Source organism: Tripterygium wilfordii, chromosome 22 (genome assembly GCF_013401445.1).
Source record: "Tripterygium wilfordii isolate XIE 37 chromosome 22, ASM1340144v1, whole genome shotgun sequence".
NCBI lineage: Eukaryota > Viridiplantae > Streptophyta > Magnoliopsida > Celastrales > Celastraceae > Tripterygium > Tripterygium wilfordii.
In genome coordinates, this window is record NC_052253.1 from 6,531,373 (window position 1) to 6,661,620 (window position 130,248).

Consider the following 130,248-nt stretch of genomic DNA (forward strand, 5'->3'; position numbering starts at 1 on the left):
CAAGAACCAATAAGTTAATGGAGATCGAAAGAAGCAACTGTGAGGAATATTCTGACAAGACACGTGGCATAATTCTATTTATTATTTTCAATATTAAATCATGTTATTATTAGCAAGTTTAAGATATCAGGAGTTGTTTTCCAATTAAATTAAACGACTTACTGATTGGAGGTAACTCCTAAAATTGCTCTAATGGAGTAATACACAAAGTGAATCTCTTCCACTATATAAGGAGGTAAATTGTTACGTATTTTTTCTTAAGCTCTAATTGTGGTTATATCGGCTTGATTATCTTGGAAGCTAACTTGAGCGTCGGAGTGCCTATGGTCAAACAACGACCGTCAAGCCCGCTGACAATCTTTGTTTTCAAGATGCAGGTGACCATATCACGAAGGATCAGTAGTTGAACGTGGTGATCAAATTTTATTCACTACATTTTGACGACCACAATGGGAGACGATCTGTTTTCCACAAAGACTAAAAGAAATATGGCAACCGTACGATCTGAGTTAGGTGATGGGGGAAGAGGGTCCTAGTCACGAAACAGCCATGAGAAGCCTAGAGATGACGCTCACCCAAATCCCGGCGTTGACCCGATTCAAGTTGATCAGGTTGCAAAGGGAACGCTTCCAACTGAGGACCAAGTTGAGGCAGAAATCCATCGCACCACTGAATATTTGGAGTCCTTGAGACAAGGGCTCACTGAGGTCAGGCGTAAAGGTAAGCACCCCCACGAGAGTCCACCTCGCGAAGAAGACGAACGAGCCTTCTGGAGAAGAGCTGGCTCTCATTCTAGGTGAGGATACTCACCACCCCGACATTCATACACCAGGACGGAATACGAAAGGCGGAGCCCTGAAAGAGTGTCGAGGAGGAGGGAAAAGCACGGCGATGATCGACACTCTCATCATGCTGACAGCAGACCCCGTGAGATCAAGCATCGGGATGAAAAGCCGGTCAAGTACAGTGACGAGCCAAATGCAATGAAGGCCGACCTCATCTATGGTGCTCAGCAAAGAGCAATGAAGGCTCTTGATGAAATGACAACTTCCCCTTTTACAAGGGATATCAGAAAAAAAGAGGTCCCTAGAAGACTCGTCATGCCGACGTTTGAACAGTTCAATGGCCGAATTGATCCAGTTGCCCATTTGGATCAGTTTATGCGGAAAATGACCTTGTGGGAAGGAGATGAGCCAATTTTGTGTAAGGTTTCCCATCTTCTTTGGGAACGATGGCATCGCGGTGGTTTCACCAATTACCTCCGAACTCGATCTCGTCGTGGCGTGAGATGGCCAAACTATTCATTAATCGTTTTATTGCTGGAAGTCGAGAACCGAAGACCCTTAGTACCTTACTTACCATGAAGTCGAACAACGGAGAGGAGATCTCCGACTACTTGTCTAGGTACTTAGAGGTGTGTACGGAGGTAGAAGGATGTGATGAGCGGACGACTGCCACGTCCTTTAAGATTGGGTTACCAGATGGTTGTAAGCTCAAGGAGTCGTTGACCTTATATGAGTCGAACACCATAGCTACCCTACAGGATAGGGTCAGGAGATACGCAAAAGTAGAAGTTCCAAAGGCTAAACGGATGTCCACTCCAAAAAGGGGGGAAAAGGGTTCTTGAAATAGTTGATCTCTACAAGATGATAAAAAATCTTCGAGCCGAGCCGAACACAGTAGGTCGGGGAAGAGTTCGGCCAACGCTGTTGAATTCAACATGTCAATCCATAAGCTATTCTACGAGATCAGGGATCAACCATTTATAGTCCGTCCTCCAAAAATGTCAGGGGATCCAAATCGAAGGGATAAAAAGAGGTACTGTGCATTCCATAGGGATGTCAGGCACATGACGGGGAGTGTAACAATCTACGTGAACACCTAGAGGAGCTAGCCAAACAAGGTAAGCTAGCAAAGTATTTGAAGAACAAGGCAAAAGATAGCAATAAGACTTGGGATAATGTCGGGAGATCTGTTACAGGCTGGAGGCAAGATAATGATGAACCAAAAGGCACAATCAATGTGATTACATTGGAAAGGCAGGGACACGTAGTCTCTGTGAATAACACCGTTGCTCAAACGAAGATGGTCGAGGGCCAAGAAGCAAATAAAAAAAGAAGAACTACAGTAGACATTACCTTCTCAGACAGGGACTTAGCCGGGTTGGACCTAGCGCATAATGATGCTCTTAAGATCACTATAAGGGTCTGCGGTTATGATGTTAAGCGAGTTCTTATTGATCAAGGAATTGCTGTCAATATCATGTACTACCCGATGTTTGAGAAGTTGGGACTGAGCCAGGCCGATCTCGTTCCAGAAACGGCATGCTTGGTTGGATTTAATGGTAGCCAGGTTTATCCTTTGGGAAGAATTCGAACAAAGGTTCGTTTGGGACCGAAGACTCTCGACACGGAGTTCTTGGTGATACAGGGGAGAACGGCTAATAATGCCATTCTAGGAAGACATTGGCTTCACGCCATGGAAGCCGTGCCATCAACTTATCACCAAACTCTCCGGTTTCCTTATAATGGCGATATGTATGATGTCAAAGGAGATCGCCCAGAGTGGAATAGTGAGGTAGCTAGTCCCCAAGCAGTAAAGGAGACTCATCAGATAAGCACTCTTATGGAAGAGACATTAGTCCAGCCTGAGCCGGGAATGGATCCAGAAAAGAAGTCAACTGTGCAACTTGAAAAGGTCCAGATTGATGGGTCCAATATTGACAAGTATTTTCTCATTGGCAAGAATTTACCAGCAGCAGAAAGAGAGTCCCTTCTCGGATTGTTAATGAGAAATATCGGAGTCTTTGCTTGGACTCCTCAGGAAATGCCAGGAGTCGATCCGAAGGTGGCAAGCCACAGATTGAACATCCGGCCCGACTCGAAGCCGGTCATCCAAAAGGCTAGAAGATCGGCCTTGGCTCATGCCGAAGCTGTGGTAAAGGAAGTGGAGAAATTGACTGAAGCAGGAGCCATACGGGAAGTAGATTACCTAGAGTGGTTGTCGAATACAGTGGTGGTTAAGAAAAAGAGTGGAACATGGCGAGTTTGTGTAGACTTCACGGATCTTAACAAGTCGTGTCCAAAAGATCTGTTTCCATTACCCAAAATTGATCAGCTGGTGGACTCAACGTCAGGAAGTCAAAGGACGAGTTTTCTTGATGCCTATAGGGGTTACCACCAAATTCCTATGAATGAAAAGGATGAAGAGAAGACTGCGTTTATTACTACGAGAGGCACATACTGTTATAAAGTAATACCTTTCAGACTAAAAAACCCGGGGGCAACTTATCAACGTTTAGTCACGAAGATGTTTGGAGGAATGATGGGGGCACAGTCGAAGTTTACATCGATGACATGGTTGTCAAAACGGCTAGAGAGGACGACCATCTCTCAGATCTCCAGTCTGTATTCGATGTCTTGGAAGTATACAAACTTAAGCTTAATGCTTGAAAGTGTGCTTTTGGTGTTAGTTTCGGAAAGTTCCTTGGACACCTAGTAACGCGAAGGGGAATCGAAGCAGATCCAGACCAAATTACGGACATCAAAAACTTAAGGAGTCCGAGCTCAGTTAAAGAAGTACAGAAGTTAACCGGAATGGCAGCTGCCCTGAATAGATTCATTAGTAAATCTTCTGACAGATGCCTTCATTTTTTCAGAAGTCTGCGTGGTGCAAAGAAGTTTGAATAGGCTGCGGAGTGTGAAATGGCACTGGCCGAATTGAAGGATTACTTACAATACGTCCCGCTTCTGGCCACTCCTGTCCCGGGAGAGAAGCTAAGGTTGTATTTGGCGGTGTTAGAAATTGTTGTGAGCGCCGTTCTTTTGAGAGTAGAAGGAAAGATTGAGCAGCCAATTTATTATGTTAGCAAAACACTCCTAGACGCTAAGACGAGATATACACCATTGGAGAAGCTATTGTATTGTTTGGTGATAACTTCTAGGAAACTCAATCATTATTTCCATGATCACTCCATTGAAGTTGCTACTACCTATCCTTTCAGAAGCGTATTGAGTCGGGTTGACCTCTCTGGAAGAATTGCTAAATGGGCAGTAGAGCTCGGCCAACATGATATACACTTTGTCCCTAGAATGGCAATTAAGGGCCAAGTCGTAGTCGACTTTATAGCGAAATATTCCAGTCCTCCAGAACAGCCAGTTAAGGAGGTTTGGACGTTGGAGATTAATCCTGGAAGTACTTGGGAACTTATGGTTGATGGCTCATCAACCAGAAAGAAAAGCGGAGCTGGGGTAGTACTGACTTCCCCGGAAGGCCTCACCATTAAGCAGGCCATCAGGCTGGGGTTCGACACAACCAATAATGAGTTTGAGTATGAAGCGCTACTATGTGGCTTACGTAGTGCACTCAAGTTGGGAGCGAAGAGAGTAAAGATTTTTTCAGACTCGCAGTTGATAGTCGGTCAGCTCACTGGGGAATATGCAGCTAAGACTAAGGCGATGATTGCCTACCTGACCGAAGCAAAGAAACTGATTGAGAAGCTAGAAGACTTTGAAATTCAACGAGTCCCAAAAGGGCAAAATAGTCACACATACGCTTTGGCAACCTTAGCCTTAGCCGATCAGGAGAAAGCAAGAAGAACTATCATAATTGATATACAGAAGAAACCAAGTGTACCGGCCGAGCAGGTCGAGGTGTCTCAAGCTGAGCTCGGCCCGAGCTGGATGGATCCCCTTGTTTGTTTTTTGAAAGATGGTTCCCTTCCGGAAGACAAAAAAGAACCTAGAAAGGTCACCATGAAGTCATCACATTTTTGATTGTCTCCTGAAAATAAATTATACAGGAGGTCATTTACTGGCCCATATTTGCCCTGTGTCCATCCAGAGAAGAAAGATAAGTTATTGTACGAAATCCATAAGGGAAGTTACGGGTCCCATACTGGGGGCAGGTCGATGGCGCAGCGAGCAATCTCACAGGGGTATTGGTGGCCGCAGATGCATGAAGACTCAAAAGCATATGCCCGAAGCTGTGAGAAGTGTCAGAAGTTCTCAAACATACCTCGATAGCCAACAACAGAGCTTAGCCCCCTGACAAGTCCATGACCGTTCTCCCAATGGGGGCTCGACTTAGTAGGACCCCTACCCACGACGACTGGGGACAGAAGATGGCTTATAATGGCCATAGATTATTTTACCAAGTGGATAGAAGCCAAGCCACTTGCCAAAATCACAGATTTTGAGACAAAGAAGTTTGTGTGGGAGTCAATTATCACGAGGTTTGGTATTCCCTATGTTCTGGTGTCAGATAATGGTACTCAGTTTGATAGCAAAGCCTTCAGAGACTTTTGTAATGGTTACGGTATTCGAAACAAATATTCAACACGCAGGGAAATGGACAGGATAAGGCATCTAATAAGATAGTGCTTGATGGATTGAAAAAGCGTCTTGATTCTATCAAAGGGAGATGGGTGGAAGAACTCCCAAGTGTATTGTGGACACAAAGAACTACCCCTCGGAGGTCGACTGGGCAGACTCCTTTCTCCTTAGCTTATGGGACGGAAGCTGTCATTCCCTTAGAGATTGGCCTACCGACCATCAGGACATTGGCACTTGAGCGAGGTGAGAATGAGAATGCCTTGGCTGTCAACTTAGATCTCCTAGAAGAGAAAAGAGAGCAAGCAGCGTTGAAATTAGCTTCATACCAACATGAGTTGGCAAAGGTACATGATAGAAAGATGAAGGCAATGAATTTTCATCCGGGAGATCTTGTTCTCAGGAAAGTGTTGGGCAACACCAAGAATCCCCAGGATGGAAAATTAGGGGCAAATTGGGAAGACCCGTACAAGATAGTTTCCATTAGTGGACCTGGAGCATACAAGATCGAAGATTTGGCAGGCAAGACAGTCCCGAGGCCTTGGAATGCTGCCAACCTTAGGAAATTTTATGCTTAGAGTTTTTCAATTCTTGCTGTAATAAATAGAAGTGTCCATTCGGCATATCTATCCTCTTTCAATTAGACTATCGTCAATAAAAGTACAAGTTTAGATCCATAATTGTGTGATCAGTTAGAAATTTATTTTTTATTGATAAAAAACCCAAGGGGCTCCTCACCGAGGTTTGGACAGAACGACCAAGGCTAACAGTCCAAAAAAGTCCATGGGACATCCCAAGTAACTTGGGTTTGATATAAAAAACCCAAGGGGTTCCTCACCGAGGTTTGGACAGAACGGCCAAGGCCAACAGTCCAAAAAAGTCCATGGGACTTCCCAAGTAACTTGGGTTTGATATAAAAAATCCAAGGGGTTCCTCACCGAGGTTTGGACAGAACGGCCAAGGCCAACAGTCCAAAAACGTCCATGGGACTTCCCAAGTAACTTGGGTTTGATATAAAAAACCCAAGGGGTTCCTCACCGAGATTTGGACAGAACGGCCAAGGCCAACAGTCCAAAAAAGTCCATGGGACTTCCCAAGTAACTTGGGTTTGATATAAAAAACTCAAGGGGTTCCTCATCGAGGTTTGGACAGAATGGCCAAAGCCAACAGTCCAAAAAGGTCTATGAGACTTCCCAAGAAACTTGGGTTTAAAAAAAAAAATTTTGAGTTAGGCCAAGACTCGAGAAAGGCCAAATATTCAGCAAGACAAATTCTCAACAAAGGCCGAATACTCAGCTAGGCCAGTCTCGAGAAAAGCCGAATACTCAGCTAGGCCAGTCTCGAGAAAGGCCAAATATTCAGCCAGGCCAACTCTCAAGAAAAGCCGAAGACTCAGCTAAGCCAGTCTCGAGAAAGGCCAAATACTCAGCTGGGCCAATCTCGAGAAAGGCCAAATACTCAGCTAGGCCAGTCTCGAGAAAGGCCAAATATTCAGCCAGGCCAACTCTCAAGAAAAGCCGAAGACTCAGCTAGGCCAGTCTCGAGAAAGGCCAAATACTCAGCTGGGCCAATCTCGAGAAAGGCCAAATACTCAGCTAGGCCAGTCTCGAGAAAGGCCAAATATTCAGCCAGGCCAACTCTCGAGAAAGGCCAAACACTCAACTGGACCAGTGTCGAGAAAGGCCAAATATTCAGCTAGGCCAAGTCTCAAGAAAGCTAATCAGTTTGGTCGAGTCCGTAGCAGGGCCAAGTCCTCGAATTGGCCAAAAACTAATGGACAAAACAAAAAATTTCCCAACAAGTAAAAGGAATAAAAGGAAATTGGAAGTGCACAAGTCTTTATTAAGCAAGAAAAGTTAGTACAATATTGTTGCATAAAATTCATACTAATACCCAGAATACATGAAAAGATAAACTGAAAGAGCTAAGTTACGGGGTCAACACTATTATCATCAACCCGACCAGTTACAACTCAATAATCAATGTCCTGTGAATCAGGAGCAGAGCTTGGATCCATACTACCTTCTGTTAGCCTATCCTGGCCGACCCTCTCCGAGGCCAAGGAGTCATCGTCAACATCAACATGGATGGTTCCGGAAGGAACTCCAGCAGCAACCTGGGAAGCCTCAATTGTAGGAGTGGGAATGACATCAAGAGGGAAATAATCCAGTATGTTTTCCTTAGCTCCATCTGTGGCAGGGAACCTGATACTGTCCTGACGCCAAAACGGAGAGTCTCTCGAGATACCAATCTCCAATAAGGCCTCACATCGTCCCATGAGGTAAGCGGTGTTCCCTTGATCTTTCAAAAACTGTGTGTACTCAATAAAAGCATTGTTGAAGGCTTTGTCAGCAGCCGCCTTCTCACGAGACAGAACGGCGGACAAAGTCTCATCCAAGCTGGCCTGAAGTTTCTGCTTGTCTTCTTCCAAGCCGGCGATAACAGATTGGGATGCTTCCAACTTAAATGTCTTAGCAGAGGTCTCAGCTTTGGAAATGGTCAGATCAGCCATCAGAGCAGCCATGTCGGTTTTCACACTATCATAGCTTTTGAGAGTCCGTGCATGCCGTTCACACTCAACCTCGTACCTCCTATGGTACTCATGAAGAAACTGGGCACCCTGCAAGATAGAGGCTCTCATCACTACAACTGTAAAATAAAAAAAAAAACTAGAAGGAGTGAGAAGAACTTTAAGTTACTTGCATATAGTATTAGGATGAGTTCTCCTTGAGGTCAGCCCCGGAGAGAAGTTCCAACCGAATCTGGTCTGTCGGAAGGGTAGTAGTAGACAGAAGGGCGTGACAGACCCCGGGGTCCCTCATCGAACAATTCTTGGAAACCGGGTGGCCACCAATCGTCGGAGTTAGTATCAAATCATTTATCCAGGGCTGGTTTGGGGAAGTTGATTTTTTCCGAGTCTCTTTACCATAACGTGTGGAAAGGTCGTTCCCACGTCTGGATAAAGAAGTGGTATCTTCATCTCTAAGCCTCTTTCCCGAATGGGCTGGTGGAGGAGGAGGAAGTGCAGCTGGTGGAGGTGCCGCGGAGGACAATCCATCATCTCACCGAGCCTCAGGAGTCGGTCTAGTGAAAAGCAAAGCCAAAGCCCTGGGCATATCTTCTAATGATACCAGAGGAAAATCTGTCAAGAAGAAAAAAAAGTAAGAGTTAGCCTAAAGGCGAATATTAAAGAGTACGACGCTTTATCAAACAGCTAAAGAACATACTATTGTAATCCAAAGTAAAGTCATAATCAAGAAGACCGATATTGCCAGACTCAACATCCAGATTATCTGAGTCCAAGATAGAACTCCCCAGCCCAAGTGAACCAAATGACTGGTCTGGTTCGTTTGAGGAGTCCGAGACAATATGGATTAGCCCATCCTCGGGGTTAAACGTTCTAAAAAATTATATTATTGCAGCCTTAGAAGTCTCTGGAGGACTAGCGGAATCTGGCGACACGGTCGGTCTATACCCAAGTACGTATGGTGCAGAACGACCGAATGGGGTAATCTCGATAGGTCCGAGATGCCTGCAAAACTCATCAAAGGTCGAATAGTCCCCCTGAGCCCTAATATCTCGAAAGGTAGGGGTGGGAGCTGAAATAAAAACCCTAGGTTAGTTTATGAAAAATAATAATAAATAGATAGAGTCATTTAAAAAATATATATATACATATAGCTTGAAGTGAGAATTAAGTAACCTGGCAAACCACTGACTCAAAAAACCACATTCGGACCGCTATGCTATTTGATGGTCCTCTGATAAGGAAGAACTCATCCTCGCTATGCTTTGCAGCGGAAGGAAGACAGTGAATGAGGTGTTGATCTTTGTCCCTCGGAAAAAGATGAAATTTGTCTTGCCATCCGCTACAGCTTTTTATAATGTACGCTCTTTCAAGATCAGCCGGTCTCACACCAAATCCATAAACTCTATTAAGAATATCCACACCGTTGACGATTCTATAAAAATTGGAATTAAGTTGATGAGGAGCAAGACCATAGAGGGATAAAATTTTCCGAAAGAACTCCGAAAGTGGAAATCGAAGGCTGCCTTCGACTATGGCGGCTATGGGAAACTTAACACATCCAGGAGGAGGATCACCCTCTGAGGCAATTCCGAGTTCACAATCAATAGGAAAACCGTAACTACTTGCCCATCTACGGAGTTCCACTAAGTTTCCAACAAAACTAGCGTATTTACCCATAGGATGCGAAACCTAAAATCAACCAAAAAAGAGTAAGGGGCGAAAAACTTACTGTGAAAACTTTGATCCAAGAGGAAATCCAGCAATCAGAAGCTCAAATCAAATACCAGAAAAACTCCACAAAGATGGTAAAGTCAGAATTGAACCTTGCAATTTAAAGGGGTCTCGCGCAACAATCGGAGTGAACGGAAGTTCGGATGAAGTCCAACTTAAGGAGACAAGGCCGGATTGTCCGTGCACGATTGAACCCGTGAGGAGTTACGTTGACCGAACTGGAGCTGCGTGGAAGGGCAGCGGATCTGCACGGCCGAGCTGACCTATCTGGGAGCGCAGTCGATCTGGCCGATCTGGAAGTTAGGCTGATCTGGCCGGTTTGGGAGCGCTGCCGATCTGGTCGTTCTGAGAGTTAGGCCGATCTGGCCTGTCTGGGAGCTAGGCCGATCTGGCCTGTGCGTGCTCGGCCGGTCTGGCAATGAATGGAGCTCAGCTGGTCTGGCAGCGAAGGGAGCTCGGCCAACTGAGCAAGGTAAGGCAGCGAAGGAACCTCGGCTTGTCAGACCGGTCTATGTGCCCGGCCTGTCTGGACAGTCTGGAGGCCTGCCCAAGTTGGAGTGTCCAGCCGAGCTAGAGGATCCGGCGAAGTTGCGTGGTTGTGCTACCGGGCTGGAGTGTTTGGCCGGTTTGAATGCTAGGCCGGCCTGACTTCTTGGTGTCTGGCCAAGCTGAAGTTGTTGGCTGATCTTGGTGCCGAGTCTCTCTCAATCTCTCTATTTTCTCTCTTTTGACACAAGAGAATTGGTGAAAACAAGTTGTAAAAAAGTGGGACACACTAGTAAAAGAATTAATAGTCAAAAAGTAGAGGTATGGTTAATACCCAAGAAATAAATCAAACTCACAAGTATGGAAAGCATCTACCTCTAGTCAATTAAGAATCTTTCAGCAAAGCCCAGTTCAGATATCTCGGAACAGGCTTTTGGGGGGCAAATGTGAGGAATATTCCGACAAGACACATGGCATAATTCTATTTATTATTTTCAATATTAAATCATGTTATTATTAGCAAGTTTAAGATATCAGGAGTTGTTTTCCAATTAAATTAAACGACTTACTGATTGGAAGTAACTCCTCAAATTGCTCTAATGGAGTCATACACAAAGTGAATCTCTTCCACTATATAAGGAGGTAAATTTTTACGTATTTTTTCTTAAGCTCTAATTATGGTTATATCGGCTTGATTATCTTGGAAGCTAACTTGAGCGTCGGAGTTCCTACGGTCAAACAACTACCGTCGGGCCCACTGACAATCTTTGTTTTCAGGATTCAGGTGGCCATATCACGAAGGAGCATTCGTTGAACGTGGTGATCAAATTTTATTCACTACAGCAACATTGTTTTTTGCTTCACTTAAAAAAATCTTTCAAGTCTAAGTTGTGCTGTAATTGGTACCACTCACTCATTAAAATGGTTGGGGTTGTATATATGTGTGGATGTGTTTTTATAAAAAAATATATTAAAGGGTATAATAGTAAAATTGGGGTAGTGTATTTATAAAAACAATTAGATTTTAAATTCATATTGTGGTGTATTTAACATTGGAGTTGTATTTAATATAGTGAAGCCTTGCTCCAAGCCCATCAATAAGCCCAACATTGAAGAGAAGACTTGCTCCAAGCTTAATAACAAACCCAATGTCAATAAAGTCCAATCATGCTAATGTCCATTACAACGGTCATCTTTATTTATGTCTGATCAAATGATCAGACTTTACACGTGTAACAATTTCATTAGTTTAGTTCATAAACGTTAGAATCAGAACGTTGTCTGATTCAACTTTCTGTATATATCTGGACTCTCTGTACCTAAACTAAATGAAGTAATAAAAGTGCTAAGCACACACTTTTTTATGGTATCGGAGCAGGACAATCTGGAAAACATTTCATCTTCTTCTTCCTCTATGGCGTCTGGTTCAGTTCATTCCCATGGAGATGGTCCTCTATTACAGCTGCTAATGGCAAACAAGTATTTGCCATTAATGCAAATTCTCAGCTCGCTCAGAAGCTGAAACCTACCAACTTCACTATCTGGAGAGCACAACTTGTTACTGTTCTTCGAGGATACCGGTTTATGGGTTTTGTTGATGGAAGTACTACATGTCCGCCCACTACCAATGTTGAAGGTTTTGATTACTGAGATAGACAAGACAGTCTACTCCTCAATGCTATCATAGCTTCGCTCCATGAATCTGTCTCGCCTCTGTTGGGTGATGTCTCCACCAGCGCTGATGCTTGGAACAAACTCCATCAGCTTTATGCCAACAAATCCAGGTCCCGAAAAATTCAACTAAGACAGCAACTTCACAATCTGCAGCAAGGAAATAAATCCGTTGACGAGTACCTACAATATGCTCGACAAATTGCAGATGAGCTTGCTCTTGTCAAACACGCTGTTGAAGATGATGATTTAATTCTTTACATACTGGATGGTCTCAATCCGGAGTATCGAGGTATTGTTGAAGCAATTAGAGGACGTGAAAATCCAATTACTTTTGAGGATCTTCATGATCGACTTGTGAGTCAAGAAGCTTACCTGCAGAAAATGGAAAAGAATCAAGCAACAGCTGTAGCTACAGCCCATCACACTCAAAAGCAAACCTCCTTTCATCAAAAATCTCAAAATCAAGGATCCTGGAATCATGGATCCCATCAACAGAGACATCACCCTCCTAGACAATAAAATATTGGAGGTGGAAATCTAAGGCCTCAAAACTCTTCATATGGAGGAACCAACACTCATCACAACTCTAGCAACAATCGCCAACGCCCACGAATCTTCTGTCAGATTTGTGAAAAACCAGGCCATACAGCCAGGGTGTGTCGCAAGCTGAAATCGTTTGTATCTGAGTATGCTCCCAGTGCCAACTATGTGTCAAGCTCTGCTGGGACTTCTCCTTCCAATGTTCAACCTTGACTTGTAGATTCAGGAGCTAGTCATCACATGACAGCCGAGCTTGGAAATCTCTCAATTCATTCTGAATACGATGGAACTGACGAAGTTAAAATTGGGGATGGCTCAGGTTTGGCTATAACTCATCAGGGCACCTGCAATCTACACACACAAAACCATGATTTCTCACTTGCACACACTCTTTGTGTTCCCTCAATCAAGAAAAACTTAATCTCAGTTCATCAATTTACTAAGTCTAATGATGTATTTGTTGAATTTCATCCTAACTTTTTTGTGGTTAAGTCTCAGCTTTCAGGAGCTCCGTTGGCTCAGGGCAAATGCGTTGATGGAATTTATCAATTCAAATCTCTACCTCCATTCAAATCTCTACCTCCCTTCACTGCTCAACTGGCGCACAAAACCAATCTAGCTCTCTGGCACCAACGCTTAGGACATCCTAGTCATGATGTTCTTAGTTCTCTATTAAATTCTGTGAATTTACCTCATGCAAAAACAACCAGAGCCTTTGATTGTAACTCTTGCAACATTAATAAAAGTCACCGTCTTCCCTTTGGTATTTCTACTTTATCTACTTCAGCTCCTCTTGAGGTCATATTCTCTGATGTTTGGGGTCCTGCATCGACCCCTTCTGTTTTTGGACACAAATTTTACCTACTTTTCGTAGATCATTTTACACGATATTCATGGCTCTTTCCTCTATTTCAAAAATCTGATACAAGCTCTATCTTTCCTCAATTCAAGAACCTGGTTGAAAATCAATTTAATACAAGAATCAAGACCTTATACACCGATAATGGTGGTGAATTCATTAAATTGAAAAACACTCTTGCTAACTTAGGTATTTCATGGATGCAATCTCCACCTTATACCCCACAACATGTCGGATTAGTTGAGCGAAAGCATCGCCATATAGTTGAAACTGGGAAAACTCTCATGTCTCAAGCCAAACTACCCCCTTCCTTCTGGTCGTTAGCATTTGAAACCGCCACCTACCTTATCAATCGAATGCCTCTCACTCCCCTTCATCATCGTTCACCATTCTCCCTTTTGTTTAATCACCAACCCAATTATCTCAAACTACGCATATTTGGCTGCTTATGCTACCCTTGGCTCAAACCATACACTCATAGTAAACTAGAACCACGATCTACTCCATGCCTCTTTGTGGGCTACTCCTCATCTCAACACTCCTACAAATGTTATGATCCCATCACACAAAAATTATATTTCTCTCGCCATGTGGTGTTCAAAGAAAATTCCTTTCCTGGGATCTCCTCTTCCTCAATTAACCAAACTTCAACTTCCTCCCACACTGCCTCTGACCTAGTCTTAAATCACTCCTTCCCTAACCCCAATGTATCTTCCGTAGCCGTTCCCCCACCAGCACCTACCTTTCATAATGTTCTAAATACTTCTACTACACCTTCCGTAGACCATTCCACTAGTGTGTCCTCTGACTCTTCTTCAATGCCTTTAGACCAATCTACCTCCCTTCCTTCAAACATTCCTACGCAACCTTTTTCTCCTTCCCCACATTCTGCTCCCACATCTCCAGTTCGCACTCATGCTATGACCACTCGATCAATGAACAAAATTTATAAACCCAAAATCTTGAATCACTCCACTCTTCATCCAGCTGCAGCCTCACTTGAACCTAGCACTGTATATGAAGCTCTTCAAAACTCTCATTGGAAAACCGCTATGAAAAGTGAACTTCAAGCCTTACATGATCATGGCACTTGGATACTAATCCCTCCTGATAAATCTCATCACCCGATTGGCTCCAAGTGGGTGTTTCGTCTTAAACGGAATCCCGATGGCAACATTCAACGTTACAAAGCACGCCTTGTTGCTCAGGGTTTTCTCCAAAGACCTGGTTTGGATTATTCTCAAACTTTTAGTCCTGTGGTTAAACCCACAACCATCAGATTGATTCTCTCTATTACCGTCATGTATAACTGGCCCTTGAAACAACTAGACATTAACAATGCCTTTCTCAATGGCACTCTCAGTGAAACTGTCATTATGAAACAACCACCTGGTTTTGCAGATCCCAAATTTCCCAAACATCACTGCCTCTTGCGCAAATTCATTTACGGTCTCAAACAAGCACCTCGTGCTTGGTTCACTGCATTGCGGGATGCTCTTCTTCATCTTGGTTTCATTAATTCTCGGGCAGATTGCTCCTTATTTATTTATCATTCACAATCAGCTGTACTTTACTTACTTGTCTATGTCGATGACCTCATTCTCACAGGTTCTGACATGTCTCTTATTCACAGCATTACTTCAGCACTTGCACGCAAATTCTCCCTCAAGGAGCTTGGAGATATCTCCTATTTTCTGGGAATTGAAGTTGTTCGAACCACGACTGGGCTCTTTCTGTGCCAACAAAAATATATTCGTGACCTTCTTCAACGTGCAAACATGCTTGATTCTAAGCCCGTTGAGACTCCCCTCCCATCCAACTTCAAACTTTCGCAGTTTGATGGCACTGCTTTGTCTGACTGTTCCCTCTATCGTCAACTTATTGGAGGATTACAATATCTTTCACTAACTCGTCCTGATATTTGTTTTGCAGTTAATCGTCTTGCACAATATCTCACTCGACCTACCACGGCCCACTGGCTTATTCTCAAACGTCTGTTGCGATATCTAAAAGGAACCATCACTTATGGCATTATTCTCCCCACCAATCGCTCTCTTAGTTTGCGTGCCTTCTCAGATTCAGACTGGGCTGGCAATCCGGATGATCGTTCCTCTGTCTCATCCTATCTCGTCTTCTTTGGCAATAGTCCCATCTCCTGGCGATCGCGCAAACAACGCGCAATTTCTCGGTCCTCCACCGAAGCGGAATACCGTTCGTTAGCTTCCACCGCCTCCGAAGTCATCTGGATAACCAATCTACTAGCTGAATTCCGCATCCCTCTGAGATCACCACCTCTTCTTCACTGCGACAATCTCGGTGCTACTTATCTCAGCGTTAACTCAGTCATGCATTCACGGATGAAGCACATTGCAATTGACCTTCATTTTCTTCGTGATCTCGTCAACAAAGGTGCCCGCTCAGTTCAGCACATAGAAACCCATCACCAACTGGCGGACTTGCTCACAAAGTCCCTGCCTAGGTCACGTTTTCTCCATCTCTGTACCAAGATAGGCCTCTTGGATGGATCCCCTATCTTGCGGGGGTGTATAGCGAAGCCTTGCTCCAAGCCCATCAATAAGCCCAACATTGAAGAGAAGACTTGCTCCAAGCTTAATAACAAACCCAATGTCAATAAAGTCCAATCATGCTAATGTCCATTACAACGGTCATCTTTATTTATGTCTGATCAAATGATCAGACTTTACACGTGTAACAATTTCATTAGTTTAGTTCATAAACGTTAGAATCAGAACGTTGTCTGATTCAACTTTCTGTATATATCTGGACTCTCTGTACCTAAACTAAATGAAGTAATAAAAGTGCTAAGCACACACTTTTTTATTTAACAAATATTGTGGTGTATTTAACCGCACCCTTTAGATATGACTAATGATTTGACACATTTGGATGTCTCCGATTTCTTTGAAAATCCATATGGTAAGTCCTTATAGGCAGAAGTTATTTATTCAAGTGCGTTGTTTTAAGTTTATGCAAGTGTGTTGTAATTCATAGTGAAATAAATTTTTAATATGTTATGTTTAAAGTTTTTTAACATCATATATACTAAAACAAAATAATATTCTAGTATTTGATATTTCTATACTAAGTTTATAATACGTTAGCAGAACGAGTCTCTACCATTCTACTGGTATCAAACCTTGTTTGTTCAAACAAAAAAAATAAGTATTACTTTCAATTACGTTTATAATAATAATATTATTATATCAAATCTTGCAAAGTTGGATTTCATAGCCTTTGATATTTCGGGCAAGAATTACTTAATATGGGTTTCTGATATTGAGTTCCATCTTGAAGCTATGGGTCTTGACAATACAATAATTGAAGAAAATACCAAATCCCAATAGGATCGGGTAGAAGCAATGATTTTCCTTCGCCACTACCTCCACGAGGATTGCTATTCTGAGCATCAAATTTTAAAGAAGAAGCTTGTTGTTCTAACCATCTATTTCCAGATTGTGTTATGTCGGTAGTTATGTTTTGAATCATTTGGATAGGCTACCAAAATCTGAGGAGGTTAGGTATGAAAAGGCTAAAATTTGATTGGAAGTGAATGAGCTGCTGGAGCAGAAAGAATCTATGTGACGTCAAATATCCCATGCTTTTGGCTTCAGGAAAGGGGTCGCAACACAGTTTTCTTTCATAGACAAGCAACTTATCGGAAAAGGAAAACCTAATCTCAGGTATTGAGGATGGCAATGGTAGGTGGATGGTAGAGACGGAATTTATTGAACAAATTTGTTTGGAGTACTTTGAGTCTATTTTTAGTACAGCGCACCCGTAGTCAGTGGCGGACAGAAGCTTATGGGACTGGGGGCACGTGCCCCTAGTGAAAAAATACTAAATATACTATAAATTCATGGCAAGCTAAGCCTAATGCCACCAATCAAAAAATTTGAGGCCCCCAATCCATTAATTTTTACCCCCACTTTGAAGACTCTGAACGATTCGAAGTTTGAAGTTGCGTCAATTACAATGTATTTTCTTGTTACTTTAAACTATTATTAATATGTGTTTTTGTGTTTGCAATCAATAATCGTACATCAATTACATATAGAACCCAAAAAAAATGTCTGAGGGCGCTGCACCTGAACCCCCGCAACACTTTTGTGCCCCTAGTAATTTCAATTCTTGGATCCGCCACAGCCCGCAGTCCTTCGAGGATGCTCTTTCGCCTGTGGATTGCCGTGTGAATGAGAAATCGAATTGTGACTTATTGCTTGAGCCTGGGATTGAGGAAATTTCCGAGGCAATGTTTCATATGTTTCCTACAAAAGCCCCTAGCCTCGATGGAATGCTAGCTTCATTTTACCAACAATATTGGAGTGCAGTAAGGATGGATATGGTTTATTTTAAAGGTCCTAGCAAATCGTTTGAAAAAGCTTCTCCCTCGTATCATTTCAGAAAATCAAAGTGCTTTCGTGCCAGGCCGCTTAATTACGAATAAAATTCTAGTGGCTTTTGAAGCCATGCACCGTATCCATTCGAGGTAGCATGGTAATGTAAGGTCTATGGCTATCAAGTTAGATATGAGCAAAGCTTCCTTTTTGTGAGCTATCATGCTTGTCGGCTCTCCTAACCTAGGCATCAAGACAATCCATTATTTAAGGTTGCAAAGTCGCGCGAGGATGCCCCCCAATTTCTCACATATTGTTTACCGATGATAGTATTCTTTTTTGTAGGGCTAATACCCGTGAATGTGAAGCTGTGGCATATATTCTCTCTATTTATGAGCAAGCTTTAGGGTGGCAAGTAAACTTGAGAAAGTCCAATATCTCTTGCAGTCCTTATGATAAACATATGGGCCTCCCTTCATTGGTTAGGCATTCCAAGAGAGATATTTTTTGGGTGGTGAAGGAGAAGATTGAGTCTAAATTTATGGGTTGGAAGGAGCGTTGTCTATCCAAAGGCGGGAAGGAAATCTTAACTAAGGCCATTGCGCAAGCGATCCCTAAATATACTATGTCGTTTTTAAGCTTCCTTTTTCTTTGTGCAATGAAATCACTTAATATATAGCTCGATTTTGGTGGAGTGGTTCAACTAACAAGCGTGGAATCCATTGGTGGTCTTGGGATCGTCTCTGTGATCCAAAGCATATTGGTGGGCTGGGTTTCCGCGATCTAGAAGCTTTTAATTTGTCTCTCTTGGCTAAACAGGACTGGCAGCTGATGTCTAATCCGGACTCTTTATTTGCTAAAGTGTACAAAGCTCATTATTTTCCTTATTCAAATTTTCTAAAGGCTAGCCTTGGCTCTTCTCCATCTTATGCTTGGCGGAGTATGCTAATATCGAAATCGGTGATTGAAAGAGAAGTGAGATGGAGAATAAGCAATGGCGAAAAGGTTGGGCTGGATTCTTGGCTACCTCGACCCCACACATTTAAGCTCATCACACATCTATCTGAGGTACAAAGTTTTGCTATGGTTTCTTCCCTTATTGACCAATGCACTCGTACATGGATTGAACCCATTATTCGGTCTACTTTTCTCCCCATAAATAGTGAGCTCATTCCGACCCTTCCAATTAGCTAGAAAAATTCAATAGATCAACTTATTTGGCATTGGAAAGCTTGGGGAAATTTCTCAGTCCGTAGTGCATACCATGTTGCTTGGCAATTGCGATTGAATAGGGGCTCGGTGGGTAGCTCGTCTTCATCTCCTAATGCTTTTCCATGGAATAAGATGTGGAGTTTGGAAGTGCCAAGTAAGCTGAAACATGTTATTTGACGGGTTGTCAACAATATTATACCATGTAACTATCTACTATTGAAGAAGAAAATTGTTCATGATGGGAGCTGTATTCTTTGTGTCCGTAGGACGAAAAGTGTTTCTCATGCGCTCTTGGAGTGCACATGGGCTTCTGAGGTGTGGGATCCATCCAGATGTGAAGTGTATAAGGTCAAGACATACTATCTTAGAGTTGATGATTGGCTAGGTCAAATTTGCTTTCAGGTGATGGGGTAGCTGCATTTAGAGTAGTGTTCTTTCTTTGGGCTATTTGGTCAAATAGAAACTCTTTTATCTTCGAAGGAGTTCGTTGTCCAGCTAGTGTCACTGTCCCCTCTGTGGATTCATATATTGCTGAGTTTGGTCAAGCCTAGGCTTTGCGGATCACATCGTGTTCTTCTCAAATAATCCAAAGGCAGAGTAGATGGAGCCCTCGGGGACAAGGCTTATTCAAGATTACTGTGGATAAGGTTGTCTTCAGTAAAGTCCAATATATTGGTATGGGTGTTGTTATTCAAGACCACGTTGGCCACGTCAAAGCTGCTTTTTCTGAATTATTGAGAACGTCTTATGGATCTCAAATAGATGAAGCTTTGGCTATCTTGAAGGGTATTCGGTTGGCATTTATAGTTGGTTTTAGTCAAGTGATTGTGAAATCTGATTCAAAGACCATTATTGATGCTCTTAGTATAGATGATTATGCTTTAACTCCATTTGGGCATATAGTGGAGTTGATGACGTCAAGGCGCTCCTGCATTCCTTCCAAGTGGTGGTTTTTTGGTTTGCTCATAGGTATTGTAAGAGCATCTCCAAGGGAGACATCAAAACCCATAACTGCCAATTTGATGCCCCAAATCACAAAAACTTGACTCCAACGAAAGCATCAAATTGGTGATAAAAAAATGGGTGTCCACTTCTCTATATGTAAAATTGGTTATGGAGGAGAGAGAAATAGATAAGATGCAAATGGTAGAGGGAAAAGGACATAGAGCCGTTGGAGGAACAACAGCTATATCTCTCCTCTTTATATGCAATCAACTCTTCAAGATTTTGGAAGAGGATTTATAATCAGTTCATTACCAACGGAGGTTAAGCAGAACGTACCGAAACATCTATTAAAAATCGTTGGCGGGACATTAATGCAAAATGTGTAAAATTTATTGGGTGTGTTTAACAAATTGATGATCGACACCAATTGGGCCAAACAGAGCATGTAAGGGTAAATATTTAAAAACTTAATATTTTTCCATTGAACAATTTATTATTTTGTGCTAATATCTTGTTTAAATTCACTTGATAGAGTGAACCTAGGGAACTTTATGCTTCAACCAATGGAGGAAAACCATTTCAAGTTGATCATTGTCTTGATATACTTAAGCATGAGATGAAATGGCTTGATACTATATCAAAGAATAAACAATCATGTTCTTCTACCTATGATGGTACAGATGGTGATACAATTAATGTACAATATCATAGTGAACCTTCCACCAATCGTAGTAGACCTTTGGATAGAAAAGTATCGAAAGAACAAATGAAGTACTGTAGCAGGAATCAAATGGGTGTTTTGATGTCTCATTTTGATGTTTACACTTGGAGATGCTCTAATATGGTGGCTTATATTCTTGCAAGGAATTCCCCAATTTTCAGGAGCCTGTCCACTGGTTAGGGGAATGCTCCGTTTTTCTTGTTCAATCTATGTTGGCTAACAATGTCTTCCTTTCTTCTCAGTAATGAAAGTTAGTTGCTTCCATAAAAAAAAAATCATTGTAAAAAGATTTTTTTTTTTTTAAAAGGAAGCACTTTGACTTTCTTTTCAAAAGTACCCTCGCTCTTTCTCCAAAATCCCAGTGTCCGTCCGTCCGTTGTGATCAGCAATTCAGCATTAGTGAACAATGTGGTTGAATTAGAGCACAGATGCAGAGCAGCCAGTCGTAGGCCTTCTTTTTCACGTTCAAATTCCATGAAGTTTCCTCTCACCACGCGTTGACTTGGAAAAAAAAGAGAGAAAACTGACCACTTTTGTACTTTGACAATGTCTTCTTCGTTTTCTCTTCGTTCTCTATTGTTTACGAGAAGACTCAGCTCTCTCGTTTTCTTCTACTTTGCTTGTATAACTACTCTTCTGGTTGTGGACTTTCATTCTCCGTGTTCTCATTCTTGGAAGATTCCCTTCTCACTGCTCTTCCTGCCACTTCCAATAACTAGTTTCCGGTTTCAATCAGCTTCGTTTTCTCTTCTTCTTCTCCTTTCCTTTTCCTTTCCGTGTGTTGGGGGAAAAAGATTGGAGGAATTTTGTTGGGTTTTGGAGCTTCGTCCTTGCTATATTTTGAGAAAGGGACGGTTTTTAAGCTCATTTTGACGGCTTTTAGATTCACGGGTTGTTGTAACAATTGGTTCTGCTTCATGGTTTTTTGATATACGCTGTTTTGCTTCATGGGTTTGTGATACTAATGGTTCTGCTTCACTATTTGATCAGGTAATGGATGTGTATCTTGGTTTTCTGATAGCAAGGGTTTAGCTTCATGTGCTGTTGATAGAGTTGCTTTTGCTAATTGGTTATGGGAATAGCTATGATTCAAGGATTGTTATGATAGTTGTTTTGTATAGACTTTAAATTGAAGAGCCAGATGGCCCAGCTTTTGAGAAAATTTTTGCCTATTGGCAAATCAATTCCCAAAGAAGAAGAAGAAGATGATGACTATGGTAACATAGAGTATTCAATTGCTGTTGAGTACCTTGGCCCTCCAGTCACTTATGATATCCCCCAAGCTTTCCCAATCAATGTTGAGAGAATCCCAATTGCCGCACCTGTTGTCTCAGCTTCTTTGTTGGATGACTTATCATTGCCAGTTATCCAACCTATTGTAAAATCTAAACCAACAACCAAGAAACCGTCACAGGAGCCAAAGTTTTGCTCTGAGGCTACTGTTTCCCCCATCATAACAGAAGTTTTGACTAGAAATGGTGTACTCCATGAGCCATCAGTTGAAATAGATAGTTCAGATGCATTGGATACAGCAAATAGTGGAGATCATCTGCCGGAGTTATCTAATGAAAAAGGAAATCCTGTTGGATTGGGGTTTTGCAATTGTGATGATAATCTGCGAGAAGCGTGTGGAAGCTCCCACCTAGTAGAATCACAAAATGGTTGCACAGAAGATGATGGTGGATTTCAAGACTACATGAATCCCAACAATCGTGAACCCACAGAATCGGTTTTAAGTTCTCATTCTGCTTCATCTGAGATTTTTTCTTTAAAAGAGGAGGATTGTGATAATGAAACTGTTAACCCTCCTGGCCATTTCAAGAGACCTTCAACTGTGACTTTCCGGGATCCTGAGTTCAGTGATTTATCTCATGAAGAATCTCATAATTCTGTGACTGAAAACATTGATATGATATGTGAGGTAGAAAGGATTGGAAAGAAAGGAACATGCTATCGGTGCTTCAAAGGAAACCGGCTTACGGAAAAAGAGATTTGCATTGTATGCGGCGCAAAGTATTGCTTCAATTGTGTGCTGAGAGCAATGGGGTCTATGCCAGAAGGAAGAAAATGTATTACTTGCATTGGGAAAAGAATTAATGAGAAAAATCGAAGGATCCTAGGGAAATGGTCTTGGATGCTCAAGCGTCTTCTTACTGAGATGGAAGTCAAACAGAGAATGAAATCTGAGAGATTTTGTGAAGTAAATCAGCTACCAGCAGAGATTGTTAATGTGAATGATGAGCCACTTAGTCAGGGAGGGTTGGTTCTATTGCAGACCTGCCCTAACCCACCAAAACAGCTAAAACCAGGATCCTATTGGTATGACAAAGTATCTGGCTTTTGGGGAAAGGTGAACATCTGGCTTTATCTATGCATTCTTCCCTCCACCCTTCCCTCACTTCTTTGCGCGGTATAATGTTTTATTTTTTGGTTTCAATTGAACAGGTAGGAGAGAAACCTTGCCAGATTATTAGCTCCCAGCTGAATGTTGGTGGTCACATGAAGAATAACTGTAGCAATGGGGACACAAACATATACATAAACAATCGGGAGATAACTAAACCAGAGTTTTGGATGTTGAAGGTGTTGTAGGATGTGTTTTCATGTTTTTTTAAATATGTAAGATTTTGAGCATGCAGGATTTAGTGCTTTCTGTTAATTTGTTGCAGGCGGCAAGAGTGCAATTTGAAGGAACAAATTCCTTTTGGTTGAATGATGATGGGACCTACCAGGAGGAGGGGATGAATAATGTAAAGGGCCGAATATGGGGCAAGGTTTGTTTGCAGTAGTCATGCCCTGACATACTTTTAGTACTGGTTGTATCTTGTTGAACTTTATTAATATGATATTATTTCTTCTCAGACTATAGTAAACATAGTCTGTGCGGCCTTGTCTTTACCAATTCCTCCAAGCTCTGGAAATCCCGGCAGAAAAAATGTTGATGTTATCCAAAACTGCCTTGAGCAGAAAATCCATGGGAAGTTTCTTCTGGTTGGTTATAGAAAATCTGGCACAAGTACCATATTTAAACAGGTGAGACAAATTTAGGGAATTATGTTAGTGATCATGCTAGTCCTTACATTTTATTTTTTGTGTGTGGTTAATTCCATATCAGGATAACTTTGACATCATACTTGATTGATGTCTTCGCTCTTGTGACATCATTCATGTAATAAGTGAACTTGTAGCTGCTTGTTGTTTGGGGTACTCAGAATATGGATGCAAGTGAATGCTAATTAATGTATTAAAGAGCTTAAACGTGCAACATCTTATATGATATGAATGTTGCCATATCTCTTTGTTGTTTGTTACCTATGTTCAGACCTGCATATAAACATGCCGTCTGATGTCAGAGTCACATTGTGATTGGAAAAGAACTGCTGGGAACAAAATAATTGGGCTGCCAGTCTTCGGAATGCTCATACCTTCCCTAGATCATGTCAGAATTGCTGTTACCGTTATATGAGGTCGTGCTATATGCTATAGCTTCCATAAGGAACTTAGGGCTGCTACCTTGATGGGAACTCAAAAATATCTGGGACCAATATAAATCATGGGGCTTTTTAGTTGGCCTTTCATCTAGAATTTTACATCATTTTATCAAGGTGTCCTCCTCTTTGGTTAGACCTTTTTTTCCCCCTTTATCATGATAATAAAGTAGGTCAGCCTTTGATTAAAAATATGCACAAATGTAAGAATATTTTCACCGTAAGCTATGTTAAGACAAGTCTTGGTGTAGTATATTGCTCCATTGCAACTTTGGTATCATTGTCGTCGTCATAATTGAATCCTTAATACTAAACAAGTTGGAGGAGAGACCTTATATTGTCCTTCTTAGATTCTTTACTGATAGGAGCCTTGCGCACTTGGCTGACCCTCTTCTTTGTCAATGAATGCAACCACACTGTTAAACATGTCAATAGAAAATTAACTTCATGATCCGTTTCCTTAACAGCTTTGTCATTATTAACAACCAATGCATAAATGATGAGGTCTTAAAAGAGATGTCTCCCCCCCCGAGCTTGTAGTAGACTATAGGCGCATTGATTTTCAGTGATGCTAAAATTGCTGCTACAATTGATTATGTGGCTATTTCAGGCCAGACTTCTGCACAAGGCTCCTTTTACTGAGGATGAGCGTCAAAATTTTAAATTTATGATTCAAAGGAATTTGTACAGCTATATTGGCATATTGCTAGAGGGGCGAGAACGATTTGAGGAAGAAAGTTTGATTGGAAGGAGAAAAAGACAATCCGTTAATCAATGCGGTCCTTCAGGTAAAATGCATTATCGTATAATTGATATTTCTTGTCATTCGACCCAAAAATTTGGCTGTTTCTTGTGACTTGTTAATATTATGCTAGGACATGTGATGATTCATAAAGTTTAATTCTCTGGCGTTTATGACTTTAAAGTACAATAACTCTTACAATATCCATGAATTTCTTACAATCTGTTAGCGGCACAATTTTTACAAATTATCATAATCAGCATTTTACAGACTAACATGTGGCCCTGTGGTTGCAACCTAGAGGTCACAGATTCAATTCGTGGAAACAAGCTCTCCACATATTATGTGGGGAGCCTTGTGCACGAGAGTTGTTTTATCATAATCAGCATCTTAGGAGGCACCAAACAGTTTATAATGCATTTATTGTCATTTTTATCAGTTCTGCCAAAATTGAACTTCAGTTTCGTGTTATCATGTTATATGCATTGACATAATCACTCAGGCTTACTTTACAGGCGAGCATGTGGCATAGTGGTTGAGTTGCATGGGTGAAAATTAGAGGTCACATGTTCAATTACTAGAAACAACCTCGCCACGTATTAGGTGGGGGTAAGGTCTACGTACATCCTGTCTATCTCCTAGCCTACCCACTGCAGAAGTCTTTTGGACGAGAGTTGTTTACCTTTACTCAGGCTTACTTTACTTAGTTACTTCCATTCTGTGAAAGGACTTTTCTTCCTTTGAATTAGGTGGACCTGGAACAAGGTCTGTGTTTTGCTGAAAGGATGAAAATAAGGATCATAGAGAGGTAGTATATTTTGTGGCTTGTGGTTCTTTGTTTTGAACTAGGGGAACCCTGGAACAATGTCTTGATATTTTGCTGAAAGGATGACAATAAAGATCATAGAGAAGTGGAAAATTTTGTTCCTTGTGGTTCTGGAGTTCATTTTTCTGCGTAAATATGAAATTTGAAGACAGTTCGTTCCATGAAGTTCACTTATACTTTTCTTGTGATTTTTTGCTAATACTGGTGAACTGGTAGTTTCACATTATTGTGTTGAATGATTCACTTGCTTAAAATCAGCTAGTTATATTCTGTTCTTCATTATTTGTTTATTGCTGCAGTATACTATTTTTTCTATTCCTTTTGTACAAGATAGTGGCTAGCTTTGTTTTTCGTAGTTATCTTGTTTTTTGAAGTTCTTTGATGATGATTGTTCTTTGAACTTGAAGTACTAAAACTTCAAGAACTCGAATAGAATGTGAAACAAGTTGACGTGACATGTGTACTATGCTTTATGAATGGCTCAAGTCTGAAATTGGTTTTACGGTGACAGATGGCACGGACCAGAGGGAAGATAATACAATTTATTCAATTGGCCAAAAACTGAAAGCTTTTGCAGATTGGCTTCTCAATGTTATGGCGTCTGGTAATTTAGAAGACATATTTCCAGAAGCTACTCGCAAATATGCTCCATTTGTTGAGGAGTTGTGGAAGGATACAGCTTTTCAAGCCACATACAACCGGAGGGATGAATTGGAAATGCTATCCAGAGTTGCTACTTATTTCCTAGAGAGGGTGAGCTCCCGCGATTATTTTTCTCGCAAGTTTTGTTAGCATAAATCCGGGGTTTCCTTATGATCTTTTGTTTGTTTCTTCACTATATACTGCTCAACAATAACCAATTGGTTATTCATGTTTAGCTACATTTCTTGTGCCATACCCTGGAGAATTACGGCGAACATGTGTAAGTTCTGCAATTAGTTGATATTTCCTGCCATTATACAAGTTACAATGGATTTCCTGTCAGTTATGTGGTGGGCCTTGAAGATAATGTAGCATAAATGCGAATGTGTCCAATACTAACAGGATTGATTACTTAATTTGGGTCCGCTCAACTGACAGGATTGTGTTTTTTTTTTTTGCTGAACCAAGGAGGCAGGATGGCATAAAATATGAAAATGTTCACTTGTAAAGTATGTCAAATATGGCTCTTATGATATGAAATGCTAACATGGAAAGTAAATCAATTGTGATTCTTATGATTAACACTAACTAATTTAGTAGCATTTCTTTTGATAAGCTGCCTGTTAGTATTTTTCGGTCTTTGACATTGCTTTTCTTCCTAGGCTGTGGAGATTTCAAGGCCAGACTATGAGCCCTCTGATTTGGACATCTTGTATGCCGAGGGAACCGCCTCATCAAAAGGGATTCCTTGCTTGGAATTCGAGCTCCTCAATTCGGCACAGACGGAGCTTGCTGCTACTGCTCTTTTTCATGATTCAATAATGAGGTTAGTTTAACTCTTTGCATCAGAAGTTTCAGTGGTTGGCGCAACAAAATTTGTTCATCAAATCTTTCTTGGAATTTATCCATTTTGAGCTCTGGAAGTAAATTTTCCATTTTTTTATGATCATTTATTTCTGATGCATGATCGCTGCTAGAAGTTTAATCGCAAGAAAACAGATTCCTAGACACTTTATGCTGAGTGAAGCAGCGATCATTTTGATATTGACTTTCATAATTGCTATTTTATCTGGAAAAACTTTCAACTTAGGAAAAAACCAGGTGCACATTTTGTGCTGTGGGTACCAAACTAATCTTGTTTCTCCATTCTCATGGCTCTGGAGAGAAATAAAAGTTAATATATAGCTTGTTCTAGCTTAGCTTTATTTTGACATTATGTTTCTGCCATCTTTCTCCTTTTTCATCCGCGACAAATATGCTTCTTATGACTTTGGATGTCTAGTATGTTTCTTTATCTAACAACTATACTCACAGGTACCAACTCATTAGGGTGCATCCAAGAAACCTTGGAGAAAACTGTAAGTGGTTGGAGATGTTCGAAGACATTGACGTTGTCTTGTTTTGTGTGTCCTTGACGGACTACGATAAATTTTTCGAGGACAGTAATGGAGTTACTGTAAACAAGATGTTGGCAAGCAAGCAGCTGCTGGAAAGCATAGTCACTCATCCAACCTTTGAGGGGAAAGACTACTTGTTAATACTTAACAAGTTTGACCTGCTCGAAGAAATGATTGATCAAGTTCCGCTCACTCAATGTGAATGGTTTCACGACTTCAATCCAGTGATTAGCCAGAATCAGAACAGCAGCAATAGTAGATATAGCAACCCTTCGTTGGCTCACCGTGCTGCCCAATATATTGGCGTTAAATTCAAGAGATTCTTCCATTCTCTCACTGGCCGTAAGTTGTATGTTTCGCTGGTTTCTGGGATGAAGCCTGATAATGTTGATGAAGCTCTTAAATATGCAAGGGAAATTTTGGTATGGAATGAAGTGGAACCCAGTTACACCATGAATGAAACTTCTGTAACCAGCATCGAGCAGAGTACAACCTCGTGATTTCGTTCGTTCGTTGAAAATGAATCAAATGCGGGATGGGAAGGAAGGGAAATTAAGGTCTGCTACTTTGCTTCCATTAACTAATGTTGTTCATATATATATATATATTTTGTATAGTGTAGATGCTCAGAAAAATAATCCATAGGAGAAGAGGCAAAAACTGAAAATGAAGGTCCATTTGGCATTGCAGAATAGCAATTGTTCAATCACCATCATCATTATATGCATATCCTTGACATTCTGCAGACCAAAAATTTAAAATGAAATAACAAGTTTAATTTAAATTGTTTGAACCCACTTTCATTTTTATATGATTGGAAAACGACGTAGTATTATATCAAAGAAGTCCAATAATTGGAATTACAAATCCAATCAAACTAGTGGAAACTAAGAAACAACAAAATTTTCAATGATTAAAAGAAAATTGGCTATTGCAACAACTTTTCAGAAAATTTGAGTTCTGATATAACCCTAGTGCCTCCTCCTGTTCTTATCTCTCTATCTCTCTGCATTCATTATGCTGTCTACTTTGCTTTCTGGGTTTTTGCTGCTAATGGAACTGTTTTTCCACCATTTATTTCTCTAACTTCACACACAGATCCCTCATAGAAGAGCATCAAAGGAAACAATTGAACACCAACAGTTTCTTTGCTTTAGGTTCAATAATTAGACCCAAGTTGTGATTGTAAGTAGAAAAACAACAAGAAAATCAAGTAATAGTCTGAAGCCATAATTCATGAACCAGTAAAGAATTCATTTGGACAATATATATATATATGTATAAATACAGTGATTCCAGCTGGTTGATAGGCAGCAATTACAAAGGAGCAAAGCGGTCCATGAGCAAGAAAACAGTCGTCTCTGAAATTGTTGTGGTGTCTCCATGAACATGACCCAACTTGCTGTCTTCCTTGGCTTTAATCCTTCCATCTTCAACTTCTTCTTCTTTGTCTCTGTTTTTTGACAATAATGGCTTCCTCACCTTCTTAACCTTCTCTTTTAGCCTTACAAGCTCACTAACCCACACCTCCACAACTGCTGACATTTTCACAAACACTTGACAAACCCAAAATCAAAAACCAGTTTCCTTTTTTATTCTCTCTTGTTTTGGTGAATTGAATAAGAGGATTTCGATGGGTTTATATAGTGGAAGAGCATGGAGGGGTGTTTTGGTAAAATAAGGTTAATGATTTGGCGGGTTTAAGGTCGTGGGTTTCTCTGGGACTAAAAATATCTCTGTGGTCGGCCCGTAGATACCGTTTAAGGATAGGATCTGAGTGCCGGATATTCGCGAGTAATGGTGGTCAACGTCTTAGAGCCAAGACTTTGTACAGTGTGGTTGCTCACATTGTAGTTTCCATGTGTCTCATGATTACTTCATTGGATAAAGTTCAAGTAACTCCACTAAAGGTTGGTCAAATTACGGATGACAGGGGGCTGCTCACTGTAGTTCCATAAGGGAACTCAAAATTTTGCCTAAAACAATTTTTATACCCTTGAAGTTGCATGCGTTTTTCGTTTCTATCATTGAAGTTAAATTTTGCCTCAAATATCCTTGAAGTTTCAAAAAACTAATCATTTGTGTCCCGAAATCGATTTTCCGACCAATGTTCTCCGGAACTCGAATAGCTGACAATCAAAGGGTCCAACTGGCAATTCTATGTCAGTTTTACATACTATTTTTGTTAAAAAAAATTTGCACCCAAATTAAATTGGATTCACCACTCTTTTTTTTGTATGTTTTGAAGCTTGGGTGGACAATCTCTGTAATTCGACCAGCCTTTAGTGAGCTCTTTGAACTTTACCCTGACATTAAGTGATCCTTATCCTTTCAAAGGGATAACTCGCAAAATGGTCATCGTACTTTGTAAAAAATATCAACTAAGCCCATGTATTTTTTTTTTCTAGGCTAAACAACCCTTGTACTTTGCACACTAACTAAACAAGTCCCTCATGCTAGTTTCCGTTATAACGGAACTTACTTGCCTGTTAAAAAGATAAGATGGACTTTATGATTATTTAATGTTTAATGACTTGTCGAACACATGGAGTTAGTAAATAAAATGATAAAATGATGACATGTGTCCAAATTTTGTAAATCAATTAAAATATTATCTTATATGTCGTGGATTTTGGTTGAAACGTATCTTTTTAAGGCCAACAAAACCTCTGTACTTCAAGCAATGAGTTCATTTAACTCCTTGTAATTTTAATAAATGGGTCAAATAAGCCTTTTATCCGACAATGAAGAATGAAATTCAAAAAAAACTTAATACTCTTCATCAACATTAAAATGTTCAGTATTAAACTGAGTCAAAAACTCCAGAAACACCAAATACACAACTTGAACATACCAAATATCCGATGTAACTCCAACATAACAACAATAAAGAGTTTAAACAGAATGCATGAAGTAACCAAATATAACAGAAACTATAAAACTATTTTGGCAAAAATATACTTTTCGTCCCTCTACTATACATATGGTTTCATTTTCGTCATTTTCCTCTTTTTTTTGTCCCATTTTCGTGACACAACTATTACAAAGGTACCCCTTTAGTCCTTCAAGTGAATTTGACGTTTGAAAAATCTGACATGACACCTATGTGGTTGCCAACGTGGCAAACTATTGAAAAATTGAACAATATGCCCTTAAGTATCAAATTGTGAGATATTTAATCCCCGAAATTTACATGAATAAATACCTGCTTGCTTAGAAAAGAGAACTACCTGCTTGCATTTCCAACAAAACCAAAAAGAATAAGAATTTTAGGAAAATTAGTTTAAGCTAAAAGAGATCAAACATAGCATTCTTGGCTGCAAATATCCATTAGTAATCAAGTCTCAAAGATTCATATTCGAAACCTAAATCGAAACTCATATTCAAAACCCAATCGAAATCAAAATCAAACCCACAATCAAAACATTGAATCAAAACCCTAAACATAACCCAAATTTACAAACCTAAATCGAAACCTAACATATGCACAAAAATAGAACACACACAATAAATACCTTGAGTTCGCACGCATGGGACTAGAATATAAGAGAAAAAGGTGAATGGCGGGTGCAGGAAGAAGTAGGGCTCCCCGTCTCTGCAAGTTGGGAGCAAGCTGTAGAGTTTTCGCTCTTTTAATTTTAGGTTTTGATTTTGATCTACATTCCTCATTTTGATTTTAGTTTTTATTTTGTTGGGCTTAATTAAAGCCACGTCATATTTAACACATTTTTTTTTATTTTCTTCAAATAAAGTCATATATGAAAAGTAGTTGCCACATCATCAATTTTAACGTCTAAATGATAGAAGGGCTAACGAAGTCCATTATGTAAAATATAAGGGTTTGTTTAGCCTTAAAAAAAATATGAGCTTAGTTGACATTTTTTTGCAAAGTACAAGGGTTATTTTGGGACTTAATCCCTCCTTTCAAATGTGAGTAGTCGTGGTATTACATTATTTTATAATGAGAAATTATGCGCTCTCATTTAATTTAATTTTTGGGTAAACAATGTGAGTGTAGAAATTGGACATTATACCTTGCATTTCAGCTCACTGACGGTGTATTGCGCATTGAGCCATGTGGGCGTGCATATATTTTAGTTTAGGGAATCACCCTATCTCACCCACATATGACACTTGGATAGTCACTTTTCTATCTTCAAGAGATCATGAGTTCGAGTGAGAGAGACATAATAATTCTCTAGGGAAAAAAAAAATACTTGCATGCCTGTAGGACTCAAAGCATACAATACCACCTTCAGTGGAGTGAAATGCAGGGTATGGTAAAACCTGCACTACGATGACATTTTTGAAATTATTAATCTTATATTGATAAAGTTAGTGATGATAAACCATGAACTTGTGATTTTTGAGTTCTATTTTCGATTCATTCTAAATGTTTTTTTTTATTTTGATGATGATTTCTGAGCTCTCACATAAACAATAAATCCTGAAACTGTACAGAGTTTTGAATAAACACATACAATTTTCCATATTTTTGAATGAGAACTTTTATTTTCACTCAATAATGATGCGTTGCGTCTGGTCATTGGTCTCTTTATACCAAGTTTTTCTCTTTGTTTTTAGTACATAAGCAGGGTACAAGTTCGCAACCAAATGTTTGCAACTGCGGAAAACTGTATAGATTCTTAATATAACACAAATCATTCCATCAATGACAGTTTGGCCGAGTGGTCTAAGGCGCCAGATTTAGGCTCTGGTCCGAAAGGGCGTGGGTTCAAATCCCACAGCTGTCAATAATTTAAATTTGATAATTTTTTTGGTTGAAATTTGATTGAGAAAGAGACAACCAAACCAAAAAAGATCAATGAAGAAAATATCTTCATAGACTTGCTTTTACAAATATATTTAAATCCCTTTTTTTTGTCTTCCATGCTTGAGATTTTTAGATGTCAAATGAAGACGGCTTAATGAGAGATTCATTGCATATAAGAAGAGTCTTCATTTTAAAAATATTTTTAAGCCTTTTTTTTTTTCTTTTGTGAATCTGTGGTATTGATTCATCAAAGGTAATGCAGACTCATTTCATATTAAAACTGACCCATTTATTACAATGTAGTGTACAGTACAACAATAATCAAAACACACAGGATATTCTTGTAGTACACTACTACTACTACAAACCATATGAGAGTAACATCAACTGCTCCAACTATCAGAGCCAGATAAAATACATGCATTAGGAAAAAAAAAATAGCTCTGCATTACCCCATGCAGTTTAAACATAACTACATAGAAAACTACATTACATTATGAGATATCGAACCATCTTCGGATTGTATTTATTTGCTATTCACTATGGCCAGTAAAACTCCGGTACACGACTACTGTTTGAAAATTCACTTCCGGATCGCTGTCTTCGAACAAAAATGTGACTCGTCCTCCTAAAATGAACACTGCAATCCAACCATCAGAGAGTTTTTAGAAAGCAAAGTTTCATATGAAGGCACTTGGGCTGCTGAATCAACCTTAGTAGCAACAGAGAAGGGTTTTTTTTCTTTTTTTTTTTTTACTGTAAGTCTAGAAAACAAACCTGTGGTGCTCAAACTGGGTCAGTAGGTTTACATGCCTTCACAAGGCTTTGAACCAGGAAGGGCAATGGAGAAACATATTGCGTGGTTGAAAAAGAGTAATCATTAACCCTCAACACAATTACTGATGTATAAAGCCTTGGTTTCCAAGAAGAAATATATCTCAGCCAGGCTTTTAGTGTTCTCTCTGCCCCAATCACTGATCCTTGAAACGCAGGGGATAGACCAAAGCTCACTGGATCATCTCTTTCTCATCTTTTAAAGTGGTGCTGGTGCATAACAAATCATAGCAAATTCCTTGGTCAAAATGGTAATGGCTCATAACAGGCAAACACGGTCTTTGAAGCCGAATAACAAGGCTTTTTAGCAGGAAGTCTCTGGAAGCTTCCTTCCCAAGACACAAGTGCATCCATTCAGGGCAACAATTATGTACCAACAAGATGCTTGAATGGTGTATCTTCTCTCTTATTACCACTGCTTGTTCTAACAGTGCACAGGCTTGAAAGATCAAATCCATCGAGAAGGTTGTCAGTCAATGTTCTAATATCAAGCAATCTTGAACAGTGTATCTCACCTTAGACCACCTTTCACCCACAATGCAGAGTCTTGAGAAGTTCAAATCCATGGAGTCCAACCTTCATACATGTTGCAAAGATTGTCTATACTCATTGCCTGCTTAAGTAGATAATCCACTTGCTCTGCAATACTAACTTCTCTGGGAAGCACAATTTCTTTTTTAGTTATAACATTCACGGGAAATATAATTCAAGATGACCATAAAATGAGAGGAAGAAAAGGCGGAACCTGTTCTCAGCAATATCTCGACCATCCAATTTCGTCTCAACTTGCCTCAGAACTGACATTGCATAAGCATTTTTACCTACAAGTTAAAAAAGACAAAAGGGAAATAAGCCGCACAACATGTATCCTATTAAAGGAGGAGCACACACTTCAAATACCAGAGTAAAAAACAGTACTTCAGAAAAGAAATACGCTTTAAAAGGCCTGCAAGGCAATCAGATGAATTAATTATCATATTGGTGGAGTAAATGACCTAATAGATTAGGCATATTTATGACGAGTAAGAATTCATGTTTCTCACAACACAAGATTGTAATTGCATATTAGGGTATAAAACCACACTTCACAAGATTCCATCATACACTTAGGTATAAGCTCTCTTTTGCATTGTATTATTTAGACATTCAACCTACTTTCCAAGTATAACTTTCAGAGTTTTCAACAAATCTATGTCCATGACATTCTTAAAATCTTTATTTTCCCCTCTTCTCTCAGTGAGTGTTTCTACAAATTAACAAAATTACACAAATAATTATGTGCGTAAATGCTCTTACTTACAGACTATATTTTGAACACCTAAGGCATCTATGGGCAGGGAAATAGACCAATAAGATTACTGAACTAGAGCTACTGCAAGTCCTCGTTAAGAAGTAAAATATATCAGTGTTTACGAAATTCTAAACTTCCTCACACTGGTGAGTTATTTCACCAAGACTGGATTTTGATCGAAGGAAAAAATTCTAACCTAGACATCTGATATTTTAATCGACAGGTGTCGTAAGTATCAGCCATAAACCTTTACTTTGTCAATTCCATTTAAATAAGTACCCAAAGGATAAGATACCATAGGTAGTTCAATAAGATAGATTTGAAACATTACCTTTACCCACACGGCTACCAGCATGTGAATTACGAAGAGAAGCTTGACCATATTCATCTTCAACCTCAACTTTGTTTGTTGAAGATTTATCATTTTTGCCTTCATTCACTGCCTCTGAGTTTTCTTGACCTTGAGGTTGCGAAGAATCAGTAGGAACAATTACAGCTTCACCACTAAATGATGTAACAGCCTTCAAGTATTCGTTTGGCTCTTCAGTTGTTGACTTGACAGAACCAGAATCATCAAATTTCAAGTCTATGGACTGCCCACTGTGCAATATTTCTTGAAAATCAGTTTGGGAAGATGGGACATAATTTGGGGTATCCGCTATTGCCCTCTTAATTGATCCATGTGAAAGTTGTTCCAGTACTTCTGATGTGTTGTTGAAGCTGTCTGGAAGACTTGCTTCAACTGGTGTAAAACCAGATTCTGAGCTGCCACTGTAGATGCTATCTGGTGGAGATACCCATTCTTTATCTTGCAGGGAGAGTCCAGTACCAATAAAATCCTTGTTGCTACTGCTATCATATCTGGAGGTGCTCTCGGCCCCTCTGTTATCGAGTTCAGTAGCAGGGGAAGTAACTACTGACCTGGACAAACTATTTCCTTGTGATTTTACATTGGGAATTTCTCCTAGTCCCTCAAGAGCCTATCAAAACAAACAAAAAATGACGGGAAATGAGAAAGAATATATCTAGAAATCTTTTACTTTAATACAAAGCTATAACTAATATCAATTTACTTTATGAAGATTGCCAGCATGCAGACTTGCAGTTCGTGCAAGCTGGGTCAACATCGAATATAGTCCCTTCACAGACAATGTTAGTGATGGCACCAAGGGCTTAAACGCTTGTAAAGCCTCCCTAATTCTTGAACAATATGACTGGTGTATAGCCTGCCCATGAATCGGAGATACTTCCATCCCTGTCTCTCTTTCTCTTGTCATAGCATCAGTCATAGCAGTAACATCCTTCGATAATACTGATTCAAGAGGAAGAAGGATTGTGTTTACCTGTTCAAAATTTTATAGAATCAACATATTGTCACCCTAGATCAGAACACATTCAGAAGGGATAGAGAAAAAAGAAAAACAAAAGGGTAAAACATGCTGAAATTTTTGCAAGCCAGCAACTGATGAACAAAATGAAAATGGAAAACCTTTGATAGATCTTCCATAAGAGAATGATGGACAATGTCTGCTTCTTTTCTCAAACTATAAACATCATGCAGATCTTCAGTTATTGCCAGAACCTAAAAAGATGAGGGAAAACGTTAGCTACATATATTACTAACAGAGATGTAAATAGTTCCTAATTTATAAACCCTTGAAGATAGTAGCTTGAAAAAGAGATGGGAAACAATGAAGGAAGAAGACAGCTAATACAGAAGACCCATTTAGGCCATATGAGGTGCATTGCACAGCTAATGAAGTCAAATATTCCCAAAATGCAAGCCATCATCACCAATATGCAACTAAGATAACCAAAATTAAGTTGTAATGTTGGATTCCAGTGATGGGGATCAAGTAATCAACAGTATAACTTAAGTTTATTGAGCCTAAAATCTCCATATTGCAAAACTTGACATAATTAAAGCCATCAAAATTTAAGAATTAATTCGGGATGGATCTTGACATCTGTCTCTGATAACATGCTGATGAAGCTCAACAGCATAGGTTACATTATTCACAAGAGGGAGAGAGGGAGAGAGACGTATCTACCTCTTCTAACATGGAACCTGATTCAGAAGTCAATGCGGTGTGGGCTCTTGACACATGACTGAAGGCTGAGAGAGCAATGCTGGTTTCGTATGCACAATCCCTCATTGCTAGAACGGTGCTTTGCAGATCACCTTCAAAAGACCACAGTCGGCACTTAAAGGTTGGTCTTGTGCTAGTGAAATATATAACAGAAGGCATATGCATAAGCAAGGTACATATGCCAGCCTATGTGAGCACACAGAAGATTAGTAGACAAAGACATTGCGTGAGATTGGTCCTTTGTCACATTGCGTGTAATTTAAAGTTCATGCCATGAGGATTAACATGAATTCTGAAGTACTGAATTTTAGTTCTCCGTGGTCAAAACTTTGGTCTTAGTATTCGATACTTTTTAAGTTTTCAGGTCAATAAGAATGGTCTAAAAAGTTAGTGTCTCAAGAACCGAGAGGAAAATGTTTAGGATGCACGCATGATGCATAAGCATATTCAAAGACGTGTATGGAAATAAAGAATACCCAACCTGAAGCTGATTTTGCTTTACGAGATGCGACAGAAAGCTCACTAGTCGCAGTACATAAGCCATTAGAAGCAGCATCCATGCTGTTTTGTACAAGCTTCCATTCTTGTTCAGTCCCTAATGCATAGAAGAAAAAAATAATAAATTCACCACAAATAAAGAAGAAACTCATCTTATTACATGAATAAGCTGACAACGAATACGCCAAACTCACGTGTAAACGAATGATAAGTGACTTCCAATTTTGCCAGAGCATTCATGTATGCTTGCTGCCATGTCCTACCATCACTCTCCAATGGATAAGGATCTCCTCGGATCGGAAAATTTCCATCTCTTGATGCCTCAAATTCCAATAATGACATGCAAATTTTAATGACATCTGATGCCTTTTCCACAGCTTCCCATAGGAACTGTCGCCGCCTCATCAGATGGTCATGGAATGCGGGAGGAATTCCTGAAGTTTTGTTTGAATTATTTCCACTCATACTGGAACTTGGGCCACCACAAGCCCACCCCATTGCTCTCTCAAGCTGCCCTTCTGCTGCAAGGGAAGATTGTTCACATGCTTGCAGGCAGTCCACTGATCTAGCTATTTTTGATACAGCAGATTGCATACTTTCCAACAATTTTGGCCTGCTCAGATTAAGGATAATGGGATACAAGTTATCCTCACTAGAAAGGAACTTCTGAATTGTCACTCTGGTGTTACTTGCAGGAGTCAAGGTAAAATTATACACCCATTCCATCTGGAAAATCTCAAGGCTAGTCTTGCGAAGAGCCTCTCTAAGCTCATTCACCTGCCTTTTCATAAGTGAAGCTGCAGACCTTGCAGCTCTAGCAGTTTCATGAGCATTGCAGTATTCTTCAAGCATTAGCTGAACCCTTCTCACAGCCCCAAAATCCTTTTTCCCATGATCAAGAGCAAGTTCTTTTGTTGCGTCCGTCAATTTCTTCAAGCGATCATTTTCTTTATCTAAGCAGGCCAACATAGCTGGAACAACTCGATCTTTCAGATATTGACCAATGCGTTCCTGCAGTTCGGTCTTAAGCTTATTCTTTACAAGATTGAAAAGTTGCTCAAAACCTAAATTTTGATCCATAGATGAAGCTATATCATGTACACAAGAACCAAAAAAACAATCGACGATGCCCACTTTCCAAATAAAGAAAGCGTTAATGTTCAATAAGCCACCAAACTTCCAGATATTTTTTGATAATGAGTACCCGGAATTCAGAAGACCTGACAACTTGGACATCTCGTCTGAAGAAACAAAACTACCAAACATGGATAATGCTTTGTCAAAGGATTCTAATTCAGCAAAGGGCTTAACTAGCATCGCTAGCAGTGCTTTGCTTCTGTGAACATGTGGTTCCTTCTCCTCTGCAGCACTCAGCACAGAATATAAATGGCGCTCTGGAAAAGCCAAGGAACTTTTAATATCAGCTTCTCTCTTTCTGATAGAAGCAGTGCGCATGTCCCTTTGGCTCCAAGTTTGATGGAGTTCCTCCAGTTGAGCCCTACAAGCTTCTTCTTGGGAGGCAATCTCCTCTGCCTCTTCCCAAGAGAGATGATCCCTGCCCTTCACAGCAGCTTCTTCAAGAGCCAATTGTTGCTCAGTGACGAACCCAACCTTAACAAAGTAGTTCTGTTCCAGTTCAACCAATGACTCCTTCTCCAGTTCAACCTCAACGACCTGCTCCAATGCTGTATCAATAGACCCTCGAATTTGAGATATTAATCCAAATGCATCCATAACTTTCGAATTGAAAGAAACAGCAGATCTCAAGACGTCCAGTAAAACAACTTCAGTCATTTGCTCAATCAATATCTTACAGGACTCTAAACCGGTTTTGAAAATGGAAGTCCAATTTCTTTCAGAATAATATTTTTCTCTGCTAGTATCTGTATCAACATAACGTATATCCCCGAAATTTTTTTGCTGTAACTCATTAACAAACCCAGCTAAAAGTACACATTTTTCTACTTGTTCTTCAAACTCATGGAAAATAGCTTCAAAATCATGTTTTAATCTATCATTTGTACTTCTTTTTCCAGCAGAATCACCAAATATGCCAAGTACCCCACTCTTTACCTCATTATACAAGGAAGCCACTGCTATATTTAACACATAGAGCACCTTCTCCTTCCTATCTTCCACCTCTCCTTGCAAACTGAGATCATTTGTTACGTCATATCTAGATTGTCCTGATAGATCAGCAAAATTAAGACCTTCTTTCCTTACAAGACATGCAGACTGCATGTATTTCATAAAGGAAGCAAGAAGACGATCTTTAGCTTTTGATTCATTGTCGAAGCCAATAGAGTTCATTAATTCAGTGCACTCTTCCTCAACTAACTCTATTTTCAAGGCGTAGTTTTCCATTTTAAGACAAAGATCGTCGTAACTACATTTGATAGAATCAACATCATCCCCATGAACTTTCATAAGAATTTCAGCAGCCTGTCTTCTGGAAAAAGAGAGGATCTCAGAGGTCGGGCCATTAGCACATAGTTGCAGTACTTGTGCCCAGCCATGTGCTGGACTAGTTGTAAGATAATTTAGAGGGAGGAATCTTTGCAAAGCCAACGAATATGCTTCGACAGCAGTTAAAGCAGAAGAAATTCCATGATCCATCTCTTCGATTGTTCGAGAAACTTCTCTATCTATTTCCTGGCATTGTGCTTGTGTTGGCTCAGGAACTATAGTCAATGGGACCCCTGCTACCGAAACAGCTGATGTAAGAGACAGAGCATCTGCCATACTACAGAACTTTATGCAGGAAGTCAGTTCTGGAAGTGAATTGCTTCGTAAAGCATCAAGTATCCTTCCATGTTGCTCCGTCCATGTTGTTGCTTCCCGAGCCTTCTCAGCTACTAGAGTCTTTGCTTGGGCGAATTCTTGAGCCTGGATTTCAAACGATGCACGTATTTCCTCCGAATTACAAGTTGCTTCAGCAACAATGGACTTTGCGGATGACTCATGCAGAATAAGATTAGATCGTTCTTGGTTGGCTTGATGAAAAACAGCAGAGACGCATTCATATTGGTTCAGAACATCAGCAAATCTCTGGAACAAATATTCTAAGTTAAGAAGTCCAGTTTTCATAGAGAAGAAAACACAAGTTTTAAATTACTTTTACTGTAGGCAGTTCTCGTCATACCTCAAGAGCAGATTCAACAGCTGGTAAGGTAGCCAATAAGAGATCATGATGTTCCTGATCACAATGCGAATACATGAAGTAGAGCTCACACATTTAGATAATTCATATACGAAGAATAAGATACTGGCAAATAACTAAATTATCAAAGTGCAAAACTATCAAACACTATATTCTCCGTGAAGCAAGTCCAATACATCCTTCTAAGCTTTCGGATAACATGTAGTATGAATCAACCCAATGCATCAAGCATAAGAAATGATACAAGATTGAGTACACTGAAACACTGCAGATGGCTGGCCAGATGGGTACAGATTATCATGATCAACGAGATAAGGGTTAAGGAATACATATCATGATCAACGAGATAAGGATTAAGGAACACAGTTTAATTCAAATATGAATGGTTTCCAAGCTTAGGCTCTACAGATGACCACAAATACTCTGATATTTTCCTCTAAAGGAAGGTAAATTAACAAATGGGTTAAATGTTTTAAGTACCTGCAAGGGAACACGAATTTCTTGCACTCTAGATGCAAATAAACTCAAGCTAACTGCCAACTCCATGCCCTTTCTTTCTTCACCACCAATAGCAGCATCATCATGAAAGTCTCCTCGTGTCCACTCGATAAGTGGATCCCAAACAAACACCTCCAGCAACATCAAGATAATGTCCTTGTTCTTCCTCAGAGCACCAATAACTGCTTCACAGTTTGCTTTGAAGGTACCTTCTATTCCAGTCAATCCTAAAGCCTCTTCAATTGTCTGGGTAAGACGAAATGGAACAATCTCTGGTACCTTTAATCGTTTCCCTTTGTCAAAGCAAACATTGTAATCAATATGCACGATATCACCACTGCTGAAATCCACGAGAATGTTATCCAAATGCCTATCTCCAAGACCAAGAATGTGACCCACCATGCTCATGGCAGCAAGAGTTCCAGAATACCTGCCAGTAATAAACAGAACCGGTATGGCGGTATAAATGTCTTAAAATTTATCAGATGCATATATTTTTCCAAAATAAATATCGGTTTCCAACTTCTAGCCATCAATCTATATTTCATAATGGGCAACCCATTCACCCCCCACAGCAGGATCTCAGGGAAGAAAACATTGTAAACAGTATTACACAAGCGATATGAAAAAGTTACAGACTTGGTTTGAATATATTGCAATGGAGCATTATCACAGCACAAGGGCTCACGCTTTTCAATAGATCACATGCCATCGAAAACAGAAAAGAAAACTAGAAATCAGCGTCTCAGTATTAACTGACAGTTTAAAATTGTAGATTTCTCTCCTTGCATGGGAGTTTTTATAAAGGGAAGAGGCATTAGAGTTCTTTCACATACACATATTTCTTTTATCAACTAGCTCTTTAAAGGGAGGAATTGAAATTTTAAGGTCTCTAAAACTGATTTCCCATTAATTTCAGAGAGAGCAACTTGGAAACTCCAAACTTTAATAACCATAATTCCCTAGCCCACCCTTCCACTCCAATAACTACGAATCAAGCAGGCCCAAAATATATAATGGCAACTAGATTAACACATGGAATTCATCACAGAAAATATGGTCTTTCCTGTGAGGGACATGTCCATTGAAATAACATAGTGGAATCAAAAACAATTAACATAATGGATTCATGTAGCCATGTCAATATAGTTGGGACCAAGAGCTAGATGATAATGATGATAAAAAAAGCTATTGCGATCTCAAGACATAAACCCATAACTAATCTTAACATGGTATCAGAGCAGGAGATCTTGGGTTCAAATCCGCAATTTAAATCCCCATTTGTTGTTGCCCAAGTGTGGGCCTTTGTGTGTTTATTGTTGCCCCAATTGTGGGCCTTTGTGAGAGCCTCTAGTGTTGCGCCTCGTTTTTGTGCATGTGTTGGGCCATCGGATTGCGCATCCCGCACATGATGGGGAATGTTAGAATATATATATGTGTGTGTGTGTGTGTGTGTGTGTGTGTGTCTGTGTGTGTGTATGTATATGTGTGTGTATATATATATATGTATATGTATACGTATATAAATGATGTGAAACGCAACAAACCAATAAGTTAACTTATTGGGTTGAATGACAAAGTAACTAATCGTACCACCATGCAATTCCTAACTAAAAATAACAGTGAATCACCATCATAATCATAAAGAACAAAAGTAAATCCAGAGACACATGTGGTTCTCAATGTAACCGTCATTTTTTTGGAATGAAAGTAAAATAAAGACTTTCAAAGGAAAAAAGGGGAGATGGATAGAAGCTTATGAAAAATTGACAAATGAAACCATTTTTGCGAAGTTGGAGATGACATCAATTCAAATATTAAGGACAGAGTGAATAGATTTGGCAATTTGCAATAAACTCCAAGAGATACACATGATAGAGTGACCGAAGTGAGTTTGGAACCAAAATACTAGAGAAGGCAAGGATTACGATCCAGGCTTAGACTGAGAATGTGGTCGAACCAATTAATTTAAGAAGGTTAAAGTGAACATGAAACAAGAAAAACAGATTTAACCTCCTCTGGTTCAAGTAGGAACCATTCAGTGTAAGTTACACATTGGTCTAAAAATGAAATGAAATCCCTTGGGGTTACCTCTTCAATTTTGAGCTGAATCCTTTAAATCCTTCACTAGCGCACCAAAGTTCTTGATGAAGCAGCTGTCTAGGAACCTCCTTCATAAGGTCCAGAAGAACTTTGCGCTTTACATCATGAGGCCAGTCTCTTCGCGAAACTACTCTCCTTATGCCTTTCTCTTTGAGTGCTGGGATAATTTTACCATAAAACATATCACTTGGTCGAGGTACAGGAAGAGGAACTGAATTTTTTGTACTGCCTGCTCCCACTACTGAGAGCTGTGCTAGATGTGCACGGTGTTGCCAAGACTTAAAGACACTGTATATACTTATTACATTATCCACCCATTGAATAAGACCAGCCCGACCACTTATTGGAGTCACAGAATAATAGCGAATTCCAAGAAAATGACTACGTGTGGCAGCAGATGAATGCATAAAACCATTAATAGCTTGCAAAAGCTGCATGATTCTTGCATCAAGACGTAGATCTTCTCGCCCTTTCAGAAGATATGTGTATCTCTGACCATCTGACCCCAACATGACAAGCTTCTTAGGTCTTGTCTTGGTTGATAAGATCATCACCTGCTCAGCGAAAGAAGCAATTGTCGCAATTCCTGGCAAAGTTGTAGAGCGATCTATGTCCGACTCCGATTCTGTTACCTGCTTCTCAAGACCAGGCATTGGAACATCAGAAAATGATAACAAGGCAAGTTGTGGTGCAACTTCTTCTAAAGAAATTGTCGATTTCCTCTGATGAGATGCCAAAGATGCAGCAATGTCGTCAAATAGTCGCCACACTTCTCCAAGCATGGCAGCAGAAACTGGGGGAGTCCTAAAAGTTGAGATGGCTGTTTTTAGTTTTTCTCTGTACTCTTCGTAAAACCATATTTCATGAGGTGTCTCGGGTTTGCGAGAAGTTGAAGCTAGACGGCGTTCCAAGGCCACAATGATGGGAGCCATCATAGCTGAATATTTAGCAGCACTTATCTTACTCTTCTCACTCTCACTAAGAGATGAATTCTCGGTAATCCGTGCAGCTTCTTCTTTTAGCACATTTATGCGTCTCATCACATCTGAAATAAGTAGCAAATACCTAAAAGTATGAGAGACACCTTAACATGCATGCTATTAAACATTCAAAGAATTTAGAGACAACATTATAAATTGTAACAATTTCTGATAGAGATTGAAAGAATTCACACAATACAACATATACTGAATATGGCAATTATAAAATCTGGTATACAGTACGGCTTTCAGGTTCCAACCACTACATTGCAGTTCATTTGGCATTGAGATACCAACATCTAATTCCTATCATACATAGACAGAAAATCTGGGAAATCATATTAAATCAGATAATCAAGTAGTATACTAGGAAAAAAGGAAAAAAGAAGAATGCATCACAACATCATTTTGGCAAGCCATAAATACCTGCATGAAGATCTTGAAGAGTGCTAAGCCATAGTTCCTCCCAAAGAACAGTAACATTTCCAAGCTCATTTATCAACAGTTGGACATCCTGAATTAATCTTGGGTGACGATCTCTCTGCATACAACAAGACTCGCTTTAATCATCCCATATTGTACTTTGAATAAATAATGTTAAGTTTGGCTAATAAGTGGCCCATATACTCTCTCTAAAATGACCTATTAGAGATGGGAGAGGGTACCACATACATGCACATACAATTCACCCAAACTAGATGATGTGAGACATTTATTTCTTAACACTCTCTCTCACTTGTGGGATGGACAAACTGAATTCTGAATATTAAACAAGGGCAACGAACGGGCAAACCATGGCCCAAGAAATGGGTGGAGGTAAGGCCGTCCAAGAACACTTCGCTAGGGGGCACGCTCCGATGCCACGTTAAATTGGGCTCGTAAGTGGCTCATATACTCTATGTAAAACAATTCACCCAAACTAGACGATGTGGGACATTTATCTCTTAACACTCTCCCCACTTATGGGCTGGACAATCTGAAGGCCCAACAGGTGCAACAAATGAGCAAATCATGACCCAACAAATGGGTGGAGATAAGGCTGTCCAAGAACACATCACTAGGGGACTCTAATACCATGTTAAATTTGGCTCATAAGTGGCCTATACACTCTCTTCAAAATGACCAATTAGAGAGAGGAGAGGGTACCACACTTATGCACATACAATTCACTCAAACTAGAAGATGTGGGACATTTATCTGTTAACAAGTAACCATAAAAGTACACAAGATTCAGGACAACCAAGGACCTTAGTCCCACAAACCATCAATTAAAACAATATAAACCATACTCAGGATGCCTAATATGCTATTCTCACAGACACACATCCCTGAACTGAACAGTGGAGCATAGAAGCAAATTGAAGACCGGCTGTCAACTCAATTGCTTACTCAATTTCCTTTTTCCGATCAAGCGTATAATGGAACTTTTCCTTTCAGTCGCATATATATCGTATTTCTTAGAACATACTCATATATCACCACAATGCTCCCAAGTGTAATGAAAGAGGCCTGACCTCTATAGCTCCAAGGCATTCTATAACACATGTCAAAAGATAAAAGGTAATAAGATTTTTCATGAGATGTCTAACGCATCAAAAACAACAACCACATTGGCTGGGCTATAAAACTACGCTGAAGATATGCAATGTACCATAGCCCATCTGTACACAATAGTGACAATACTAGCCTTGAACTGCTGCGGCTTATTCTACTGTGGTTAATGCCCCTAGTTCCCTTCTGGAGGCAACTCCATCTTGCTAGAATTCTGAGAGACTAGTCAACAGTCAAGTAAACAGTATTTTGACTTCCATCTCTAACCAAATAATGTCACATGCACGTTCACATGCAGTTCAGCAAGTGGGCCTTCCCATCCATAGGGGAGGAAACAAAGAACAATTGCTTTGATCCTCCTAACCATTTGTTAAATTATATAAAGTGAAAGAAATAGATGGGTAAAATCTTATTTCTGGTAGGTAAAAATAGATTAAAAATACTCTCAAGTCTCAACTTTCGGCATGGAGGGCAAGCTGATGTAAAATGAGAACATACTTAATCAAGGGCATTCTTTGTGTATTTATGAATTTGTACTTGGCTGGCACCCCCTGGTGGATATTTTAACAATAAAAGAAAAAATTGTTGCGTCTCTATTACTATAGCAACCCCTGTCCCATGCCCTTCGGGGTAATCATTAACATACCACAAAATCCTCACTACTGCCATTATGAACACAATTCCTATAGCGCCTCCTGTCCAAATGCCCTACAGACTACAGAGTAATCATTAACTTGCCACAAGTGCCTCACACTACTGCCTGAGAATCATTTGGCCGAGAACGTTGCTTTCTTTATATAAATTTTTGACCGAGATCCGAAATGCCTCACACTAAGTGCCCCTGTGCCTTTCTAATGCTTCTTTCTCCTTCTCAAAACTATGTGTTCATGCAAATTATACATCAGGCATGTAACTATGTATAACAGTCTAAAGACTAATGAAAGAAATCTCTATTACCAAACAGCCCATTATGTGCTGAAGCTCCTCTGAAGGCTTTCCTTCAGATGCATCTACATCAACCAGTGTTGGGTACACTATGGACCATGGAGACAGCTTGGCCAGCATCATTAGTAAGTGTTCCAGCTGCTTCCGGACCACTTGCTCAGGGTGAGAACTTAGTCGAGCAAACAACTGAGGAGTTACTTCCTACAAAAAAAGGACGCAATCTCATAACTTTCTGCATATACCCGCAGGGCAGGGGCGGGGGATTTACACATAATAAGTATGTAAGTGAGAGAAGCATGTACAAAATACTCACCTGCCATGGAAACAAAGGCATTGTTGAAAGGACAGGTTCAAGTTCATCTTTTAACTCCACTCCATAATTAAGAATGATGTGTAGGACATACAAAGAAGCCCTCAGTGTGTAGCTTCCAGCCTTTTGTTTTAATGGCTCATCATCAAAACCAGCCAACTGACCATCTGAAAGCTTAGCAGAGGAATATGTAAGGTACTTAATGAAACCATGTGCTGCATGCCTAAAGAGAGAAACTCTTCTCCTCCTCAAAGACCACCAAATCTTAACTAAATCATCAATGGTAGATGATATGGTTGTTTCTTCTACCCCAGAGTGTGCTCGTACAAATAAACTATGCAACTGAGAAGCTACTCTGGTAAGAAGGGATTCACTACTAGCGCTCTCCGCACCTGGTGCCCCAGCTGCAACTTCAATCGTGTCCATGACTTGCTGCACCAATAACTTCATAGAGTAGTCATCAAGCCAAAGATTCAACTCTTCCTTTTCATCATTTAAACCTGACATGTGACCCTCTTTCTGAAAATACTGCAGAATCACATATTCAACTCTTATTCTCTCATCTTCTGTCAAATTGAACCTTTGAGGCAGAATTTCAGGGACAAGAATAGAAGGAAAAGAACATGAACGCAGAAAAGGTGCATGTGGCTTAAAGAGAGAGTTTCCAGCCTGATTAAAACACCAAGAGGCATAACGAATCCATGATTTTCCCATTTTGGAGCAAAGATGTGTAGACAGCTTGGTAGATGCACCCACAATTTCCTCGATTATAACATCAATGCTTAGTTTGGAGCTCGCATTTTGATCCTTAAGTACGGGTATGCCACCAAACGTGGAAATATCAACAACATTATGATCTGCCCATATCTTGAGGACAATATCTTCCAAACTTAAATCTGGGTAATCTTGCCTCAGCCAGTCTGCAAGTTTCAAGCATGCCTTGGCCTTAAGAATACTATCATCAGTGTCAGGAACTATAGATTCCAAAGAAATCATGCAAGGACGCAAATATGACCAAAGATTTGTAAAAGCATCTTCAAAATTTTGTTCAGCATGCATTAGCAGGCACCCCTCATACTGCAGATTTGAGGCTAGGAAATTACGGTATCTCTCATCAGTGCAACTCAATAAATGATCTCTGAGATATTTGATTATACGGTTTCCCAGCATCAAGTTTCCCTGTTTACGAGATAAACTCAACAAATTCACACATAACTTTAAAGTAACCGTAGAAGTTGGAAAACTGGTTCGATAAACCCGAAGAACCTTTAACCACGGATTACAATCTTGATGAACTCTATTGATTGAAGACTGCATTGACAGGACGTATGAATCTAGTATTGACTGATGTTGGCTTGGCTTCTCTAGGTGGCACTTCAGCTTGTCGCCTTCTTCAACTGCAAAGATGCAGTGCAATTGGGTGGCAGGTCCTGCAGCCTCCGGAAATCCATCCAATGGCAGAACAGACAATATTTCCTCCAGCATCAACTTGGCCTTCTCTAACTCATGGGGCACCTTCTCTATGTTTCCCTCAACAAGAAAAAGCATTGCTTCCAAAAGCATCTGCTCACTTCTTTGTAATGCCAGTTTGGGATCAAGAGTGAGTTCACTGCTACATTTAGGAGTCAAATCCAGGTATGCCCATGAGGATTGAAGATCACCCTCATCAAAACGTGCCAAAGCATGGATTGAATTAATTTCATGTCCAGCTGTGGTTAGCGCACCAGAATAGCTCTTCCCAGCATGCTTGGAACGAATAGTTTGCAACTCTAATAGCCACGATTCTAAAGACTTCCAATCCGAAACAGATGAATACATCTCAATAATCCGCCCAATAGCAAACTGTACACCATCAGAACCCAGATAACTAAGTGACTCCTCATTCTGTAACAAGCGAGCAAACAGAGCAGCAGCCTTTTCATATTGACCTTCTGCCTGATATACAAGCCCCGTGATCCATGCAAAAGGGCCCAATCTTCCATTGTCATTCGTCGGAAAGTTTTCATCCACAAGAAAGGAAGAAAATGTTATTGTAGCCCATTTCTGCAGGCCAATCAAAGCCTCAGGTTCATGATTCTTACACAAAGCCAATGCCATGTGGCGTAACACCCTCAAGATGTCTCCAGAAAATTTATTTCTAATAGTGTGAAGGTTCTCAGCTACCTGGGCCCTAGACTTGTCTTTCAAAGATGAACCCACAAGACTTTTGAGCTCCAGCAAACGCAAGGTACAATATTGAATTGTAGCATCATAACAATGCAGTGCCAATCCAGCATTCATCATTGGCTCACATATACGAGAAAACCATTCTTCACAGACTTTCTTGTTCGTCCGGAAGAACAAGGAACTTTGATGAGAGGCTGATGGTAAGATGGCAGATCCCTCGTATGCATTGTATACATTTTTCTTTAGAGCCTCAACGAAATGCAGTAGCAACCTCATTGGCAACAAGCGAGTGCCTGAAGCACCGATTATAGTTAAGTTTCCATCAGTTCGCTCATTATCAAGCTGTAGCACATGTGCAATGTCCAACAGCATTCTCTCCAGTGCCGCAAAAGTTTGGGTAGGTCCACCAAGATTAGTCCGGAGGCGAGTAGAAATACAATATCTAGCTGCTTCTTGTATAGCCCACCAAGCACCAGCCAAATTATTCACCGAGCATATTTTTTCAAGAGTATCTTCTTCAACTTTTACATCCAACCAAAGATCACTGGCACCAAAATTCCCTGTTTCCTCCGGTTGACCTGAAGCAAGGTCTTTTGGATGCCGAGAACTATAAATCAGTTGTTGGATCCAAGAAGAAAGTGGTAGCTTCCAACTTTGTGAAAGGTAACTCAAAATAGAAACAAGCTGCTGCGAGTGGAGTTGCTGATGCAATTGCTTCAGGGCAAATAGCTGCTTCCAATGTAAATTAGAACTGTTACCTAAAGTAAGAACACTGGGGCTGCACGTGGCAAGTATGCCACAATCGTATAGTCCACATGCATATATTGCAGTGGGTAAGACATCAGACAGCAGCCTAACAAATGATTTTTTTACATCATTATCAGGATCCCCAAGTTTTTCTAGGACCACTTCGGCAACAGGGTAAAAATATGTGGGATGTATGAGCCTAGCTTGCAGAAGCAGCTCCAAAACTAATGCAGCCGAAGATCTTACTTTCGGCTCCCTGTCAGATGCAGCACTCAAAACTGAGAAAGCTATGTTCTTAACTACACCAGCATATCCAAAAGCTTCATTGAAATAAGTATTTGAATCTGAATTCTCATAAATGGCAATAAGATTCTCACAGAATCTTTGGAACCATTCTAGCGATACTAATTTGACTGCCACAGGAGAAGAAACATGGAGAGTTTTGACAAAAAGCCCACTGTACTTGTTCAGATGCTCAACAATCACAGCATCCTTGAAACTTTGAGAATCAGCATCCACAGAACATTCATTGCTAAATTGACTTCTTACAGAGTACTTGCTTAAGAATTCTACTGTAGTTAGCCTCTCCAGGGTCTTGACAACGTTGACTTGCAACTCCACACAACTTTGGATGGGTAAATCAAAAGGATTCAGTTTCTCAACAACAGACGACACCAATGATTCTGATCTTCCGAGATGGACCACAGCTATGCCTGGCTGGCCAATCAAATCAATAGCCCTACCAGGGGAAAGACAAGTTAACAACACTTTCAAATCAAATTTAATTAGTGCAAATAACTCGAGTTTTGAATAGCAGCTGGAACCATTCACACTATTAACCTCATCTCTACAACTCATGATTTTATCAAGCATGCCTTTCAACATCTCCAGCTCTTTGATCAACACGGTCAATGCCTGTTGGACAACTTCCTCCTTCCCATGTTGAAGAAAGAAAACATAAGTGGCAGCAGAACTCCCCGTCACTAGGTGATTTGGATGCATACGTAATTGAGATATAGGTGCATCAAAACAAAGTACTTTGGGCACAGATGATGAAAGGAGGCCAAGCTTTTGCAGAGATAATAACTGCAGGTTGGTCTTTAAGACTCCATGAACCTGATAGGATGTAATCTTCCCAGCTTCTAAAGGATGTGGAGTTTTTCCCATTTCTAAACTTTGAAATAAGACATCAACTGCGAGTGGGTAGAAGGTAGAGAATTTCTCACCTACTATCTCTGCCAAAAGAGTCAAGCACTTCCATGAATCTTCAATCCATTTCGACCACCCAAACCTCCGTCCCACCACTGACAAGCATTCTAGTAACTTAGGAACCATGTTGCAAAGAGTTTCACTTATTTTTTCAAGCATATTTATTTCCAATAAACCAGAAGCTGTGGACTGAAGAACTGTTGAAAAACAAGTAAGTAACGCAAGTAACCTTCGGAATTGTTGAGGGGTGCCTTGACTCCCATCTTGAAGCAACACATCCATGTCACCCAAGAACTTTGTCAACAATCCCAGTGAGAACTGCAAATGACCTACCCAATGCTTCTGAAATTGCAAGAAACTATCCATAATAATATGTCTATCTGAGTCAGCAAGGTCTGGTACCAAAGCCCAGCCCAGAAGTAGATCAATAATATCGAGAAAGTGAGATTGAAATAGTCTAGTGAATTTCAATGATATCAAAGTTAGAACACCCAGAAGACGGTGTAACAAACCCAACGAGGTTCTCTCGTCCTCAAGAAGTTCTTGGCAAGATTTGAGGATGGGCAGGGCATAACCCTCAAGTCCGCCAACATCTCCAGCACTGAGAAACTCACGTAAGCCTTCCAGTGCCAGTTCTCTTGTTCCATCTCCAGAACTGATATTCCTCAGCAATGGCAAAGCCCAATTAATGAACCTCTCCACCAGACTGCCAAGCATGAAATGGTTTTGCCTTCCATTTGATGCCATAGGTATTGAACACACTACAGCACAGAGAGCCCCATATGCAATTGCTGTTGCTTGCCTCACAGAATATGACCTGACAAACAGTTTTGCAACAAATTACATAATGCAATAATTATGTGATCTAGTCAATTAAGTAAACGGGCAGTGGGGAAAAAATTTACAATCAAAAATCCTTTTCATCCATTTACCCATTTCCTTGATGAGAAAATAGAGAACCATCGAAAGAGGAATATTTGAAAATCTCTCTCTATCCAAAAGGGTAAAATGGATACTAATGTCTATGTTTTCTAAATTAATAAGTTGGATCCAAACAGTCAAAAGGCCTTTTCATCAATTTCCCCATTTCCTTGACAAGGGAACAGAGAAATCATAGGAAGAGAGAGATTTGAAACTTATTCTCAAGTCTTTATCCAATTAGATATGAACTACTCTTTCTAATTAATTGATGCATTGGGTCCAAACAATAGAAAATTTTAAGCCCAAAAATTCAATCATTCCAAACAACCAAGCCTTTATCCCAAAGTTTTAGGGTCAGCTACATGAATCTATGATAAAATCAACGGGAATCTACTACATGTATTTGTTTCCGCCATTCATTCTTGTTTAGGATCATACTGTCATCAACTCCTATTGAATCCATATCCTTTCTCACTGCTTTCCCCACAACTAACTCTTATTCATAGGAAAATGAACAAACAGCCAACATTCCAAGGTCAAATACCTCTGTTTTTCCAATCAACTCTTTTTTTAAAAAAAAAAAATTTCATCATGAACTAAGGACAAAGCTAAACTAAGATTGTTCATTTGGATCACAAGCAATTTAAAAAACTTTCAAACCTTTTGGAAACTATTTCCTAGACCTCATCAAGTTCATAATTGCAAAAAGGAAGAAAATGAAAATTGTGAAACTCACCAAATGGACCTATCATCTATGTCGAAAAGTAAATCCAAATAACCATAAGCAAGTAAGAAGACCGAAATTCAGCCACCTATGCAAATATTAATCCAATTGTTATCCAGGCTCGCTCATACATAAAAAATCTAAGCGCCTAAGCAATGCAAATTGTTTCACACTATCTCAATGAATCGTAGCATTAAATCATTCATGCTAGACATAAGTACTCTGTTGGATGATACAAAATAAAAAATTTAGCTCTATACTGCAATGTATTAAATTAACAACTGAACAAAAGCAGTAAAAAGAAGGGAAAACCCAATGACACTAACGCAACATAAAACGTGAGAACTTAAATCAAACCCTGAAAAACAAGTAACTAATCCAAATTCGACAACAAGAGGTGGAAGCAGTACTTGTCAGAGAGCAATTGAGATAAGCCTTGGGAGAGGAAAGAGGCAGAGTGAGAGACAAGAAGCGAGTTGGGAGGATAGAGAATCGCGCGGTGGAGCGAGTTGATGGCAGAGAGTCGGGCCGAGTCCTCATCCTCCGCTGCGGAAGTTGATGAAGCTGCGCTGGAAGTTCCAATTCCGGTTCCGGCGGCGGCAGCAGTTGTGGTCGTTGAAGGGATGGAATCGTCTTTTTGAAGAGCTACGGAGAGGAGAGCCGCAAGTTGCTGCTGTTGATGGTGGAGGCTTTGCTGCATCATGGGTCTGGATATGGCTTCGCATCTCTCGCTGTTTTCAGTGTAGTCCGTCTCTCATGGATATGTAGCAGACTTTTGCATTTGCTTCGAATGTTGATATTCTTCTCAGATTTTCTTCGAAATCATGTTGCCGGCATGGAGGTTGCAGTCCAAAGGTTGATATAATTGGGCCGAAATGGGCTAAACTTCAGTTTCAGATTGGGCTTTTGGGGCAGACTCTTAGCCTGAAAAGCCCATGAGGTTTTTAAGTTGAACGCAAATTTTATTTACATACCATTCAAATAATAAGTTTACACCACATAATCTAACCTTATTAGTTTATACCAAAATTTTATAAGTTTACACAAAAAATTTAATTATTAGACCAAAATAACCTTTACTTGTAAAATATTAAATTGGAAATTGTTAAGTTTACACACAAACAAAACTCATAACCCTTAGTCCCTCACTATTTCAAGTACTTTCGCACGACAAAAAGGGTCTTGTCAACCCTTGAAAAATCGGTGTTGCATTCCGACCACTGCAAAGTCGGCGTTTCAACCCACTACTAACTATACTCGAGTGGGTGTCTAGTTATCCATGTGCTGATTTTGTTCAAAAAAAAACGACAACCTCTGTCGATTTTTCTCATAAAAAATGATGGCATGTGTTGATTTTTCCAATTAAAAACGGTTGCTTGTGTAAAGGATAGACCACTATATTTTTCATGAAAAATGCATTTCAGCAATACGAAGGACATGCCCGGTTCTCAAAAGCTTTCCGGTGGAGGAATTCCTCTAGCAAATGGACATGTTTTGTTGCCTAAATCACCTCCGTTGCCCTATCCTCTTATGGCTCAAGCAATTGACCAGGCAATGTCTCGTAAGGCAAAAGTAAAATTTGTTCGTGTGTGTCGTTTTTCTTTACAAAAACCGGCTTAATATGTCATTTTTTATTATATAAAACAGTAAATTGTGTCATCTTTAACACACAAAAAATGGTAGGTATTCGTTGGTCGTACAGAAAACTAAACAAATCTTAAAAAAATTACCTCTACACCATGATCATTCTTTTTATTGTCGACAATATTATTTTTGAGATGTTGAAATTGATATTTATTCATATAATCCTTCGGTAACTGTTATGATTTTTCAATGAAATCGATTTCGCTTTGTAAATTTTATTGGCATGTAAACTCTCTTTTTTTTTCTTTGAAGAATTATGGTGTAAACTTGGTATTTTTTAATTGAATATATAAATATTCCTTAATTTTAATTAAGGGTTTATATGTTATTATAGGTAAATATATATTTATAATAAAAAAAATTAAAAATGATGTAAAATTAATAATTTGATGGTACGCAAATAAATTTTTGCTAAGTTGAAAGAAGTCGAAGGGCTTGAAGCTATATGTAAAACCACTCTCCTCGAAATCTTCTTGCCTTAACATGCAACGCTTCAACGTCCTCAACTCTCATGTCTCCGAGCTCCACAAGCAATGCGAACGAAACCATTCTCTTCAGCTTCACAACCACTCACTAAGATAGAAACCGAACAGATAACGGAGCAGAAGTTGCTTGACTCGATCAGTTCTTCTCAGTGGCATTTCATCAAACAGGTTGCGCCAAAAGTTTACTCCTTTCCTTTTATCCTCCACTTTGTTCAGTCTCCACAGAACCCCTGATTTGGTCCTTCAATTCATAACCCATGTCGAGTCTCATTGCCTCGATACTTTGAGTTGAGTGTAACGAGTAGTATTGTTTTTTATTTTTTGATAAGGGCTTATTGTGAGTTGAGGAGAGGTGATGACGCCTTAGAGTGATTTTATATGATGAAGAAAAAGGGAATTTCGCCTAAGGTTGAGACTTGTAATTTGTTTTTAAAGTTGAATAGGACGGATACTGTATGGTGTTGTATGCGGAGATGTTCCGATTAAGGATTAAATCCAATGTGATCACATATAATATAATGATTAATGTGCTATGTACTGAATGGAAGTTGAAGAAGGCAAAGGAAGGATTTCATTGGGTTTATGGAGAATTTGGAAGGTAAACTTAATATTGCCACCTATAACACGATAAGTCAGGGGTATTGTTGGAGAGGGAGGTTGCAGCTCATGTTATTTTAAGTACAATGAAATATAGAGGTGTTACTCCAGATTCATATGCATACAGTTCGTTTATTAGTGGATTGTCAAAGGAAGGAAGACTTGAGGAGGCATCTATGATACTTGGAAAAACGAAAGAAATTGAGTTGGTTCCGGATGCAAGGACTTACAACACATTGATTGATGTATATTGCAATAAAGGGGATTTGGGCTTGGCTTTTAGTTTCAGAGACAAGATGTTGAGATGGGTATAATTCCGACTGTGTCTTGTAATGGAACGCAAGATGAGTGAAGCAGATCATTTACATAAAGAAATGGAAGAAGCGGGAATTGCTCCTGATGTTATAACCTATAACATTTTGATTAATGGGTATTGTAGATGTGGGGATGCAAAGAAAGCCTTTGCTCTTCACGATGAAATGGTGATTAAAGGGATTCAGCCTTCGCAAAAAACTTATACTCCTATTTTATATGATTTGAGTAAAACAAACAAAATGAAGGAGGCAGATGACTTGTTTGAGAAGAAATAGGGTAGAAGCGTGTATCCGGATCTCATGATGTTCAACGCTTTGATTGATCGTCACTGTGCTATCGGGAATATGGAACATGCATTTGCACTGTTAAAGGAGATGGATATAAAGGAAGTTGTTCCTGATGGAGTAACCTACAACCTGATGCAATGCTGTTGTAGGGAGGGTAAAGTTGAAGAAGCCTGTGAACTTCTTGAAGAATGAAGAACTTGGGAATAAAGCCTGATTACATTGGTTATAATACCCTGATTAGCAGGTATAGTAGGAGAGCTGATATGAAGGATGCTTTTTAACATTCGGGATGAGATGTTGAATATCGGATTCAACCCTACAGGCCGACACTTCTCACTTACAATGCTCTTATAAAACATTTGTCCAAAAACCAAGAAGGTGATCTTGCTGAACAACTCCGTAAAGAAATGGTTAGTAATTTTATTAAACCCGATGACAGTAGATACATCTCTTTGATTGAGGGAATGCAAAGGGATTGACAATTGTTCATTAATGATTTGTAGTCAATTTTTTAGCGACAAACAGTTTGACCTTTAATGGAGGATGGGGTATTCCAAATTAAATGTTCCCTTTTTGTCTGCATAAAGAAAAGTTCTGATTTGGGATCTTTTGGTACTTCAAAGTACAAAATGTTCCCCTGGTTCAGCTCAGATAGCTTCATTGTGGAGTAAATTATCAATAGCGGACTGAATTGATATGAGCTTCGCGAAGAAGCATATCTGTTGGTCTTGAAGTTTGGACTTTGTTCTTGTGGAATTATACAACATGTTTTTCCTTTCGTTTCTTCTCCTAATCTATTTCCTATTTTATAAATAAGATTATTTATTTGTCTTGTTTCTTGTTTGTAAAGTTAGCAGGGCTATGCTGCTGAATGTAGTCTGGGGTTGAAACTATTAGCAAGGTAATAGGTACACTTAAAAAATTAACCATACTATTACCCGCATCTTCCAGTTGCTGTAGTCTGTAGAGTGCATGTAAAGTTATACTTTTAAAAGTGGGAGTCAGACTCAAAATTAGGAAAGATCTTTTAGTGACTGCCATTATAATAACAAGTAATATACCTGGAATCTCACTCCTTTACATTATTGTGCAACCTTTGAGGCGATTAAGGACCACTAAAAAATTGTATTCTTATGAAGAAAGTGGGAGATATCTCACTCTCCACTACATGAAGAATGGGGGTAATCTTGTGGCCTTTTCTTTCATACTTGAGAAAAATGGAGTGGCCTGCTTTGTTTAGTAGAATCCTTATAATACCATGCAACAAAGTGAGGCCGTGCTCATCCATTCTTTTGACATACTTAAATACGAATTAAATCTTAGCCCTTGATTAAAAGATTTGGATTTCCATTCAAGTTAGTTTTCATGGTTTTGAAGTAACAAAAACTTCCTCTTCCTTTTTAGAAGGGGACGATGTTTCATTTCTCACAGGTCATTTTCTTTGAATTCAGATTGTGCACGTAAATTGGTGTCGTTTACTGTATTATTTTTGTGGAAACACATGTAGAATGCACCATAATTTTGGATAGATTGCCAGCATGTACATCTTTTACACTTCTTCTGCATTAAGTTCTGTTATTTAAGTCTGTATGGCAATTGAAGCATCCGCGAATTCCTGATTTCTGATTCCTGAGAACTGCAGAAACTCTCATGGGCACTTTTATAGGGCACATTGTGCCTGGTTTGGCCCTCACCTTCCTTGGCTTATGGCACGCTGTCAACATCATCAGAACATACTGCCGTAGAACCTCTGATAAGTTTACTGTAAAGTTTTGGTATCCGCTTTGTGGCCCTCTCTCCAAGCTTAAACACATGGAGCTTACACTCATATTGTCTTTCTCCATGTTAGCCATTGTCATGCAAGTTTTAGACTTCCCTTCCCTTCGATTTGCCTTCAAGCTTGACAACTTTGAGCATGTAAGCATGTTTCTCCACCTTGTCATATTTGCAGGGTTTACCCTTTTGACAGAGTTGACTCACTCATCTGATATCCTTTCCGGAGTCACTGGTATCCTCGCAGCATCTGTTTTTGGGCAAGAGCTTTTCCTGCTTCATTTCCATTCAGCAGATCATGTTGGACTTGAAGGCCATTATCATTGGCTATTGCAACTTATAGTGTTCGTCTCTCTATTAGCAGCCGTAGCGGCAACTACTTTCCCTAACAGTTTTCCTGCAGCTCTTATTCTTTCAATTTCAGTTATATTTCAAGGGTCCTGGTTTATGAACATGGGTTTTATGTTGTGGGTTCCTGAATTTGTTCCCAAAGGTTGCTACATGCAAATGGCCAAGACCAGTACTGATCATATGCTTGGAGCAGTCACTTGTGGATCTCATGGAGCAGATTTGAGGGCAAAGTCACTGGTTAACTTGCAGTTCAGCTGGATACTCGGAGGAATTTCCGCGTTTACCGGATCTCTTTGCCTGAAATTAGCTGGGACATCGGCTCCTGGACGGCAGTCAACTGAGTACAAGCAACTGCAAAATAAAGGAGGAGATGTCCCAATAACCATTGAAGGCTCGAAGCAAGACCATCCATAAAGATTTTGATGCTTAGGTTGTTGAAATATCTCCTTTCAGTCCAAATTAAGTTTTGAACTGAACTTGTAATATGAAGAAAAAAGTTAAATACAAGTTTGCAGAGATGTGTTTGCTCTGATTTTGATACATAGTACTGATCTGATGATAATGAAAGATGAAGATTATGTGTAGGTGCTGAGACCCTTTCCAATAACAACCATACCTAATTCTGGCACCACTTCTGGTCTCATCTACTTTTTACCTTGTTTATTATGAAATTCAAATGAATACAGAGTGATCAATACAAGACAATCAAGTAATCACTGCTACCGTATTATTATACCTCATTTGATTTCTTAATAAAGTCACATATTCCAACCCAAGTAACCATTTGAGTAACTATTTCTTAAAATCTTCTGGTCTTCATATATGAAAAAGGCCAAAACCCATCAAATATCTTCGATCAAACTTTTGTCAATTTGTAAATTAAGGGAAAGGTTGATTGAAATTAACTGGAACAACAATCAAGTGTCAGGACTCTAAAGTGACTAGTTAAATGAAAGAAGCCCTTGCACTATTATTTTTTGTAAATGAATTAACTTCATTAGATTAGTTGGATGTGAATGGATCCTTTCAATTGGCGGACTCAAGTTCGACAGTCCTTATTAACATTCTACGATTTATCAAAGTATTTGGAAAGAATGAAGCAATCCAAACATACATCCGAGAGTCTACCCAAAACCCAAGACATGTGATTAACTTGAAAAAAAGGGTTTAAAAGTGAGTAGCATGGAGTGCTTGGTTTAAACCTTGAATACCATTGTTAGGGGAAAAAAAAACCTGAATTGGGATAACTAATTCTTATGTCCAAACATTACCATTGTAATTTACAACAAATGAAACCACTTCCCGATAAGCTGACAGTTTATCGCTTTGGATTTAGAACGTAAAGAATCTAGTCCGATATCAAAAGTTCGATTCTAAATTGGTGTCGCTATTTTCAAGTGATTTGTGGTGGGTTTCGGCCCAACTAATCTATTGGGTGGATTTACGCGTGCCTAACCCCTATCCCTGTCGGGTGGATTTTTGCTTGCCTAACCTTATCCCATCTCTCCGGATTTAGGACGTAAATAATCTCGTCCGAGTTCGGGAGTCTGATTATAAGTTAGTGCCGCTATTTTCAAATAGTGTGGGTTGAATTTCAACCCAACTAACATGTCGAACGAACTTGCAAATGCCTAACCCGGTCCAAATTTGAGTTTAGCCCAACTATCCAAAAATTTGCCTACCGAGTTTTCCTCGAAAAGGCAAAACAATATTGTACGATTATCTTTCTTTTCCAAGTCATTCCTTCAACATAATTGATCTCAAACATCATGACCAACTTATAGTTTTTTCAGCCTGGTTGATGCTGGTGTTGAAGATGAATCAGATAATTAGAATCATTAATGACTGTAATTCAATTCCCAGTCTGGGTTCTTGTGTGAGAAAATAAGATCTGAGAAACAAGAAATTGATCATAATGTTCCTCTAATAACAAAAGAAGAAATTAAATAATCCCCATCTATATTCCTCATGAAAATCAAACCAAGATCAAAGACCCAAAAATAAGAGATTTTCCATTTATTTTTTTTTCGATAGGATTAGAGACACAGAAAAAGGTATTTTGTGCATGTGAGTTATAGAAAACTCAAAAGTTAGATAATAAAACTAATGAGTTTTCCATGTAAAGCTAAAAACCATCATTTAAGGGAAAAGGTTTATTGAAATTAATTGGAACAACAATCAAGTGTCAGGACTCTATAAAGTGATTAGTTGAAAGAAAGAAGCCCTTGCACTATTATTTTTTGTAAATGAATTAACTTCATTAGATTAGTTGGATGTGAATGAATCCTTTCAGTCGCGGACTCAAATTTAACACTACTCCATATTAACACTCGTTAACATTCTACGATTTATCAAAGAATACCATTGTTAGAAGGAAAAAAAAAAGTTGGTGTTACCCTAACCTCTATCCCTGTCGAGGTGGATCTTTGCTTGCCTAATCTTATCCCTATCTCTCCGGATTTAAGATGTAAAGAATCTCGGTCGAGCTCGGGAGTTCGATTATAAGTTAGTGTCGCTATTTTTAAGTGGTTTGTGGTGGGGTTTTAACCCAACTAACATGTCGGACGAACTTGTAAGCATCTAACCCGGTCCAAATTTGAGTTTAATGGGATATGCAAAAATACGCCTATCGAGTTTCCTCGAAAAGGTCAAACAAAAGTGTACGATTATCTTTCTTTTCCAAGTCATTCCTTCAACATAATTGATCCCAAACATCATGACCAACTTATAGTTCTTTGAGCCTGGTTGATGCTGGTGTTGAAGATGAATCAGATAATTAGAATCATTAATGACTGTAATTCAATTCCCAGTTTGGTTTCTTGAGTGAGAAAACAAGATCTGAGAAACAAGAAATTGATCATAATGCTAGCAAAAGAAGAAATTAAATTATCCCCATATATATATCTTCCTCATGAAAATCAAACAAGATCAGACCCAAAAAGAAGAGATATATATATTGGGGTGGTTCAGTAGTTCAATTCCAGACGCCTAGAACACAAAGAACAGAAGTATTTTCTGTGGATCTTGTAACAGATTGGCAAGAAACAGAACCTCCACTTACTCTCAAAATCCATGGCTTCCACTTTACCTCCACAATGTGGACATGCACCTGGAGCTTGTTGCCTCCCTAGCTCCCTCTCTTCTTTCCCACACAAGAACACCAAGCACATTCTCTGTTTCTCTCTTTCTTCCTTGGAGGCTGGCTTGGACCACAATTAGGGTTTATGTTGGTGGCCTTTAACTTGGTTGGACTTGGAATTTTGAGAAAGTTTGGAAGATGGTGTGAAAATGTAGAAGAGTGGATACTAAAAGAAAATAATAATGTCAAAAGCTATTTATAGAGGGTTTGGAGAGGATCAAAGGGTTAGGTGGGATGGATATTCCATTCAACAAAGTTTAATTTCCCTTAAAAATAAAAAAATAAAAAACTCTCTCGTGAATGCACACGATTAATGGAGAATGATATTAATTATAATCGTATAAGTTTACCCTTTAGACATTTGATTGGACTCAAACTCGTGCGCATATAAATTTCTCACCTGACAATAAGGTAAGTTAGGTCAAAGCCCAATGCCTAATCACATCATAAGGGTATTGTTCTAAGTGAAAATTGAACTCATAACATTTCGAGTCCATAGGTTTCATCTTAGAGAGATTCACCATTACCCTATCATTCAAGTGTTTGTATATGTTAGAATTTTCAACCCGTACACATCAATAATATTGTTCATTTTAGGTTGTCCCATTCAATGTGGATACATCGGATTCGCACGACTTTATCGTCTCAAGAGGTCACTCATTCTTATAGTGCTCTCGCAGAGACACGTTTAATTGCGGAGTTACTATGAGATGTTTTCCTCCAAAAAAATGCGTTGTCGATGATTAAGAACTGGAATCATATATATATGTTATGTTAACAGTATGGAATTTTTTGTATATATCGGTTGGGAAAAAAATAAAAACTCAATTGGTCTCCCAATATATTTGACCTTTGATTAAAAAACTTATATGTATATATAAATCTAGAAGGAGACTAGAATATTCAAGCAAGCAAACCCTTTTGAACGAATGATCCTCCGTGTATAATTGAATATATACATATTATAACTATTAATTAATTAAGGTGCCACTTGTGAAAAACAAATCCTTAATTAATTTACACATAAGATTTAACGATTATTATTATTAAATTTTTGTTGAATTTTCATTGACTACTTTTCCATATAAGTACATGCAAGCACGTGATGTTTGTACTTGTGGTTTTTGTTTTTTTCTTTCTTTCTTATTTGTCAGAGTAATTCAGTGTGGATCACGTTTCCTCTGTTATTTTCATTTCTTTTATATTTTTTTTCTTTGAACGTTGATGGGGTCAGAATCAGACATCAATGTGGGACCACTTTTTACACAGACGGTTCAGATTCTACTGCAACGGTGTCAGCCTTATTACTGTACAGCGGCGCAAGCCCAAGGTTTTGCAGTACTTTCCTCTAACATACGCCGGTGGGCGGACTATACGCTTTCTCATGTACCTTTCTTCTTCTTTGTTTTTTTGGATAGACTCATGTCCTTTCCTTCGAAACTTACTTACGGGGGGGTGCATATATGTAATCCAAGATATCCATCATTCAAGATTCTTTCTTTAGCAAGAATGGTTTCATTTGCGTGAAGTCAAGTACAATTTCTCATGACTTCTCATGATTCACCAATTGGAGAGTTGCGTTAATCCCCGGGCACGGGTGACCTAGATATAGGTCAAAAGGGTCGCAATTTTGTGTTGCATTTTCTATGTCTTTATACTTATCCTCTTAGGCTTGGCTTTGAGAGATGTATTCAATTGTTTAGGGAAAAATCATGTATGAATTGTATTTCATTCTCAATTGTACATCTTCTTTTGGTTAATGAATATATGCCAGACAAAAAAAAGTTCAATTTCTCATAAATTGCTGACATGGTATCTTAGATTTTTTTTGTCCAGCTGGAATGGATGAAATTGATACGACCATCTAAAAAACAATATTTTAAATATCGGTACAGGAATTCTATTGATCAAAACAATTGGTATGCGATATAACCGGCTGAATGACATAAAAAAATAAACATAAATATATATATCACAAATGATAGGAGCAACAAAATTCATGTTACTTCAACGGTTAAGACTTGTAATTTCTTACTTGAGTGAGGGGTCTAGTATGCGATTCAACAGGTATATAACAATCGACATTTAAAACATTAGTCAAAAACTTAAAATAAGTTGTTTTGAGACAAGCGGTTAAACACATAGACGCATTGACGGACCAAAAATCTCAAAATCGAAACTAAAAAATCTCAAAATCAACCCTAATTACTATAATGAAACAAATTCCCCCGTAAATCATGGCCTTACCACTCGGTCCCCCATGGCTAGCGGAGGAGAAACAAAATTCGACTTCTAATTACTAAATTACAACATTTGAACATTCGGTGACTGAAATGAAACATAAAAAATCTTTCGCTGACAAAAAGTCACATAACCCCACATGAAAATCATACTCAGAATTAACTTGGAAAATGTGTGTTACATCAAAGGTCATCACAGTAGGTTTGCTGCTAAGGTTCATCCACTAGAATAGAAGTTGACATATATTTGGCCTAATCCTACAAAGTAGGATTATAACTGTTGCAGATTACACCTAACAGCTTTTGCAGATGACAAGGAAACATCCTTGCCATCCTAAGGAGAAAGATTGAATTTTGAATATACAGTAAGTGTGGAAACTTTGAGCAAAGGTAGGGATCAATTCTGAACAATGTGAACCCGCAAGACATTACCCCTTTGCTCTGGCAGTAATTCACAGATGCAAGAATCATTTAATCTTATGTTGTTTGCTTTGCAGAAATCTCCCCACCCATTAATCCATCTTCGACCATCTGTCCACTCAACAACTGTTCCAGACCGTTGCCTCCCTTGTGGACCGAGATAAGTTACCTTCCCCCGGAGTGTAATCTTATGTTTTCTCATCCAATCATGAGGGACAAGCTGCAATACAAAGGATGTGCTCTTATGGCAACTGGTAGAGCTCAAAAATAATTATGAAGGAAAAGGAAATTCTAACAGCTAAACAAAATCTAATCAGAGCTCAATCAAGTTATCAGAATTCAGACAGCACTACAGGTGGAAAAGCCAATATGGACAATAATCTTGCAAGAAGTTACTATTAGTTTAGTTATCATCAATGCTAGATAGGCAGTGTTTTACTAATGTAATAAGTTCATTTTCCCTAATTTTTCCATCTATGCTGAAAACCACTACCAATCGCTTTTATTCAACATATTCTCAAGAAATTGGTATGATTGAACAAGCTAAACCAAATATCAAGTTGTCAAAGAAATTTGAGTTTATATATTCAAACCGAATAAAACTAATCAACTTCTGCTCAAAGTGCGGTAAATTGGAGGGACTAATTTTATACATTTGACCACTGAGCATCACACTTTCACAGGACCATAAGTAGAGGCCAGGGGTTACAACCAATATCAGATCAAGGAACCTCATCACCAAAAGATTGCAGGAGTAAATTGGAAATATTACGTGTAAATAACAATGATTAAAACATAAACTAAGGACAGAAGTCTGAAGGCTGATAACCTGAGGGTAAATGTATAGGAGATATTTACCAATAAATTTTCATTCCACATCCTCACTTTTGTGACGAAGTAGGGATTCCTGAGGTGAGCATAGCCTTCCAGTTCAGGTTCAGATTCATCAATTTCTTCAGTTTTGACAGTAGTGTTCTCTCTAAAGCCAGCGCCTGAATTCAAACCAATATGGGCTTTAAATTCGCCTGAATCAATAAAAACCCGCAGGTCATTATGTTGACATATATGTGAAAATAAATAGACAGTAAAACAAGGTTGAAGGATTTCAGTTTCTACCAATCATTTCCTTGCTTCTCTTTCTGGAAGATTTTGCTTCTTCTTCTTCATTGTCCTCTTCCTCTTCCATCTCTACTTTTTCTTCTTCAGTGTCTTCTTCTTCTTCTTCATTGTAATCATAATCATGGTCACTCTCATCGTCACAATCTTCCTCTTCCACTTCCTCCTTCTCCTCTTCTTCTATCACCATCTCCTCCACTTCATCCCTCTCGAGCTTCTCAGTTCCAGATTTCCCAAATAATTTGAAATCAAACATATTTCTTCCATTATATTTGAAAAATAAAAAGTCTTCATGCTCAACATTGTTATCCTTGACAAATTCCTTCCAACCCTTCCCAAAAAAAAATTCATTCTCCACTTCGATCACCTTCACATGCCAAGTTCTCCCAGGGGGAAATCTAAGGATCACCTTTTCTGGCAAAACTAGGCCTATGCGCGCAATAAAAGCATTCGGTATTTTCTGCAGAGAAGGTAGTTGCAGGTCATTCATAGATCAAAAAGGAATTCCAGTAATATTTATCCTCCCAATCTTACTTGTTCACATCATCTACAGTTCATTTTAATACAGAGTCTTCTTTGGATCCAGATATGACACCAAGGCTGAAATTGAGTTCTTACTTGCCATTTACATCTAAAAAACAACATTTAACTACCAGTTTTAAATCAAGAAGAAATTTAGGGCCTAAAAAACAAACCAAAAGAAAGAAAAGTTCAAAGCTTGAGACAAAGAGAGCTGGGTTACCATTCTTTCAGAGCTATGCTCCAGAAGATAAACTTTGAAAAATGTGGGGAACTTCTCGTAGCTCCGAATATTCTCGCAAACATTCATGGTTCAGTGAGGTTTTGGGTCCTCGAGATGTTCTTAAATGTGTAATCTTTATCACAGCAGAAACGCTCTGTAAAATTGAAAGGGCCTCTATCCTATTTTTGCAGGATGAAGGCCAAAAATTGTAAAAAAAAAACAATGCACTCCATCAGATACTGTAAACACCCGTTAAAGTAGAGGACAGCTAGCTACATATCTCACTTTGTTATTAAAATATTGAACGCGAAGACACCTATGGCAGATCACTTACAAAGGAAGTCGATCAGGTGGCGTCCATCGGGCAATCTGCCAGTTGATCTGCGGAAGAAGGAACGGCCACTGGGGAGGTCGATGGGGAAGCCAAGTCCACCAGTACCAGAGTTGGACGAGAAGAGACGAGGAGGAGGAGGAACAATTTCACTGGGTCCTGCCCCGTGGCCCTGGGCCTCTTAAGCTTTTATTTTTTATTTAATTTTTCAATTTCACATTTGTGAATATATATTTACTTTTATATTAATATTTTATTAAAAATAGTATTGTCAAAAATATATTTATTCGTGTATAATATAATTAGTAAAAACTAAACAAAATATATATTAAAAATGATTGGAAAAATTAATATTTCATCTTGTAGAGAAAAAAAAATGATGTTGTTAAATTGTAATTTTATTTAAAGGATCTGGTAAGACTATTGCCCCCATTTGGTTGACATTTTTTAACAACAATATATTATTAGTGGACCATATATGGTTAACATCAACCAAACAACAATATTTTGGCCCAAAAACTGAGACAATTTTGGAGTATTATATTGCCCATTCTAAAATGGTCTAATTTTGGGCAACTCTATTCTTTTTTGCAACCATTTTCTTTTTTTTTTTAATCATTAGGGCCCGTTTGGCTCACAATTTTTACCCACAATTTCCAAATTGTTAAGCATTGAACCATTTTGCTTTCCATTTACTTAAACACCCTCCACTATTCAATTTCGGGATGAAAATGTCGTCACACCAGGTTAAACACACGATTTTTGCAACTTAACGTAGTCCTTCGAAGGCTCTGGAGCTGCGCAACCCACATGCTTCTTCGTAGACTGCAACTGGCTATTTCGACCAAGCTTCAGACACCGGTAAACTTATAAACCTCAATTTGCTCCTTCATTCTTAGATTTTTATAAAGTTGGGATTCTTGATGTGGTGAAATTAGGGCATCGTGTTTTTTCAATGCATATATCGTAGACAATACTAACAATCCGAGTTTAGGCTCGTATTAGATATTCAAAATCAAAGGGCAAACTTGTATAGCCCAATGATGTGGGACACATAATTCGTAACAATCCAAAAGACAAACTTGTATGACGTCTGTAGATCCTAAAATCTGCAATCAACTTGTTATCGTCAAATCGAGACCTATGACAACCCTACAAGATCAAAGGAAGGTTGACCGTCAAACTTGGACACCGGTGTGGTGTCGGCCGAACAAGCTCCGACGATCAAGTCAGTCAACGGTGGGAGATATTTAAGTGAGAGAAGTGAATGACTTTTAGAGAGAGAGAGATATATGAGGTAGTTGGGAGAGTAAATGAGGAGGGATCCTCCTCTATTTATAGTGTTCTAGGTCACGTGGTCAGCACGTGTTGACCGTACGGACAAGCTTCTTCGTTAGGTCGTAATTGGGTCTGCGGCCCAATCTGGGACTCATTTGGCATCTAAAGCCTTGGGCCTTAGATGCCTGGTCTTGCACCCATTCTAACCGTGGACCTTCGCTTGGACTTGGGCCAATCATTCCTTCGGACGGACATTTGGGTCGATCTAACCATGGGCCTCATTGGGCCTTTTAACTTATGCTCAAATATTTCGGGTCAACGGTTTTTGGCCCATACAACGTCGTTCTCGGTTATTAAAAAAAATGATTGGTTGAAAGATTTGTAGGTGTATTTAGTTGAAGATTCCTTTAACCGGAAGTTCAATAGTCATAACTAAACAAGCAATTCCATTAGCTAGTTTAATGTAAACTCAAGCCACAAAGTAATTTTAATTTTTAAAGCAAACAAGTTAGTCCTTAGTGAAAAAAAGAGTAAATAAATCATATGCAAAGCTGCTTTCACATCAAAATCTTGCCGAGAGAGTTATAAAGACATTTAAACCTCCCCTCTCTCTTCACACACACACATATAGAAATTATCTTATGATTTTTTAAAATGAGATCCTAAAAGAAGGTCCTAATTTTTAAGGGTCAATTTTTTTAAAAAAATTGAATAAAATATATTTGTATTTCGATCGGTCTTACGAACCCAACGACATATTTTTTGTTCGAAACAAAAATAAAATTCAACATGAGAAGTGCTTAATAATTCGTGATTCCTAAAAGTTAGGATCTCATAAGAGAAGCACTAATTCCTGAGAGAAGGGGGAAGGGGAATATAGGATGAATCTCATCCTTCATGAAAAACTATGTAGAAAAAGCCCACGATGGCACAACCCAGAGCCAACCTCCCCACCATCTCGGCCCATTGGGTCGTGGCAGTTCCCAGCCCACCTTCCTGAAAAGGCTGGACAATGAGTTAAAGACTTGGGCAAGCTTATAAACTAAACACCAAGCCCCTCAACAATCGATGTGGGATTTTTATCCCTTAACACCTTTTAACAAACTAGGAGACAAAAATGAAATAATAGCAAAAACTATACCCTATATTAGATTCTGGTGAATATGAAACAGGATATTGATGGGACAAACATTTCATTCCTAATCAGGCCACAAAGTTGATATTGAAATCAAGAGTTGCATTAGTTTATACAGTCTTATGGACAAAAACAAGCACAAAATTTCGGTTGAGAAGATCATACCGATCGACAAACATCCGACAAAAGATAGAGACATACATGATACAGAAAGAGCTCATACTGAAGGTTTGTTTTGCTGGCCTTTGTTGTCATCAAGAACGTGAAATATGGTGACTTTGAGGATCATTTTCTCCAAGTTCATCAACTCAAAGATGCAAACATCTCCTTCCTCCAAATTGTTCGCCCACGCAAATTCTGCCCATCCCCTGCTTAACTTAGTCTTACCAACCTCGTACAGGCATCCCACACGCCACTGTTTCCCACCAGAAACCTCAAGCGTGAGGAATTCTGTATCTCTGGTGAGATACTTGTTAGCAAAGCTAGATGGCATATGCTGTCCAAGAAGAAGTCTTATCATGTTTTCAGAAAGCATAATTCAAAAATTCGCAAAGCATTTTCTGGGATGTTAAGGACTCACCAGAACTGATCGTTTCGTTAAATAGGATGGTCTCAAAACAATCCTGCAAAATGGATTATCAGAGTTGAACAGTTCAGCAGCATGAACTGCTCTTGCCTTTTCTTCTTCTGTAACAGCTATCCACCTCCTTGCAACACTTACCCTAGTTGATTTAACACGGGCAACTTTGTCAATGCCCAATGATACTGGTTCATCTGCACAATTAAGCAATTAGTCACGGAGAAAAAGGCAATAAGAGACCATCTAAGTTCATCACTTACAGTTTTTGCACAATTCATTTGTTTGTTTTTGTTTTTTGGTTCTTTGTTCCGCGCTATCAGGTAACCGCGTCCTGAATGCATCTATCGTACATAAAAGCTCATTCCAATTGCACTGTATCCCTACATCTCGAGTAGATTGAAATGTTCCTTGAAAATCAAGTGCTTTCCTTCTCACATTCAGGCAATCTACATCTGCAGTGTACGTTGAGTTCCTAGAATCATCCAAAGACTTATTTTCCGAAGGAATGGGATTGGGGCATGGAGGAAAAGAGCCCGAGATTTTGTTTAAGTCGCATCCTTTCTGATGAGGTGCTGGAGATTGTTTGTCATCACCAAGTTCTTGTGAACTACTAATAGAATTACACGGATACTTAATCTCAGAATTTTCCAGATCAAACACATAAACCTTGAAATCTGAACTCCTTTCGTATCTGAAAATTAAGAAATACCCAACACGAATCGAGTAGTGTTCGACAAATTCCTGCCAACCATTGTCGAACCATAACTTGTTGTCAGCTTTCAATAATTCCACAGGCCAGACTCGACCATCAGAAGCAGTGAGCTTAGCAGTCGAAGAAAGTTCATCTCTATATCTCTTAACAAACTTTTCCGGGATCCTCTGAGGGTAGAAACAGCATATGAGACATTTGCATAGCAGAATAGTTAGTAATAGAGAAAATTTATCTTCACACACATTGACATTGCAGAATTATTAATACGACTTGATATAGGTAACTCGCTTTTCAAATCTCTCTCAAATGTTTGCGAAGGAACATTTAAAAAAGTAGAACATGCTTGGACAAATTTCGATATTAATGACAATGAAGAACTGTCAAACAGGAATAGTTTCAAATCTCCATATATAACAACACCAGATTCAATCTGGCATCAGATTAAAGGAAAGCTGAAACACATTCAGATTGGCTAAGACACATTGGTACTTCTTCATATGTAGCAACCCCAATAGGGATGTAAATGCTAAGCCGATAAATCAAACCTCACTCCAAATCTTGCTTGCACTTCCCCAATAAAATAATGAGCAGTTATATATTTTTGAACACATATGCATATGGTAATAGATCAAGAAGCACACCCATAGGTAAAAAGAAAGGATAAACAACACACGTGCACAAATTTCCCGCAATGGATGGAGTCGGGCATGTATGCGAGATCTACGAAGACCTTACCATCATATAATATATGAAAATGCTGTTTCTAGAAATTGAATTTGTGAGCTCTAGATTGCATCCTGCAACTCTAACTCTACCATACTCGACTGTTAAGCACACCCATAACAAATTTAAAAAAAAGAAAAAAAAAAAAAGTTGCATGTACACTTCCTGCCTCTCTTTAAATTTCTCTTTACATAGACTAATTACTACAATCATCTTCATTTTTTTTTGACCTTTCAGATTTTTTTTTTCTGGCATTTCAGTACTTTTTTTCTTCCAGTAAATGGATTTTCCTACCAAACCAAACAAATTAACAAACTAACTAATTTCTTGAATATCGCTCCAAAACACTCAAAAATGAAGCAAGCAAATAAGGAAAGAAAGATGAAGACTTTGAAGCTGCAGAGTAGTGAAAATGGAAGGTTAATTACCAACTTGCTGTCATGGAGAATAGACCCCACCATCAGCTTGTAGAAAATGCAAGACTGAGTCTCCGGAGAGCTTGACCCATCCAGTAGCACCGGCTGCCCTGACATTTTTCTTGCCGATTTTTCAGATAAAATGCATGAATGGGAGAGTGAGACCACCTACAGCCATTTGCGTTGATATCTATGTATGTAACGTTTGCACAAAAGAAAAGAAAAGAAAAGAAAAGAAAGGTTTTTGGTGGCAAGTGAGTAGGAGACTCATGTCACCAGTACTGCATGCGACATTGGAGTATTACCAGTCAACTTTTGACGTGTAATTGATTTGTGGAACATTGGGAGCCTCCGGTGGGGTCTACTACTCAAAATGTGCCTTGAAAATGCAAAATAATGGTGTATTCTCTTGTCCTCATTCGAAGATGGATAAACCATACACCCATTTAGTAAAACTTTGGAGCAGTGAGAAGACTCACTACATCAAATTAAAGATGACAGATCTATCAGAATGCCCGACTTGGGTATTCAAGGAAGTTTTCTCCACAGAAAGTCTCAGAGAAGAACATGCTCAAGCGACCCTCCAACAACAAAACCAAGCTCGTAAAGACCCATGAGAGTCTTGAGTCCAATCCGAAAGGTCTATGGGAGCTTCGGTAGGCTACCTACGAAACCCATGAGAACTTCGATCCGAAAGACCAATGGTTTTTGGGTTTGATTGGCCATGGAATCTCCTTCACAGGATCAACTCTGCCCACAGTTTTTGCACACTGGGTGCCAGGCCCAGTCGCCCAGGCACCCCTAAGTCCCAATAGTCAATGATGTCTACGGTCCAGATTGCACATCAACGACAATGAGGAGGTCGCATCGCATCATCATCACATCCTCTTACAAGAAACAGAAAAGACAAAATAAAAATATCTACAAAACAAAAAAGTATTGAAAATATCTAAAATTACTAAATCCTTATCCAAATCTCGGCCAAAAGTGCTAAGACTAGTATTTATCTGAATCAAAATTGCATCTTCCTCCACTCTTGTTCATCTGTTCTTCAGTTCTTGTGTGGTTTGTGTTATGTACCAGTGTGTGGGTGTATTTGGATATGATGATTAAGTCAGTCTTCAGATCTTGTTCTTCTTCTCCACTCCTTATCGAAGCTAAGGAAATCCCATGGAAGATAACGTCATCAATACCTCCTTCTTCACCAATAACTACAACAACTAGATTTTCTGCGAAGGCAATAACTTGTTCTTCCTCTGCAAACGGCTCCCACATACCAAAGCTTGAACCTTTTAGCCGAACTAAGCTCGAGCGAGTCCTTAAGGAGCCTCCATTGATTGAAAAGTGCGAGAATGATCTCTCAGGTCCTTTTACACACACTCTTAATTGCTCTGTATTTACTACTTCTCTGATTTAACTTTGATGTCGATTTCTTTCCAGTTTTATCCGGTCTTGCATGATTTAGTGGAGTATTTGTTTGTTTTACATCTCTGTTTGATCTGATAACTAGGTTATTTTGTTTTACATAATTCCCACTTGAATTGTTACTATTTTTGATGATTTTCACTGGTTGCTTCTCATGGATAGATTAAAGCTTGTTTGATGATGACAGATTAATGACATCTGATATTGTTTGTTTTTCTGGGTTTAATTTTCTGGTCTCAGAAGCTCTGGTTGTGTGTTTTTGTATGTATAGATGTTTTGTAAGGACCTAAGAATCAGATTGGTTCTTATATTGCATATTGGTGCAGATTATTGTTCAACACTTGAGGGAGATGATTCCTACAGCTGCTGGAGAGCATACTTCGAACTCAAAGATCTCGAAGTAAGTTTGTCATATATACATATATGATTATATATATATATGTGTGTGTGTGTGTATATATGTGATTGATTATGTTCACAATATTGAATTACATCCAATGATTATGTCAAATAGTGAATAAAAAAAGCCTGAAACTCTTTATTCCCCAAATTGTCTAAGGAATTCTGATAAGCTTAATTGGGTAACAAAATCTTGATTTGTCTTGTTTGTCTGTCTGTGCTTTCTTGGCCGGACAAGTATAAGAATCGTGTTCTAGTCTTTCAAGCTAACACTATGTTCCCCACTTTATACCAGAAGGAGGCACCAAAAGAAGATGTGGAGAGGCTAATTCTTCAAACTGCTGGCCTCAAGTCCTTAATCGGATGCTTACACGGAATTTCATCGATGCAGAAAGGAAAAGCGAATGGGTTCGGCCTGGCAAAGACACTAATTGCTGATAAAGCAAAGGAGAGACACTGTCCTATACCGGACGGACTGCCAAAAACACTTGAAGAGCTTGCAGAAGAAGAGAGTGCTCGAATGCCGGACTCACCTTACACCAGATTGCTTAGAAGTAAAGGAACCTTCCCCGCTTGGTATACCTCCGCACCTGACCATGAAACTGATTGAAGGGGATTTACCTGTGGTGGGTAAATGGCTGGATACTAAATAAGTTTGTGTGAAATGAGTTTTGCTGTTTTGTGTAGATAATATTAGCAGTCTATCAGATGTGCAAAATATTTTGATCTGATTGTTTTGAACAACTTTTCTTATAGTGAATTAGTGTCTATACACTAGAAAGTTTGTATCCAACATTGTGGTATACTGCTGCTGCTAAATTCTATAAATAAATTGACTGGTTTGTTCATGCTCAGTGAGTAGTATTACTTATGACTTTCCTTCATCTTCTTGTTCTTTTCCTTTTATGGTTCAGAAACACTTGCAGGATTTATTCACACTGGATTGATGAAAAGAGTTTATGTTGCTTCACAACCAGTGCCTTTGCTTGTGTATTCCAATTAAGCTGTGAACACAGGCTTTTATATATAACTTACTACCTTACTGAGGTGATATTGCCTTTTTCCTTTAACCGAAAATGATGGTATCGAGCATAAGTTTTATGCTTGACAACAGGGTAAGTTAGGGCGAAGCTCCAAGCATGGGCACAAGGGTATTACTTCTAGTGGGAATCGAACTCAAGACCTTCTGAGTTCATACGGTTTATCCGTAGAAATAGAGGTGATATTGCCTACAAGGCCTATAGTAAAAATTAATATGAACTAAGGCGTTAGGCAACCCTTTTAATGCAGGCAACCATGAATTTATATTAGAGGTCGACTGATTCATATAATGTTAATTTAAAAGTATTCCTGCTTCACTTCAATGGCATCTCATCCTTAAAATAATATTATATACAATCAGAATTTCTTCAATGTATATATATGGTGGTACCACCATGCTTATAGAAACAGAGGACAGACAGAGCAATGAGCGTCCAAGAATCATTCATGTCCAGAAGTTAACATTGTCTATTTGTTGCTAAATTTATAGTTAGAAGAAGAACTGGTCAGTAGCTTAATTTTAGGTTTTATGCTTTTCTTGCATTGCGCAGTCCCAGGGAAAGCTACACCTCTCACTTTGTTGCTAAAATTAGACGGCAAATCTAATTTGAAACCTACAAAACAGAATTCATGGTGTTTAAACAAGACATCTCCTTCCACATCCCCTCAATGGCCGTCAAACCGTACGCTTCTATTTGGTCGATATAACTCCCCCTACACCCCCCTTCCTTTCTATAAGCAGCCTTGGGTTAGCCAAGGTATTCAGCCATGGCTATCCCTCTCAATGCCTTCGGCTGCTTTCTTTTCTTCTCATTCCTCTTCTCTACATTCTCTACCTTCTCTTTGGCATTGACAGATGCTGAAGCTTCCTACATTGCTCGTCGTCAGCTCTTGACATTCCGTGAAAATGGTGACCTTCCGGATGATGTTGAATACGAAGTTCAAATCACAGAAACTTTTGCCAACCAGAGGCTGAAGAGAGCATACATTGCTCTCCAGGCATGGAAGAAGGCTATGTATTCCGATCCCTTTAACACAACTGGCAATTGGGTTGGTGCCAATGTGTGCGCCTACAACGGTGTCTTCTGCGATCCAGCGCTTGACGACCCAAAGTTGAGCGTTGTCGCTGGTGTTGATCTGAACCATGCTGACATTGCAGGGTACCTACCTGTTGAGTTGGGGCTCATGACTGATGTTGCATTGTTTCACATCAACACTAATAGGTTTTGTGGAATAATCCCCAAGAGCATGTCTAGGCTTACTCTCATGCATGAGTTTGACGTTAGCAACAACCGTTTTGTTGGTGCTTTCCCAACTGTAACTCTATCATGGCCAAACATCAAGTACCTTGATGTCAGATTCAATGATTTCGAAGGTCAGTTGCCGCCGGAAGTCTTTAAGAAGCCGTTGGATGCATTATTCTTGAACAACAACCGGTTCACATCCACCATCCCCGACACAATTGGTGAATCCACAGTCACTGTGGTGACGTTTGCTCATAACAAATTCATTGGTTGCATCCCACGCAGTATTGGCAAGATGGCTAACCTGAATGAGATCATCTTTATGGGCAATGAGCTTGGTGGTTGCTTCCCGTCTGAAATTGGGTCGCTGGAGAATGCAACAGTCTTCGATGCCAGTTTGAACTCGTTTGTTGGATCTTTACCAAATAGTTTTTCTGGGTTGAAGAATGTTGATCTCTTGGATATTTCTAATAACAAGTTGACAGGAGTTGTATCAGAGACAATCTGTAAGCTTCCAGGCTTGTCAAATTTCACATTCTCATACAACTACTTCACCGGCGAGGCTGAATCATGTGTACAAACATCGAGGAAGGACATTGTATTGGATGATACGAGCAATTGCTTGGCTAATAAGCCAAAACAGAAGTCGAAGCAGGCTTGCCTCCCTGTTGTGAGCCGACCGGTGGATTGCAACAAGAACAAATGTGCCGGAGGATCTACACCAATAACGCCAAAGCCAAAGCCACGACCAACGCCTTCTCCTGCTCCAATTCATAAGCCATCAAAGCCGCAACCCACACCTTCACAAACCCCACCATCAACTCCCTCAGAGCCAGCACAACCCACACCATCTCCTCCTCCTCCAGTCCAAACACCACCAAAGCAAAAACCCACACCTTCTCCTCCAAAACCATCACCACCACCACCATCCGTCCCAGTAGTGGAGAAGCCAAATCCTCCAACTGCACCAAAACCATCATCACCACCATCTCTTTCTCCTAAACCAATAGCACCAGCTCCAACACCTGATGATCATGATCAATCCCCTGTAGACCCTCCACCACCACCACAACCAACTCTTGAGGTCCCATCCCCAAAACCCATACCAAAACCGTCTCCGGAACCTAAGCCGGTAAAATCACCACCGCCGCCAGTTCATTCACCTCCCCCACTAACCCCTGTCCACTCCCCACCACCACCTGAACACTTACCACCCTCACCAGTCAACTCTCCACCACCGCCAATGAAGTCACCACCACTGGTCCACTCTCCTCCACCACCGGTGCGGTCACCACCACCACCACCACCAATCCATTCTCCACCCCCACCAGTACGCTCCCCACCTCCACCAGTTCACTCCCCACCTCCACCAGTCCATTCTCCACCCCCATCAGTTCGCTCCCCACCACCACCGGTTCGCTCCCCACCTCCACCAGTGACCTCTCCTTCACCACCACCACCAGTCCATTCTCCACCCCCACTGGTTCGCTCCCCACCTCCATTGATTCGCTCTCCACCTTCACCAGTGCCCTCTCCTTCACCACCACCACCACCAATCCATTCTCCACCTCCACCTGTGCCCTCTCCTTCACCATTACCATCATCACCAATCCATTCTCCACCCCCACCGGTTCACTCCCCACCTCCACCCGTGCCCTCTCCTTCACCACCACCAATCCATTCTCCACCCCTACCAGTTCCCTCCTCACCTCCACCAGTGCCCTCTCCTTCACCACCACCACCAATGTTTTCTCCTCCACCACCAGCACCAGTCTCCTCACCTCCACCACCGCCAACTCTATCTCCACCACCACCACCAACATTCGAAGACATTATCCTCCCACCAAACCTGGGGTTCCAGTACTCATCGCCGCCTCCACCAATGGTCCCAGGCTACTAAATGTCATATTATTGAAGTCTCTTAACATTTCGTGTGCTCATATTTATAGTTACAGAAAGCCATTTGTAAGAAAGTCAATTTACTTCTTGTTACAAATCGAAATCGAAAATGCAATGAATGAAAACCCTTCTAGTGTAATCTTCTACTTCTCTTGCACTTGTTTCCAATTTATCTATGTATAAACACTATTAAACACACAAATATTTGACACTGCAATTGTATTTTTAAGTCTTTTATGGCTATAAAAGGTTATAACAAATAGAAGAGTTTGAAAAAACAAATATGGCGTCTTCCTATTGCAATATAGTTAAGGCAATGCCCTTACTAAATTGTGTATTACAATGAAAGAACTCATTGGTAATTTGCAATGCTGAAAATTCTCTATAAAGCAATGGCGAAACCAACATTGGATATTAAGGGGACGAAACTTTGTGCAGGGTTTAGGAGTAGTGCCCCTGAATTTTTTTTGGGTTATATATATCGCATGTTAACTTTAAGATAAAAAGAAAAAACCATGTCCATAAATTTGATAAAACGATTACAATTGCTTTTTTTCAAATTCTCATGTTTTGATAATATTGCATAAGAAATTCATTAGAAATTCGACCATTTCATTTTATTTTATTTTTCTACCTTGTCAAAAACTACCTCTTTGTGGTTAATCTTTTATTGGGTTAATTAGGGGAACATGTATCATCATAATGGGAGCCGCTATTCGCACACAAGTTTTGACTCACTGCACAAATTTTTTTTTAAAATATTTAAGTTTATCAAAATATCATTATATGAAATTGCCTTAAAACATGTTTACTCTTTGCACCGGTATTTTATGCTCAATACAATTACATTAAATTAAAATCTCTAACCCTAATATAATCATCATTTGCTCGCTCTCCCCCATCTTCTCTTGGTCTCCCAACTTCTACTAATATTAGATATTCAATGGATAACAAGAATATGATTATGACAAGGAGATCAATGATTTCGTCGAATTACATTGAACAAGAGAGGAAACATGGAGAAAATTCTGAAAAAAGTAATACTATAGAGAATCATATGGAGAATCATGAAGAGGGCGATACTATAGAAAATTCTCCCAATATAATAAGAATATAAATTTTCTCTATTTTAGTTATGTGTTGAATTAATTTTGTGTTAAGTGGTGGACAGGTATGAATAAATGGGTGAATTTTTGGGTTGAATTGACGAAATTTTGGGTTCCCAATTACTTGTGTACAGCCAACATTGAAAATAGGGATTTGTTTTTGATAAATCTTGATGAAGATAAAAGATTCATACCTTCTAATTTTGTACACATATAAACAAACATGCATATAAATTTCAAAGATTTGATATTTAATAAAAATCTGACAAACATGCACTTACCTTCAATAAATTAAGAAAAATTGAGCCATCAGTTGATAAAACTATTTAAGCTACAAGTCTAGGAATGAAGAAATTCTGGAGTCAGTAGACTTGCAATCAGGCCACACCTGATCTATGAATGTCATTGATACATATTCAATTGTACATAGAATTTCTATGAACTTTTATTTCTATAGGTTATGGATTCTAGGTACATTCACGCATCTTAACATCAAGATTTTTAGACCTTGAAATCAAAAGCCTTAGCTAATGGATTCTGGGTACTCTAAAAAGACATTGCACAAACACTAGGGATGAAATATTTTTGCTACGAAGGGCAATAAATCAGTCAAAACTTCTGAAAGATCGATATCCACTTAATTCTACTACATTGAGGATAATATATAATGTTAGGCAAAAGAATAAGATTTTGCAGAAGACTAGTAGATCACAAATGCAATTTCTTATAAAACAATTGTCTGAGAAAAATTATATTGAGTGGCATAGGAGTCGTAGTGAGTCAAAGGTTGTCATGGACATATGATGGGTACATCCGACCAGTGTTAATTTGATACGTACTTTTCCTAGAATTTTGATAATGGATTGCACCTACAAGACTAACGGATATATTAGATGAGCTATTACGAAATAATAACCATTACAGAGAGTTGTATGGTGCACATAATTGCATGCTTGAGTTAAGTTATGCTTTGGACTACTTTGATGAATGTCTCTCACATGATCATTGGATGATGATGCCTAAAATAGGACACATCATAACTTCATGTTACAACGTGGTGTTGTTTCATTTTTCATTCCACCAATGTCTTACCTTTTAATTACCTCTTAGATCATAACTTCATGTTACAACGTTGTGTTCAAGAGTAATTCATGCTCAATGGAAGATTGAACAAGTAGGGTATGCAATATAATTCAAATCATACAATAAGGATATCACAAAATGAGGTTGTTCTCCCTTAGGTGCAATTAAGGCGAGAATGCATCATAAGGAACAATGGGGAAGGATAAATGTTCTCAATAGGAAGACATATTCAAAGAGATTAGCAAAGGGTGAAATTTCCCTACCTCGCACTCCAAAAATTAGCTATGTAAACCGATACTCAACCTTGAATTTTTCCGGCCTTAATCAACCTTTTATTCGGTAAGCCCATCCTCCAATCAATATACAAACAACTTCAATTTCACATATCTAACACAAATTAATCCAATAAATCAAGAACCCATTACCTTCTCTTACCCAAAACTTTCTAAGTTCTTGAACTTCACCTACTCAAGCTTGCTACTCCAATCAACAATAGAATCTTGCAATACAACCATAAACAAGTCTAAATCAACCTATTAAATCACTAATTTCATCTAATTTAAAGATTTTCCCCCAAATCTACAAAACCCATAAAACTCTAAAATCCCAAATCACCCAATCTCTAAATACTAGCTTTTAGGTTTAAGAAACTTACCAAGGTTGTAGAAACAAGTAGAAGGAAGGGATTCAAGCTTCCTTTAGGCCTCAAATGATGTACGAACTCATGGATTTGAGTTTGGGTTCAAACCTTGAAAGATTAGAACAAAGAGAGAAATTTAAGAATATGTAAGCTAGAGAGAGAAGTTATGAATCCAACTTGAAACAACTTGAAAGAGGATAATCTTACCTTGGTTGATGATCTTAGATTGATGGGAGGGAGGAAATTTGAGAGAAAATGAGGTTGAGGGTTTGTTTAGGTCGGGTATTTTGAAAGAATCGCGAAAATGGGTGTTTAAAACAATCCTCGGGGTGTAGATTTTAGGGAGGTGTCCGGACACCTATGCCTGAAATCACCCTATTTCAGTTTCCTCTATGACTGTCCGGATGGCTTTTAAAAGCTGTCCGGACGGTTACCTTTGTAGTCAAAAATTTCAGTTTTAAAACCACTCGTACACCCCCAAATCACTCAGTATTAATTTTTAATGATTATATATATATATATATATATATATATATATATATACATACTCAACACATGTTGGTCATACCTAATTTCTAAAAGGAAAGAAGTTCATGGTATTACAGTAGTATTAAAGTTCCCCACAACCAGGCCAAGATTTGGCGTAGTCACGTGCACTGCCTTTCACAATTCAATCCATATCTCATCCATCAAGTGCATATTACCAAGAATGCGAAATAGGGAGTTTCAAAACATATACTTCCAAATAGTACCATAGACTTCAAAATCTCGTATGATGTTCAAAACAAATCGTATACAAAATTTCAAATTTGAAAGTCAATATCAAATTATCATTTACTATCACAAGGTCATCAAAGTCTCAATTTGTCCATTTGGCCAAACAATATATATATAAATATGTATATATCAGGATTCTCTTATGTGGACACCCGCAAGTTAACATAACTTACACACTTCTATCTTAGCTGTTGGATCTTTTAAACGGTTGAGATTAAAAAAATTTGGGTTACAACAATTCAACCCGTTTACAACAATTCAACCCGTTTACAACAATTCAACCCGTTTGCAACCTCAACTTCTTCTTCAGTCAGCGGAATGAATTCGATTTTGACACCAGGGATTCTTACAAATCTATTTGTAAAAAGCCAATTCTCTTTTTCTTGAAAGTTGTAAAAAGAGAAGGTTAATACTACAGTGGATTTGTATGTGGGTTCGTAAATAAATGGAAAAATAAATTTCATTTCAGTTAATTTATCTCAAACTCTTGAATGGTCACGAATCACATCCACCTTTGAAATCGCGAATCGCATCCACCTCTAGATCTATGGGTTCAGTTCGGGTCAATTGCTAGTGCAAAATTCAAGGAACATTTGAGATTATTTTGGATCCAATTTCGGTGCAAAAATCTATTCACTCAGGGATTAGTTCAGAAACCCTCACTGCTGGAGTGGATGAGACGAAACGGGATAGTTCAAAAATGCTGGACAAAGCGAGAGGACGAAATCGATTTGTTGGGCATTGTCGATTTGCTTCCCCAAATGAAAGAGATGAAGAAATAGCGATTGCTGCTGGAGGAAGAAGAAGTTGAGTCGGGTTAGGTGTGCAAATGGGTTGAATTGTTGTAACCCAAATTTCTTTAATCTCAACCGTTTAAAAGATCCAACGGCTAAGATAGAAGTGCACAAGTTATATTAACTTGCAGGTGTCCGCATAAGAGAATATATATATATAAATAACTCCTTCAAAATCCAAGTATCAAACCATGCAAAAATCACCATAATTTAGGGTAGGAGCATCAAACCCCACCCATCATATATTTTTCAGAAATAAATTTTCTTTCTAGAAAAACACATCAAATAAGCAATATTTTCATAAAAACCATTTAGAATGTGTTAGCGATAGCAACCCTCACCTTTGTCGATATTCTTCATCAAGAGAAACATCATATATGCTTATGCATGTTTTGGTAGTTTAGATTATCCATCATGCATTTGTATTTTCATCTCTCATTTTGGGACCCATTTTTAACAATCATGGATATGTCCAACCGGTTTCATCAAGCTTCTCTTAACCCTTTTACCAAATGAATATATGCAAAGTAGATCCGTTTTTGTATACTTTTTGTTGCATGTCTTTAGATCATCATTTTAAGCTTTTAAATTTTCACACATTCCTCTATTTTCCTAGCCAATAGCCTGTGGCTTTTAAATCATCCTTTGAATCCTTTATACAAAATTATATAATCCTTCTATAAAAGTTTGATCTCCTTAATTCGGGTGCCTTGATGTGAACTTCTAGTCCTTTGCTGAAAGTCTAGCAAGAACCATAACATTTATTTGGGATTCAACACTAACACCATTTCTTTAAGTCAAATCAAATCATTCTTACCTTATTTGTAAACTAAGAATCATAGATCCTCCTTGGATTTTGCAACCTGTAGCTTTCACTCCTCTAGGAGCCTTCTTTCTTTCAATGGTGAGATACTCTCTCTTTCTCTCTCTCTCTTCTCTTTCTTTCTCTCAGCAATGTATGTGTGGAGAAGTGCAAGTGAGCACCCTCCCCATCTCCTCCTTTTAACCTTTCCCTTGTCCTCTCTCCCATTTCCATGTGTCATTCATTCACAAGATTTTTTTTCTTTATTTTATTCACTTTCTAACTTCATCTCTTATCTATTGTCATATCTTATAGATATATTATTATATAAGTTTTGCAAATTCTGGGATAAATTTTCGGTTACGGTTTCGGATATAACCAAAATAACTAAAGATTTAAGTTAGGCCCAAATACTTAGGTTTAGGCCCAACCCAACTCAAATAGTCTAGGTCTAATTCTCACAATTACGTTTATGACTTAGGTTTCTACTAGTTGACTACGAGTGTACCTTGTACATCTATGAAGAACACAGTTACGATTCATGAGCTCTCCCATCATCGCCGTCGATACTCGATATAGCTTCTTCTCAAATTATCTCTGCCTCGTTGCTGGTGTCCCTTCCCTGAGTTCCCTCCATCGATCTGGCTTCCAGGCTCTCCATCTTTCACTTTCACTATCAGTCTATCACATCATTGGAACCCTAAGGTAATTGTAACCCTAACTGAAGTTTCTCTGATTCATCTTATTATTGGTTTTTTCGAACTGGAATTGATCTAATTTGGAACTGAAATTTCGAATAGAAATTTCTCTAATTTCTAATATTTGGTTTTGACATAGGTTTGCTTATGTTCATGGGTTTTGATTATCTTTTTTTTAGATGTCACTGCCGACAACGAACCCAGAGTCAATATCTTAGGGTGGTGGAAGTTAAATTGCAAGAGATTCCCTGTCGTTTCAGCCATGGCACGTGATCTCTTGGCAATTCCAATATCTACTGTTGCTTCTGAATCAGCTTTTAGTATAGGTGGTAGAATTCTTGATTGTTTTAGAAGTTCACTCACTCCTTGGATTGTGGAAGCACTAATTTGCACCCAAGATTGGTTGAGAAAGACTGCAAAGGTAGATGAAGAGGATCTTGAAATGCTTGATAGTATTGAGAATGGTAAGCTTTTATATAAGTTCCTTGGTTATTCTATTTTAATTTTGTTTAAATTGTTTCCTAATGAATCAAAATGTTTGTTTTGTTCATCTTAATAGATTTAAATATGGTGCAAAGTGGATTGGAGTCTATTACAGAGTGAAGATGTTTGCTTTTCTACTTAGTGACTCTATTTAGTTTTTGGAAATGCATATAATTACATAGTGACTCTGTTTGGTTTTCCACTTAGTGACTCTGTTTAGCTTTTGGAAATGCATTATGTTTAGTTTTTAGATTTTGGATGGTAACTTCACTCAGTGACTCTGTTTGGTTGCCAAGAAGATATGAAAGAAACTGAAATTACTGTTGATTTTGTGAAAGACTAGCATTTTGTATGAGAGATAAGAATTGTTCCCATTTATAATGTTATATTGCTCAAATTCGATTGTATTTTTAGACAAAACTGATAACCAATCCGATCCGATCCGAAAAATATGGTTATTTCGGTTTGGTTATTCGACATAATGGTTCGGTTATGGATTCTAAAATATCATAACCGAATCACTTTGGACATTGCGGTTATGGTTAAAAACTGAATGGACACCCCTACTTATCACCATTCAATAAGCCCATCTCCTCTTCCTATGCATATTTTTATTATTTATTATTTTATATTATTATTTCTACAATTCTACTATAACCTTTCTCACTTCATGTCACTTGTCATCACCCTACAAAGGTACTCAAATTTTCTCATATATCTCTTATTTATTATATCTCTTAATTCTCCCGTTGGCCATCTCCCATGAGTATGATCTTTTAATAGTTTTGGCACACTTTCTTTTCCATTTGCCATTCATGTATTGGCTTGTTTTGCTTATAAACACCCTACTAAGATCTATATGAGACAACCAATGCCTTTTCATAACCTCTTTTTAGGCCAATAGCCTTCATTTGCTTCTTACCCATAAGGTTCACTCTCTCTTCATGCACATGTGATCCTCCATCTCTTCCTCTCTCATTGTTCACTACTATCAAGTAGGGCTCGACATCGGGCCGGGCCGGGCCGGTCCAAAAATATGAGGCCCAAGCCCGGCTCGAATTTACCATTTGGGCTTCGGCCCGGGTCGGGATAGGGATGAAAATGGAAGCCCAAGCCCTGGCAGGGCCCAAATGAGTCGGGCTAATGGGTCGAGCTTCGGGCCTCAGGTCGGGCTTAACTATTATTATTAATTTTTGAAAGATAGACATACATATATACATGAAGACTACATTAGACACACACACACACAATATATATATATATATATACACACACATACACAATGAGTCTCTTATGCAGTATCAAATTGTGGTATCAATTTACTGTATCATTTAATAACCGTTGGATGAATCACACGGTTGACACAATTCTCTTCTCTCTCCACTCTCGTTCACTTCTAACTCGCGTTCACTCCTATCTCTCGTTCCCACCTCCATCGCCTCCTCTGTGATTAATCATCTTCGACCGACGACCACCTACATCACCTCCTCTCAGGCACTTCTCTCACCACGTCACTTCTCTCTTGTCTCTCATCAATACCCAAACCAGATCGGAATGCATCAATCACTATCGGAGCCTTTCACCAGAAGTAATCCCTTCACCTATCGCGACCCAGAACAAAGGTCACAGACGCATCACAGATTTGGGTAAGATGATGATCGATTTGGGTCGTGATTTGGATATGAAGGAACTCTGATCTTCTCTTTGTTCGGGCTTTGAAATCTCAGATTTGGAGATTTGGATTTTTCATTTATTTGAAATTAGTTGTTCCCAGATTTGGAGATTTGGGTCGTTGAGCAGATGATAGGAAACTCTATACTTTGCTGTTTTATCTTATAATTTAATACTGTTGATGGGAATCGTAGTGATGGGAAGAGTTTGTCAATTTCTCATGCTTTGGTTGATTTTCGGAGCAAATTTATGTTCATTCCATGTATAAGCAAGCACTTGTTTTCTTGATTGAGCAATGACAAGAGAGAATTCGATCTGGTTTCAGTGGTTTGGGTGTTGACGAGAGAGAAAGTCGCGTGATGAGAGATATGCCTAATAGAACGTAAACCGTAAGATGAATCCAACGGTTCTTAAAGCATACCGTAAGATGAGACTGTAATATGGGACCGGACTCATATTATATATATATATATATGCACACGCATTACACACCATTGATAAATACACACACATATATATACATATACACACAGAGACAGTGCACAAATGCGCTATCTGCACATGTATATATATGTCTTTATATATATTACATATATAATATATGTAGATATATACATATTTTATATATAAATAAATAATGTATGGTGTAATGTTATTAAAACCGACTTGGACATCGACTCGGGCAAGGGACAGGGTCACTGGTTCAACCAGTGGATCAACGGCTTAACCGTAGATTCGATAAATAAATAAAAATATACTCTTAATGCTAAAAAATAAAAATAAAAATAATGAAATTTGATCATCCAAAAAAATATGTATGTAATATTGACATTTAACAATGTAATAATAATATATTATATTGACATATTGATTATATTGATATATTTTGATAAGTGATAATTAATATACATATATTCATATTATCATATTATATCTAAAAAAAATGAAATACATATAATGAAATTAGAAATTTTGTAGTCATTTAACTCTAAAAAATAACCTCTCCGATTATGTAAAACCGGCCGGGTCACCGGGTTTTCGACCGACCGCCCGATTTACTGGTTTTCACCGAGTCACATGCCCAAACGGTAATATTGACAGAATCGTACTGGCTTGGTGACCGGGTCATCGATTTTTCGGCCCGACCGTCCGAGTCGGTCTGGTTTTCACAACATTGACATGGTGTCTAGTCGGGCTTGACCCCATAAATGGAGCCCTGGCCCACGGATCAAATGGTGACCTCTACTACGAAGGCTCAAAAACAAGTGAAGAAAAGGCCGCGTTTGGCTAAGCAACAAATAGCCGTTAAGATATGAATTTATCATTATTACACTTTTGGTTTGTTAAAAAAAGAGTCCCTGAAATTCAAATCCCGAGACCGCGAGGATCTTTCAAATTCCATTTTCAAATATTATCTCTAATCTCAGCCGTCCATTCACTCCTCTGTCCGCTCAAACAGTAACAAAGAACTGCAGACCCACCAACAACTGTTCTTTGTTTCTATGATGTCTTAGCTTCTAAACCAAATAGAGATAGGGGGAGGGAGAGGTGGGGAGGGAGAGAGAGGTTCTCGAACCCAGAAGTTCTGTCTGGCAGTTTCGCACTTTAATTGAAACCCTAAGAAGAGCCGGAGCTAAGCTGAAGTGAGCTAAACAATTTCAGGGACTCGAAATATCGGGATTCTGTTCATCAATTCATATATCAGGTATCTAATCTTCCACTTTCCCTAACCCAATTTAGTTCTGTTCAGCTTTTTTTTCTTTGTAGATTTGGAAGTGAGCTCATTTTTTTGAATCTGGGTGATGAATTGCTAGAATGCTGAGAGATTTCAAATTCCTGCGCCGTAATTCGGGCAAGAAAGATGAAATTGAGAATGTGTCTGTAAACCCTGGAGATTCTGCTGAGATTTATGCATCTACCGCCTCTTCTAGGGCTCCATTGAACACCATTCAAGATCCAAACCCCCAAAATCCTAGACCTGAGCAAGAAGGAGTGAGTACTCGGGGTAGAATCGATATGACACCAACTAAGCCCCACCTCCGCACCCCAGATAAGCACAACTTCACATCCTCAGTGAAGAATCATCGGTTTGCGTGGCCACAGAAGATTTATTCCAGCATGATTGCGAAGGAATCCAGAGATGATACTGTGTCAGTAACTCGAGGTGGATTGGTGAATGCCACTCCGAGACCCAGTAGGACGGTTGGAAGGGCTAACTCGGGGTACTCAGAGAGTAATTCAACGCAGAGTACACCTACAAAGAGTGTTTCAAAGCCTCCCAACTCAGGGTTCAGAAGCAAAATTGATGGTAATATGACTCGTGCTGGGACTTTTGCAGCATTGTATAAGGGGATGCCAAGTGCTGCTGGTGGTTTGGCTACCACAGTTGTTAATACAGTTGAAGTTCCTCATTTTGATCTCAAAGAGGATCCTTCATTTTGGATGGATCACAATGTACAGGTAGAATCAAATTCACATTCTTTGTGTACTGGAGTAGAATATATGTTATATTGTCTGAGATCCTTTGATAATTGAGTGACATTTTTGTACGTGGGTTGCTTTTCAGTAATCTTTTGCTTCTGTTGGTGGGTAGTCTAGAAAAAGTGATGGCAAATTTGTTCACAATCCTTGTTTATGTTAATGAATTTAAACTGATGGAAATGTCATTGATGAGCATAATTTGCTGTTTTTAACTGATCTTTTGGTATTTATACTGATTAATTTTTTGCTGTAGGTTCTTATACGTGTCCGTCCTCTCAATAGTTCGGAAAGGAGTTTATACAGTTACAACAGGTGTCTGAAGCAAGAAAGTGCTCAAAGCATTAATTGGATTGGGCAACCAGAAACTCGATTCACATTTGACCATGTAGCATGTGAAACGGTGGACCAGGTGTGGCTTAAAGCAGGAAACCTGTAAAATATGTGCTTCTGTTTTTGGCCCCTTCAAAAGAGTTTTTACTTTACATGATGTTTTGAAATTGGATTTTACAGGAGATGCTTTTTAGGATGGCTGGCCTACCTATGGTGGAGAATTGCTTGTCAGGCTATAATAGTTGCATGTTTGCTTATGGTCAGGTAACCATAGCATGTTTTCATTATCCTGCATCGATTTCCTTTTTTCACAATTTGAGAATCGAAGGGACTAGTACTAAGTTTGCCTCGTGTGTGGCATGTTGGATTACACTTTCTGATCAGATGAAGTTTTCTCTTGTATTTGCTGACTTGATTTGATCTTTCACAAAATCTACATGAAAAGCATTGCTGCTAACGCATTTATTTTTCAATCTATATGAGTTTGAGTTAGTGATAACTTGGTGTTCACTGTATAGTTCTTAATTCCTTTCTCTTAGTTAGTTATGGAGATGTATTTCTTCAACAATTTTACAACTTTCATGGTTTAAACCTTTCTATAGGGTGAGATCGTTCCATTGTTGCCTACTATGTAACTGCAAGATGACTAGGACTTCCCCATTTTGCCCCATTTTATCAAAGCAGATTTCTTCAAAATTGTAGAGCTTTTTAAAGTCCCATTGGGTATAAGGGTGATATGCACCCATTTTTAGTTTCAATTCCTTCTAATTCTTTTTAACATGCTTGGAAGAGTCATATAATGTTGAGCAAGGAATTATTTTGTTGCACAGTAAACAAACGCAATCCAACTTGACTTTTTTTTTCCCCCTTCGGTTTTGGGTGAAGCTATAATTGATATTTCTAAACTTAGTTTGATAATCTGACTTTTCATCACGCAGACTGGAAGTGGAAAGACATTTACAATGCTTGGTGAAATTGATGATTTAGAGGTCAAGCCTAGTCCACATCGTGGAATGACACCACGAATATTTGAATTCTTGTTTGCAAGGATCCAGGCTGTAAGCTCTGCAAGTTTTTTTTTGGCTGTTTTCACTCTTCAGATTTTGATTTGGCTATAACCACATTATTTCTGTAGTTTTCATATCAGAGGTGTTACCTTAGACAAGTAGAACATAACTATGTTAGTATAACATTTTTCTTATTTGTAGGAAGAGGAAAGCCGAAGGGATGAAAAACTGAAATACAATTGCAAGTGCTCTTTCTTGGAGATATACAATGAACAGATAGCCGATCTTCTTGACCCTTCATCAACCAATTTGCTTGTAAGTTTGGTCTTTTCTTAAGTGGAAAAGCTCTGGTATCTCTCGAGCTACTCATAATTATTCTCTTTCCCTTTATATGTAGCTGCGTGAGGACATCAAAAAGGGTGTTTACGTGGAAAATCTCTCCGAATTTGAAGTATGCACAGTGAGCGATATTCTAAAGCTTCTCATTCAGGTTGATAAACATTGATTCAATCCATTCGGTTAAGAACAATCATAAATCTCTCAAAAGTGTGTATATGCACTCTCATCTGCAAGTGCATACAAACGATTAGGTCCTATCTTCTGTTTGCAGGGGTCTTTAAATAGGAAAGTTGCCTCAACAAACATGAATAGAGAGAGCAGTCGCTCACACAGTGTCTTTACCTGTGTAATTGAGTGTAGGTGGGAAAAGGATTCCACCACCAACCTAAGGTTTGCAAGGTTAAACCTAGTTGATCTTGCAGGTTCAGAAAGGTAAGGCATTTAGTGTGGATTTGCTGAATGATTTTTGCATGCATTCCTTTGCCAGATGCTATTCTTGACCCAGTAATTGTCAATAATAGGCAGAAAACTTCAGGTGCCGAGGGTGAGCGTCTAAAGGAAGCGGCCAATATTAATAAATCACTATCCACACTTGGGTACTTCAACCATTACTAAATTTCTTCTATCTTCTTTTTTCCCCCTGGTGTACCACCTCAATATTTTCGCTACATGTTTTACTTCCAGTCACGTAATTATGATTCTGGTGGATGCGGCAAATGGAAAACCAAAACATGTTCCTTATAGAGATTCAAGATTGACCTTCCTTCTTCAGGTTAATTCTTTTCCATATATTATTCCTTCATAGAGAAATTTTTTCTTGGTGTTGACTTAACACTAAGAACTTAAAATTATGTAGGACTCACTTGGTGGAAACTCAAAAACAATGATCGTTGCTAATGTTAGCCCTTCTACCTGGTTGGTCTATATGTTTCTAACTATTCTTTTGTCAATCCAATTTATATTTGTTAGAGATATATTTATGTTAGAGGGTATTTTAGTCTTTATAAGTTGTGATAAACCTTTACTTTCCCTTCTTTCTTTGCAGTTGTGCAGCTGAAACCCTGAACACCCTTAAGTTTGCTCAGCGAGCAAAACTTATTCAAAATAATGTAGGCTTTCCTGAAAAATGCGGCATTTTTGAATTTCTTGAACTGTGAATTAATTTTTTTGAAATTTTTTTTCTCGTTTGTTTAGGCTGTTGTGAATGAAGATTCTAATGGTGATATAGTAGCGCTACAACACCAGCTATGGCTTCTAAAAGTATGGCAGTGAAATTTATGAAATTTTCTGACTTTTACAGTTCTTTTTTTTGGCATAATATGCAATTAATCACTGGATAATTTGTGGCGTAGGAGGAGCTTTCTCTGCTTAAACGTCAGAATGTCTCTAGGTCCTTGTCATTTGGTTCAACAAGTGTCAAAGATTCAATTCAACTGCAGGATAATGCTTTCACAGAACTGACTGATGAAATGAATCAACCGGAGGCTGATGATTTGAGTGGATGTGAACCCAATTGCATTGTGAGATTGTCTACCAAGCAGGTATAATTGGCTATATAATACATTTGTGATTTTTACAGATTGCTATTATTTTGTTGAATAGAATTAAAAGGATATGTAGTAGTTAATTTAAAACACTCATATTTAGGCTTTTCAAATGCGTGCCCTACATATTTATCTTCAGAACATGAAATGAACCTGTGGGTATTCAAATTGAACCGATTTTCGTATCTCATACTAATAATAAGCTTGAGTGCTTTACCTGATTTTCCTATAGCTTTGCATTTAGCAATTAATACATACATCTGAAAGTGATGGTGTATCAGCTAAAATCATTGGAGACAACACTTGCTGGTGCACTAAGGAGAGAGAAGATGGCTGAAATTTCTATCAAGAAACTTGAAGCTGAAATTGAGCACTTGAATCGTTTGGTATTTTTTTGCCTTCTAGTTTGTCTCCCTTGTCTCTACCGAGTTCATTCTGTCTAAATTGCAGTTTATTTTTTCGGATATGAATTTGAATTTGCAGGTTCACCAAAGAGAGGAGGACACCAGGAGCACTAAAATGATGCTAAGGTTCCGGGAAGACAAGATTCAAAGAATGGAATCACTTCTTGGGGGCTTTTTACCTCCAGACTCATATTTACAGGAGGAGAATAGAGTGTTATCTGAAGAGAATCATTTGCTTCAATCTAAAGTTGAAAAAAATCCTGAAGTAACTCGCTTTGCATTGGAGAATATAAGGCTTTTAGAACAACTCAGAAGGTAGTTTTACATAAACAGCAGCATGTCCGGAAGTTATTACCTGTTATTTGGTGTTCTTTTTGCTCACTGTGGCATTTGCAGATTTCAAAAATTCTATGAAGAGGGGGAGAGAGAGATACTTGTGGATGAAGTTTCCAAACTGCGAGATCAGGTTTCTTAAACCAGATGTTACATTTTTTTTCACAATATTGTTCTATTAAACCATTTTTTAGGGATTATTTAAACCAAAAGCCTCTATGTTTGCAGCTGTGTCAATTCCTTGAAGGAAGTACTAAGCAGCAGAATGACCCAAGTGTGAAAATTCTGCCGCAGGTTGGTAAAGTATGCTATTTACGTCAATCTTAGTTGTTCTCTCTTGAGAAATTCCATCTGTTTTCTAAAAGATGAAGTAAAGGCCCCACCTGATTTTCTGATTATGAAATGAAGTGAAACGATTTATTTTTTTCTCATTTCTTAGCTTTATGTTACACTATCCCATGCCATCTTCTTCATAAAAAGGAAATAGTGGGTTTTTCATTTGGATGTATTTCCAAAAGTTTTATGGATTACGAGTATCATTACTTATAATCAAATATCAATCGTTCTTTTTTCCATTAATACAGGAAGCTATGCGCGTCAGCAAAGAAAATGATGCTCTTCACTTAGAGGTTACTTATTCTGTTCTGATGACAAGCATGACCTCCCTCCCTCTCTCTCTTTCTCTCTATTGATATCAGTCTTCTTTGCCTTTCATTGTTTCAGTTGAAAAACACTCTCAATGAGTTAGAGGAATGCCGGCATAACTTAAATTCTTGCTTAGAGGAGAATGAAAAACTTCGAAGGTAGGTAATTTGAAGAGTTGTCCAGCTCATTAAGCCTCTCAAATTCATGTTGTATTGTAGACAATAGAGCACCTTATTTCTTTCGGTGATTTTTTTGTTTTGATGCAATATTGTTCCCCCTCCATCCTCTGCAGAGAGATGCATGATTTGTGTTTAATCATAACTGATCTAAAGTCTCAGCCAGATGATAAAGTTGGCAACACAAAAGGCATCAAGGTATTTTTTTATCATGCTTGGTAATATGTAGGGAAACATTATGGTATGAAATTATGTCTTGAAAGAAATGATCATGAAATCAGTTGATAAAATTAAAAATTTATCTATTCGTATTTATATGTAGTTTTTTTTTTTTGTATGCATTCATCACTTATGTATGTGGTCTAAGCTTCCATATAAATGTTGGCTATGTTGTGATCTAATAAGTTATCATTTTCAGGACTCACAGGGAGCGGCACCAACTGAAACTCACACAACAGTATGGAATGAAGTGGACGGGGTGCATGCTGCTCTGATGATGAATAATGCAGAAGAAATCATGAATCTGCAGTTAGAACTTGATATACTAAAGATTATGCTCAAAGAAAAGAGATCATCTCATTCTGAAATAGAGGAGAGAGTAGTACACCTGAATAGCGATCTTCATTTGGCAGAAGAGAATTTTTCAGTGGTGAAAAAGCAATATGAAGATGCAGAAAATGAATTGAAAGAGGCAAAGTCGATTTTAGAAGCTCTTGAATCCCAACAGATTATATCCATTAATGAGATGGAGGACCTGAGAAGAAGTAACAGTCATCATGTGAAGCTTTTAAGGGAACAGGAGCTTGAAATTATTGCATTAAAGCAACGACTTACTAGAAGAGTGTTGAGAGATCACCCACCTAATTATTCAGAAAGTGAGGACTCCATTGTACAGGTGAAATTGGAGAAGATGCAACATTCTCTTGAGAAGGCCAAAAGACTGAATATGTGGTATCAAAGTGATCGAGCATTTCAGATATCTAATGAAGAGGAAATGGAAGAGATTCATCAACAGGTGGAAGCTGAAACTTCTGAGGTGATTGTTTGCATGCAGGAAGAACTTTCCACTCTTCAGCAGCAACTTCAAGTTTGCCATTTGCAGGAGATAGAGACAAAAAATAACGTTAAGTGTTTGGAGAATGAATTAAAGGAGTTGCAGATAAAACTATGCCTCATGACTGAAGAAAACAAGTGTTTACATGGAGAGTGTGAGGAAAAAGATGGAGAACTAAGAACAATGGTTGAACAATGGGAGTTATTGGCTTGTGAAATCGAAGAAATTCTTGCTGATGGGCATGACGCCCTCATTAATGCCTCTGATCAGCTTGAACTTATTTCCAATACTTTTCCACAGAAAAGGGTTTGGATCACAGAAAAGATTGCCGAGGTAGCTAGAATTGTTACTGGGAAGGACTTATTGATTGAAGAACTTGGCAGATGTCTAGATGATGCAAACAATAAAAGAAGTGAAGTGGAATGCATGCTAAAGTCCTTGAAGGGGGCGGTGATGGTTATTACTGAAGCCCACCAGCAGGAGTGCAATGAAAAGGAGAGAGAGATTCTCATGTTGACATCTGAATTGAGAGCAAAAACGTCCGTCATCCAAAAGTTGGAGGACAAAAAAAAAATGGCAGAACGTCATGCTAATGAAGCATCTGTTTGTGCAACAGTTGCTTTTGTAATTGTGAATAGATTGTCCGAATACAAGTTAAATAATCTCAATGCTTTAGAACATTGTGAAATTCAACTTACTGAATTAGAAGAGGTGAACTTGAGGAAGGATACGCTTATCAGCAACCAAGCAACAATGATTGAAAAAGCAGACCAACAAATCCAATCTCTGAGAAGGGATGTAGCAGGGTTTGAGAAAACCTGTGCTGAAGTTCAGCACAAGCTTTATGAGGAAGCAAAATGTTCTCGCACCATGGAGTGTGAGCTCGAAGATATTGAAGAAAATGAAATTACGAAAATAAAAGAGAAACTTGCTGAGCTAAAAAGTGGTGTATGCGCACTCAGGTCATGCATGAAAATGCATTCCAGGCATTATAGAAGTCCTGAAAGTAATAATACACAAGAAGCTTATAGACCAGTTGATGGCAGTGGTGAGGGAAGGGTAAGCTAATATTTTTGCTTTCTGGTATACTGGTTTAGCCTTGTCGTTGATTCCCTATTATGCTATAGTTATTGTCTTCGAATGTTGTTGTTTTAGTAATTGTTATGCCTGGATATTGATGCAGACAGATGCTGACACAAATCCAGAAACTTTAGACTTGCATTTACTAGAAGATTTGAAAATTGATGAATCCGAATCTTCCTTTAAATTTGGAGAGAGTACAGATGACAAGGAAGAAATGAAGTCCAGGACTTGCAATGATACATGTGGCAGAGATATTGCTGTCATTCTTTTGAGAAAGGAAATAGAATCTGCCCTGAGAAGCTTACACAAGGTTGAAGCTGGGATGGCCAAACTAAAGGATGAAGAAGAAGAGATTTCCATGTCTAACAAGCAGAGTCAGGAAAGCATTAATTATCTCACAATTCAGATACTTGCCTTGCAAGAAGCTATTGATGACTTTGGAAAGAAATTTGATTTGAAGATTGAAGCTGTCAGTAATAAGCTACAAGCATTTGACCAAATCGTGCAAGAAGCTGGAAGTCTTTGGTATCAGACAAAAGATGTGACCTCTCTCTCTCTCTTCTTTATTCTATTCCTATTCTTTTTTCTCTCAAATATGTTTCCTCAAACATCACTGAAATTATGGACACTCTAGCTTTTCGTTTCTGAGTTGGGTTACCTGAAGTAAGATATGGAATTCCATGTGTATATTTACTCATGGACTTCTCCGGAGAAAATCAACATTATTTTCACTTGATAGCATACCTGTTGCTATGTGATATTTGCTTGTAGCAATGTGTTTGTGCACTTGATCTGATAAAAAAAATACTGACAGCACTTTCCTCATCATTTTTCTGTAGTGTCTTGAATCTGAAGTTGGTGAAGCGAAGTTAATTGCTGCCCAAAAAGCAACAGAGGCTTCTTATATTTTTGCCAAGTTTGAAGAGGCCCAAGATACCATGAAAGAGGCAGACATTATGATGCATGGATTGTTGATAGCTAATGAATCAATGAAGCTTGATATAGAGAGGTTGAAGAAAGAGGAAGTTGTATTAACCAATGAAAGGGATACATTTATCGATCAGCTTCACAGCTTGCAATGCCTCAGTGATCTAAAGGATCAACAACTTGAAGACCTTGAAAAACAGTTGTGCTCAAATGTGTTGGAAACAAGAGATATGCTTTCCGACCTCAAGGGCACTTTTGAACTACTACAAACAAGTTTCAAAGAAAACTTTACATCTGTGTCGTTGAATTTTCATTCCATGAAGTCTCTGGCTTTAGACTCTATGAAGTTGGTACGGTCTTGGCTCGAGCATGTGTGGTCTGAGATAGTTGTGAAGGATTGTGCTGTATCTGTGCTACATCTCTGTCATATGGGAATTTTGTTGGAAACAGTAACTGGGCTAAAAACAGAAAATGGTTTGCTACAACATGGCTTGTGCGAATCAAACTTGGTTATAGCTGATCTAAGAATGCGCAATTCTAGGTCAACTAGAGAGCTTGAAATGTGCAGAACTCTTAAGGGGAAACTACTGGTTGACATCAAGAACAGTTTTGAACGAATTTCAATGCAAGAAGAAGAAACAGAGGAGTTCACTGCTAAATTAATGGCTTTTGGGAAAAAGATCTTGGACCTACAACTTCTGGAGGAACTGATGGTAGAAAGGTCAAGCTATGTGGAATGTCAGCTTTCTATTCTAATGAAGGAGCTGGATTTGAATAATTCAAATTCCTCAGCATCTCTTTCAGATCAAAAGCAGCTGCTACAAGCAAAAGAGGAAGCTCTAAATTCTCAGGCCGAGTTGTTCATTATTGAACTGTGGTCTAAGGACTTGGAGTTGCTTATCTTGGCATCAGAGCTAGAAGAGATTTCTTGTCAAAAAGAGTATTCAGAGAAAGAATCTTCCCTATTTGGTGCTGCCCTTGAAAATTTAAAGCTACAAATGATTCTATCCAAGTTGGATGCAGAGTTAGGAGAACACACCATTGTAGCCAAGGAAGAGGAGGTATCATTTCTGCTGAAAGAAATTGAAGAAGCAGAAAGTGTGAGCCAGGACCTATCGTCAAGGTTGAGCCAAAGTGATTCAAAAGTCAGAGATATGGATGAAGCAAATAAGGCTCTTGGAAATGAGATTAAACTGCTAAAGGACGCTGCTTGTGCCAATGATATGTTGAGAAGTCAAATTAATGAAGTTAATGAATCTAGGTTGAGACTGCTGAACCAATTTCAAGGACTTGAAGTTCAATGCCAGAGATTACTAGAGGATTTGAAGATGAATGAGGCTTCGTTACAAAGTTCTCTCAGTCAGAACTCTGACCTTGATCATCAAAACAAAAGGTTTCAGAAAGACATTTGCGCACTGAAGATTTCATCAAGTGAACTTTGCAATGAGTTAGACAAGAAAAAAGCAGAGCTAAGCAAAATGATATTTTTTGAGGAGGAAAACATTTCACTTAAACTGGAGCTAGAAAGGTTGAAGAGAGAAAACAGCTTGATTCTTCAAGAATTGGAGGAGAAAAAATCGGAAGTTGAGTCATCTCTATGCAGTGTAGACACCTTTGATACAGAAAATAGGAGATTGAAAGATGAAATTTGTTCTTTAGAGACTCTCAATTCCAGTTTGCAAACTGATGTGCAGATGAAGGTTGCGAAACTAAGGGAGCTGCAGCATTCTCAGTCTCTAATCGAGGAGGATTTATGCTCAAAAGCCTTGGATTTGCAAACTTGTAACGAGAGAACAAATGAGTTGAAGGAAGAGAACAATCTCTTGAGAAATGAACTCAGATCTCATAGGAAATATTGGAAAGAATCTCTCACTATTTCAAGGTTAAGCATAGGTAAGTTCATAGATTCAGAAGAAAATGTACATAATAAGGCTAGGAGGTTGTTTGATGATCTGAGTAGAGAAGGTTCTATGATTTTTAAGAAAATGCTTCATGAAATGTTTGAAACCATAGACAAGGCAGCCATGGCCATTACAGAGTTGGAGTCCCTGGAGGTTAATGCTAAAGATCTGGTGTCTGAGAACATGATGCTGCAGGCTGAGTTAGTAAGGAAAGAAGATGTCCTGAAAGGGTTGTTATTTGATCTGAGCCTATTGCAGGAAACTGCATCTAGTACCAAGGATCAAAAATATGAAATTGAGGAGTTGGAGGCTTCTTTGGAGGCTATAGAAGATGAGCTTGCATTGAAACAAGGTGAGCTTGATGAGGCTGTTGGCCATAGACAGGCACTTGAAGTTCAGTTGCAGGAGAAGATTGAAATGATATCTGCTCTTAAACTGGATCTCGAGAAGGAAAAGGAGTCCGTAGAAATGCTTTCCATTGAAAATATGGATCTCAGATCTCATGCTAAAGAAACCGTTACAGAAAAACGTTCTTTTGAAGAGGACTTAATCCAAAGAAGGAAAATGAATGAGAGCTTGGAGATGGAACTCTCAGAAACGGGTACTGCGCTTGGCCAAATGAATGACACGATTGAGTCCTTGATGGTAAATTTGAATGATATTACTAGTGAGAGAGATCAGCTGTGCGTGGATGTTCTCGGTTTAAAGGAAAACCTGGAGAAGGCTCAAGCTCATGCTGATGCAAATGAAGCTATTGCAGTAGAAGCTCAACAGGTATATTCTAATTTAGCATGACATTTCACCTTTCATATTCCAACAGATTTTCTTCTAACATTTGTATTATTTTCACAAACATGATCTGTCAAAAACAATCACCAGATATCTGAATCCAGAAAATTCTATGTGGAAGATAAGGAAGCAGAGGTTAAGCTATTGGAAAAGTATGTTGAAGAGCTAGAGTGTACAATAAATGTACTAGAGAACAAGGTTAGACTTCGTTTGCTCTCTAAATGTCACATGATTTTCATTTTAATAATCACCATGTCTCATAAATCTCGGCCTTTTAGGTTGAGATTGTTAACCAAGAAGCTGAACGACAACGATTGCGAAGACAAGAACTAGAATCAGAGCTTCATGCTGTAAATCATCTCATGCAGAATGTTAGGAACGCAGATTGTGATATAAGAAGGTATTAAGCATCTTTGTAATTCATTTGATGGGATTGCATAGTTTGCTTTACTGAATAACGAATTATTGCTTCAATTGCTGCTATATGATTTCTTCTAGGCATTTAGATGAAAAGGAGAAAGACCTTCTACAAGCCCTAGTACATATACAGAATCTAGAAAAGGATATAGTGGACAAGGATGCAGAGGTGAAGTTTTCTGTTGTGCTTTTTTGTCAAGTTTGTTTTAGGCTTGTGCTGGTTAAACAGTGGATGCTAGATTAATGCACTAGTTTTTGAAAAATGGTTTTCGCATCTGCACTTATGCCATTCTCACCATTTAGCAGATATCCCAATTTAAAGCTCATGTCTCTGAGCTAAATTTGCATGCTGAAGCCCAAGCTACTGAATTCAAGCAGAAGGTAGGCAAGCAAGCGGATAGAGAATGAATGCACTTCTGTTTTTTAATTTTATTTCAACCTCTTAAGTTTTGAAAATTCCTTAAACTGTGAAACTTCGGAATAAATGGATATTCGTTCATGATGCTATAGGAAGAAAACAATATGCTGAAAATTCAGAACGAAGATCTAAGCGGAAAGCTGCAGCGAAAAAAAGTTGTTATTTCACATGTGAAGGAAGAGCTTGCTCATTATCGTGCTTCTATAGGAAAGGTCCAAATATAATTTTTGATGAAGAATGGCTTTTGAACAACAAACTGAAGGTTAGTGTTCAGGGTATTGTTGGCATGCTCATTTTTGTTTCAAGTGCTAATAGCTAAAGAAGAACAGAAATATGCTGCAGGAAATTGAGGACAGATTGCAATTATCTCAGAAGTTGTTGAGCTTGTGTACCAGTGTTTTGAAGGTATGTGAATTACTGCATTTTTTTTTCCATCTCAATTCTTCTTTATACGCTAGATTATAGGAATGATGCTTTCCTGCTCCCAAGAATTTTCTCTCACTTGGAAGTCAACCTTTCAGGCTGCCGGAATTACAAGACTTTTAGTTGATGTTAGTCCTAGTGATGCTGAAGAGGCGCTTAAGCAACTGACTAGTAAAGTTACTTCTCTGGAAAAACAACTACAAAACTTGAAAGTCAAGGTAATATACTCTTCTTTGAGCTCAAGGACAGATGAGGATTGTCAATCGCCAAGAAGGGTTTCACAGACTCAATTTCTACACGCTTTAGATAAATATCTGAATTAAACAGCAAGGCATGGTATCCATTTGCTACCAATTGTGTTCTTACAAGTTGCTTGCTGTATTTATCATTTTTATGGTTTCAGCTTTTGGTAGGTTGAATTGTATAGAAATTGGTCTCAAATTGTACTGTGTTCTTCTGTGAATATATTCAATGAAAATCAATAGTTTTGGCCCTCTGCAACTGTATAACTACTAAAAGTGATGCTATTCATCATTTTCACTCTTCACTGTAGTTTTAGTTGTCTGTTATGTAGCAATACCTATATAATGCATGAAAAGATTGCAACTCAAGTACACAGATTGAACTAGCAGATATCAGATTTTCAACAACTGAACTAAACAATTCCCAAGTCATTTTGTAGTCTAAATTATTTGATATATTACTAGTGGGAAATCGACTTAGGTGACAAATAACTCAGCCATTAAATAATAGGAAACTTTAGTCACATACTAATATTTATTAAACACACCCATTATTAAGCGTATCCAAAATGCTCAAGAGCATTTTATAGTCTACCTGTATGTATACACATAATTCCAGTGTATTTTTCGGCGAGCGTCCAAAAATGATTTGTTTGGGATCAAACTTGAGTTGTCGATTTTCGGTGAGTGTCTAGGCTGGAAAATGGGTGGAATGGAAGCACTTTGCCACAAGGAGTCCAAAGGTGGTGTCGGTTTCCTCCAAAGGTGGTCGGGTTTAGTTCGTGATGGCTTGGGCTTCAATTTGACGATAGTGGTTACCGGATTGGTGCTCGGACGGCAGTGGTCGACAATAGGTTTACCCATGATGAAAAAGAAAGAGATGGTGAGGGGTGGGGTGTAAAGAGCACAAGTTTTAAAAAAATGGAAAGTTCAAGCAAAGTGAAGGTAAGTCAGGATGTGGTTAAAAAAGTTTGGAGTGTGACTAAAATTTCCCTTAAATAATTCCCATGTCAATTCAAATTTCTCCTCTGAATGCTTGCACATTCAATAATATTTTAAAAACACCCAAAAAGAATATCTATCTATATACTAAAATGCGTGGGATGTCTGTACAACTCCTGGCGAGTTCCTCTTGATTTTTATACTCAAGCGGTTTGGCTTTGTGTGCTTTGGCTTGTGGGGCCCATATTTTCTTGATTTTTACTTTGTGCACTGCCGTTTCAAGTTTCAACCGAGATATACACTTGTTATTGCTGAATTCCTAAGGTTGACACGTGTTGTTACTTCCAATTCTTACACTTATCTTCGTATATAGCTTTTATGTTTACTTTTTGACGAGAAAATTGGAAGGGAAGAACATGAAGAGAAGTATTGCAAGCAGAACGCAAGAGGCGATTGTGATTAGCTTTCCACTCTGTCGTATTCGGAGACCAGGTTCTCCTCATTTTTTCCCTGCTTTTTCCGTCTTATACTATTGTGGTTTTTGGGCAAGGAAAGAAACAAGTGAAATTTGAAAATTTAAAAAGTGTAGCTCGAATTCTTTCTGGTGTTTATGAAGGAAGTTGTAGAGTTTTGAAGTTGTCAAGGGAAGGGGGTTTGATAAATGAACGGAGACTAAGTTCTCCTTCAAATTTTGTCCCTGCTTTCTCCATCTTATACTATTGTGATTTTTGGGCAAGGAAAGAAACAAGTGAAATTTGAAGATTAAAAAAGTGTAGCTCGAATTCTTTCTGGTGTTTATGAAGGAAGTTGTAGAGTTTTGAGGAGATACGCAGTGTATAAATGAATGGCATAGCATTAAGGAAACTATAAACACTGGACAAATATATATATATATATATATATATATATATATATATATATGTTTTTTTTTGGTATAGATGTTGTAGTTTCACAGAAGTTGAAGATGAAACAACAAATACAAATGAATGAAATACGCTTTAGTAAATCACAGGACATACTATAACATCACATCCCAACTAAGTACTAACTGGGGATTTTTCTTCGGACCATACTTCTGGTTGTACTATAATATTGGATTCTCTTTATGTTTTTTTTCCTCATGATTGTGAGTGTTGTGTTCTCAGCGGTTTATTATGTTATGTCATTCATTTGATTTGCATGTTTAAACATCTATTTGGGTTAGACGTATTATGGATGTTAGATGGCTGTGCTGGGAATTTTTGCTTGGTTGAGATGCTCTTGTTGGAATTATGAGAGAATATTACGTTTCTTGTAATTATGGGTTGTAAATATTCCCTTTAATTACTTTGATTTAGTTTCCTAGAATTAGGTTGATTTGATTGATTTAGTTTCCCTAATTTAGGGCTTTCAATGTAACTATATAATGTACAACCTCACAACATGAATATACAACACAAATTATTCAATTCTTCTTGGTATCGGAGCCTTAGGGTTTTCTTTATCATCACTGTTCACCGGTGCTATTCAGACTGTTCACGGTACTGTTATATCAGAACCGGCCGTGGAGCCTTCTCTCACCATCCCAGATCAATCATCACCTCCACGACCGATTTTGTTACCCGAGTCTTCCTCTCCTTCACCTTCCCCTGACTCATCATCTACTCCTAGTGCACCATCTCTCGTTCCCTTTGATCAGGTCTATACTCGGCGCCCGTCTGCTCCTGCCCCTCCGCCAACGTCTTCTCCGGAATCAGGTACTTCCCTTTCTCCTGTTTCTGTTCCTCGTTACCCCACTCGTGATCGTCATCCCCCTTCCCGTTTTGGATTTACGAGTAGTACTGACCATCCCATTGCCAAGTATTTGTCTTATCATTGTTTTTCAGATTCCTATAAGACCTTTCTTGGCAAGATTGACTCCGATTTGATCCCTCGCTCTATCCACTCCGCTCTCCAGAATCCTAAGTGGGTCTCTGCCATGGAAGCAGAGATGGATGCCCTACAACGTAATCATACTTGGGACCTTGTTGATCTTCCTTCTGGTGAGAGCACTGTTGGTTGTAAGTGGGTGTTCACTATCAAGTATCAGGCTGATGGTTCGGTTGATCGCTATAAGGCTCGTCTTGTGGCCAAAGGATTCACTCAGATTCCCGGCAAAGACTTTGGAGCCACGTTTGCTCCAGTTGCGAAACTTACTACAGTTCGTCTCCTTGTTTCTCTTGCTGCTACATACTCTTGGCCTCTCCATCAGATGGATGTTAAAAATGCGTTCCTCAATGGGGACCTTTCCGAAACTATCTACATGGATCCTCCACCAGGTTTTCACGGCCAGGGGGAGTATTCGGGGAAAGTATGTCGTCTCCGGAAATCTCTTTATGGCCTTAAGCAGTCTCCTCGGGCATGGTTAGGCAGCTTCAGTGAAGTTGTGCTTGCTATGGGGTTTGTTCAGTGTCACTCGGATCACACATGTTTCATTCGTCGCCAGTCTCAGGGCAAGTGCATTATTATCTCAGTCTATGTTGATGATATCCTTATTACTGGAGATGACTCCCCAGGTATTGTTCAGGTAAAGGATGATCTGCGAAAATCCTTTGATACTAAGGATTTAGGTCCCCTCCGATATTTTCTTGGCATTGAGGTTGCTCGTTCTCGCCGTGGCATATTTTTATCCCAGCGGAAATATGTTCTTGATCTTCTGCAGGATACGGGTATGCTTGGTTGTAAACCTGCCTCTACTCCTATGATTCCTAATCTCAAGCTATCACCAGACTCAGGAGATTGTTTATCAGATCCATCAATGTATCAGCGTCTTGTGGGACGTCTTATTTATTTGACAAACACAAGACCAGATATCACGTTTGCTGTTAGTGTTGTTAGTCAGTACATGCATTCTCCACGTACTTCCCATTTGGATGCTGTTTATCATATTCTCAGTTATCTCAAATCTTGCCCTGGTCTCGGATTATTCTATGCTTCTGGAGAGATGTCAGGTCCACCATCTAGTCTCTCATGCTATATACCATCTGATCTCTCGGGCTACACTGATGCTGATTATGCGGGTTCCATAAGTGATAGGCGTTCTACCTCTGGCTTCTGTACTTTCCGGGGTAATCATCTTATCCCATGGAAAAGTAAGAAGCAAGCAGTTGTTTCTCGATCATCAACTGAATCTGAATATCGTGCTATGGCTCAAGGTACATGCGAAATCATGTGGCTTCGTTCTCTCCTCACTGAATTGGGTATTTCTGTAACAGACTCGTCCTCTTTGTTCTGTGATAACAAGTCTGCCATCATGCTATCATCCGACTCAGTTCTTCACGAAAGAACTAAGCATATAGAAGTTGACATCCATTTCATTCGGGAAAAAGTTCGGTCTGGCATTATCACTCCTAGGTTTGTTCCTTCATCGGCTCAGACTGCGGACATGTTTACTAAACCAATAGGTCCTTCTTTACTTAAGTCATCTCTTGTCAAGCTGGGTCTCGTCAATCTCTTCGCACCAGCTTGAGGGGGAGTGTTGGAATTATGAGAGAATATTACATTTCTTGTAATTATGGGTTGTAAATATTCCCTTTAATTACTTTGATTTAGTTTCCTAGAATTAGGTTGATTTGATTGATTTAGTTTCCCTAATTTAGGGCTTTCAATGTAACTATATAATGTACAACCTCACAACATGAATATACAACACAAATTATTCAATTCTTTTGCTCTCCTGTCATGACTACAATGTGCCATGGAAAATTTATGTACAGATTTGAGGCTTTTCATATTACTAAACTTGTGTAGTTGTTGGTATTTCTTTGTATATGCAAATTATAAGATGGCGTAATTAATCAAAAGGTTTGACCACTTTGTTTTATACAAGTAGATAAATATAGGAAGTAACTCATGTTGGATATATAAAATGTATTTGATCTTTTCCTTGTATTCTTCTGGATGGTATATTGGTGTGCTTTTTGGGTTTTTTTTTACCATCTTTGATATTTTGTTATTTGATGTTTTACATTAGCTTAAAATGGAGATTGGTGAGAGTAGCAGGCAGAATAGGTGTAAGCGAAAAAAAATTATAAGGGGTCATGTCGAGAAGAAGGCCAAGGTATCCGTGGGTTATGTTGGTGCATTGTCCAATGTTGATGAGCTGGTGCTTTTGAATTCTTATATCTTGGAACTCCAGCTTTGACATGTGAATTTTGTGGTGCTGTTTATTGGCATGTTGAGCGATTGAAATCTAGCTCTTCACAAAATCCAGTTTACTCTGTTTGTTGTCGAGGTGGGAAGATTAAACTTCCATTATTGCGGCCAACACCTTCATTGCTGGATGAGTTACTTGATTGTGAGGGATTGCCTAAAAGTAAGACATTCCAAAAATACATACGATCTTACAACTCAATGTTTACATTTACTTCTCTTGATCGAAAAATTGATCGGAGTGTTAATGAATCTTCAAGTCCATATATCTTTAGGCTTGGTGGACAAAATTATCATCGGATTGGATCCTTGCTACCTGTAGATGGAGAGAATCCAAAATTTGCACAGTTATACATACATGATACTAATCATGAGGTTTTGAACAGAATGATGGTTGTTGGTTTAGATGGAGAGGATATGATAGATGAAGGCATAGTGAGACAATTGATTGTTATGATTGATGAAATAAATGAGATTGCCAAAGTTTTTAGGATGGTAAGAGATAGATTTAGGGAGACTGATGTTAGACCTATAAGGTTGAGGTTGTGTGCTTGGAGGCAATGTGATGGTGTTGAGTATACTGCACCTATTTCTATTGAGATTGTTGGATTGATAGTATGTGATTTTGGTGATGTTTCAGAGCATTGAGATATTGTTGTTGAGGGATTAAGACGTATATATGAGTCTCATCCAAGATTTATGGCGATGCAATATCCTCTTCTATTCCCTTATGGTGAATATAGTTATGTTAAAGGTCTTAAATACCAAGATATGATGTCTCAGAGAGCGACTAAGAGAACATGTATAACAATGAGAGAATATTATGCTTATAGGTTGCAACAAAGGCATAATGAAGGTAAAACATTAATACGAGGTGAGAGACTATTCCAACAATACATAATAGATGTATATTCTTGCGTGGAAGAGCAGAGGTTGCAATTTATTCGTTATAATCAAAAGAAATTAAGGTAAGAACAATATCAAGGTGTATGTGATGCATTTGCAAGTGGCAATATTGAGGGTGATGGTATAGGTAAAAGAATTTTGTTGCCATCAAGTTTCACTAAAGGTCGACCTTATATGATGCGAAACTACTATGATGCGATGGCTATATGTAACTTTTATAGTTATCCTGATTTTTTATCACGTTTACCTATAATTCTCAATGGCCTGAGATGACAAATGAATTGAAACTTATTTCTGGACAAAAAAATTGAGAATAGGCCTGATATTATTACAAGGGTATTCAAGATGAAAATAGATTGTTTTTTGTTTGATATACAATCAGGAAAATATATGGGGAACGTTATTGCTGATGTGTATACTATCGAATTCCAGAAGCGTGGGTTGTCACATGTTCACATGGTTGTATGGTGTAGCGTAAATAATAAATGTCAAACACTTTCAGATATTGATAAATTGATATCTGCCGAACTTCCTCATGAGTTTGAAGAACCACATTTACACACTTTCCATCTGTTATAGTGATGCCTTATATATGTTCTTTTGATACGGGATCCGTTTGGTAGACAATTTTGACACAATATATGCTAGTAAAAATTGATAGCATATATGTGGTTCCTAAAATGTTGGTAAGTGTTTGGTTGTACTTTTACTGATAACATATTGGTGTTATTTTATGTAACCATCCATTTATTTTTTATTTATAAAAATAAAAAAATCAGAAAATCAAAGAGGAAGATGGAATAATAGAAAGAGAGTGAAAATGAGGGTATTATTGACAAATCATTAATAATTTGAGGACAAATTGGAAAGGAGGTGTGTAATTGTGCCAAAATGGTCTTAAAATTGTCCAAAATGAGACCATTTTAGAATGGGCAATATATAGTTCAAAAATTTTCTCCTTTTTGGGGCAAAAAAATGTTGTTTGGCTGACATGAACAATATATGGTTGAAGTACAATATATTGTTGACAAAAATTGTCAACCAAACGAGGACACGGTTGGTTTGTGTATACTATAACCTTGTTTAGCATACCATTCCAAACCAACAATATATCGACCATATATTGTGGGTTGCAACCAAACAACCATTTTGTGCCACAAAAATCGAGACACTTTTTGAGCAATATATTGTCCATTTTCAAATGGTCCAATATTGGACAATTTGGAGATAATTTATAACTATTTTCCTTTTTTAACCTTCACTTTACATTGGAGTAACTATAATACCCTCATTCTCTCTACACATTTTTTTCCCCACCTTTTTAGTTTGGATTAGTTAATAATTTAATTCTTTAAATAAAAATTATTTAAAATTATGTGAAAGGTAATTGCTAGAATTATATTTATTTTTAATTTTTATTAATTTTATAAATTGTTATTTATTAATTTTATTATTTATTTGCATCTATTACAACTTAAATACATAATACCCTTACATGTAATTTATACAATAATTTTAACAGTATATATGCTATCAGTAAAAGTACAACCAAACATCTATCAGTATATATCTGCTACCATTTTTACCACAATATATGTTACTGTCAAAATTGTCTAGCAAATGGACTCTTATTTGGATATTGTTAACTTGTATATCTTTTTTGTTTTATTTTAAGCACCAAACTGTGTTGTTTTATTCTCCATTAATCGTTAAATAACCATGAATGGATGGAGGAGGGACTGGAGTGATGCTTAAACAGACTTTAGGAGGTGTCCTTAGAGTGTCTACATCGGATGAAGTATGAAGTGCTTGAAACATGTTATTCTTGATATGTGTAGTGTTGCAAGCTCACAATGACACAAAAACCATGCTTCAAATTTTAACTCAACTCTTCACATGCTCCAAATATGAAGTGTGACTAATTTGTTGAACAGTTAAAGCTGAGCATCCCCACACCCTATCATTAAATGAGTTCTATTCTTGATAAAAACATTTTAAAAAAATTCATAAGCATCAAGAAACATTTTAAAAAATTCATAGGTATAGATTTCCTTGCGGGGTGGGGATCTACGAGTACCTGTGGATTGTAATGATTTTAAAAAATTCATAGGCAGAGATTTCCATGTTGGGTAGGGATTCGACGGAACCCGTGGATTGTAACGGGACGGGGACACCCGCCTTTATACAGTTAGAGACAAAATTGTCTATTTTTGAAACAGGAATTAAAGTAGTAGACCTTTTAGCTCCTTATCGCCGTGGAGGAAAAATCGGACTATTCGGGGGGGCTGGAGTGGGTAAAACGGTCCTAATTATGGAATTGATCAACAACATTGCCAAAGCTCATGGAGGTGTATCCGTCTTTGGCGGAGTGGGTGAACGTACGCGTGAAGGAAATGATCTTTACATGGAAATGAAAGAATTTGGCGGGGACAGGGGTTAAATGTTGCACGAGTGGAGGCGTCATGCCTATTTATGATTGTTAATATAAGTATTTTGAATTTTTTAATGTTTTTTTTTTGAAAAATGCTATTTGCACACGAGTTTGGACTCTATGCACACACTCATTTAATACACCTCAAATTTATTCTTACACACATTAAATTTCATAAATTATTGTTTCATACATATTAATTACATATAAAATTTTGCACTAAGAGAAACATAGCTTACTCAATGTGAATCTCTGAGAGAGAAGGTTCCCTTGTATACAATAATGGATAGCATCTCTCAATTCCTTTATCAACCAACTCAGCCTACAAAATCAAAAGCGAAAATAAGAAACACTCGTATGATCAAACTTTGTTTCGTCTTTGAATCACCGGTTCTAAGACATCAAAATGATCGGACAAATGCCTGGTCACCGGTTGGACCTGTCCAACAGGCTGGTCCTTGTCGATTTTGACAACCTTAGATCTTGTTTGGTATCGCCATTGTTTTTGGTTTTCAGAAAATAGAAAACAAAAAATAAAAAGTAGTGAGTGTATTTGGAAATCAATTTTTTTTTAGTTTTTAAAAATGATTTTCAATTTATGTTTGGGAAACAAGTTTTGACCCAATTTCTTGGTCCATTCCCAAGTTTGTTTGGAAATTACGGTTAAGCTCTTCTTCTTCCTCAAAATGATATCCAAGTTGACAACCTGTAGTGCAACCCTCTCTTTCTTTCGATTTCTCTCTCTCCTTCGAGATATAGATCACAAGCGACAAGGTTGGTGACGAAGATCGAAGCTTTGATCCGATGACAAAGGTCAGGTCTGGTTTCCAGTGATGAAGCTTAGATAGAATGACAAACTTCTAATTAATTACAAGTTTACCATCGGTTCTTGAAGAAAATTTTTACAAGACTTCTTAAACCTGTTTTGGATTTTTTGTTTTTGAAGACCAAAAAGTGTTTTCAGTTCTACAAAATAAATTTTAAAAACATCCACCCAAATGAATTTTGATCATCCGTTTTAATTTTCAAAAACAAAAACTATTTTCAAAGTCTGTGTTTGTTTGTATTTTCTGTTTTGGTTTTTATGAAAACCTACAACAGGTTTTCTAAATTTTTGAAAACAAGAAGAAAAGGGTTTTCAAAACACCATGCACACATGACGACCCCTTTTTTCTCTCGCATGACATGCGTGTCGACCCTTTTCTATCATTTTTCTCATTTTAGGGCTCATATTTAGGCCTCAGCATCGGGTTGGGTTGGGTTTTGATCTCAAGTCGACCCAGGTTTTGATCTCTAGTCGGTCCGAGTCGGGCTTCGGTCTCGAGTCAATCCTTGGTCGAGGTTCGATCCAGGGTCAATCTCTGACCGAGATTTGGGCTCAGGTTGATGCTGTGCCAAACCCCGGCTAGCCTCTGATCCTAGGTCGGCTTTGAGTCTGGTCGTTGTTCGGACTTCGGGTCCAGGTCATTTTTCAAGCTTCGAGCTCGAATTTTGCATGACGATCTCATCTTCTTAAATCAAATTTATGTTTTCATTTTTACTTAAGGTACGCAACCAAATATGTTGTCAAAATTATGTTTTCATTTTCTATTTTTTAATTTTTATTATTGTTTTAATAATTTTTAGAAGTGATATTAAAGAGTACCTTACGTTTTTCATCTTGGCGGGTCGACCCGTAAACTTACACAGATGGACCTGCTCGGGCCAGCATATGAGCTAGGTCGGCTCATATCACACATTCACACCTCTAGTGACTAACATAATGCCATTAACTGCCTGTTTGGCAGAGCGGATCCGAGAACGGATTCGTTGTGTGGATCCGCTCTGCCAAACGACAGAGCGTGCGTAGCGGATCCGTTGGCATCAAATAAGCTCCACATAGGAGCTTATTTGACGCCAACACTCAACTTTTTGATATTTTATTTTTTTTGTGGACCCCACATAGTGATGATAGTAATGTAATGCTGTGGTTATCATGTTGCTTTGCTCATTGGCAAGGGTGGTGAGACTATAAAGACTATACAAAGCAAGTCAGGTGCTCGTATGCAGGTGTGTATTTTGGGAATCAAACCAGAAAGCTAAAATAGTGAAATGTTAGGAGCTTCTTCTTCTTCATTTTTTTTGTTTTGAATGGAAACTATTGAGATAATTTTATCAGATTCTTAGTACATTAGTAGAAGCTCATCAGTTCTGCTGCTTAACTTATAAAAACATAGTCCTACTCCTACATACTCAAAGTGGAAATATTTGATTCTTATATGTATTACTTTGCCAACTCTTTTGCATTGCAAACACTAATTTAGTTTCTGGAAAGCCTAGAAGAAGCATAAGCTGTTGCCCTAATTCAAGATTTCTCCTTGGTGAAATTCTATTCATCAGATTCTTTGGCCTCTATTTCTGGATGAGGCTTTCTATTTGCTATTGAAGAACACCAAATTGATTTGCATTGATACTTGCCAGTATATGACAAATGGTTTTCTCTGTGGCCATCGTGTTTGCTTGGATCAGCATTATTTTGAAGTTATCGTATGGATGAACAAATTGAATTATGTTATAGTATTAAAGGTTCTGGTACTTGGATCAAATTTCCTTTTGAAGCTTAATGGAAATCACATTTTCATGCAGTGGACTTTACATGCTTTCATTTGTCGTAATAAAAAACAGTCAATGTGTGACTTTGTTGATGTGGATGATGATGATAATCTCTTTGTATCACAGAAAGGTCTGGGAAAATGTTTGGAAGATGTTGGGGCTATGGTGGGTCTCTCACAATACTGTAGGCAAAGAGCTGCTTGCGTGGGCTTCTATTGGAAAAGACGAGCACCCAAAGAATTTCTTTCAGCTCATTTCTATGTCAGTTATGTGGCTGATTTGGAAAGAAAGGAACAACAGAATCTTCGAAAATAAGGATTCCTCCCTAGACTTTTTTATTGTAAACTGGTTTGATTGTCTAAAATTCTGCAGTCTGTCTTTCCCTAAAAATGTTTTTGATCTTATTAACTGCTCGTCCTTGATGTAGTTGTGGGTTGCGCCCTTTGGTGCTTGAATAAATTTTTTCTATTCAAAAAAAAAAAAAAAAAACTCAAACTCAAAGCAAATGAATGGTAGGCACTTTGCTTATCAGTTATCACTATGGATTCTTTTATTTCAACAGTTATTGGTACCATTGTTTCCTTGTTCCTATATACCTCTATTTTAGTGTAAATGAAGCACATGATGGAATCTTACTCCATTAATGTTCATGTCTTTAAATTTTACTGTATAAATCTTATATCATTTGCATTTGTTACATATGAAAGTGATATTTTATTTGTTTCTTTATTAAGATTATACCCCTACATCTCCCTCCTGGTGACACATCAACAGAGAGAACTGTATATATAAATGGTTCAGATGAGCAGATTGAGGCAGCTAAAGAGTTGGTTGATGAAGTTATCAGTGGGGTAAGTCAAGTGTCACAAGTGAAACTTTAATACAGTACGTTACTTGAGTTTCTTAAAATTGATACAGCTTATGAACTATGGAAATGTTTTCATTGTATCCCACGTCATGAATAAGTGTATCTTTGCTTTAGGAGCCAGTTTTCTGCTTGTAGCTGGATTTTCTATTATTTGTTTAATTTTTTTTTTTACCACTTGCCCTGATTTCGAAATTGTAAGATTTGTTCCGAAAATGCTTTCTTAGAGGTGCTCTAGAGGTCCTTTACTTTGGTATATTGTAATATACTAATATCAAATGAATATTAAGTTTTGTTATGCAAGCCAATATAGAAGTTGGCTTTTTACAGGGTAACCTGGTACCTATGGGTTCTTACTTCTTAGAGGTGCTTGTGGTCACAGTACCTCCAGATTTTTTTTTTTTTTTTTTGGTCATGGATCAATGAAGGTCTTTCCTTTCGGCAAGCTCCATTACTATCACTTTCTGTTATCCAGTCATTCAAAAATTTGTGTTCGCTTTCTTGAAGCGTCCATCAAATGTTATCCTTAATATGTGCCCTTAAAATTGGGTTACCCATTTCTATATGAAGACTTCTACTAGTAATTTTTTTAGAACTGTTTTTTGGCCATTGTGGATGTTCTTTATTAACTGCAGTTTGTCATCTATATGCAGAAACGAATCACTAATACATATGGATCTAACAGCTACATGCAACCAGCATACCCCCCTCCCAGTAATGTGGCCTCACCAGGACAATTTGGACAACCTGGCACACAACAGCAGCCACAATATGGGTACACGCAACCGGGCACTCATTTTACATCTCCATACTATAGTAACCATTTCCAACCACCAAGTGCTAGCCTGCCAAACCCGTCAGCTATCTCTCAAACAGCTCCTCAAAGCACTGGATATGGTTACTATGACCAACAGGTTCCTGCAGGATCGGCTCCTCCACTCAATGCCAGCTATAGTTACAGTTAGGCACCACCAGCTGCAGGCGATGGTTATGATCAGGGCTACAGCCAGCCGACTTATGGGCTAAATGTCTCCAGTGGGACTCATGATCAGCAGGCAGCATATGCAGCTTCATTTTATGGACAAACTACTTCCTCGACTGATGGAACAGTTGCCTTGCAGTCTAATCAACCATCATATCCATATGCACAGGCTTACAGTCAACCAACAGCTAAGGCTCAGGCTGGATATTATACTCCTTCCAGCTTCATGCATCCTCCATCCGCTCAAACAGAGTATGATAACACCTCCCAAACAACTTATTGAGGATCACAAGGGGTCCCCGTCCCGCCACCCCAATCGCAACCTGTTTATGGGCAAGGTGGATACACCATGCAGCCACCCCCTGCACCAGAAAATTACTCTCAGGGGACAAATCAGCTTGATCATGGGCAGCCACTAGCAGCACCAGCAGCTTCAACTCAAGCTACTCAACCACCCTTAAACGGCTCTTCACAGCAATTGGTTGGTGCAGCTGAAATTGTTAATGGAAATTTGAATACAGGCCATGGTTAAACTTCTGCTGGCCACGGAATTGTTCATTCTGAAACCTGAATTTTGGCGGGGTAGATGTAGTTTTTTTTTTGTTGGTGTCGATTCCCATAGGGTTCTCTTGTTGCATCCCTTTTATTATAATATCAGGTATAAATTATATATATATATTTTTTGCGTGTAGAAATATTGAAAATTGTCAAACCCTTGTTTAAAGAGCTTTTTAGGCATGGGCATGATAATTACTTGTGACATTAACGTACACTCACAGCTGTGAGGGCCCTTCACTCTGTTATTGAAGCATGCACTATTATGGCCTTTAAGAAGCATTTATTTCTGGCAATTACATTTACTGGAACAATGTAATTACTTGGACGAACTTCTTAGTCTTGAGCAGATTCTTTATGTGCAGACTAACTAGATTGATGTGTCTTTCGTAATTTGCTTCCTGTAGTGGGTAGGGATTTCCTCCTAATTAGTTTATATTATTATAGGGCTAGATCGGAAATGTGTACAACAAGGTGGCTGTAGTTTAGTGGTGAGAATTCCACGTTGTGGCCGTGGAGACCTGGGCTCGAATCCCAGCAGCCACAAATTTTTATATTTATATTTTTTCTTAATTTTATGTAAGATGAGAAATACTTAAAATAAAATTATTGTCTGAGCCAATTAAAGATTAGCATAAACAAATCATGATAAGCTAACCAAATCTCAAATCCCTAACAGAGAACATCTTTAGAGAAAAAAATAACTGAAATCTTCTTTAGGGTAAAAATCAATTTACATGTTCTTTCCTCTTTCCTTTTTTGGGGGTTAAGCAATTTATATATGTTTTGCAAAAAGAAGATTTCAGTTATTTGAAGTGATTATCAAACCCTAAAGACATCTCAATCTTCAGCCAGTAAACATGGTTAAGGAATCAAACTTTTAACTTAACAACACATTATCACATCTATTTTACAGGAAAGTACACACTAGTAATTTATTCCACTTGAAAGTGTTCCAGGCACAACAAACATTACAGCATGAATAACTTCACAAGAAAATATGTTCAGGGCTCGAGGAATCGTGCTCGTAGGACTGCTAGAAACAAGGTAACTTGCAGTACTAGAGTTCTCTCTTCCATGTCCTGTATTCAAAAGGCCCAACCTAGAGGATAGCAATTCACCAAACAAGAAAGAAGCAATCCCGGTCTGATGGGCATCGTCGTCACAATCACATTGCATAAACTATCTCCCCACTGCTATCCATATCAAGTTCAGGATCAGAGTCCATGTCCTCGTCCATGTCATCGTCGATGTCAAGACTGCCAGTCAAGTACTGGTTAAGACTCTGGGTACCAGCTGCAGGTATAGTAGCTTCAGAAATTATCTGCATGATTTCCTGGAGGCTCTGCATGGGTTGATCGGGCTCCTCAAATTGATTGTTCATTGTTCCATCATCCATTAGATCTGCTGGGAGGTTCTTTAGAAACCACTCGTGATTCCTGATTTCAGGAATGCTTATTCTCTGTATCAATAAGGACAGATAAGTGCTCTCACTTCATGATCTTAGAAATCAGGAACAATGAATTAAAATAGCAGGCAGTAAAAGGCATTTCAATATTCTAACAAGGATGCACACATACGAGCTCCCAAACGCACTAAAGCAGAGGTCAACTGTGAATAATACGTGTGTGTGCATGTTGAGCATAATAAGGCATCATTTCAAGTTCTGGGTGTCGTCGGTCACGGAGCTAGAGATGCAATAGAACTTGAGTTCTGTTTTGGAGGCATGGTACAGCAATAAAACCTAAAGACAACCCAATCTTAGTAAGAGAAGGGCCAAAAGGCATACTAACTTTTGCAGGATCAGCAACAAAAATCCTTGAGATCAAATGCCGGCACTCTGGTGATATATGCACATAGTCAGGAATTGAGTACTGGACATTCAGAATCCGCTGCAAAGGCAAAACAGAATATTCAATGATATTCAAGTAGATGTATACCATAGGAAAGCAGTCAAATGATAAAGAAATAGAGAAATGAATTACATGTATTGTCTTCTTGAAGTTCCTAGGCTCCTCGGGGTCTTCAAAAGGGTAAGCTCCAACCAACATGACATACAAGGTTACACCACAGGACCACACATCTGCAATCTGAATCATGCATTCAATTGCCAGAAATTAGTACAAGAATTTAATAACCATACCAATGTGCCAGTGTGGAACTTAAGTGCTGTCATGTTTAGTTTGCATTATTTTTCTGTATTATCATTGCTGCTACGAACTCCTCAGCCATTGTGTACTATTAAGCTCGACAGCTCAAGCTCATCGTTTTTTGGCAGTTGCATTCGTCTAAACAGTAAATCCTATGCTTTCATTTTAGAATAATATCTCATTGTTTAAAATCTCACACCCACTAAAACTGTTATCAGAGATTTTCGCAAAAATATAGTAGTTTAATCCTTTTGATTGTGGATAATTTACTCATTTTCCTTAACTATTATCTTCTTATATTTTCTCAAGATGCAACAAAGCACAATACCAGTAAGCTTTTCAGTGGACATTAGAGTTTTGTTCAACCTTTTTTTTGGGCCGGGGGGGGGGGGGGGGGGGGGGGGGTGTGAGAAATTGGTCTATACTGCTGAATAAGTTTCTGTGCTTCCTTTTATGCAAAGCTAATCCTGAGTCTATTGACCACCTTCTTCTGCAATGTGCTTGGGTGAGTAACCCAGAGAAGGGTATTCTGGAATCCAGTTGGCTTGAATTGGGGCTTGATAGAGTCGCGCCCATACACGCTCAGCACCCAAACCCCACCCATATGAGCCGGCTGTACCCAAGGCCTCCCAACCCATACTAGAAAACCTTGGGTACTAAGGGAGGCCCATACCTCCCCCTATAAACAACACCTTAGTTCCCACATCTTCCGATGTGGGACAATCCTATCAGGGCTGAGAGGAAGATTTTGCAGATCATCCCTATGGCTATTCCCCGGTGCTTATGGGAAGAAAGAAATTTGCAAAACTTTAGGGATTGTCCTGTTTATGTTCTTAGAGACAAACCGTGCTACATTAAAACTTCAAAGCCCTATTCTCGTAACAATCTCCTTCAAACCATTTGCTTGACCTCTTCATAATTTTCTGGAAACCTTCTTGGTGCCTTTAAGATAAAATTATTTTCCTTTGAAAAAAATTTCCTGCGCTCTTTAACTAAGTTTTGTTTTGAAAATGGCTTTAATTAAGTCAGGTGATTTAGCAAGGCAGCTAAATTGTAACAGCTCACACTGAGAATGACACGAATAGCCCCAATCTGAAGCTAGATTGTTTAAATTCAGCCCATGAAAAACCAGCACTCATATAAGGCAAAAATATATTATAAGTATTTGCAGCAAACATGGATATCCATAACTGTGCACATTAAGAGGATATACCAATGATTTGACACAGAGAAAATAATAAAAATAGTTCACTCAAAAAGACAGTGAAGGTCTCAAAAGACGCCTTAAATAAGAGCCAAGTAGCCAACCATTTAAGATCATTTTTGGTTAGAGAGAACTTAATTTAAATTCAAAGAAATCAGGTTACTTGAACCAGGTCAATATGCAGAAGTAGTACCTTGCCATCATATTCTTTCTTCAGTAAAACTTCTGGGGCAATATATGCAGGAGTCCCAACAGTGGATTTAGGTTGTGAATGAAGCACAGAAGACTGCAAAGAGTAGATGATTAAAAAGATGAACCAAAAAATATGGTAGGTAAACAGAGTGATCAAAATAACCACATATCAAGCTTATGCTACAACAGATAAGGAACAGAAGATATCCAATGACTTACTTAAATCATTGGGTCAAACACAAATTTCAACCAAAAACCACATAAGCATTCAACAGTCATCTCAATGCTACATGACAATTTTCCATCTCAATGTAAAGCAGAAATTTGGATTTGATACCTTGGAGTATCCGAAGTCACAAATCTTCAGACGAGGAGCTTGGCTTCCATCCAACAATGTGTTCTCCAACTTTAAGTCACGGTGGCAAACTTGCTTCAAACAGAAACACAGCAAAAGACACCGAGTCACCATGTCATTCAATCTCAATGAAGGTGGCAAAAAAAAGTAAAAGTTCGAAAAGTTAGCTTGCTTACCATTGCATGACAGTAGCTGACTCCTGAAATAAGTTGTTGAAAGAAAAATCGTGCCTAGATAAAAGCAGAATAGACAAAAATAAATTCACGAGAAAACAAGAACAAAAGCAATGTAATTATACAAACCTCATCCTCGCTGAAACGGCCTGCATTGCATATTCGCTCAAACAGCTCTCCTCCAGATGCATATTCCATCACAATAGCCAGATGGGTTGGTGTTAATATGACCTGTAATCATATATTAAGTTATGGCTACTAAAACATTCACCTAGGGTGTAAAATAAAAAGGTTGTAGAAATAACCAGACCTCTTTGAATCTGACGATGTTAGGATGCCTCAGTGACCTGTGGTTGATAATTTCCCTTCGTACATTTTCATCTATCTGTGCAAAAGATATAATGCCCAACTGAGAATACTCAATACAAAAGAAGGGTGTAGAACTACAAAATCCGGGAAAAGAAAAAAAAAACACTGAGTAAAGGGCGAGCCAATGGTCGAGCAGTAAGGTTGTCTTGCAACAACTTAGGCATCATGGGTAGCCTCTCCACATTAATGCGGGGGCAAAGCACAAAAAATTTTGTAGCTTAATGCAAAAGAGCTAAAGTGCACTTTGCTACAACAGATCTGTAAAAGCCATAGGAAGAAGAAAAAAAATTGACAGGGCTATGGAAAAAGGTGGAAAGAAACCTTCTCAAATCATACTCATTCATCCACTAAGTACTTTTGAACAGTTTACAAGTCTTGCAAATCACAAATAGTAACTATATAATAGCTACAACTTTGAGAATGCTACATAGAAAAAACCCAGCAACAGAAAGACAGACACCAAACACATTAAAGCAACCAAAATTTGGATGCATTTCTAAAAAAAGGTAAACAACTCCCGTGCATATGGACAAGCAGGATGTGCGCAGACCTTAATCCCATATAATATGTGGAGAGACCATAGTTACCAGGAACTCGGTACGTTCCGATTCATGGTACGGGTACGGGAACGGGGTATGCCACTTGATTAATTTGTGGTACGTTTGGGGTAGACTTAATCAGTACGCTAGTTGGGAACGTGGTACGGTTTGAAGAGTTATTGGGGTCACTTCTAAATATTGAATGAAATATAAAACTAAATATAACATATTTTACAATCTAAAGTATAAGAAAAAAAACTATTTCAATGCTTCTCTATTATTTTTGGAGAATGGGTAATAAATTTTAATGGGCTTTGTTATTTTTTGGTCAATTTTTTGGGCTTTAATAACCACAAATTTAGGGTTTAGATACTCTTTTTTCCCAATCCCAACACCGTGAGTACTCCTCTCCCACGCCTTCCTCTTCTCTCCAACGTCATGAAGCATTCGACCAAGTATGATTTTTGGGTCTTTTCTGGTTTGGGAACTCTTGTTAGTCTATACAATGTCTTCTACTCTTCTTTGTTCTCACATCTCAATTGATTTTTGGGTCCTTTCATGATAAATTTTGGGACACTACTTTGGGCGTCCCAGGTCACTAGTGTACCCCATTCCGGGACGTTCGTCCCTATTCGGGGTACGAGGGGGTATTGACCGTTCCCGGTAACTATGGGAGAGATTGTTTCCAAGAATTGAAAATGTGACATCAACTCTACCACTGGGTCACATATTCGTCTATATTTGGATGCATTTCAACTGAATGGAAAAAGAAAAAATTCATTCACACTGACAAGGTGACACTTCATTGGAACAAAAGCCTGGCTTCTATTTGTCGAGATTCAGAACCACAAATTTTGTAATTACAAAGCATGCTAAGTTTAAAGGACCATGAGACTTGCCTACGTCTATAATCCGAAGATAACCTGCCTTTATCTGGCTCACTATGGATGGAACCACATCTTTAAAAACGAAATTTAAAAAAGAAAGATCAGTTCTACAGTGCTTATGATTCTTTCTAGAAGTACTGGTTTTCTTGCATATCCTACAAAGTAATTAAACCATAAACAGGTGGCATATCCATCTTAACCTCATTAAGTTTTGAGGACTGGTCAACAAAGTCTCAAAAATCTTACACATAGTTGATGTAAACTATGTTGTTGATTAAGACCCAATAAATCTATAGAAATCAATATTACAATATTACTTAGCCTCATTTCATCCTTGCAAGGTTGTGGTGCTCGTGATTTCGGCAGCTTATAAATTTCAACCATGGTTTACCAAAATAAAACGACTGGACAGACCACAACGTCAACAAAGTGCGCACTGCAGTCAAAATCCATTCTAACATACCACTTATTCAAACACAGTTTATGAACTCGCGACACTCATATCTTTAGCATAAAGGAAAATATCCCAACTCTCATAAATAAGCATTTAAAAACCAAAATCCAAGATAAATGTACAAATTCCATTTCTGCCTAAATGAAGGGGAAAGGAAAGGAAGTACAATAAAATCTAAAAAAGTGCAATCCTAATTGCCAAAAACAGAATATTAAATTGAATCCCTAGCAGAACACTAACAAATTGATATAAAATGCATGTATGTATTAGTAAATTGAACATTCAAACGACGTACTATCACTTACTCCTCAAATACAAAGGACTAAATACTAGACCATATCCACCACCCAACAAACTGAACGCAAACTAAAACAAGTACACAATTAGAAACTAATGAATGAACTGAAACAGCACCAAATAAAGCACTAACCTTGTCTCCTCTCTCGATATACTTGACAGCAACAAGTTCCTGGGTATGCTTGTCCCTCATGAGCCTCGCAACCCCGAAATTCCCAGACCCGATATCCTTCACGAGCTCGTAGCGATCACTGTCGTGCATGATCGGCATGTCCATGCCGGGCCCCACCGTTATCGCCGATCGGTCCATTACTTTCACTCTATTTCTTTCTCTCCCGCCAAAACAGAACAAGAGCAAGATAAATAACCCAAAACTCTCACATTATCATCGTCGTCTTCCTCTTCATCTTACAAACCCTGATCGAGATCGAGCTGGAAGGGGCGGTGGGAGATGATGGCGTGGCAGGAGATGGACCACTGGATTGGAAGATGAAGAAAGAGACCGTCAATGGGTTTAAGCCCGTGAAACCCTCACCCACTTCGTTAGGTTAGAGTAGGAGAAAGGAAGAGTTCGTGAACTGGCTTTTTCACTCTCTTTTCTTTTGCCTTGCCTTTACTTTATTGCTTGATTTTTCTCTCCGCAGCGATTATCCTATCCAAACCTGTTAAGGAAGAAATTATCGGGTCATTACCAGAAGAAGAGTGAAAGTAATGTAGTCTGATCGGTGTTTTTGCAAAGAGCATGAAATGACTAATATGGGCTCTCCTTACTGGATAAGGTTTCTCAAGTCACGAGGCTGGGTAGTTGAAGAAGGTATTCAGGTGTGATGGGGAGTACTTTTACATATGTGGACTAGCCTTTAATGATGCGACATCTGTAGAACCGGTCAAAGTCAATAAATTAGTTGGATATCCTGACAAGCCCGGATTCCAGGAAAAGCACAGCTGACTGTACTTATGACACGTGTGTGCTTTCGTGGCTAGTAAACCTATGAGAGAAGGAATTAGTTGGTACAATAGTGTTCTTGGTAGATTTGAGCTTTGAACACGTGTGAGGAAATTGTTGGCGTACAGTAACCAAAGTCAAATAGGATGAGATATTTTTATCGACATTTGATTGAAGTGTACCGAGAGCATCCACAGTGGTAACATAAATATTCAGTACTCCAAAATCATTCTCTCTTTTCCTCTCTTCTGGGTCCCACAATATACACTTCATCAATACTCCATATTCATTTTCTCTATTTTTTCTCTCTTTCTTTTCATCATCTTTCTCTTCACTATTCATCAATTTATATACACTCCAAAGATGCAGCATGGACAAATTTTGTTAAGTTTTCAAGTGTCATTTTTTACCCATTATATGCATATAGCGCTTAACTTATCAAAAAAGTAATATTTCAAGTATTTCAAATATAATCCATTGTGATGGTGTAGCACTATACTTATCCAAAAAATGTTGCTAACAATGTCAAATATAACATCCACTGTGGATGCTCTAGGTACCCCTTTCAAATAAAACATGAAAATGAAAGTAAGTTATGGTGAAGGCCAATATTAGATTTATCAATCCAATTAAAATTGTATTTCTAACCCCTACAAGTTAAGGGTGGTAAAATTCTGTTCGATTCTGTGATCAAATTTGTCCGGCCCGAATTAAATTAAGTTTGGACATAAGTTGTATGTTCAAAATCCGGGTCCAAATACAAAAAAAATTATCCGGTTTAAGAACCAGGTCTGGATCCAGACACATAAATCTTGTCCATTTTACTTGTGCGGACCCTAACCCGAATTAGGCTATTGTACAAACTTAAACCAATCCGAGTTTGATCAATTAAGCACGTCCAAAATTCAATCCGGGTTAGAATCTGAATATATAGATATTTTTGTAAAAACTTGATGACGTCTGACCCGGAACCAACTCGAAACCCATTTTTTGTCATCCCTACCTATAAATATTCGCTTCGTTTGGTAGATTTATATTTGGAAAAAGTAAGCTATTTTATAAGTGGTAAGAAATAAGCTAATTTATGAAGTAGTTGAATAGTAAGGTATTTGGGGATATTTTTAAAGTTGACAGATTATATTAATTGCAATAAGTGAATTCAGAGTGTATAATGATAGCTTATTTTAGGCATTTGATTAGGCATAGCGGTGGAGCATAAGGTAGCGTATAAGCTAGTTAATAAACTCAAACAAATGGGCTTATTGTGTTTAACAGTTACAACTCTTCTATTTTTAATGGGTGTGGGTTTGATTTATAGTAATACGTACTATGGATAAATAAATTAGCTCAAGCCAAGTCAGCATGACAGGTGGGGTCATACCAAGTCAGCCTGACACATCACGTCTCACGTTGGACAGAGAAGACTCATCATGCTAATAAACGTTCGAAGGCAAAGAAGATCAAGGATTAGGGGAGATCAAGGATCAAGAGAGATTTGGTCCTACCTATTATGATTCTCCATATTCTACCTACCATAAGGTCAGTGTGTCAACCTAGAAGTACCTAGACTCAACCCATTCAATCCAAAGAAGGAAGACTCCTAACGACAACCTAGAGAAGATTCAAACTCAAACTAGAAAGGATCATGAAGAATCCTTGTAAAACAACCTCAACATCAATATCTCAACAAACTGAACAATTGGGATATAAAAATCCCAACAGATACAATTTACAGCACTACAAAATGAGAATGACCAGACTCATCCAAGGTATGCTCTCACAACCGAGACATTTCACTTCCACTTTGATTCTATTCTTTGAATAAGATTACTGACTTGAGCATCGGAGTGTCCCCGGGCCATGAAGGGCCGCCCTCTCCCTTGTTCTTGTAGGATTCATAGATACTTGCCGCTGAGTCAGCCCTCTCAACAGTTGATGTATGGATCGTCCAGATTTTTGCATCCACACATACATATAATTTTTCCATACTTGTCTAATACACGTAATTTGTGAGTTATTCTATTAATCCATGAGTATATCTAATCCGCGCACCCGAAAGATAGTGAGTAAAGTCTTTTTGGTAATAGAGGTTGTTGGAAGCTTATAAATTGTGAACTAAGCAGTTTTTTTTAAAACGTGGAATACTCCCAATATAGGTTTATGTTTAAAGTTAAAAGTCCCACATCTATTGGGACTTTAATAAAGCCTAAACCCAAGTGAGTAGGGCTTTGATTCATAATTGCTGGGCTTGCTCAATGAATTGGGTTTTGGCCTGCAATAGCTGGACTAAAGAGGAACAAAGCCGTGTGGGCTCGATTTATCCACAGGAAAAAATAACTCAAAGCAGACAATATTGTTGACATGTATGAGGATGTGGATTTTTGATATGGTATTAGAGCAATTCGTTCCTATTGAACCTACCCTGTACTCCACTTGTTGGATCTGACATAACCTAGCTCTCAAGTGCGGAGGAGTGTTATGAATAAAAAGTCCCACATCGATTGGGCAAGTCCTAACTGATGGGTGAATAAAGCCAAAGTCCACCTCTTACATACAACAAGACCTTTTCCTAACCCAAATGAATTGAGCTTTGAGCCATAGTAGTTGAACTTGGGCTTCAACTTGTAGTAGTTATGTTAAGGAGGAACAAAGTCGTGCGAGTCCGATATATCCACGAGAACCAGATAACCCAAAACAGACAATATTATTTGCATGTATGGAGGGTGGATTTATGATAGTTTCAGATTTTGAACATGGTTTTCTATATGTGATCCATACCGAAAGGACAAAAATAGCTTCTATGGATAATAATATGGGAAGTGTGAACAGGAGAAAGTGTATATTGAATAAAAAAAAGTAGTCGAGGAGAATCAAATTACTACTTAAATACTAAATGCGACGCATAGGTGAGCCAAATAAAGTGCTAATTGCCTAAGTTCATAGCCCAAACTATCTAATGAAATATGTATAAAAAAAAGGCCCATTGGGCCCAGTTAGGCAAAACACAGCCCAGCCACACTAAAACAAATATTAAGATATGGGCGACTTTGGAGCTGGATAGAGTTAGCCTGAGAGTGATTATTCTGAGCCTCGATTTCAACTACTTTAAGCATAATAGAGTTTATTTCCAGATCACCACCCATAGGGTGGATGAATTAGATAGAAATGAATAATTTGGTTTCAAATTCAATTTTTATGGAAAGATTGAGGCATATGGATGGCAAAAAAAATCGATCCGGCAACTAATTATAGGGTATGCGATCTGTTTAAAAATCGAAAATTAATCTTATAGGTTTTGGAAATGATTTTGATTTTGATTTTTGACATCTGGTTGCGGGTACCCAAATTGTTTAATATATAATCATTATTAGTATTAATAGAATCATATCAATAACATTATAAATTAGACTAATTGGTGTGATTATAATCATATTAATAACATCTAACAAACCATTCGCATTTATGCTACGTGTATTTTTTAAATATGTTGTCTCTTAATAACCAGACACTTAGAATCATATATCATCGTAAGTCGTATAGCTAACCTATAAAAACTTTACTTTCAACCTTTAAAGAATCATTCGGTCGGATAAAATTCCGATACACTTCTCAACTTCATCCACCTATTTTTAATCCTATTAGCTACATCTTTCCCAATTAACCTAAAAAATATTGCATTGAACTGAATCTTTCAATCTTCATGATTGAATAATAATTAATTTTATTGAACTTTTATAACCTTTGAATTAAATTTTCTGATCATCCAAAATTGCTTTGGCCCTTTTGGGTCACCCTGGGTGAAGCTTGGTATTCTTACTTTTCAAAGCAAAGCATTGTGTTTTAACAGATGCATGTGGCTATACAAGTATGAAGGTTGGCCTGCTATGGTTAGAAACTATGAGAAATGTCTTCATTTAAGTATTTGTTCTGTTTAAGGCATTATTGCTAATGAACATTTATCTAATTCATGATTCATAACATAGTGTACCTTGGTGAGTAATCAAGGAGCTTGTTTGGGAATGCTGTGAGGTGCTGTGAGGTGTGGTGTGGTGCTGTGAGTTATAAAACTGTGGTGCTGTGAGGTGAGTTTGAACGCAAAAAGCTGTTTGGCGCATCACTTTTAAAACTGTGGTGCGGTGCGGTGTGATGCTGTGAGGTGCGTTTGGCGTATCTAAATTATGGTTATATTAGATGACTAATAATATTAATATAAAATCACTTAATGTTTATATTGTAAATTAATCTAAAATAAAATAATTGACATAATTTGATTACGTAGGACAATTCAACATACATTGTAAGCGTTTGAGAGTGCTATGAGGTGTGGTGAGGTGCTGTGAGGTAAAAAACTGTGGTGCTGTGAGGTGAGTTGGAACGCAAAAGCTGTTTGGCGTGTCATAAAAAACTGTGGTGTTGTGAGGTGTGTTGCAACTGAACGCAGTGCAAACGCACTGCCAAACACCCACAAGGTGTATTCTAACCATTGATTATTTGCATTGCGGAAGAGTATCTAAATTCTTTTGTGGAGAATTTTTTGAAAGGACTACTTGTTACTTTAGAGGAATGTCAAAGTTGAAACTTGTCTTTCCCGCTTGTGCTCATTGCAACTTTAGATTAATTATAAACTTTCCTGACTTTAATAGGCCTAAAGTCACTTTGGTCATAAAAGACTAATAGTCCATCCATGTATTATAAGTCAAGGACTGATGAGCGGTGGAGAATGGATAGAGGAGTAGTTTAGTTTGCATGACTTCTTTATTTTGTTTTGGATGGATTGAGAAAGACAAGGGAAACATTTGTGATTTGTGAGAAACACAAAAAAAACACACCCAAAAAAAAGTTAAGTCTTGAGAAGTGGGGCCCACCATTACTTGAACAAAAAATCCTTTCGTTATGTGACGAATTGATTCGTACTACGGTTCATCACCTCATGCCACGTGCCCCTTTTTAACCAAAGAAAAGGAAGAAAAAAGTATTTTACTTTTTTTTAACAAGAAAGAAAATTGACTTCTCTATTTCTCTTTTTTCTTAGTAAGTGCAATGCAACATAATGTATAGAGTAGTTTTGTAACATATTGGGGAAGAATGCATTATAATGTAAGTGGTGAATTTCTTAAAGTAAGCATTTTGTGTTGGTCCATCACTAAAAGAGTTGTTGTAGTAGTAGTGGATGTAATTGCAATATTTTGGGAAGACTTATCATTATACTGTAGGTAATATCCATCAAATAAGTATAAGGAGGGGATGGATGCATGGCATATTACAAAACTCATGATTTCATTCTTTAGTGCTATTTTCTCTCTAACTCCCCCTCTCTTTTTTAAACCGATAACCATATAAATATTCTTTTGATATTCAATATGTACCTAAACTCGAGTCGTCAGATCACTGTTAACATAAGTTTCTCATCGGACAACAAGGTAAGTTATCCCAAAACCCAACGCGTGACCCATAAAGGTATTGCTGATAGTGGAATCAAACTCATGACCTCTAGTCCATACGGTTTGACCCCAGAGATATTCATCAACTAGACTAAGAGCAACTCCAATAGTTACTCTCAACAATAACCATATCCTATCTTATTGGATGAGGAACAAAAAAAACTTTAAAAAATCACCTAACTAGTTAAGCTACTTCAACGTAGCAGATCACTGTAGCTCTGTTACACCTGATATACATAATAAAATTTATTTTTTATTTTTTTAGTTCTTTTATTATTTTAGTATGCTACACTAGACTTGGTCATAACACAAATCCATATCTTCTCATTCTATAAAATTATAGATGGCTCATTTTATTGGAGATAATACTTCTATGTGCACCTAAAATACGTACCTATGTTTTCACCATTGATTTGAAATATGTGGGACCCAAAACAATGTGCCTCACTTGTCATTTCACTCATCCACACGCTTAAAAAGTAGTGCGTATTTTAAGTGCACATGAGAGAATTTCTGTTTCATTGGATGGTCTAACCAAATGGTTATCTGTCTATCAAGATACGCAAACAACATTTCCATACCGAAAGATATGATAATGTCTTTTTGATATTTTTGGACTCCAAAAAAAAAAAGATGACATTTTTAGATAATTTTTGGTCTCTAAATCAAAGCATATCTCCTATCAACTATATAACCACATTTTGGGTGGTGAACCATTTGGTGAATCTATCTGGGGCCAAACCGTATGGACTCGAGAGATCTTGAGTTCGATTTTCATTGAGAGCAATATCTTTGTGGCTACACGTTGGGCTTTGACTAAGCTTATATTGTCATTAAGTGAGAAATTTATGTGTGCACGAGCCGGACGGCTCGAGTTTAAGCCCTTATTAGATATCTAAAAGGTGAGCTTATATGATGTTAATTATCTTTTATCAAAAAAATATTATGGGCGGTGGATTTTTCCCTTTAATTTATTAGCATTAACACAAAAACAAAAACAAAAAGAGCGTTTTGCAATTTTAGTCCGTGCAACAAATTTCCACATACAAGTTTATATTATACACTTCTTCCTTAGAATATTATTATGGTCGGGTAATATATATATGCAATCAAGAAATGGTTTTTAACTTGTGCAAGGGTGGTTGTGCAACCAAACTAAATTTCAGAGGAACTGGGATTACAAGTTTCTCATTCATTTCCCCTATTTGAATTTCTAACGCCATCATTAGTGTCTTTTATTTAGTCTCGAGACAGCTCTAATCTATGGATTAAGAATCCACATATGGCCAATCACCCTAGGGTTATATTAGTATTAAAACAAGAAAGAAATGTTTACACACAAATATAATTTTAAATAGCCAATCTAGTTTCTACTATTTCTTCAAAGAAAGGTAGAGGAAGATGATGATGATGTTGGAATGGACCGGGGCCCATAAGTGGAAAACCCTTCCAAAGAACCAAGGCAGGTTCAATTAATAATTAATACCACTCAACTAACTATTTTGAAAGAAAAAAAAAAGAAAAGAAAATGGTAGACAAAGACACACCAAACCCTAAATGACAAACAAGAGCTCCAAAGTCTCCATAATTAAGAAGGGAAAAAAAGAAGAAAACCAAATGGTACTTCACCATGAGAAAACAACATACAATCAATACCATGAAACATATATGAAGCATGTGAAATATGCTTTTTGGAATTGATAAGGATGTATATATATGTCTTGTTCGAGAGCTCTTATATAAGGTATCTCAACTCAATTTTGTCCTGAAAGTGAGGCATATATATCATTAATCATTATGTTGCAAAACCTAATAAAAGTGGCATGAATTACTTATTGTAGTCAACAAAAATTACACTATGGCCGAACACTCCAAAATAGGCTTTTGGTCTGTTGGGCTAGGACTCTTGAATATTTGTTATACTCCTTAAAAGGATAAAGATTGGTGAGCTTAATAGTCATGATTTGGCCGCAGATACTTCGATACTCAAATTAGTCTCAATATTATTACCAGTTAAATAATCACAAAGTAGTGCTTAAAACATTATTTCAGGCATCTCTCCCCCTTTTGTATTGAGCGGATTAAAAATTCCCTTAGTCAGGCCGATCTCTCTGGATTGCTATGTCAAATCCCTGATTTAGTGGCCGATTACTACTAAATATTACGAAAATTCTAGTTTGGACCGATTAACGCGCCTTTCTTGTCAATAATGACTTAACACCTAACATGCGTAAAATAACTCCACACACTTATATAATAAAAAAATCACCCTATGAAAATATACAAAAGTGTTGCACCAAAATAGTACTCCACCATGAATTGACAAAGTAATTAGTGTAAGAATATACATTTTTGTTTATTTTGAAGGCCAAGTGTGTGCCTTGGATTCCACAGAGAGAATCATGGGTATGAGTTTGAAAGAGAGATGCTTTGGTTTTGTTTGGTGTAGGCAGCATAGAGAGAATCATCATGTGTATTATTATTATCAAAGTTGGTCGGCTTTGATTCACGCGGTTAAGTCCCCTTTTTGTTTGTAAGAATGAATTTAATTCCATGTCTCATCATAAGAGAATCTTATTCCCATTGACTGCTTATTATTATTAAGCCACAATATTATTAAACTCTAATCTCCAACTTAACAAAAAGGAATGAAACCAAAGAGAAGTGGTTCGATTGAGAATCTATTGGGTTAGACATATGTGTGTCAAAGATTCGATTCCAACTGCAAACATATTTCTTTGCGGTATTTAAAAAAAATAATGGAAGTTTTACAAGTTGACTATAATGCCCCTCGACATATACCCTTTTTGGAATACATTTTGTTTTGCTTGTCAAACATTGCATGTGATTAGGTGTAATTAGCTTAGCAGCCTATTTGATGTGATTAGTTGTTTATTTTTTGTGTTTAATGATTAAGTTTGTGCTAGATAATCATTTGCCCTACCCATCATGTCTTTTTTCTATTCATTTATTTTGTCATTTTATATATCTCAAGTTTGCATGCATTGAACATACTTATATAGGGTTCTATACATAATAAAATTTGATTGATTGTGCTCCCACAAGCTTTTTGGATTTTCCATACAAATAATAATAATGTGGGTTAGTCATGAACCATCAACTTTGGAATAAATCATTTCAACCGACAGACTCAAGTTCAACTCTCTACATTTATACAATTATTGACGAATCCCAGAGGCTAAAGGTGGACCCCACCAGCCTAAATTTTGTGTTTTTTTTTTCAGTATATTTATATTAAGAAAAAACATAAATAAAAACAAAAAGAAATTGAAAATTTTATCATATATGTTGTTAACTTACAAATTTCTCAATTTGAGGCAATATTGTATGTCTTAAGAAGTGTTTGGAATAAATTTACAACAATGAAAATGACATTATTGGCAAGAGCTACAAAAGTGACGCATAGAATCGATGCACCCGACAAAAACAGTGGACTGGAGATATGCGGGAGTGGATCTGTACTACAAAAGAACAACAAAAATGAATAAAAAATAAAAGAAACTATTCCCATTATATAAATTGTTATCCAAATCATTTTTAGTTTAAGGGATTGAGATTCTTAATTCTATGGAAGATCAACTTGGGAATCTAATGCTTTCCCTTTAAAAATCAATAAATAATAATAATAATAAACATATGTAAAGTCCATGATAAAGCTATTATAAATTTATAATTATTTTATATCTTATTTGTGTTAGTATTTTGGTACCCACATATCTCTGAAATCGTCATCTCTAAGCTAAACTATTTTATTGCTTTGTTAGTGCAACTCCAACCTAGCTTTTATTGGAATATTGAGTCAAATCCCTCTTAATTAAGATTATTATGTAATTATTAATATACTATAGGATTCCTATAATAGTGGAGTATCCTTATAATCATGTATCAATTGTACTAGGGTTACTCACTTGTAAAAATCACATAGTGTGTATGGAAATAATAAGAAGGAATGCTACTTTTAGCATGGTATCGGAGAAAACTCTATTTTCTCTTGAAGTTTTCATAGCAAATGGTAGAATTCTTGATACTCATTGGACCCTCATTCAATTTGGCTCAATTTGCAATATATAATGTGAATGTTGTCCATGGACCCTTGAGCAAAAATGATATTAATAGTGTATAATAATGCAAATGAGTTGCTTGTCTCTAGTGTTTTGTATTAGTTCTCAATCAAATTGTATTAAGAAAATGCAATAATGGGAAGAGTTGGGTCGTAAAGGGTTGGGGAGAGTGGATTTAGAACTTTGGCAATAGAAACACACTAATGCACCACACATGTATCCCTCCAACTCGCACACACACTCACTCACATAATTCACATAAATACACACACAAATGCTACCCGTAAGGATTGAATCCTTGACCACCGGGTAGAAATGTAAGAATGGGAACCAACTAGGCTGGCACCCGACTTATTTGGGAGAAGAATGAATTGGAAGGTATTGAGTGTACTTTTGAAGTGTTGAACACCTCCAACTCCTCATTTTTTAAGAGTACGTAAAAAGAGTACTCGTCATGTTTGAGAGTGTTCCTCAACTAGGAGAAATACCTTTGTGGTCATGCATTAAGTTTTGGTAAACTTATCATGTCATTAGGTGAAAAAAATTTTTACCCACATACTTGACAATCTTAAATTTAG

At 38.3% G+C, this 130,248-nt stretch overlaps 11 protein-coding genes, 2 non-coding genes and 2 pseudogenes across 16 annotated transcripts; 10 read left to right on the plus strand and 5 right to left on the minus strand.

Moving 5' to 3' along the window:
* The first annotated feature begins 20,792 nt into the window (after positions 1-20,792).
* Positions 20,793-28,199, plus strand: LOC119991184 (extra-large guanine nucleotide-binding protein 1-like). Its single transcript, XM_038837433.1, has 8 exons — positions 20,793-22,733; positions 22,829-22,966; positions 23,053-23,157; positions 23,246-23,416; positions 24,482-24,659; positions 25,951-26,192; positions 26,744-26,907; positions 27,396-28,199. The coding sequence occupies exons 1-8, from the start codon at positions 21,525-21,527 to the stop codon at positions 27,976-27,978; spliced, it is 2,790 nt and encodes a 929-aa protein (XP_038693361.1). The 5' UTR covers positions 20,793-21,524; the 3' UTR covers positions 27,979-28,199.
* A 3,953-nt stretch (positions 28,200-32,152) lies between these two features.
* On the plus strand, positions 32,153-32,232 carry TRNAL-UAG. The gene has a single exon. It is a non-coding gene; the product is annotated as a tRNA-Leu (tRNA).
* A 263-nt stretch (positions 32,233-32,495) lies between these two features.
* On the minus strand, positions 32,496-53,119 carry LOC119991082. Of its 3 annotated transcripts, none has more exons than XM_038837275.1 (17): positions 52,690-53,119; positions 46,516-51,451; positions 46,215-46,403; positions 44,133-44,247; positions 42,715-43,771; positions 40,606-41,053; positions 40,108-40,161; positions 37,160-40,013; positions 36,949-37,062; positions 36,429-36,559; positions 35,867-35,959; positions 35,451-35,720; positions 34,709-35,357; positions 33,832-33,907; positions 33,602-33,742; positions 33,030-33,296; positions 32,496-32,892 (listed from the first exon to the last, which is right to left on the minus strand). In XM_038837275.1, the coding sequence occupies exons 1-15, from the start codon at positions 52,980-52,982 to the stop codon at positions 33,643-33,645; spliced, it is 11,379 nt and encodes a 3,792-aa protein (XP_038693203.1). In that variant the 5' UTR covers positions 52,983-53,119; the 3' UTR covers positions 32,496-32,892; positions 33,030-33,296; positions 33,602-33,642. The 3 variants fall into 3 exon arrangements, with proteins under 3 accessions (XP_038693203.1, XP_038693202.1, XP_038693201.1); XM_038837274.1 differs by having other exon boundaries at positions 33,030-33,525; XM_038837273.1 differs by having other exon boundaries at positions 33,030-33,742.
* A 1,337-nt stretch (positions 53,120-54,456) lies between these two features.
* On the plus strand, positions 54,457-56,086 carry LOC119991457 (annotated as a pseudogene).
* On the plus strand, positions 55,777-58,391 carry LOC119990966 (transmembrane epididymal protein 1A-like). Its single transcript, XM_038837115.1, has 2 exons — positions 55,777-56,017; positions 57,250-58,391. Exon 2 carries the CDS (start codon positions 57,258-57,260, stop codon positions 58,143-58,145), a length of 888 nt encoding a protein of 295 aa, XP_038693043.1. The 5' UTR covers positions 55,777-56,017; positions 57,250-57,257; the 3' UTR covers positions 58,146-58,391.
* Positions 58,392-60,540: 2,149 nt separating this feature from the next.
* LOC119992230 lies at positions 60,541-61,027 on the minus strand. Its single transcript, XM_038838913.1, has one exon. It carries the CDS (start codon positions 60,899-60,901, stop codon positions 60,698-60,700), a length of 204 nt encoding a protein of 67 aa, XP_038694841.1. The 5' UTR covers positions 60,902-61,027; the 3' UTR covers positions 60,541-60,697.
* Positions 61,028-63,241: 2,214 nt separating this feature from the next.
* On the minus strand, positions 63,242-65,890 carry LOC119990767 (B3 domain-containing protein REM20-like). 2 transcript variants are annotated; one of them, XM_038836856.1, is made up of 5 exons: positions 65,723-65,890; positions 65,389-65,562; positions 64,647-65,106; positions 64,389-64,555; positions 63,242-63,750 (listed from the first exon to the last, which is right to left on the minus strand). In XM_038836856.1, the coding sequence occupies exons 2-5, from the start codon at positions 65,473-65,475 to the stop codon at positions 63,508-63,510; spliced, it is 957 nt and encodes a 318-aa protein (XP_038692784.1). In that variant the 5' UTR covers positions 65,476-65,562; positions 65,723-65,890; the 3' UTR covers positions 63,242-63,507. The 2 variants fall into 2 exon arrangements, with proteins under 2 accessions (XP_038692784.1, XP_038692783.1); XM_038836855.1 differs by having other exon boundaries at positions 65,389-65,567.
* A 2,289-nt stretch (positions 65,891-68,179) lies between these two features.
* LOC119992184 (B3 domain-containing transcription factor VRN1-like) lies at positions 68,180-70,817 on the minus strand. The gene is made up of 4 exons (XM_038838849.1): positions 70,576-70,817; positions 68,973-69,591; positions 68,713-68,906; positions 68,180-68,628 (listed from the first exon to the last, which is right to left on the minus strand). The coding sequence occupies exons 1-4, from the start codon at positions 70,678-70,680 to the stop codon at positions 68,350-68,352; spliced, it is 1,197 nt and encodes a 398-aa protein (XP_038694777.1). The 5' UTR covers positions 70,681-70,817; the 3' UTR covers positions 68,180-68,349.
* Positions 70,818-71,546: 729 nt separating this feature from the next.
* Positions 71,547-73,241, plus strand: LOC119990540 (CCG-binding protein 1-like). Its single transcript, XM_038836511.1, has 3 exons — positions 71,547-71,927; positions 72,315-72,388; positions 72,683-73,241. Exons 1-3 carry the CDS (start codon positions 71,666-71,668, stop codon positions 72,995-72,997), a joined length of 651 nt encoding a protein of 216 aa, XP_038692439.1. The 5' UTR covers positions 71,547-71,665; the 3' UTR covers positions 72,998-73,241.
* A 955-nt stretch (positions 73,242-74,196) lies between these two features.
* Positions 74,197-76,655, plus strand: LOC119991458 (pollen-specific leucine-rich repeat extensin-like protein 3). Its single transcript, XM_038837809.1, has one exon. It carries the CDS (start codon positions 74,197-74,199, stop codon positions 76,570-76,572), a length of 2,376 nt encoding a protein of 791 aa, XP_038693737.1. The 3' UTR covers positions 76,573-76,655.
* A 9,510-nt stretch (positions 76,656-86,165) lies between these two features.
* On the plus strand, positions 86,166-99,397 carry LOC119991591 (kinesin-like protein KIN-12D). The gene is given in 32 exon segments (XM_038837928.1): positions 86,166-86,330; positions 86,440-87,085; positions 87,360-87,515; positions 87,617-87,700; positions 88,375-88,494; positions 88,645-88,758; positions 88,841-88,933; positions 89,054-89,214; positions 89,304-89,378; positions 89,467-89,554; positions 89,639-89,697; positions 89,828-89,891; positions 89,977-90,042; positions 90,135-90,323; positions 90,608-90,712; positions 90,810-91,045; positions 91,127-91,196; positions 91,292-91,357; positions 91,648-91,692; positions 91,787-91,866; positions 92,001-92,082; positions 92,303-93,997; positions 94,122-94,562; positions 94,861-97,623; positions 97,729-97,836; positions 97,917-98,038; positions 98,137-98,224; positions 98,362-98,436; positions 98,566-98,683; positions 98,686-98,735; positions 98,816-98,878; positions 98,995-99,397. Coding segments are annotated over 31 exon segments (8,346 nt in total). The 5' UTR covers positions 86,166-86,330; position 86,440; the 3' UTR covers positions 99,220-99,397.
* A 7,482-nt stretch (positions 99,398-106,879) lies between these two features.
* Positions 106,880-107,596, plus strand: LOC119991459 (ATP synthase subunit beta, plastid-like). The gene is made up of 2 exons (XM_038837810.1): positions 106,880-106,954; positions 107,267-107,596. The coding sequence occupies exons 1-2, from the start codon at positions 106,880-106,882 to the stop codon at positions 107,594-107,596; spliced, it is 405 nt and encodes a 134-aa protein (XP_038693738.1).
* A 273-nt stretch (positions 107,597-107,869) lies between these two features.
* LOC119991460 lies at positions 107,870-112,867 on the plus strand (annotated as a pseudogene).
* A 188-nt stretch (positions 112,868-113,055) lies between these two features.
* Positions 113,056-113,127, plus strand: TRNAH-GUG. Its single transcript has one exon. It is a non-coding gene; the product is annotated as a tRNA-His (tRNA).
* A 315-nt stretch (positions 113,128-113,442) lies between these two features.
* Positions 113,443-119,914, minus strand: LOC119991739 (serine/threonine-protein kinase SRK2E). Its single transcript, XM_038838176.1, has 9 exons — positions 119,335-119,914; positions 116,966-117,040; positions 116,785-116,886; positions 116,659-116,712; positions 116,465-116,557; positions 116,129-116,221; positions 114,567-114,671; positions 114,375-114,473; positions 113,443-114,043 (listed from the first exon to the last, which is right to left on the minus strand). Exons 1-9 carry the CDS (start codon positions 119,509-119,511, stop codon positions 113,750-113,752), a joined length of 1,092 nt encoding a protein of 363 aa, XP_038694104.1. The 5' UTR covers positions 119,512-119,914; the 3' UTR covers positions 113,443-113,749.
* Between the last annotated feature and the right edge of the window lie 10,334 nt (positions 119,915-130,248).

Coding starts and splice junctions, on each gene's coding strand:
- LOC119991739 (XM_038838176.1), bottom strand. CDS start 119,511: ATGGACCGATCGGCGATAACGGTGGGGCCCGGCATGGACATGCCGATC. Junction 116,558..116,658: donor TCAGCTACTGTCATGCAATG/GTAAGCAAGCTA, acceptor TTCTGTTTGAAG/CAAGTTTGCCACCGTGACTT. Junction 114,672..116,128: donor AGAAAGAATATGATGGCAAG/GTACTACTTCTG, acceptor TGCATGATTCAG/ATTGCAGATGTGTGGTCCTG.
- LOC119992184 (XM_038838849.1), bottom strand. CDS start 70,680: ATGTCAGGGCAGCCGGTGCTACTGGATGGGTCAAGCTCTCCGGAGACT. Junction 69,592..70,575: donor TTCTCCATGACAGCAAGTTG/GTAATTAACCTT, acceptor TTCTACCCTCAG/AGGATCCCGGAAAAGTTTGT. Junction 68,907..68,972: donor AAATGAATTGTGCAAAAACT/GTAAGTGATGAA, acceptor TTAATTGTGCAG/ATGAACCAGTATCATTGGGC.
- LOC119991184 (XM_038837433.1), top strand. CDS start 21,525: ATGGCCCAGCTTTTGAGAAAATTTTTGCCTATTGGCAAATCAATTCCC. Junction 22,734..22,828: donor TATCTGGCTTTTGGGGAAAG/GTGAACATCTGG, acceptor TCAATTGAACAG/GTAGGAGAGAAACCTTGCCA. Junction 23,417..24,481: donor CAAGTACCATATTTAAACAG/GTGAGACAAATT, acceptor TGGCTATTTCAG/GCCAGACTTCTGCACAAGGC.
- LOC119991082 (XM_038837275.1), bottom strand. CDS start 52,982: ATGATGCAGCAAAGCCTCCACCATCAACAGCAGCAACTTGCGGCTCTC. Junction 46,404..46,515: donor TGCCTTTGTTTCCATGGCAG/GTGAGTATTTTG, acceptor CTTTTTTTGTAG/GAAGTAACTCCTCAGTTGTT. Junction 33,743..33,831: donor CGAGATATTGCTGAGAACAG/GTTCCGCCTTTT, acceptor TGTGCTTCCCAG/AGAAGTTAGTATTGCAGAGC.
- LOC119991459 (XM_038837810.1), top strand. CDS start 106,880: ATGGATGGAGGAGGGACTGGAGTGATGCTTAAACAGACTTTAGGAGGT. Junction 106,955..107,266: donor GAGTGTCTACATCGGATGAA/GTATGAAGTGCT, acceptor AAAAATTCATAG/GCAGAGATTTCCATGTTGGG.
- LOC119990767 (XM_038836856.1), bottom strand. CDS start 65,475: ATGAATGTTTGCGAGAATATTCGGAGCTACGAGAAGTTCCCCACATTT. Junction 64,556..64,646: donor GAGAAGCAAGGAAATGATTG/GTAGAAACTGAA, acceptor TTATTGATTCAG/GCGAATTTAAAGCCCATATT. Junction 63,751..64,388: donor TGTGGAATGAAAATTTATTG/GTAAATATCTCC, acceptor TTTGTATTGCAG/CTTGTCCCTCATGATTGGAT.
- LOC119991458 (XM_038837809.1), top strand. CDS start 74,197: ATGGCTATCCCTCTCAATGCCTTCGGCTGCTTTCTTTTCTTCTCATTC.
- LOC119992230 (XM_038838913.1), bottom strand. CDS start 60,901: ATGTGCTTGGTGTTCTTGTGTGGGAAAGAAGAGAGGGAGCTAGGGAGG.
- LOC119990966 (XM_038837115.1), top strand. CDS start 57,258: ATGGGCACTTTTATAGGGCACATTGTGCCTGGTTTGGCCCTCACCTTC.
- LOC119990540 (XM_038836511.1), top strand. CDS start 71,666: ATGATGATTAAGTCAGTCTTCAGATCTTGTTCTTCTTCTCCACTCCTT. Junction 71,928..72,314: donor GTGCGAGAATGATCTCTCAG/GTCCTTTTACAC, acceptor ATATTGGTGCAG/ATTATTGTTCAACACTTGAG. Junction 72,389..72,682: donor TCGAACTCAAAGATCTCGAA/GTAAGTTTGTCA, acceptor ACTTTATACCAG/AAGGAGGCACCAAAAGAAGA.